Genomic DNA, 120792 nt, shown 5'->3' with positions numbered 1-120792 from the left:
CCTCAGGCTACGTGAGAGTAAATGTCTGCCTTTAGTTTTCTCACTTTTTCTCCCAATGTTCCATGCAGTTTTGTCTCTGATTTTGCTCATTTCTTTGCGGGATCTTACCCATGACTTTTTTTTTACTTGCCCTCTTTCTTGAAAGCTTTTTTTTCACGAAGCAAGTGTAAAATCAACATCTGTTATAAATTATTTTGTCAAAGTTTGAAGTCCCAAAGAGTTTAGCTCTGGCCAGCTTATTTGAGCCGCTGATGCTTATTTAGCAGAGTACAAGATTGGCTTTGTGTTCTGTGCAGAGCTGTGGGTCTTTGTGTAAGTGCTGGAGATGTGCGTGTTATTGCATTGTCATGGGTGTCTGTCCTGGTACCCTAACACTTTATCTTTCTGTGAACTTACGTAGACTGGAAAAAAAGACGAGGAATGTGCCATAGCAAAGTTGTCTCTTGCTTCACAGATGCCCTGTTACAACTAACTGTCTGCTCTCGTGGTCTTGAAAACACGCTGTGTGGAAAAACATCTTTTTGACAAAATAACTGTATTTATCTGCATGCACAAAACAAAGATCTGAAGGTTTCTTGCATCTCTGCAGGCCTCCTGCTTGACTAGGGCCAACTTGATGTGTTATTTGAGGAAGAGAATAACTCTGAGAGGCTGGAGATTAATTTCTATTACCTTTATTTTCAGGGCTGTCAGGATGGTGGATAAGAACATTTACATTGTACAAGGTGAAATCAACGCGGTGGTGGGAGCCATCAAGCGAAATGCCCGATGGAGCACTCACACACATCTGGTAAGTGACCTTGAATTGTTGCTACCTGTTCACCCTGTGGCAGAAACCACCTGGTTTCAGAAAAACACCTCAGTTTTTTTTAGCACTCATTGTAATACCTTTATAAGTAAAGTTGGAATAACTTTCTACATTCTTTCATGCTGAGCAGTTTTGGCTTCTTGTGTGCCAGCGACTGTAAGAGGCACAAAGCTGGAAATCATCTACCTGTATACCCTGTAAAAAAACCGAAGTCATCTCATTTAGACTTTTATTGCCTGGTATTTCAGGGATTTTGAATATATAGTGTTATTTTATTTAGCACAATGTTTTTCTGTATCTTTTGGGCCCTGTGCAACATGGTCTAGTGGAGGTGTCTCTGCCAATGGCAGGGGGGTTGGAACTCGATGATCTTTAAGGTCCCTTGCAAGCTGGACCGTTCTATGAAAGCCATGAAATAAAATTTGGGGAAATCATTATATATAGGGTATTTTTAAATTTTTCATATGGCATAGTGTCTTTTTTTTTTATAGCTCTGTTTTCTGACTGCTAGCTCTATTCTGACTGAAACCTGTTTTGTTAAAAGCCATTAATACAGTGTTTCCAAGTCTAATGATGAATTGATCACTTTATGGCTTCCGCAGTGTAAATATATGCATGTGGTGCGCTTCAGAATATCATGTGAATAGCAGATGGCTGTCATCCAGCACAAGTGGTTTCAGTTTGTCAAAGGGCAGGGCCCTTTTTCTCTCTAACAGGCATTTCTTCATTAGTGCTAGCTGCCACCCAGCAGGAGGTGTGGCTGCGGATGTACACAGCTTGGAGAAACTGCTGCTTCTCCTTATTTTAATCTTGTAAAGATAGACTAAGGCTAAAGGATGCAGCTATTCATATAAATTTTGCACCGTGGTTCTGTCTTCAAGTTATTTTAATGGCACCAAATGTCATTGTGTTTCTGTTCCCATTACAATCTGCATAGATTAACATTATAGCAAATCCAGATGAGCCATTTCAACATGGTACGAGTTAAATTTGCTCTGAAATTTATTGAACAGCAGAAGGCTAATCAGAAATACTTCGAAGGACAATAAAACCAAGCCAGAATGCTCGGACTTGAACCTGTGCTGTGACATTTGAGCTGTATGACATTGGGGAGCGCTAGCAGGAAAATAAAAATGCTTCTCTTCCTTTTGATGGAGTAAATGCACTGGCAGTGGTAAACTCAACCCACAGCACTTCTGTGAATATGAGGGTGAGGTCTTTACAGGCCCAGTATTAAGATTTGTCTTCGGGAATATGTTTTGCCTCGTTAATGACTTCCTTCCTATATATAACCTATAGGATGAAGAAAGGGATCCCCTGCTGCATAGCTTTAGCCTCTTAAAAGAAGTGCTGAATAATATAACAGGTAAGTTTATACAGAAATCAGCAGGTATGTGTACCTACCAGGGTATATGCAAAGAAATGTACAGGTTTACTTGTTTCTCTTATTTACTATCCAGAGGTCATATATTGAATAACAAGAAAAAAGCAAATATGTATATACTTTTAGACAAATAACACCAACATAAACTAGTCCACAAATAGTACTGCTTGCCACTATCTGGAAATACATATATATATGTGTGTATATATATATTTGTGTGTGTATATACACACACTTTTTTTTAATATAAATGTGCATGTTTCTTCAATATACTGAAGCTTGTAGTAATATATGAAATCTGGTGTATTAGTATACATAGTATACATAGTCTTTCTGTGCTTTGTTTATGCTTTCTGATCTGTGAATGATGGGGGAAAAATCTGCTTAGAAAGTAGCCTACTGTTATCTGTTTTCTCCTCATATTATTTGATTTGTTGGTTTTCATCATTTCTTATCAGTAATAAGTGAAGCACAGACTTTGCTTTCCGTTTGGGTCTCTTGAATCCTGAAGTGAAAAGCTTACTTTGTGACCGGTTACACTGAAAGGAACTGGAAATGTATACTGGTTACAGAAGTAGAACACAAGGCTGTGATGTGTATTCTGACCAGGATTTTTCTCCCAACATGTCTTTCTTCCCTTCTTCCCCACATTTTTTTTCCTTTTGTAGTTTCAGGAGTGATTCTTTAAGTGTATGTTGAGAGTCTGGAAGTGAGGCTAATACTGAGCTGCACGTGGCATTCTGCTGCTTCTTCCTTACTGATTATGATATTTGAAAGTAAGCTTTATTTCTGGGCCCTTTATTATAGCGAGCGTTCAGAACAGCACTCAACTTAAGTTTGAGATGGACTTCTTGCATTTCTAGTTGCGAACTGCACCTGTTTCTGTGTCATTGCTGAGCTTGGAATCCCATAAAAAGTAGTTCCCTAGAAGTACCCCTTCCATGAGACGTGCCAAGGACACGTGCCTGTTCTAAGCCCTTATTCCTTCCCCTTTTGTGGTTACAAGTGTAATGCTTTACTTTTCTTTGCCAGGTGAACTTCGCCTTGGTTGTGAGCAGGACTCTTCTGTCAGGTTATGACGTCTTGTGGAGCTCCTGCACAGCTTGCGTTTCTGGATAGTATCTTTGTTCTAGATGTTGTGCTTGTACCCAGACTACATGGCAGTCTGGATTTGTGGGTGTTTTTTGTAAGCACGCTTGTCTTCTGTAGGGTATGCATGCAGTCATTAAAAGTGTTTTGGGAGGAAATTTTCCTTCTCTCCCTTCTATGAGATAAAATTCTCTTTAAAATGAGGCTCCTGGAGTTCTTTGCCATTAATGCAAATACCTCTTCTCATCAACAAGAGCAGGGAATGTCAGGATGCTCAAATAAATGCAGTATGAGTAAATGTCAAGGCCTGGCCATTTATCTGGAGTAGCTGGATACAACGTGCTGTTGAGTTGTTGGGGGAAAAATGCAGGTCTGCTATCTCCTTGTGTTAGAGAAAGCAAAGTTTAATGTACTGAGAGATTCAGAGGCTCCCTGTGAGTATTAGTCATCATGTAGTAATTGCTTATATACAGTGATGATAGCGTGTCGGTCTGACTACATGGGGTTCTTTTAAACAGGTAATTTCAGCTTCAATGACTGCTATTTACAGACTGGTGTCTTGAGGTAGAACACCATTGCTATGCTCCATTTTTTTTTCAGTTTTAGACAAGGACTGGTTCCCAAGCAATACTTTGAACGATATAGAGTCTCCTGCCTCGTCTTCAAGGCTATGAAAAGTCCAAGCTTAGGGTTTTTTGTGGGTGGTGTTTTTTTTTCCCTGCCTAGACCTTCCTTTCACGTCTCTTTCATTAGCTCATGGAAACGCGTTGCTTTTATATTTAAATTTATTCAAGCTGTAATCTTTGACATTTGAGTTAGCTTTTAGTACAATTTTGCATTTATAGTAATATATATTATGTATTTTCTCAATCCCCCAAGAACCCATTTTAATCTGTTCCGGATGCAAATTTCAGGCTGCCTTGTCCCATCTCCCCTCTTGCTCTCGCCCTCCCTTCCCCGCCCCCATGGAGCATGTTTGATCAGGTGTGGCAGGAATATCCACTGTCAAGCTGCGCCCTTTATATTAGTCAATATTATCCTTCCTTCCCTCCCACTCCCTTCATTCTCCTCTGGGCTTTACCAGTTGATTTATAATTTTGGAATTCTCATCGGAGTCTGTAATACAGTTTGTTCATTATTTAACCAAAACCTGTTTAATGAGCAAAGAGAGGCAATGTAAATGTTAGGCATGTTGCAGTGGAGTACCTTTTGTTCTCCTCTGAGCTAGTGGGTATTAACTCTGTCGTGACTGAGATGCTGAAATACCCTGGTCAAGGGTATAAAGATGCACTGTTTGCCTCCAGCAGCTAAAGATTCCCGTTTCAAAGCATTGTTCCTCAAGAGTGACTAAATTACATAAATGTGTTTTATTTGATTGCCAAAATAGTAAACGCTTGCTTGCAACTAAGTAGTGGTATCCCATCCCGTTGTAACATCTAAATGGACTCTTGAAGGAAGCATCTAGAGAAGATGCTGTTGCTCAGCACAAACAACCCCATGATTATGGTAAGAGTAACTTCACTCCTGTGGTTCAGCACACCCAGCTACGGGCCTTGGACCTGAACTACGTGGAATGATGTTGCTCTTTAGAATTCTGACAGAGAAACTTAATTTCTTTGGCAATTTTATGTAGATTTACAAAAGCAGTTTAATAATTTGAAAATGAGCAGCAGGTCCACTCCGATCTACTGTTGTTTGGTTTATTTTGTGCCATTTTTATACTTCTATGGGGTGTGTGTATTTTAATTATTACCGATAGTAGTTGCCTGAAAAAAACAGAAAGGAAAAATTTGAGTTTCTGTTGTCTTGGGTGATGCATAAGTTCCTCCAAGATAAATTTAATAGCTCAATGCTTCTTGTACTAGGATAAGCACCATAACCCTAAGTTTGATGTGGTGTCTCATATTTCCAGTGCTTAGAAAAAGCAAAAAATCTGTGTCCTGAGTTACGACCATATGGAAGCAGTGACTTTGTCCATGCATGCAAGATTGAAATACAACTGCATCTTCAAAGGTTATTTTAAAACTGATGGAAGCATTAGTGTTCATACAAGTTTGGATCTAGGGTCACTGTCACCACAACTTCCATTTGACTGCTTTTTACAGTAAGTTGAGTATCTGGAAAATGTGTCTGGATGTTGAAATATTCGTTGATTTCGTCAGTGTTGTTAGGGATTTAGGTCAACAAAAGGAAGCTTCTTTTTGACATCCAGTGATAACTGAGCATCTTCTCTTTCATGAGTGTTTCCAGCTTAGGATGCTCTTGAGCTCACCAGGGAGAGATTTTGTAACCACAAACGGCTGGAAATATGAACTAATTATAAGCTTTTCCATCATCTAATGAGGATCAGGTTTCCTCAAATCTTGCTGTGGCTGTTGAGGTCTTCAGACCATTCCAGTGGGATGCAGAGGTAAGAGCAGGTACTTCTGTAGTGGTTCTCCTCATTGCAGAATTTGTGTTTTGCTCTGACTGGGGGGGATGAGTCAGTAACCAGGATTTTCGCGACTGAAGTGCTGCTTACTGGTGTGTAGGATGGCTTTAGGACAGAAAATGACTGAATACAACTGCCTGCACAAGTCAGCACTGCAGTGGGAGAAGCAGGTGTTTGTGGAAAGTGTGTGCATCTAGAGTCTATTTAAATAAGGTTTAAACTAGGTAAACACACCTGTGAAGAGGTGCTTGTGTATATTTTAGGTCCATGAGTGCCAGACTGGAAGGTCCTTTTATCCTCTGGTGGTTCAGAGTTAGTGCATTTAAACAGAAGCTGCAAAGTAAGCTGTTAGAAGCACTCTGATTTCATGCACATTCATGACATTTTAAATGAATGCTTGTACAGTGGGTTCAGAAGAATCTTTTCATGGCTTATTTCAGACAAGAAGCTGCTGCAAATCTCCATCTTTAGAGGGTTGGCTGGGGCATTAAGAGCTGGCTAAAGGTCAAATGACTGTAACCGTAAGAGAACCTTTGCCCAGTGTACTGACTTAATATACTTGTTACTGTAGCCATCAGTTTTCTGGTATGTAGATTTGATTGCACACTCATTTTCTCATGTCTGAGCTCTGGAAACTCAGTTTTTTAGGAAAAACCTGATGTTTGCATAAGACAGTACAGGAATTTTATCCTGATTTGGGATTAATATCTGAACTTTTTTCTGAAAGATCCACTTTTAAGAAGTGGTAAATGAGTAGTAAATATAGATGTGTGGCCTGTTCTCAATGCTATTGCAGTGCTGTTGAATAGAATCTGAGATAGTGATTGTGATCTACTTAACTTAAGAAATCAGAAAAAATATTTTTTTGTTTTAAAGAAGTGTAGGAATTGGATTATATGGATGTATGATATGTATAGAGCTGCAATGCTTGTTATTTTGCACTTTGCACATAAAAGCAATGCTATATCCTATTTATTATTTATATCTTGAATTTCTGCAGGAAGTGCTTGGACTTAATAGTAAATAACAAATACCGATGAACTTCAAACTGTGATACTTTTCCCTTTGCGTTGAAGAATTGCAAAAAGCAGACATGAAAAAAAAAAAACCAAACCAACACCTAACTTTTTTTCTATTGCAGCTTCATATAAGATATCTGATCGATCTTTTAGAGATAGATAAGAGCAGCCTGGTCTAGCGGGAGGTGTCCCTGCCCAGGGCAGGGGGTTTGGAACTCAATGAACTTTAAGGTCCCTTCCAACTCTAGCCATTCTATGATCTAGAAGACTCTCTGGTCTCCTAGATTATGTCTATTCCTGTGATAACTTTAAAAAAAAATTACTTTTTTTTTTTTTTGTTAAGTAACAGGTATCCATACATGTTAACCTGGTATTTTGGAAGACCAAGCAACTCAAGCTAATGTTTTGTAAAACTTTTAAGAAGAATGGAAAGCAAGTAAGAATGGTTAGAAAACTGATAGAGTCAGGTTTCTTCCACAGCTTTAACTCAGCCGCATTCTAATCACTGAATGTGCTTAACGAAAAATAACTGTTAGTTATGTGTGAAGCTTATAGATGCACCACGACAAGCACCATAACCTTTTCCAAGGCTTTTCTGTTGGGTGGGAGACAGGACTTATGCAGTGTGAGAGGAGTCAGATATGGATGGGGTCACTCTGGATTGATTCTGTGGAATTATTCACTGAGCTCTTCAACTTAGTGTACTGGATGAAACTGGCATTTGTGAGAAGTGGAAGCTTGTAATTGAGAGATCGTGTCTGTGAAGACAGGCTGAGAGAGTTGGGGTTGTTCAGCCTGGAGAAGAGAAGGCACCAGGGAGACCTGAGAGCCCCTTCCAGTCCCTAAAGGGGCTACAGGAGAGATGGGGAGGGACTCTTGATCAGGGAGGGAAGCGATAGGACGAGGGGTAATGGTTTTAAAATGAAAGAGGGGAGATTTAGGTTAGATATCAGAAAGAAATTCTTTCCTGTGAGGGTGGTGAGACACTGGAACAGGTTGCCCAGAGAAGCTGTGGCTGCCCCATCCCTGGAGGTGTTCAAGGCCAGGCTGGATGGGGCTTTGAGCAACGTGGTCTGGTGGGAGGTGTCCCTGTGCATGGCAGGGGGGTTGGAACTGGATGATCTTTAAGGTCCCTTCCAACCCAAACCATTCTATGATTCTGTATCTAAGACTGAACAGGCAGAAAGGGCTAAACTGCGGTTGTGTAGCGTCCTTAATTTGATAACTTTTTAGCTCTTGTGTTCACCTTCTATTTTGTGTTTCTGAGTAGTAAGAAACTTTCTGAGTAAATTCAGAAGTGGAGTGACTCTGGGAATATCTAAACCAAAAAAACCAACGAGACCAGTAAGATGGTCTTCACACAAGGTATTTGTGTGTTTCTCTTTCAAGTCAGGGCATCTGAACTGTCCCTCCTGCAGTCTGCCATCACCCTTGCGATACCACCAAACCATCCTTTAAATACAGTTCTTTGGCTGCAATTTAAGCGTAGAGCTCGGAGCTTAACAGTCTTCCATCTGTGCGTGGCTGATGACTGGCAGGTACAGGCAGGAGGTGGTGCTGTTGGAAGGAATTGTTTCCTGCCCCCTAATCCTTAAGGACCCAAGGATTTAGATGGACAAGCGCTCCTGGCTGTCGCTTGGCAGAGTTCCCACCAGTGGACTTGTTCTGTAACACCAGCCCTCTGTTACCGCTGCAGGGCTGGGCTCTGAAGAGCTGCCACATGTGCACGGTGAGCGACTGACTCCCTCTTGTTCCACGCTTGTTGAGCAATTACTTTTCCCACTTGTTGGGCACTCCATTATTTCCTTCGGTTACTGCTTCTGTGTGAAGTGGAGCCATAAAGGAAATGGCCTAATGTACATCCATTAGAGGGCAATAAATTGCAGTTTGATTTGGTAGAAAGGCAGTACCAGATGCTCTGCTGAAGTTAAGGTGCCTCTTAAGTCATCCATGGAGGTTTTATTCCAGGGTTGTTTTTTATGATGATGTCTTTGTTTTGGTCAAGATTAATTAAAAGGAATTGTGGCCAATTAAGGGATGTTAAAGCTATTTGCATTATAGTAAAAATCTTCTGGAGGTAGGAATGTACAAGAAATTGCTGAATTCCAGTAGAAGTTTTTTCAACATATATCTTTTCTATCACCTTTCCTTCCTTTAACTGTCTTCTCACTAAACTGCTGCCATCTGACCTGTTAAAACCAATCTCTCAAAGGTGATTTACTTCAAAGAAGCAATACCTTGTCTCAGAAAGTGCAGGTGCATATTTATATAGTTGCATAACGTGTAACAGAACTGCCAAGAAGCGTTGGTCATACAGAGACAACAACCACATTGAAGCATTCCTCACCTCAAAGAGTTTGTAGCTTAAGAGGGTGGAAGCAGGGAGAAGTCGTTAAATACACAAAGTTGTTAAACACTTGAGGGTTTGCCTTAATTACTGCCTCCATTTGTCCTTCAAACACGCCGTCGTCGGCTGATCCCTGATACGTTTTATAACAAGATGTGAGTTTGAAGGAGAAATTTGAAAGAAGATTCAATTGGGCAAAATGTCCTTTTTTCAGGAATAGCGCAGGGATGTGTGATAAAGCGCTGCTTCTCTCGATAATTAGAGCGGAAGAAAAAAGCCAGCAAGAAGAGAGGTAGAAGGGGAGGGTTTTAAAGGTAAGTATAAAAGTAGCAGTAATGGCAAACACTGTTATTAAAATAGCAAGTTGATTGGTCAGGGAGGAGTAATAGTGAGGGATGTGCAGTTGGTGGCTTCCCTCTTTGGGGTAAACCTGAAAGAGCTTTTTCTTTTTAGGGTAACTATACCTAACTTGTCTGCTCTGAGTGTTGTGGAATAGATTATTGCTGAAAGGTTTGTTTTGTTTTTTTTTTTTAAATCAGGGAGAAAAAAATTCTTCCTACATGTTACAGAACTCCTCATTGTAAGTTCTTAAAAAAAAAAAAAAAAAAATTCAGATGGATAGTCAAGATCTTGCTTCTGTAATTTGCCTTTAGAAAATTATACAAGACAGCAGATCTACCCAGGGAAGAGCTATAAAACTCACAGCTGCATGCCGTCCTGTGAAAACTCCTGTCGTCTTTTAGATGATATGATTTTAACTTGCTTTATAGCACCTCTGAAAGCTATAAAGAAAAGTAAGTTTGGTATATATTGCCTATAATACAGTGGCTTAAAAGTAGGGTCTGAGATCTTGTGGTATGACGGATTCTGAGGTGAAAGGGATGGAAATGTCGTGTCATGGATGAGTTTGAAGTGCATTCGATAAGTGGAATATTTGTGTTATCAACAGATACTTTCTGTGAATTCTTTATTAAAGCGAGGAAGGCTAAATCGTGAGTGAATTAAATATACGTAAATCTTCTAGGGGCAGTGAATCAGGACACGTCATCACAAAACTGTAGACGGAGACTCCTCATCACTTCGTGAAATGAATGTGTCCATGCTCTTTGCATGGTGCAGTTGGGAAGTTAAAACTTGTCAGTTCAAACTACTTTTGTAATCAAGCAGGTTGTGAAAGAAGGAGGAGGTGTGTAGTGATGTGACAGCTGAGGAACAGGGCGAGATGTTATGACAAAAAAAAAAAAGACGATGTGAGATGCATAGAAATGTAAAAGTAAAGCATGTTAGGTGAGAGCTCGCATATATGTGCAATAGAACTGAAGTTTGAGGTGATACTGCCTTTAGCCATCCTGTTAAAATGAATAAAAACTGTTTCCACGACAGCTTATTAATGTGTTTTGCACCGAACTCACAATTACACAACTGTAATACTCAAGGGGTGCACTTGATTAATGCTTGTTAACGGAATATGTGAAATTCTTCAGTGCTGGGGGTACTTTCTTTGTTTGATCCTCTATCTTTACCCTAACATAAGCGCTTCAGAAGTTCTAATTTCCAGTTCTGTCCTTGTAGCAGTAGCTGAAACTTTTTCCCAGCCATATTGAAATGATAAATTCTAAATGGAGCAGTCTGTCAGAAAATACATGCTGCCTTTGCTTGGTGCAGGAGTCTGAATGCTTGCATGACTATAAGTAATTCTCAATGTTTGTGCTGCTTAAATGAGGTGAGAGACTTCAAAACAATGCTGTGCACTTTTGGTTGTCTTTATTATGAGAGGATTTTTTTTTCATTAAAATGTGTCTTTGTGCCCCGTTACTTTTCAGGAAATTGTTGTTTTTCTTGATACAGTGACGAAGTCTGCCAAGAGGCTGTTGAATTAGATTCCATTAACCTCTTGATTAACTGCTTAAATAATTTAGGTGGCAAATGGCAGATATGAGGTATTGTTGAAATAAATGAAGATGTGGTTGTTTTCTTAATCATGACGTGTTGAAGGAGAACGGTCTTTTAGATCTGGGTGTACCCTAGGGGAGGGGCTTTATTCTAGAAATAAAATGAGTGGCACTGGTGAAATATGGTTGCTCACGTAAGCATCTTTAGTAACTGCACTTAGGAACTTGGATCTTCTTCAAAGCAGGATTAGACAGTTTATAGTGGCCCATAATAGTTCTGTAATAACTAAGGTGGCTGTCATGGCAGCATGGGAGGAGACATCATTAGCTGGTTTTCACTTCAGTCTGAGGTTTTCACATTTGTCGTTCAGAAATACTGTGTTTTTCTTTGTACGCTCAGCTCTTAGTTAAAATTTTTGGCTTTTCAGTGTCTGAAGTGCAAATGTATTCAGGTCAGACTTAAGATTTCACAAGCACTATCAGATTTTACTCCAGTGCTTCCCCTCTCTCAAATACATTCTGCCTCAGGATGAAGTTAGCACTTCAGATGTGAAGGGAGTGGGGAGAGCACAGTCCTGGGAATATTTACTTTGGTGGCATTGTGGATGATGAACGCAAAGTGTAGGAAATACATTTGCTCAAATATTTACCAGTCTGTTAAAATATGGTAAACAGGAAGAGACTTTTTCAGTTGAAACAGGAGTACTGTGATATTGTAGGAAAGTTAGATTTTTGGTTGGAAAAGAGGTAAGTTCTAAACAAACTTTTTCTAACATGACTTCTTTGTGTGATAACAGGAGTCTGAACACTTTCATCATGAAGGCTTCTGCTTCATTAAGAACGTAAGGGAAGAAATATCCATGTTTGGTAAATAAAAAAGTAATATTTTCTTGGGGAAAAGGCTTTGCCAAGTGTGTTGGAAACATAGGAGAGGAAGAAAGTAAAAGATTCAGACATTGTAGAAAGCAATAGAGCAACTCTAACAGAGTAGCTGAACGGTAGTTCAGTAATTGAAAAAAATTTAAAATGTTTTCTTCAGAGAAAAAGAAATTGCTGAAGAAATATATTGTTAAATAATGGGGGGGAGAACCATCATAGACATCCTTAATTTAATGGTTTGGTAATTGACTATTAAAGCTTTGTGTCAGAGGCAGCATCAACTTAAATTTTGCAAACTGCTTTTCCTAACAATTCATTAAAAATCTGAAAGTGAAGTGCATTCTCCATTGCGCAGTTTCTTTTTTGGATGGCAGTTCTTCACGCTATTGAGTTTCGCAGCCCCGTCCTGGTACTTGTTCACAGGCAGAGGACCCATGTGCTGCGGCGGAAGGAAGGTCACACACTCCCTTTCACTCTGCAGGAACAGCAGGTGATGGTACCAGCTGTTCACATCCCCGTATTAGATGCCTGAATTTGAGCAGCTGTATGAGGCTGCTAATAAACTCTCACATGTAATGCAGTCCATATTTTGCCCGCATTTCACTTGATCCTACTCAGCACCCGCCAGTATTTTTTCTTTTAACAATCTTTCAGTGCCACCCGTAAGATGCTCATTTTCTTTCTGGTCGTGCTGGTCTCCACTCCTCTTGCATGATGTGCCAGCCGGAGGCTGGAAAAGTGTTTTAGTGTTACAGATTTGAAAAGGAAACGGTACCAGAAAACGTGCAAATGTGCAGAGTTTGATGAAGCAGGAATAATCTCTCTAGCAAAAACGTTTAAAAATTTTAATGCTGTAGCGATAGTAGTCTCTACTGTTCTAAAGGATGTACTTGTCCTTAAGCAATACTAATTTTGGATACAAACTTTTATGTGGTTTTTTGAATGTTTGGTTTAGAAGAATGGCTCAAAAGGGCTTTGGTTCTGAGGAACCTCTACCTGCATGCAGCTAGCTGCAAGAGACCTCGTTAGGTGGATTTGCTATTAAAAGAAGGCTGCTGTGGTTCTTAATTCCACCTCGAGTAATAAAAATGGCCTGGCCATGTGTTTTGATATATCCACAGTTGATTTCAACTTGTGCTTTTTATTTAAAAAGCTTATTTGTGACCTGTTAGGACCCTCTGTTAAGCCAGTTAAATAAACGGTGGAAAGGTTGAAACTGCCTGTCTGCGCTTTCCAGAAAAGGGGAGGAGGGAGGCAAAGGAAGGATATTTACAATTTTAAACCCTTTCAGCTCCTCTGTTCACCTCTTCCTCTTGCATCGCTGATTTATTTCCCATCTCCTTCTCTGGAAGGCTCGTAGTACCTAGAACTGAGAAAGACGTGGGTTCCACTGACCAGACACCAATGTGATGACAAAGTCCTCTTGCTAATAAGATCTTGAGAGGTGACTTTGGTGTTTTATGTTTTGTTGGTTTTTTTTGGTTTATTTTCCCCCATTGCATTACTCTCAAAAACGCACTTTGGAATCAAGCCATATTGAGGTAGGAGCTGTGAAGAGCATCTTTTAAAAATATGGAGGTGGAGAAGAGAGTTTATTTGGTCCTTTGCTCAAAGGATCTCAGGGAACTTCAAGAGCCAACGTAATTATCAGAAGTCAGCTTTAAGTATTTTATAGAATTATGAAAATAAAAGAACCTGTGCACTTTTAGATAAAATTATGAAAATAAAAGAACCTAGCCGTGCAGTTAGGGTTGCAAGAGATAGCATGAGGTCAGAAGTGTATGGCAGAATATAGGAAGAATATAACTGTTAAAAGAGTAAAGTGGCTTAGCTCAGAAGAGATAAAGCTAGCTTTTCATTAGATCCTATTCTTATTGCTCCACAACTCGTTTTAGCTCGTCAGCATTCTTAAATTGAACTATCTGAAATCTAGAACTAGATTTTTCTTGCTTGATCTGTGTTGCTTTTTGCCAGCAAAGATGGCACCAGGTTTGGTTTTTTTCTGGATGAGGAACTGGCTCTCCCATGGCAGATTAGGGCTGTAGGCTCCTTGTTTAGCATCTAGCCTTTTTTCAGACAGCCTTACAATTTCTTTCTAGACACCCAGTATTAATTGGTTGAAACAGCCAGTTATTTTTAACTGCATGCTTCAGATTTTTAATTTTTTTTTCTTTCTTACTGTTCAGGTGTCTGTCAGCCGTAAAGAAAGCAGTTGAAGTAAATAGCTGTATCAAATGAAGTACCTCTTGCCTCTTGTCCCCACAACTGCTTCCAAAATAAACCGAGAATAATGCTTTACACATTTTTGTCTCCTTTAACTCTAAAGGCAAGCAAGAGAGGAAGCATGGATTAACGTGTAGTGATTTCTAGGAGCTGTTCTCTGCTCGGATTCCTCTGTGCTTGGGCTGACTGACAGGGCCATGTGGCTCAAGTGCATCTGGAAATATATCACTGGCAAAATTTGGTCGGGTAAATATAGCAGGAATGGGTTGTCAGGGCAGGAGACAGATTGTTCTGGGAAAGGAAGTGCTGTCTGTCTGTCGTCTAAATAACTATTTCCTATATTTCTGAGACTCACCTCTTTCTTGCGGTGTAGCCAAGGTACCAGCAGGATCTGACATATTTGCTGTGTGAGTTGTTGTGTGTTCTTATGGTGGGAATATCACCAGAAATGGTAAAATTGATTGGAGTGGCTACAGAGGATTGATACCGATATATCCTGTGGTGTTTAAATAGTAGTGGCACACACTTTGTTCAAGTTTAAGCTCCTTTTGCAAATAGGCAGGGACATCAAACGTGAAAAAAACCTCGCAGTTTCATGGCATGGTAATACAGAAGAACGCTGACGTTTGCTTTGGTGCAAAATGGTTTCTAGCTCATGTGGTTCCAGAAAAAAAAAACCCGACCCCATAACAACCAAAAAACCTCAAACAAAAAACTACCTTGAAAAAGGGCTGAAAGCCCGTATTCTAAAATTCTTTTCTTTTGGTGATAGATGATATGTAGAAGAGGAGGAGGGGTAGAAAAAGCCAATTACAAGGCTTTCCTCCAGCAAAAGCTGATTGTCACAGGGATAACGCTTCTTGAACCATTGTGCTATTGGTTCAAGTCTCTACACAAACTATATTGTTTGTGGAGAAAATTGAAATAACAGTGTTAGGGTGGCCTACGGAAGCCTATGTAAGCATAGGAGAGTGTAGGCTGTATTTTATACGGAAAGGCATAATCATGGGCAATGACAATTAAAATCTTAACAGATGCAAGCAGTGGAAAATGGAACAGTAAATCACAGGTTTTCTGAAGTTTATCAAGGCAGGTTGAAGATGACTATGGATTGAAGGGGGGAAAAACCCGCAAACCCTATTTAAACATCAGTAGTAGCTGACTATGCTTTTTCCCACTCCATAAAGGATTAAATAATTTCATCTCTACCATTTGCAGCATATTCTTGATTCAGTGGGCTGGTTTTTCCATCTATATGCTCAAAAATTAATGGAAGATGGAACCCCTGAGAATGCTGTGCAGGGGTAGCTGCCTCCATAGCTTGTCCTGAGAGGTTGCGCGCTGCTTCTCACGGTGGGGAGCTCTCGGTCCCCTGCCCCGTGATGTGGCTGTGTCTGGGGTGGGGACAGCAACCAGCAGATGCACAGCATACCAACGCCAGCGTGGAGGCAGAGAATTTGTCTCCAAGGGCACTGGGGGTAAATAACTGTAGTTGTAAAAAGTGTTACGCGAATGGTAACATTTTCGCTGAGTCCCTTCTAAAATCTGCCCCAGAAACTTCCATATAATAAGCTTCAGTTTTGAACCTCAAAAGTCTGAAGAGCCAAACCAATGTTGGAATTTTCTTTGCCATATAGGAAAAAATTAGTAGTTTGCTGGAGGATGCAACTGATTCGGACTAGAGGCGGCCCGAAAACTTTACATACTGACAAGCAGTAGGGTAAGGTATGGGATTCTGTGCTTTTTGAGTAAAACCTGCATGACTGAGTGCAGAAAACTGTGTTTGTCGATGTAGACTGTTCTTCAAAAATATTTGTAAGCCCTCAGGATTACTTTGTTATTTCTTCTGATTGCACCAGGTCCAAATACTGTGCTGCTTGTCGTGGCTTACATAGGGATAAAACCTTACTGTTTCTCATTCCCAGAGCTGACTCAAGACTTGCTACTCCATTTACCATCTGTATTACATGGCATGCCTGGCTTGCCTAGGCCTTTTGCAATGTAAACCTCAGCAGAAGGAATAGTACATTAAAAAAAAAAAAAAAAAAAAAGAAAAAGTCTGTGCTCATCTTATTGTTGCACTATTGCCTGCATCCATGTCTCTTATCCCAAGTGTTCCAGCTTCCAGCAACTGAGATTTGAAGTCTGTCCCTTAGAAGTTCCTGTTTCTCTTCAGTCTGCCCAAGTGCTGTTCCTCCAATCTAGTGGAGGAGTCTAGTTCTTTATTAGTTAATCTAATCTAGTTCTAGATTCTAATTAACTAGTTAATCTAGTTCTTTATTCTATTTTTATTTTTCCTTTGCCTGGCTCACCCTGGAATAAAAGTGAAAGGGCCGAACTTCATGTTGCAGGTGAAATTTCATGTCAAAGGACACCACAAACTGTTGTTTGTTTTTCTGTTCATCAACTGTCAGTATGTGTGGCAACAAACTACTTTTTAATCAGGTATCTAGCAACAGAAATTAAATAAGCGTAACATTCAGAATATATTATCTTTGCTTATGTGTCTACCAGCATTTAATAAAAGGATGTTGTTCCTTTCCCTGACACTTCTATTTTGTTTTAAAATGGCCGAGTTCTGCTGTGAACTACAGGCAAGAAGCTTAGATTGTCGACAGCGCATTAAAAGTGTATTAAAAGAATCAAGCTCTGATATTAAAAAGAATTGCAGTTACTTAAATTTGAAAGAAATCTAGGACCAAAGCACAAGGAGATTATTTGTAAAGGGCTTTGAAATTGTAAAGTATCATGTGCAATGAAATATTGAGTAGTGTTGGGAGGCGTACAGGAGGGGTGTTAGTTTGAATAAGTGTAAGAAATACGGGGTATTAGTGCATTAGCAGAGTTTAAATTTCCCACAAACTCTTAATGTTTCTGAACGTGAAGAGATGTGAACAGAAAGCCCAAGTATTCGTGGTCCATGAAAAGTAATCAATTTTCTTCGACTTGTTAATGAGCAAGATGACTGAATGTCTTTAGAGCAGTAGAAAATAACAGATTTCTGTTGCTTGGTTTTAGTCATTACATACCTCTTGCCTGGAGTGCTCTGCAACATTGTGAGGGAACCACATGTGGATTAGAAGTTGACGCAGGAAGAATAACCGTAGATAATTTGTGCTAGATGAAATTGGAAGGAAGGGAGAGAGAAGATGCGGTAATAAGTGAAAATCAGAAAACTGCTCAGGGATTGCAATTCTGGAACAATTATAAAAGTTTTTGGAGCTGCTGCTTTGAGGAAAGTGACGAGAATAGTTAAAACTCTTCAACAGGAGCTTTTTCTGCAGGGATTTCTTCTGGGACTACTGTTCCACGATAAGAGTGGCTTTGCCCTCGATGTTGTCTGCATGATGATTTATTCAGGATGGCTGTAGAATTGCATGTAACTCTGATCTGGTTGTGTTGATAGGTGTTGTCATGTAAATAGGAAGCATTTAATCTCTGTAAGTATAACTATTTTGCATTCTACAACAGTCAGTTGCAACTGTCTAGGTAATACTGAAAGCTTATGGTGTTTAAGCTTTATTTACTGGCAGTAAATGCTGAATTGTTAACCTATTCTGATAATTTCAGCTGTTTAATTGTATGAAGAAGATAGTTGTTTCAGTTGAAACCTTTAAAGTGTTTTACTGTTTTAGCTACTAATTCTAGGACAAGAATGCACATAATAGGATGATGAAATGAGCAAACAGGGCTATTTAGGTGCATAGAATCTAAGTTGGAGTGTAGTTAGTGTGTTCTTTACCTCCTCTTGAACACCTTCCAGGTGACAATCCGTATGGGAATGGAGATGGTCATTGCCTTTGTGAGATACCTTAGTGTCTGGTATTTTTTGGGCTGAAGTTCCACTTTGTGAAAATCATCTGAAGTATTAGCTTAATTTAATCTTTCAGTCTGAGCCCAAAAACTTAAACTGCACAGAACTTTATTAGCTACGGCAGGCTGTTGTAAAATCACAGAATCATATGGACTAGATGATCTCCAGAGGTCCCTTCCAACCTATATCATTCTGTGATTTTGTGTGTCAAATTTGCAACTAATGTCACTTTTCAATAGGAAAACCCCTGTATTTGCCTGACACAGTTCTTCTCGCTTCCCGTTCTTTATGTCCCTTTGCACAGTCAGCACTGAGTTTTTGTTGGGCTTAATATAAAGGGGCTTAGAAAGGCAGGTGCTTCTGGATTTGAATTTATGAGACTTCCAGACATGGAGTGTCACACGTGCTTTTTTTTCCCCTCCTGTCGTCTCCTGTAATGCTCTGTAGTCTGTAATAGGTTGAGTTGTAACATTCATTAAACCATTCCTCACATTCCCTGCTTTGAAAGCTTATCAGGACTGCTTTGATTTAGTTATCTGGAACAAAAAAAAAGCCGTTTGTGAAGGTTGGAATGGAGCTCTGGAGCAATAATATATCAGAGATCAGATTCAGGTCCCAGTTGTATTATTCCTAGGGATTTATTTGCCTGTGTACACATAGGAGCAGAGTGGTGTGTATGGAAGGCTTGCAGGAATGCAAATTGGACACATTTTGTTGGGACCTGTAGGGGATTTTCACTGCTTCATAATTTTTCAAAGGTTTGTTATACATCAGGCAGCCACTGCCTCTTCTTTAAACCTTTAAATCCCCGCTCTTTTTCCTGTTCTAAAGGTCAGATTTTTTGACAACTGTGTGCAGGAACAAGATTTGTTAAATCCCTTCATTTTTATTCATACAAATATCGGCGTTTAGCGAGCAAGAGTCACCCCAGGATTCAGAGGCACACAAAGCTCAGTGTGAGTCTTCTGAACCTAAATTCAATTCAGAGATGCATCTCTTTGGGCCTGAACCTGCAATCTGAATATTAACCCTCGGCACTGAGCAGGGAACGCGTGGTAGAACTTGCATCTCTTTGTGTTATTGAGTGGGCTGGCGTCACAGGGTGGCTGGTGTCCTCATCACTGCGGAGCTGGGTCCCAAATCTTGTCCTGGGTCCTTCCTGGGCGTAGGGCTCAAGGCTGAAGAGCTGTCATATCTGGAGAAGCCGCGTTTGCTCATCTAGCACTAGTCCTTTCTGGTGAGACAGCAAAATACTTCATTTTGAGCCTTTCCTGCTCTGATCCTGTCAATGAAGTAACGAAGTACCCGGTGTTAAATCCTCTTGAAGCTATTTTTAGTTTGGTTTTATGCAGTTATATGCAACTCGGCTTTGAAAAAGCTCAGTGATGTGTTGCTGATCTTTGGGACGTGAATGAAGACTGGGTATCCCAGTCTCCGGGCAGCGATTTGCTCTCTGGAGAGCTGGCCATAGGCATCATTCGGTCCAAGTCCTCATCCTTGTCTGCCTTCAATGTGGGTGAAGGGAAAAGATTTAGGAGAGGGAAGTTCCTTTTCTCACCCAGAATAGCTTCTGTTGACTAAGGCAGTTGACAGATGAGATCTGGCAAGTCATGCTGTGGTGGTTTATACACTGTTGTAAACCAGTCCGTTGAGCAAAATGCTATGCTGGCAGGGTGGAGTTTTTGTTGTGTCATTCTCCATAACAAAGATTTGTGTCAACATAGGGATAATGGCCAGGGGTTGTGCCTTTTATCCTCTGCTGGACTTCATACTGGGGTGGCTGTGGAGGGGCCATATGTTTCCTTTGTTGAAGTCTGTTGTAGGGGTTGATAATTTTGGAGGGAGGTGGAGCAGGCAGCTGCAAAGGCTGGGCTGGGCAGGAGGATCTTGACTGCTTATTTCACCACAGCAGGGTTCTCCAGAGCTTCTCTACGCTCCTCAAGCTTATCTGTGCTGTTCATGTTTGTCAGTACATCTGGGCTAGTTAGGAATGAGAACTGTGTTCCCTGACCATTGTCACGGTGTTTATATAAATTTATGATGTGGATTGTTAGATGTGCAGAAGTCGCTCTGCTCACGTAGCATGTTTGATGCAGATTTATGTACAAAGCAGTTTTGTTAACTTTGGTCATGCTTAATTTTGCCAGTATAAGATACATCCTCAGACAGTGCAGATAGGCAGTATATTCAGAACCTGGATCTCACAGTTCCTTGCAGTGGAGATAACTTCAAGGATGCTTTTCCTCTGGGCTTTCTGTATATTGATGCAAAAGCGTGGGGTGGGGCAGAGGCTGTCAGAGTTATTTTCATGACTTACCACTGGATTTAACACACCTGAGATACCAGAAATGGTTAGACTATATCTGGTGTTAGGAAAAATAAAGGAAAACGTTAAATGTTTTAAAACAGATCACTGTCAGCTTGCTTTAATAGTAACATCTTCAGGTTTTTTTTAGCTATTGCAAAGATGTCCTACTGGAGATGCTCTGCAGCTAGCCAAGGGTTTCTGCCCTGCTTTAGATGTGAATTGGCTAAGGAGGTACAGACTTAGCTGGTTGCTTCTTGCAAAGTTCTCAGTGCCGTGACGAGAGTGGCGAACAGTGGTTTTGGAGCCCTAGGGACTGACCTCTGAGGCTGTGCCTGCTCACTTCTGTTTAGAAAAAGATCTCGATTCTGGCTGGCCTCAATGCTAAAATACTATTTCATTTTTGAGCTTGGTGTACTGAAGCAGAAAGGTGATGGTCCAAAGTCTTTTAGTACGCTGTCTGCTAGCCAAGTGAGGTCCACTTAAAGGCTGGCTAAAGAAGAGCTATTTTGGCAACCACTTACAATGACGTGTTAACTCATCACCTCTCCTGTGCAAATGGCTTTTGGCTACTAAGGGAAAAAAATGTGGTGGGCAAGGATGACTTGAGCTTGACACCAGCAAAAGGAAGCCTGCTTGTCACTGTGCTTAGTGACTGAACTGCCGTGTTTATACCCCTTGTTCTCGGAGTGGGTAGAGCCTGTGTTGGGCTCCACAGCGTCCAGGACGAGAAGGGTTGGATGTGGGGGCTGAAGAAAAGGACATAGTCTGCTTTCTCAAAATAACAAGACAGCTAACACCACCTTGGAAAAAGACCTGCTCTGTGGAGGAAGCGCATTCAACGGCATTGCTAGAATAGCTGAACGGACTGTAATGGAATCTGTTGAAGATTAACCTTGGTGCTTTATAGACGAGCCAGACCTTCAGAAGGGTTTGACCCGAGTAGCAATTTTAAACATAAGGTCGTGGTTAATCAGTCAGAATGAGAGGGAAGGGAAGAGTAAAGGGCATAAAGCTTGTCCTTCTTGGTGACTGCATTAAGAGACTTTGGTATCTAAGAAGCTCTTCATTTTTTTTTCTTTTCAAAGATCAATTTAAATGTGTTCCACCCACTTTTGGAGCCTCAGAAAACTAATGGGGAAGGGCGTTTAATGAGCATTAAGGTAACAGCTAACTAAAAAGCCATGAATAAAATTAAAACAAAGCAAGAAGTATTTGCCTTTTGTGTAGATAACCTGGCCAGCAGAGTCTTGATTGTGCTGATAATATAGGCCAGATGTGACTTGAAATAAGCCATAGGAGAGAGAAAGAGATTTCTAAGCATAGAGGATTAACCTGTTAATTTGTTAGGAAGTGGGATGCAATTTATTTCAATGATACGCATATTTAATTTATCTCTTTTGAGTAACTTTTGCCTGTTGTAGGAAGATGTTTGGGATGACACCCCCAACCGTTGGCCCTTGAAAGACCATTGGGAAGGTTTCCTTGATGTTTGAGTAGTGACGGAGGCTGGTGACTCATCTCCAGCTTCATCTTGGTCGCTTCTTTACCTGTTTGGAGATGACTTACATCTATTGAAGACATTTGAAGAACATCTTGGCATTTTTCTCTTCCTTTTCGAAATTTCAATCACACAATGGATTCCTTCTATTGGCAGTAATACATGTCTGTAAAGAAGAACGTAGTGTGCAGTCACCGTGTAAATTGCTGCTTAAAGGATGATGTTCCAGGATACACGGACTGGTAAACGACCAGCTGTAGAAAGGATAGTAGTGAATTTTCTTTTAAGCCACTCATGTGACACTGAAGGTCATATTTTTAAAGGTTTGGGTTTTGGGGTGGGTGGTTTTTGTATTTTTGCTTGTTTGGGTCTGTTTTGTTTTTTTTAATATCTGAAAATTTGATTTCTATACATAAATCAAACGATTGGAATGATAGCATAATTCCTGCTGCAGCTTGTGTTACCAGAAACGGAGACAAATGTGCAATTCTTGTGCCTGTGTGGGCTTCGAAGTGACTTGTGGCTTCAGCAGAGTGGCGGTCTTTTGGGATGAAAAGTTGTTTTCTGTGTAACCTGGACTGGAAGGAGCAAAGGATTGCAAGTTTCCCTGTGACTTGGGGCAACTTGTAGTGATTAATAGAAGTCATTACAACAACCTGCCTTGGAGAGGCTGCTTAGGAGCTGTAAATCTGGCCAGTTAATGGCACTGTAAACAGGGAATGACAAGTTTGGCTTACGCCTGGTGTGAAAGAGGGTGCAACTGTTGTCCTGCTTCAACAGCTTTCAACAATATGCTGGGTGGACGGAGGGTCCCAGACTAATGTAATTAATCAGGTTTGGGGTCTCTGAAGTGTTGACAGAACTATTGTGTAAGATACAAAACCAGCTTCTGAGCTGTAGCCGCTGTGTCGCTGGATTAACTTTGACCACTAAGGGGTTTGCAAGAGGCTGAACGGCAATTGCTGGGCGCTTGGTCTGCTGCATGGAGTTTTGGTGGTGGTAATTCTGGTTGTGGCTGATGAAGCAGTGGTGAGACAGGGTCTCTGTTCTTCTTTAGCACATTTTAACCTTAGCGTGGTTAGTGGTATCTGTTTGAGCAGTCAGTATTTGGAATAGTAAGCGTGGAATCTATCAGGCAGATTACTTGGTGAGAGGTTTTGTTTTTTACCATGATGTGATGGAGTTAAACTTGGTGTAAGGAGAAGCACTCAAACGGCTACCTGGAGAATTGCCTTTTTTATAGAACAGGGACAGTTTTCTGTTTAAAATTTGGCATTTAAATTTTTGAAGCTTGTGTATGAGCCACCTCGTGGAGGGGGGAGTGAGGGAAGGGTATTTTCTTTATAGGAAAATCCAAGTTAAAGGCTGAAATATGGGACCAGTTTGTGTCAGAAAAGTACTTATTTTACTACCTTACCACTGCCACTAAAAATTTGTCTAATCTTCTCCTTCAACCCCAAATAGTTGTAGCATGTCAGCTTTGTCTGGGCAAATACTAGTTTTGGTTTCCTGCTTAAGACTAAGTTTTAAACAGAAGGCTAGGATTTAGTTGGGTTCTTCTGTGACAAGAAATTGAGTACGTCCTCTGTGAATGTGTAGGATATCAAGTATAGAATGGACTTCTGAGAATTTCTCAGTAAGCTTCTTTACACTGAAATGAATTAAAAATGGAGATGTAGGGGGTTTGTCTTGAGCTGAATTGAGTTTTAATAGATTACTTTTTCAAACTTGAGAATAGGGAATCTAGATAGTGTAGGTACAAATGGCAAAAGTAGGTTTTAATGAAGAAGTTGTCCCTTAGCCACCTGAAACTTCTGCAGCCCAAGATGTGGACGGTTACAGCAGTGGAAGTAGCCTCTTACAACACCAGAGGTAACCATCTCTCTTCCTGCGCAGCTGACTTCTATGAGCAATTTCAAGTTGGTGTAAAGGACTTTGGATATACCCCCCGACAAGATACTTAGGTGAATGGGAACTGGAAGAATCACCTTGGCAGTCTGTCCTAAATTTCACATTTGAGAAAATTAGGCTAAAGACACCAATATGTGATGCATTGAGAGACACAAAGCTGAAAAATACAGTAATAGTGTGTAACTGGTTGTAACCCATACTTGGTTCTGAGATTTTTGTGAACGGTAAAAATTTCATAATATTGCAATACAGCAAATTGTCCTGCTCTTAACTCTGCCTCTAATTAACCTTTTCTAACCCAGGAAATTATCGCAGTGTACAAAAGTTGATTAAACTAACCTTCAGGAACTGCCAATAACGCAGTCATGTGATGCGGTGAATGGAATGCGGCAAATAGCTGATGGGTTGCTGTGAGGGGCATTGGATGTGGGCCCTGTGCCTCCAAAAATTAGACAGCCCTATTAAAACAGTCATGCGTTAAATAACACATCACCAGGTCCCTTTGTGTTTCTTTATTCTCATCAGGTGTCGGAAACCATTAGGATCAAAGTTTTCCTTTTCAGTTAGATAATAGGCGTTACGAAGTGGAGGAGAGAGGGAGAGGCTGAGGCTGAGGCCAGCAGTCCTGGTACTGATTAAGGCTACCTTCCTAATTTCAGGGGTGGGTTTTTTTTTTTTTTTGCTAGACAGAATCAGTGCTTTGCCTATGTGCAGCCAGCAGGCAATAGAATTAAGTTTTCATTCTAGTCTTGTAGCGTCGATAAGTTGTTTTCTAGCCCTGAGCATGTATTGGTAAGCAGACTAAATACATGAAGGGTAAAGTGTGAGCTGAAGGACAATATCTAAAAGTAAAGATGAGTATGTACTTTTGCCCCCAAATTAGAATTCTACAGGTGTTGTTTTTTCCACTCTTCCTTGAGTTTTTAAAGATTATTGGTAAATTAGATGTTCAAATGCAAGTCATGCAGAGGGTACTGCAATAATGTGTTTATTTATGCATGAAAATACCCAGTTTTCTGTTATCTTTGCACTATTGTTGTATTGTGTGCAAGTAATGCCCCCCACCCCGAACCCCTTCTGTAAGCAATCACTTCACTTCCTGGTAAAAATTTATCTATACTTTAAATGTTAATTTGTTTTAAGGGAGAAGGTGAATTTAAAGCACGGCAGCTTTTCTGCACAATACCATGTATAGATTACCTTTCTTCTGTTTATCATAGTCCATTTTGAATGTTAGTATTGAATAATAATGTGTAAACAAAATCCTAATGAATGTCTCATTCTTATTCATTAGGTTGTATCCCTTCCTCTCCCTTAGAGAAGAGATGATGGAGTGGGTATTGGTGGGTCATTAAATTGTACGCTAATGCTTTCCTCTGATGTCCACTTTGTTTGCGAAGAGGACTGAATGCCTCCGCTTCGTGAATACGGAGAGGGATTTAACTAGAACTGGGAACGGATATTCTTCTACTTCTTCCCTGTATATCCAAGGAGTTCTGCTTCTGAATCCCAAAGTATTATTGCTCTGATGATTAGGACTAGTTATTGCTCGTACCATGGTTCAGCTGCAGGTTTTCCTAGGCTAATGGGAGCAGAGTAATTGGGGAGCAATTTGACGATCCCTATTTTCTGGTATTGGGGGATATGCTTGGATAAAAGTAATGCACATCCCAGTAAGGATTTTTTTGCTAGCTTTTTGGTTTTAAGTAATTACTCAAAGCAGTTGTTTTCCTTACGTGAGGCAGTTGTTTTCCTTATGAAAACAGTTATTCCTCCAGGAATAGAACTTCTCTGCTTCCACTCTGTGAGCTGACCAAGTCTTTTCCAGGGCTCTGTGAAATATCTTGGATGCTCTTGGAGGGAGGAACTATGCAGTAGAAGAGTTCATCTCCTGGGAAAAAATCTTCTTGTTCTACTTAAGTTATGGAGTTGTGATCAAAGTGTGAGCTACTGCTTTAATGTATTTCTTTTAATATTATTTATTTGCACTTTGGTAGTTCTCAGAAGCTCCAAGTCTGGTTAGGCCAGCTGTTCTTAAGCGTTGAGCATGCATAAATGTTTCAGTTAAAAGTGGGGCAGAGCAGGAGAGAGGAACCATTCCTGCCACTCTACACATGGGGAATTGAAACACAGAATTAACCTTCCCGGGTTCCTCAGGAACTCTGTTGCACACACCCTGAGGAATTATATCCGTGTTCCTTGTGGATCTAGTTCGGTGTCAAACTGCTAACCTAGCTTTTTGGATGTGGCGTGTTGAAGTAAATTGAAATGAGAAGGAATTTCCTTAGTGGCATTTTTTGCTTTTTGCTTTCATTTTATGTTTTAACGTAGCCAAATAAGCGAGCTGAGAATAGGAGATTAAAATGAAATTCAGACATTGGTACTTCTCCACTCCTCGCTTTCCCTGAGATTATAATTTGCTTCTTGTAGAGAACTGGAAGACAGTTGTGGACAGTGGAATTTAGTAACTTTTTTTTTGAATATTGGCTAGAAAGCCTTTAATAATCTTCTTACTCCCAGTGGCATCAAGTCTTCATGGCAGTGTGGATTTGCAGTCAGTCACTTCTATCCTAAAATATTTCTGCTGGAAAGAACAGATATTATTCTGTATGAGATTGTGGTGGACTGTACTGAATTCTTCTGAGCCTTTTGGACTGTTGAACAAGATTTGTTGGTACAGCTCTGTGAATGCACAGCACCAGAGAAGCACGTCTCTAAGGAGGTGAGCTCCTACGCAGATGGATAGAGAAGTAATAGCTCTTTCATTGACTTTCTCTGCCTTTTGAAGTGGAGATGTCAATGGTGGAAATTTCTTTATTATTAGCAGGTTTGGGGCACCATCCTTTTTTAGGCACGTTGATCAAAGAAGGCAGCAAAGTCGTTCTCATGGCTGGAAGACGAAGACTGGACTCTGCAACAGCTGTGGCTTCTGGAGTCATTTCCTGCTGTCGGGCTCGTGCTCTGGATTAGAAGATGACAGCACTGGGCAAACTTGACTCATGAGCTAAAAAAAATCTAAGGTCATCCTGGCATAGGCTTTTTGCACTTGTGGTGGGAAGAGAAGTTTTGTGCAGCTTTGACATTATTACTGATAAACTTAGTACTGGAATGGCTGGACCTGTTTTTACTGGGACCGTGTTACTGGTTTTGAAGCGATTGGTGGGAGCTAGAAATAGCAGGGTGTAATAGTCCCTCGTCTGCCTTTGCTCGGCGCTGCCTTGGGGCAGGGGACTCGGGGAAGGAACAGTGTCATGACACGATGGCTGTGTCTTCTCCCCATGAGGTGAGCTCGCTGGATGACTTGTCTGGAGCCCTACCTGGCAAAAACAAAACCAGCACACAGCACAAGGTGCCGGAAGCTTCTCAAATTCTAAATGACTTTTTGTTCGTTGATTCATGTGCAGCCAAAGTCAGGGAAGAGGTGGCTAAAAAAACCCAACAGATGCACGTGCAAGATTTAAATTTCAGGGCTACCTTCTGAACCTCCAAAACCACGGATATAAGTGAAAATTCTTTCTCAGCTACTCGGTAGCCTCTATAAGGTGAATGACACCATTTTGGTTTTGCTACAATTTTTCAGTTGATGTATCGCACTTGGTGGAAAAATTAAAGTGCGTTTGGTGAGAGACTGGTCTTATTTCAAGAATGACTCCTTGCTTCATCCCTGGATAACTCCAGAGACTGTAGTGGGAATTCTGGCTCAGGGCAGTCATTCAGGACAGTAAAGGAGGAACTTCATCACTTTGAGGGTGGCAGAGCCCTGGAGCAGGCTGCCCAGAGAGGTGGTGGAGTCTCCATCTCTGGAGACATTCAAAACCCGCCTGGACACGTTCCTGTGCAACCTGCTCTAGGTGGACCTGCTTTGGCAGGGGGGTTGGACTAGATGATCTCCAGAGGTCCCTTCCAACCCCATAGCATTCTGTGATTCTTTCTGCTTATTTTTTCCAAGAGCAGGTTGGACGGGGCTTTGAGCAACCTGGTCTAGTGGGAGGTGTCCCTGCCCAGGGCAGGGGGTTGGAACTCAATGAGCTTTAAGGTCCTTTCCAACCCGAACCATTCTGTGATTCCATGATTGTTTTTTTTTTAACTTCCTCTGTGAGTCTGCAGAGGATCCTTGGACGGTTTTTTTTAGCATTTACGACCTTAATCACTTACAAACAGAAATAGAGGAAGGGGGATGTTTTTTGCAGTTATTGCTGTTTTCACTGGCCTGTTCCTACCAAGTGTTTGCGGAGACGATCTCAGCTTTGTCATAAACAGCAAATTTCTCTTCCACTGAGGCGGGTATGCATTTGTTGGGCTTGGGAGACTGATGCGTGGCTTGGACTCTAATCATATCTGCTTGTCGAGAGAAGGCTCGGGCCGATTTCTGCGCCTGATCAGTCACTGACTGATGTGACAGCCCATGTGTCTGACGCGTTGAGCAGCAGGTAAGTGCTGACACTTTGATTGGCCGGACCGCAGTTTGGGGATTGACAGCAATGTCTGCAATGACGTTGGAAGAGCAGCCAAGAATTTACTTTCGGCGGACAAATGGGATGAGTTACTATGTTTAGCTGACATTAAGCTATAAATTATCCAAAAGGTGGAAAGAGATTCCGCTGGGAGTTCATGTAGAATTTCCATTTGCTAATCTGGTTGCACTGGGTCTGAATGTTTACGAGGGTCTTCCTCTACCATGTTGTATATGTTTTTGGTGGATGTTCATAGTACTTAGCTTGTTACACCATCCGAAGAACCCAGTTAGAATTGAGGCCAGATCATCCCAGGTGCTGTGAAAAGCCATAAATTCTCCCCCTGGGGACCTGACATTATATTACCCTTATTCTCAAAGTAGTTGGGTATTTGCTTAAAATTAGGCTGATGAGTATTTGTGTTGGTGGAGTTTCTGTTTAATGATAATTTAATATTTTCTGTTTGTTTCATCTAATTCTTCTGTCTGTGGGGTATTTGCACCCACACATTTATTACAGTAATTCTTAGTGTTGGTTTTGGATTTTTTTTTCAGAAGTGGGAAACAGTCTGCCTTGATCTACTTTCTGTTGAAATGATGGGTGCCCATTGGCACCGTGTGTTAGATATTTGCTTGTAAGAAATTCTCAGCACTGAGTCCCTCTTTATCCGTTCATGCAATACCAGCCTCAGCAATCCTCAGCTCGAGTTTTAGGTGGGATTTTTTTTTTATTATTCCTAATATTCAGCCTCTTTCCTCAGCAAAAGTACATCATTATCTATTATTTTAAGATAAAAGTACGTAAAGCAAGTGTAGCAGAGCTAACCTCTTCTAGGTGTCACAAGAGCTGGCGTCCAGAGAGATGTTTATCACAATCCCTAAATGACAAGAACTTCCTTTTTCAGGTCATAAATAGACCCTTAATTCACCTTTATGCAACTCACAAGTGTAGGTTTTGGGATTTTTTTATTTATTTATTTATTGTCTAATAGGTTATATTTAATTCATTTCAGTGAGCTCAGTCAAAAAAGTTTACTGGTATTGCTTTTTAAATTTTGTTTATTTGTCCTTAACTAGCTCTGACAGAAAATAGAGGGAAGATATTCTAGTCTCTGAAGAATGGGTAGTAAATAAAAAAACAACTGTTAGCTTTACTAAATAAGGTGTTTTGTTAATTCATTTCTACCTATTGGTGTTTGTGGCAGGAAGCTGCCTGGTGGTTTGGTGCATTAAAATGACATACAAATTTTGCTCTAAGCTGTTGTTTATGGCTAATTTGTCAATTGTCTAGTAGTTGTGCGGCCACAATTCCTGTTATTTCAAGTGAACCTTAAGAGAAGGAGTTGGATGTACTGCTCTGCAGGCTTTGCTGAGTGGCTTTTTTTGCTGCAAAGGTTTTGCAGTGGAAAAGGGAAAAGTTTAGATGATCACTGTCTTACAGCTGCCAAGTCCTTTGCACACATGCTGGTTTTGGGGTGGCTGCACAGCTGGTTTTCTCTTATAGTGTTTTCTTTTGTTGCAACTTTTTCTTTATCGCACTCTTTCTTAGTACTAGTCATATAGATTTAATTTTGTGTGAGCGTTAGGAAGAATGCCCCTTGGCTAGAGTGAGGATCCTTAAGGAAAAGCGTCATGGAGCAACCGAGTAGGAAAGGAAGGAAGAGAGGCTGGTTGTGCATCTGGTGCAGAAGTGGCAATTCCTCGCTGTGTGATTTTTGATGTATCTGAACTTACAGTGCTGGTGAAAATTTATTTCAGGAAGAGTCCATTATTGAAGTAACTTAAAGATTGGCATGTTTCAGGGTGCAACAATTGTAATCCTGGTGTTGGTATAGTTTATAGAGATTTTTTGATGGGTTGTCTGACTCGTATGATGTTCAAAGTACTACAAATTGTTGAGAAAGATTGGAATTTTTCATTCAGTTCTTTTCAGCTAATGGTTTCCTAAACCCTTAGTTATTTAGACAGACTTGAAATTAGAAATGACCAGTATGTGTAATCCTTTTATATTTTTTTGTGTGCAGAACCTATTGATTCCATCTATGGAGAGGTAAAATCTCAGATCCCAGAGCTTGGGTTTATGCATCTCTATAGGTTTAAAGAAGTATTTGCTTTAAAGCCTCAAGTGAAGGTTGCCATAAATAGCAGCGTGGAAGGCTGGACTAATTGTTCACACTCTAGAGTTAGTTGTATGCATTTATTAGCTGTATCAAGGGTTTTCAATACTTTGACTTGGTGACTTTCTGATTTCTTGAAGCGGACTTCCTTTTCCATATTGAAATGCTCTGAATTACTGTTATTTTTCTTAGTTACCCATATAACTTGCCGTCTGTCATAAAGGGTGCTAACAATGCACTGCAGTCCATTAGCTGTTTGAATTTTGTATGTATGTTCCTTTCCCAGTGGGCAATGTCTTCTGTTTTTTTGAGAAAAGTTGATACTGCTAAATTTATTTTGCAGATCAACCAGACTTCATTATTTTATGTCATCTCTTTTCTTCAGCTCTAGCTCTCAAGCAATACTGCATAAGAATAATCATTTATGCAAATGCAATCATTTCATGCATGACCATTTAAAAGGACTCTGACATTTAGACAATTGCAGGTATAAGAGGCAAGGACTTTCACTGAGTCAGCTTTTCTTTGCAAACATTTTTTACTTAGACTAAGAGCCTTGTGGATATCAGCTCAAAGCAGCAGATGAGACTTTATGTGTGAGTGATAACGTTAGTGTTTGCTTTTTGTCCTTTTCCTTAGGGATCACTTGATTTAAAAAAAAAAAAAAAAAACAAAAACCAAAAAAAAAGAAAAGAAAGTGGATGAAGGCTTCCTCATGCACTTCCAGTTTCACCCACTACCTCGTGCTGGCAGTAAATAGCCTGCAAAAAAAAATGTCATTTGCTGGGGGATTGTTTTTCTGTTTATTGGAGGTGACATGAGCAGTGGGGCAGCGGCAAAGAGGCCGTGTTGCCATTGCTAAATATACATCCCTGACAGTCTGATAATAGGTTCCAGGAAGTTCAGTGGAAAATTAAAACAAAGCAACATTTATAGCTGATTGAACTTGAAAAGCAGTTTTCATGTTGAATGGCAAATATGTGGACTTCAGCATTCCAGGAGACTGATGCAGCTCCACTGGATGGGCCTGACCTTGTGTGCAGAAAGGACTGTGGACACAGCAGCGGGCAGAATGGCTTCATCTATAGAGGACTTCACGGGGAGGAAAAATTTGCTATCGTGCACAGAAATAGTTCTCACATACGCCTATATTTATACAGTGTCCACAGGTCTGAATAGCATCTTTCCTATGAGGGTTTTGCAGCCTGTTAGCACTACAAGAATGTCTGGTACTGGGTCTGTCTTTGTCCCTGCCAAAGCGCTAAAAATACCCTGCCATCTACCTCCCCTCTGCAGCCGAAAGCAGAGTTTGCTTTTATTGGTTTTGTAAAATAAAGTGAAAGTTGCAGATTGTGATGTTGGCAGTTGGAGGGGAGTTGGAGCGTAGAGGGCTCTGTTTTCAATGTCTTGCTTTCTACATTTGAAAGAATTGCCCCCCACCCCACCCCTAAAAGCCCAGAAACCAAACAACTTAGATGGTGTTTAATGTGTAAGAGTATTTTGCTGGTTTGGGGTTTTGAAGACCAAACACTTCTAGAAATGAAACTTAGTAAGTAAAAGAAAAGTAATTTCTTGCTCACAACACTGTGTCGGTGAAGTTACCAGAGTTAGAGCTTTCACAGCTCAAAAAGCAAACTGTATTTCACTGAAACGCATCTTCTAAAAGCAGGTTTGATGAAGACTGCTTTGTTTAAGAGAACCCAGAAATAGTGAGTTTATGGATTAATATAATATTTTAATATAATTAATAGATTAAGTGAGCTACTGCAGTCTTTGAGGACGTATTTCAGATTGGAGTAGGGTAAATGTGAAAAGACAACTAATGACTAATGGCTCCCATTTGGTCACAAGAGTATAAGGTTTACTACTTTGTTTCTTTTGGCTGGTCTGTGCCTCTGAGTCTGCACATTCAGTATTAATAGATGAAAACACGTTGAGTGCTCTATCCTCTTGCAGCCTTGGAAGTCTGGCAGATGCTACTTTGCTGTTGGACTAACCCTGATGGTGTTTGAGGATGGCTTGATACAAACTTAAAACCTTCAAACCTGGGGATAAGTATTTCATGTTTCTCAGACTTTTTTGCCTTTTTTTTTTATGATTATTTTGAATCGTGACATTGAGAGTTCAGTTTTGTGGGCTTTTAAGTATCAAACTCAATATGTGCCAGTTTTTAAATCAACCATTCTAGAGTTAAAAACTGTTAAAACATTTGTGTGGCTCTACTGGCTGTCTGGTCACTTGTCCTGGAAAAATATATTCAAGAGTCTGCCCATATCTGAATGCGTTTGGAATGTAAAATGTTCCATCCATTCCAAAACAGTATGAACCACTACACAAAGCCCTTCCTCGAGCATCTGAAATGGTTTTAGCTGCATGGCCCATAGCACACCTTTACTTTTTAAAAGGGACTTGAGTTCTTTGGTCACTGAGGGTTAATGGAGTATAAAACCTGAATGTGTCGAATCTTGAATTTTCCTCCTTTGTCCTTCCCTTAACAAACAAACAAAGAAAAAACTCTCCAAACGAAACAATACAAACAGGTGTAAGAGTGTGAGATATACAGTTTTTTGCTGCCAGATATTTCTCATGTGAAAGAAAAGCAGATTTTCTTTTTACAAATACAGAAAACGTCAGCTCCGTCTCTGCTCCATTCTGCCTCTGGAAAGGTTGGAGACAGGGGATCCCTTCCCATCTGCTCAGCTGCATGTGATGCTGTTCCACTTGAAGTCCCTTTGCTGGCATGTGGTTTATAAACTTGGATAAACTGGCACGGTTCCCTCACATCCCTTACGTGTTAGCGTAACACAAGTTCAAGACTTTTTCTCGGTCGTATTTAATGCAGTGGTTCTCCCCTCTTCCATGGATTGGGAGCCACTTGCTTCCAAGCAGCGTATTTGTCTCTGTGCTGTATCCACACGGAGGTTTGGAGGCAGCTCTTGCGCCTGGAGGACCCGCTGAGCTGCTAATAGCTTGTGACAGGCCTAGACTCCAGTTTAACCCTATCTCTGATGGTTTTTAGAGGGTCTAGAGCTTTTTGGTGAAGTCAGGGAATATTGCTGACTCAACTCCCCCTCTCCCATCTAATGTTTTTCCCAGCTAGTCTCCAGGATGCAGCTGTTGGACTGACTTGTGTAGCTTCTGTGGCACTCCGAATTAAAGGCTACTCCTTTTTCAGCACTCAACTACATCTAAATCTGCAGTGGACCAAGACTGACTTCTGGAATTTTTGTGGTGATGATTATGCTTGATATTCTCGCCTATCAATGAAACGGAGGCCAGGATCCCAAAGATACTTTGGGATCTTTGTCGGTGCGATGATGAAATGCAGCACTCAGTCAGAAAATCAGTTTGTTTAGTTGTATCGGTCCATTTTTATGTTTTAGTTTAACATGAGCTGCTGTAGGAAGGGCTTTCTCTCCGTTTTTAAGAACTCCTCCTGCTCGTAATGCTCATTCTTGCCAAGAATAAAGCAGGTCAAATCTGTTCACGTCTGGCATCCTTTTTAACCTCTGCGATGAGTTACCCTTTCAGATTCCCCTGCTCCTCTCAGCCTCTCCGAACACAGCTCATTTTAGCTGCCGGTTCCACGAACACGTTTAAAACGAGTAATTTATTATGAGTAATGAGGTGTGTGCTTTTATGTGAAAGAAAACAAATCGGCCGCTGTGCAAGCCTTTCAAATTCCTGAGTGTGCTCGGAGGTGTGGGTTACAGGAGAAGCAGATAGCGAGTGAAAACAACTCTCTGCTGGGCTCAGCTGCTCCAAGTATTTGTGGTGTTGTGTGTTTATTTATGAGCCTGTCTTTGCCGGGGATTCGCTGCCCCGTATCCTGGTAGAGAAGACTCACAGGCAGAATGAGGAAGCCCTCATTAATCTTCGTGCTCTTGTTTAGAATTTCTTGCGCTGCCTGCTGCGGCTCCTGTTGGAGCCGGGGACTGGCCTCTCGCAGTGAATTGAAATGGCTAAGATTAATATTAATCCCTTTAATACTGCAGCTCATGATATAGTCATTAGGTGACTTGGAACTAATCCTGCCCACCTAACTAGTGTGATTTATTAAATACACATGGAGGATTTAGTGTGAATACAGCTTGGTGGAATAGGCATCAAATAAATACCGCTGTGTATCTGTGTTAATGCTGGCAGATTGGGACACAATTGTGGGACGGGCTCGGAAGAAACAGGAGTTCAGGGGATACTTTCGGTAACGGTTCAATGGAGTTTACCTTTTTTTTGGATTAATAGTAATGATTTTTTTAGCTGGACGCAGCCTGTGCCAAGAGGTAACCGCAACCTAAATGAGGCTTAAAAAAATAGAATTAAGAGATTGGGCAAAGCACGGATACATTTATAGGCGGAAATTGCTGGCCTTCCTTGCTGTACTGAGATGAGACAGCAGATCCTCAAAGCTGCTTTGATTCTCCCAATGTTGTGTGCCAATTAACATCCCGTCTGCAAACATTCAAGCTATAGAATAGGAAGACAGTTAATTAGTACTAACGTAATGAGGGTTCACCTGCTATTTTGGAGTAACAGTGGCTCCTGTTACAAAGGTTTAGAAAAATGCCTGGCTTTTTTCTTTAATGCATTATAGAGGTCTCTGCGGAATTGGTTTTGATGGGTTATTTATGGGTTTTGATTGAGAAAGGGTTGTTTAAAGAAACTGAGGAAAAACCAGTGGTGTGGGCAAGGAGTGTCTGTGTATGTGGCTCTGATGAGATATTTCCCAACCTCAGCCCTGGTGACGTGCCCATTTTGACATGAGATGGAAGAGAGATGAAAGGTAAAGCTCAGTTTCTAGATGCTGGAGGCAGAGGATGGTGGGATTTTAGGAAATGATCTAAGTTCAGCTGAAGAAAATATGGACCCAACACAGCTTGGAGCTGTAGCATTTAACAGGGTGGGAAGTAAACTGGGTTGTGGCCAGGCTAATCCTTCCCAGAACCTGGTTCAAAATGGGGCAGATCTCTTAAACCAGAGCTGTGGGCTGTAGGGGCAGAGCCGGGTGAGAGACAGAAGTTGCTGAGCTGCACTTGACATGAAATCGGAAATTATTTATTAGTGGATTTTATTTTTCACTTAATTTTTCAGAAAAAGCAGCGGAGTGCTATATCTAAAGAGTACTTGAACTGAAGAGGGATTATCTCTGTGGAAGGAGGGCTTGCAGTTTGTCCTACTGACTTCTTTAATATTAATAAGAACAGAGAGTTGCATTTCAAGTTGAAACGCTTACCTAGGCGGAGATTTGGAAGATATCTGTTTAGTATCACACTCGTCTTTAACAGATGCGTCTTTCTGTGCAGTGGGAAAGAGATTCTTGACCACTTGCAAACTCTGGGCCAGTTCGTTGCTCCAAGGATCAGTTTGATGCTTCGGTCGTGTTAACCGTATGTTCTTCCAACAAGATTATTTTTTTCCTTCCTGCTGCTCCAGAGCTTTATTAACCATACCTTTTCTAACCAGCTCTTCTGCTTCCACAACTCCTACATCTTCTTACCTTATTTTTTTATTGTTTTTTAATTTCTGTACCTGACGTTTCTTCCCAACTTCAGAGATCTTCTGGGTTTGGAGTGAATCTTCTTTGAGACCTAACCCAATTCTGACCATGCTGAGATCCGTGTCGCTGGGATGTTCGCCTTTAAAAGGGATGTACGAGACCTCGTGGTATTTCTCTTACCTTTTGTGATTCGAGGTCAGAGTATGAAGTTGTCTGGCACTTTAAGTGGGATCTGTTTTGTTTTGAACCGTGTAATAGAAAGCCAGAAATGCTTCATTATGATGGCAGCAAATCATTTTTCAGTGAGATGAGTTAAAATGTCTGGCTTGTTTCAAAGAGGGGATGGGACTCCTCTTGCCTGTTCAGTTGTCTTTATCAGTCAATGTGGGAATACAGCTGTGACTTCTCATAAGAGATGCAAGGTCATGCACTAGTTCTTCAGAGACCATATACAATTTCTGATAGAATAAATCTGGTTGTGGCTAAGGAAATTCAAAGTATGCAAAATATGAAGCTTGCTGAAATGTATGTTTTGGTCTTGTACATTTGGGGTTGGTTTTTTTTTTTTGTAGTTGTATATTGTCATTGGTTCTGAAATAAGATTGCCTGATACAAAATGATAAGATTGTCAGAATAATTGCTGTCCTGTTAATGATTTATCAAATCAACTTATGCTAGGTTTTTAAATCTAGATTTTGGATATTACTGAGTAAAATAGATTACTGTATATAGATTACTGTAAAATAAATTTACTGAGTAATAGATTCCCAACATTCCTGTTTTTTTTTTTCTCTGATTCCGAGGTACCTTCTCCCCAGCCTCCAAGCCCCATCCCTAGTGTTGCTGCAGCTCTTCAGTTGCTAATGGGACAGTGCAAAAGATTTGTTCGGAAGACAGTGAAATTCCAGTATATATAGGAGGATCCACATATCCTCTAAAGTCTTATGTCTTCTGAATTGTTGAGTTGATTTTTACTCTGAAAACACAGTAAAAAGCTAAGAAACTTAATCCAGGAAATTAAAATGTTAATGTAGAGCGGAGCAAGATATATAATTGTTGCTTCTAAAAAAGCCTAATAACGAGGAGGCAGGGAGATATTTTGGGTTTTTTTTTTTTTAGCTTACCTGGTGGCTGTTCGTACATTAATCGAGTTGTTTCTGAGATACGTTTTTCAGAGTTAAGCAAATATTTCAAGTGGGCTGCTGTTGTGATTTCTGTTCGTCTGTGAAAAGTGCTTTGTTTCGTCCTAGTTGTTTGCTGTCCAAATAGTGCACATTTGTATATGCTGATGTTTGTCCAGGGGTTGTAGGAGATATTTAGAATACAGTGAAGCAGAAGTTGTGGGGTTTTTTTTTTGTGAAATGCAGCATTGACTGTGCAGTGGGTAACACCATGGCTTGGGAATTCCTGATTGCCTATCAGTACAGTTAGGGCAGACATAGCTCTCAGCTGAATTCTGTTAGAATGTCATCATACATTAATTTGTATTACTTACACTGGTAGTATGTGATATTTCTTAAATGCTCCCCACCAATGCCTATCTAAAGTAAGTAAATGCCTGTAAATTCAGTTAATAAATGATGTCTAGCATTTCAAATAAAAGGATTTAGAATTGAACAAAGTCTAAAAATACAATTTTTGTTTTGTTTTAATAGTCTGAAAAACATGGCCTCTTCATAAACAAGGCAGCTGCTCACGCTGTCAAGGACAACTGGAAAATATAAGGGACTGCTTCTCACAAGATAATACTTACTGAAGGAAGAAAATGTTAAGGTGGTACAAAAGCTAATTTCAAAGTTAATTAACTTCCATCTTCTCCTTTGTGAGAGTTACCTTTAGTGTCTGAAATTCCTGAAATTAAAAAGAACCACACCCTAAATCAAACACACTTCAGGAGCTCTCCCAGATGGCATAGTTAATAATAAATATTGACATCTTGAATTATAGGTCGGTTTCTCATCTCTTCTCAAGTCTGTCTTGCTGGGCAGCCACACCAGTCATCGTTCATGCTTATAAGTGCAAGAATAAAGCCTGCAGAGTGATATACTATTAAGTAATTTTCCCCCTCCCCCTTGCATATCATAGGAGGTACCTTAAAAAGAACAGCTGAATAAGCTCCCCCGTCTGGTTCTGGTCTTAATGGCCTCAAGCTTTGGAAGCCATGAATAAAACCTTTAAGTCAGGAGATCTTTAATAATTAATTTTAGAGTAATTTAAAATAGTTTGAGCTTTGCATCATTGAGGTTTCATTTTTTTTTCGAGTGGCCTTCTGTAAATATAAGGGATAGAAATCCTTAGCAGAAAACTAAGCCCCTGGTGAGCGTGGGAATCTCTTTGGAGCTGAGCCTTGAAGAAACATTTCCAGTAGCGTGGCTGGCAAGGTAGAATTGTAAGAATTACAGAATGGCTGAGGGTGGAAGTGACCTCTGGAAATAACTGGTCCAGCTCCCCTGCTTAAGCAGGGCCACCCAGAGCTGGTTGCTCAGGACCGCGTCCAGGCAGCGTTTTAATATCCCCGGGGATGGGGACTGCACAACAACGTGCTTTGAATTATTGGAAGCTGCCCACCCACACCCCTGAATCTGAACTTCTTCCACTGCATCCCGGTTATAATCAATTTTGTGATTGGCATTTAGTGTTCTTTTAAGGGGTTTGTTTTTCGTGGTGTGTGGAAACAATTTATTGATTTATTTTTGTTAAGAAATCTTTTTATCAGCTTCTTAACCAATATCTAACAACATCCAGTACAGAACAACGCCAGATTCTAGGTGGCCTTTCACTCTGAGACAGAGGAATGTCTCGTTAGGGTCTGTAGCTGGCTACAGTCCTGTAATCTTTGAAATTCAAAGATTAGGTGCAAGTACATATTGCTGGTGTGAGTGCTGTGGTAGATAAGTTGGGACGGGAGGTATGAGTCACTGTCAGTATATGTAAAAGAATAGAAATGAACACCTGATTGCAATTCAGCTAAAGAAAATAAACTCACAAAGTACTTTTACTTTCATGTGATATGACTTAGGGATGAATCAGGTCTGTTTTACTCGGAGTCTTGGTTAGTTTCATTGGAAGGGGATACTGGGGAAAGAGGGAAGTTGGGTTTGGGGTTTTGATTGTTTTGGGGTTTTTTTGGTTTGTTTGGGTTTTTTTAATTATTATTTTAAAAGTTGATGTGTCCATTAAGGAAGAGAATTTGGAGTGCAAAAGTAGGTGCTTAAGGTCAGCTGGGAAGTCTGTTATGTAGCCACGGTGAGAGCGAGTGATTAATACCTTGCTTTGAGGGTCTTCTGTAACCTTTTAGGTTAGTTTATGTAGTGAAGTGGATAGTGAAAACTGACGCAGTGATTTACTCTAATCTGTGCTAGTTCCTGTCAAGGAGACGTGGCTAGAAAATACATGGGAAGATAAAGTGGAATCTCCATCCATGGAGACCTTTAAAGTTTGACTGAACAAGGCCTTGAGCAACCTGATAGAACTCCAGAGCAGTCCTTCGCATGAGCAGGACATAGGAGTAGGTGGCCTCCAGAGACCTCTTCCAATCCAAACCTTTCTGTGGTTCTGTGCTGCTTGATCTTGGTAATTCTTATCTCCGCTGTGTGGTGATCTCTGACCAGCTGCCTGTCTGTTTTAAACATAATCAGATGATCTTTAAAACCCACTCTTCCCTGTTCACTCTGTACAATTCCTCTTTCCGTGTTCTCGGGTGGCACAGATGCCTTCAGTGTCAGCTCAGCTGACTTCTCCGCTGACACGTCTAGCCTCAAACGGTGGAATCAACTCTGCCAGACCATGGGCTTGGCTTTCCAGTATGTTCCCCAAAAATGTGGGAGCAGGGAAGGGAAGGACTATTTCCTTCCATTTTTTTTCTTTTATTCCCTGCCTCCCCCTTTGGCACCTCATCTCTGCTTGAAATGTGAAGTGAATCTGAAGGATTCTGCTGTTCCCTAGAGCATGTCATTGTCCAGTTGAAGGAACCAAACAGGTGAAGCTAATATATAAGGAGCATTTCTTTTTCTCCAACTCTCTCAAATGCACACAGTTGTGGATGTTTGTACTCAACAGAACCAGTGTGAAATTTAGTCACAGCCACAGCATGTGTTCCAATTTTCCAAGGAAACTTTCTCCCAGCTGCGGGTTAACCCTTTCTCCGCTCTTCTTTTTGCCTCTCCAGCATTTTGGGAAATTTCAGTGAGTGGTTTCTGTCACCAAGGAAGCCTTCAGAGCTGGAAGAACAATTAGCTCTCAATGGTCATACTGGGAAAGGGAATAAGATTGAGTAAGGTTGGGTGTTGATGGGATTTTTTTTTTTTAAGTTTCTTTAAAACAACCGAGACACTTATTTTTGCAAACTTATACAATCCCTGCACCCCTCCATTTTTTCCCTGTGCTGGTGACAAATCTAAACTCAAATTAAACTGCTGCCGGTGGTCTGTAGGTGCAGCTTTCCCACTGTGAGCGCTGCCATAGGTTGCAAAGGTTCTTACCCCAATAAAGCTGCATTCATCTTAGGAGTTTTGCCATTCTAACTCCTAGGTTTAAATTACATTCTTAGAGGAGGTGGTACAGATGTCTCTCTTTTTGAGGTGTTTGTTTTTTTGTTTGTTTGGGTTTTTTTCGGAAGCATATACTGTCGTGCTAAGAATGAGGGTTTCTTTCCTGTTTGTGGAAGGAATCTGCTTGTAGGTATATTCTTGTTTCAGGTTTGCGGTCATTTGTTGAGAGACCTATTATAATGAGGAATAAATGCGTTTGACTATTTCTCTGTGTGAGAAAAGCATGTCTTGAGTTATATTTTTGAGTTATCAGTGTGTCCTTACGTAAAAGAAGGAAGCTTCCCATCAGCGTGCTGGTATGAAATGAACCTGCTGACTTTCCTGTCAAGAGAAAGTCCTGACACTGTTGAGTCATATTTTACACCATTCTTTGAAAGAACGTTGTCACAAATGGGGAAAATAATGCGTCCTCAGCACTGCCCGTAGTAATCGTCATGGGGCAGAGGGTAAATAAGATACTCTGTCGTAGAGGGGACGTGGTACTTCGTAGCACACTGTCTTCAGCTGCTTTTTCCCTTTGGCCATATGAAGTTTATGTTGGGGCTTCCTTTGCCCTCTGCGGCTCTTTTCACTGATTTCTCTATTTGGATTCTTTTTGTAGTGTGATTCAGTCCTTCACAGAGCAGGAAAATGCCATCTTCGGGCTGCCCGCTGCCAGATCACAGCACTTTCAATTGGAAACTTAAAAGCTGGAGCAGGTGCTGGAAACTCTATTCTCCCTTTGGTCTGATTCATTGAGTGCCAGCCTTCAGCTGAGGAACGGGGAGGGGAGGAGAATTGATTTTGTGACTAAAATCTTGGGCTGATTAATATTTGCAGTGCTTCAAAAGGTAGTGTGAAGGCTCCATAAATTAACTCCGAACGTAGTGGAGCTTGAGGTGGTTGAAGTGTGACAGGGGGAATTGTTCTACATCTGCAGTTGCGACTCGGGACCAAGGTGCAGTTTGTTTGCTGACCTTAATATCTGCAGAGATGCCCTATCTTTTTAAGAGAAGACAAGAGCAACGTGCTTTATTTCTGCTAGTTTTCTGGAAGTCTCCAAATTTGGTAAACTGGGGGTTTTTGGTTTGTTTTGTTTTCATTTCAGTCACAGCCTGAGCCTGCAGCTTCTGTTTAGAAGACTGAGTTAGAAAATCATGAATATTTTCCAGGGATAGTTCTGGAATGAGCTCCTGCTTTGTACTTAACTATTACTGCTACTAACCAGTGAGAAGATCTGGGAAGGGAAACCCTTCACTCGGTGAATGATAGAGTGGCTCCGCTTGTAATGTACAATGTCAGAGGTTTTGTTTCTGGTAAGCACAAGTCAAAATTGGAATGACTGAGGAAGAGACCTGTGGAGGTCATCTGCTCCAGTCCTCTGCTGAAAGCAGGACCAGCTTGGAAGCTGCATTGTGTTCAGGGTTACAGCCAGCCGAATCCTGTATATCTCCAGGGATGGAGCTCCCACAACTTCTCCGGGCAAACTGGTGTGGTGTTTGACCACCCTTCTTTAGAAAATGTCCTTTCAAAATATCTAATTGGCATTTCCATTGTTGCAGCTCGTGTCCACTGCATCTCATAGTCTTCTGCATTTTTCCACTGCTTTATTCCTATTAGAAGAGACTCTTTTCCTAAAAGTGTAAGGTAATATGAGAACGAAGAGACGTTCTGGCATGCGTGGACTAGATTAGAGACTTTTTCATGTGCTATTTGGGAGAAGAGGCACAATTAGTGCTGCTGCTGTGGGCTTTTCCAAGGGCAATTTTTGATTCAAATATGGCCCTGTAAACTCTGGGCTTTCTTGATCTGTAGTGTGTAGCAACAGGAACAGTTGTGGTGTATCAGGAAGCACCGAGTCTTGAATAAGATGATCAGTTGAATTTAGGTGTTTGGTTCCAAACTTTGGTCTAGAAATTGTGTTAGTCTTTGAGTGCAGGGCATTTTCTTCTCTGGTTTATCCCTCAGCGTTGACAGGCGGAAGCGGCGCCAGGAGGAGAAAATCCCAGAGCTGATTAAGGGGTACCTGAGGGATGATTTTTGTAATGCTGAATGGGCATGAGAGATTAAAGTATTTCAAAAGATTTATCTTCAGATGGGTCTTCGTTATTAGCCTTAGCTTTTAGGAAACCTAATTGAGATGTTATGGACCAAAACCTTTACTTTTTTTTTTTGTAGGAGCCTTATATTCCCACATCTTAACAGTCTGGACCAAGACTTACGTGTAGGTGTTTTCAGAGCAAATTGTGACTTTTGCATCATTTCCCCTTGTTATTGGAGAGCAGTGAAAGAGTTAAAGTGAAACATCAGTTGGATTATTTTTTTTAACCACCCTTAACAGGACTAACTTTTGCTTCTGCTCATCACTGATCCTCTTGGTCTGTTGCACTTTTTTTTGTGTGTGTGTGTTAAAAACATTCTTTTTAATTCAGTGTGATAAAACATCCGTTATTTGTAAGTTGATTGAGCATAAAGTATTTCATTATAAGATGGTCATCCATCACTGGAGGCTGGGGGCTGCAAAAAACATTAACTGTGCACTTTTGGCTGGAATGCAGCTTCTCCAGAATAATGCAGCTTCTGTGTAAAGTATGCAGCATAAAAAAAAATCGACTGTTCAGGAAAACAGGTGCTCGCCTTGCTCTCCCAGAGCTTTGGGATTTCATCCCAAGTTTTTGGAAGGGCCCTCGAAGTCCTTCTGTTACCTAGAGTCGCTTTCTGGTTTTAAGCACTGGCCTCAAAGCTGAACAAACTGCGTCAAGTGGTTTCATTCTGACGAGGCCCTGAGAATTTACTAGCTGTTTAACTGCTGCTTTTTAGAAAATGAAGTATGTTTTCTTCCCCTCATTCATTAGCTCCTCTGAAAGTTAGGTTGCTTTTTTTTTTTTTTTTTTGAAATAAAGTTCCTTAACCCTGACACCCCAAAAGTGAGTGGCCGACCACTGGCAAGTTGTTTCTAGACGTGACTCCCAATATGTCCCTGTTAATTTCCTTGATACTTCACGAACTGAATTACTGGTTTTCTGTGTGATAGATTATAAAGATTACTCTGATCTTAACCTGTGTTATACAGTGCTTGTCATATTTCCTGAATTTAAATATGAACTTGAAAAATAGCTTCCTTCACCAAGAGTCTTAATTGACTTTTGGTTTCTGGGGAAGCATGGGGTAACAGGGCAGAAAGCCTTTATTGAATTGCTGTTAATGTAAGCTGCCTTTTTGAGATTATTTCCAGGTGATATGATGGCACAGCACTTAAAAAGGCCAACTGTGTTGTCTTTTCATTGAATTTTCAGGAATTGAAGCAGAGGTGAAGTGACTTGCCCAAGAGCACGAAGGGGAGACAAGTGGCAGAGGCTGAGAGCAGACTCATTTCCCTGTCTGTGATCGAGGACCTTGCTGCTGTCTGATGCTCAGTTTATTTGCACATGTGCTTATATCCTGTCAGAGCAAATTCTGTAGGTCTGGGCTTCAAAATCAAAAGGAAATTCTTCCGTTGTTGCCTTTTTACCAAGTCTTGGGAACAAACACTGTTGAGGTGTAACGGTTCCATCCCAGAGGTCACGACAGCAGAAAGTGAGGGGTGAGAGGTTAAAGCGGAGCTGTGGCCACTGACCTGTTCAGTGTGTGCTGTGTCTTTCAGTCGGAGACCGGGGCTGCCTTGTGCCCTCAGGGAAGGAGAGAGGCATTGAAGAAGCCTACAAAAGTGTGTGAACCGGGGGCTGGCTTGAACAAACAGCCCTGTTTTCTGTGGGAGTTGGAGTTTTGTGCTGTGCTGTTGCTTTTTAGACCACTCTTGCTGGACAGCATGGACTCAGTGATGGCCTGTAAAGTTAGGACGGGATCACTCAGTTGAGCTTTGGAAGCACTGTCATGGGCATGTACTAGATCGAAAACATTAGCAATAGACTAAAATAGATCTATTTAGCACTATTTTAGTGACTGTAACCAGTGTTTTCTTTCTAAGGTATAGTGGTAGTGCCCTATGGACCAAGGAGTTACTCGTACTCCTTATACAAGCCTGCTGATATGGGTCATCTCTTAAATCACCGCTTCGGAGAAGCTGATGCAACAGGGAGCAGGACCGCGTCAAGCCATACTGTGTATTTATTTTCCATTTGCAGTCTTGCCAGGAGAGATACAAGCTGTCGCTATACACACGGTCTCTTTCTGCCCTGAAAAACTTTGTCTAAATTGGGAATGTTAAGTATGTGAGCAGGGAAAAAATTTGCCCTGGATTGCAACCCATCATTGGCCAAAGGTGTTGCAGAGGGAGCTTTGACTCAGTCTGGTGTTTCAGAATATCATGTTGCCTCGTGGAAATAGTTGCATTCACAGGCTACCTGTACTTGGATGTGTTCTGAAATAGTAGCGTAAGTAGGATATGTAGCATTGTTTAGACCTCCTGATGGGAAATCGCGTCAAAATCCTGGGTAAGTTTATATAGAACTGGGTAAAGCACAACACGAAATACGAAAATCCAAAGATTCTTTAATTTCTGTCCCATCAGCTTCTTCAGACAGCGCAAGTGGAACAAAATCAGTAGTGTTTAACTGTATAGGCTGCAAGAAAAAAGTGTTCTTGGCAAGTTTTCCTGACCAAAACAATCCTAGCTTTGGTTTCAGAATGCCAATTATGGACATCGCCAACAAGGATCATCTCTTGCTGAGCAAACAGCTAGTTCAGGTGGGACCCCAAATGGTACCAAACTCTTGCTGCTTGGAAGAGGACTCATTCCGAACTACCTGTACCTTTTTTTCTGCTGAAGGAATATAATTTCTATTTAATTAAGTATATAGATCTTCTGAGTGCGGAGGAGCAGGCAGAATAGGAATCAAAAAATACTTTTCTACCTCTCACCTGTTAATAAACTTTGGTCTTTCCTTTCCAATGGTGCTTTGACCCTAGTAATTAACGGGGTTTGTTAATGGAGGCTGAATTACTGTCTTCATAATCAGATGTGGTGAAGTATAAAGCTTAGGCTCCCAACGGGTAGAGAAAGTAACTGCTTGTGTATTCCTCTGTCCAGGCTGCAATAAGGGCAACTAATTTTATATGGATGTGTGGAACCTCTTAGTTTCTTCACAGATTTTTTTAGGTCATTTTGATTCTTCAGAGACATTTGATTGTTTTAGAGCTGATGCATGATTCCAGGACATGGAAAAAAATGTATTAGATGGAGTTGGGGACTGACATAATACTGATGCCCATCTTAACATACATCTTATTTGGTGGTCACTGAAGCTGAATTGCATTCACAGGTCTCTCCAGTTGCCAAAATTGTAAATGAGTGTTACATCTTGGGCTTCTGCTTCCTTCATGTACCACCAGCGCTTTATCAGTAGATCACTCTAGCCCATAGCAATATGCAGAAATTAATTTATTTCCCCAGTCCATTCTCAAGAACGTAATATTCTCTTGTTTTTGTTGTTCTAGGAATGGAGCTGAGTTTTAACAGAGGCACTCTGAATTTCTGCTTGTGTGTATGTACACAGATTACTGATTGCTTCAATTATTGCTGTGGGAGGAAAAAAAAGTTGCTTAATATTTTTACTGTTGCAATGTCTTAAGGCAACAGTTGGATTGCCTGCCACCAGGCCAGTGCTTTCTCCCTTCTGCTCCTATTCTCTTTCCACTCCTGTAGGTTTGAAAGCAATATTCCCAGGATGTTTCACGGCCTCCTCTCCCTGAGGCTCCTGTTTTGCATCTGTGGTAACTTCGTGTGTTGATTCTTGAGCTCTGGGCAATTGTGTTTTGCCATTAGCACTTGGGAATTTTACTTTCTGGTAATAGCATAGCCAAGCACGACATCTCCTAGATTTGTTTGTTCTGGATAGAAGAATTTGTGTAAATCATAACAGCAAGGCACATTAATCTTCTGAGAGATTTTTGTCATTAAAAGATTCTCTTTCCTCTTGAGCCATCAGGCTTTTCTTCATTTCATTCTTCGGATTTTGTTTGTCTCACTGATGCTTTTTAGATTCTCTGGCAACACAAGAAATGTCTTGCCTTGTTTGGGATTTGTTGTTCTTCAATTTTCTTTTAATTTTTCCCCTTGGCACTCATGGGCTTCCCTTGAGGAAGGGGCAAACAGAACGGGGTAACATCCAGACAGCTAATTGATGATAAAACTGTAATCTTTTTCTCCAGCCTCTTAGAAATAGTGAAGCTTTCCTTTTCACAACGTGGTGAATTTGCAATGAGAGAGCTATTCATAGCACGGTAGACACACAAAGCTGTGGAGAATTACTGTGCTTTAAAATACCAGGGAAGAAGTTTTAATTTCTCCTGGGCTTTTAAATTGCCTGCTTAGTTTGGGCCTGGTACCGTGCAAGACGTATAAAATATAGTGAAGCAAGTCCAGTGACTGAATAGAGTTCTGTAGAGTGTCACAACCTAATTGCTCTTCCTTCGACATGTGCCAATTTCTTTTAGAGAGGGGAAAAGAGTGCTTAAACTTGACATACATCAAACTTGTGCTGTCAGCAAGACGGACGGATCAGTCCATCCTCTGGACTTGGCAGTGAGCGGTGCAATTCCCCGTGGGTTTCATTTAGCCTGGTCGGCCTTGTTAGAGTGGCCGTGCTCTCTTCCGCGTATTAGGAGGGAACCTTGGGAAACCTGGCCCTAATTCACAACAGCAGCAAGATCAATAACTATCAGCGTTTGGTCAAGGGCAGATGAATTTGTCATGGGATGACTGCTCTTTTGCTTTGGTTTAGTTTGGTTTAGTAATTTCATTTCGAGTTGGATGTCATCGGATCAGAGGAGTTGCCCCTGGGTTCTGAAGTTCAGAGCTTGGTGCGGGTTCATCACGAGAACTGGCTGTTGTCACATGTGGTGACTTTCTGTAGGAAATCTTTCGAAACGATTTCAGCTGGTTCTAAACAGAGACAAAAGGTGAAGGTTACCTGCGTTTCACTCACATTGTTATGGGATGTTTTGGGGTTTGTGTTTTGTTTTTGTAAAGAATAGATGTTAAGCTTCCAGTTACCTGTGAAACCCTTCCCTCTTTTGCTTACTGAAGGACTTTTTCCTTGTAGTTTATGGGAAGGTTGCTTTCTCTTCCTTGGAAATTGTTCAGAGCTTTGTGTTAAGTAACTTCCACCCATGGGGAAAAAAAGCCCTTCAGAAAGGGATAGGATCTCAGTTTTTGCAGAGCGATTGGGCAGTTCAGTTTTCTGGAGTAGGATTAAGTGCAGTTACAATTGGCACTGAGAGTTTAGAGCTTGCATCCTGAAAAAGCCACAAAAGTAATTGTGTATTCCAGAACTTATCAGAGGCTCAGGTCAGCTGTATTCCGCTATCTCCTTTCCCTGAGAACAATCAGTCTCTCTGTAATGGAGAGCGACGTTTATTTAAGTAATTCTGAATTTGCATATGTGGGTTTACAAGCCGTGGGTCTTGGTCTAATCGTTCTCTGGAATGTGCTAGCACAATCAGGTGTTTGGTCTAGTGCTCATCCTCTAACATGGCGTAGGAGGAAGGGTTTCTAGAAAACAAGGATGGGTTGATTAGCATTGAAATTGCACTCAAAGGTAGTTGGATATTACTGTTCACACTGGCAATAAATACATTCATGGGAGACCAGTTTGGAAACAGTAGGCTTTTACTATGTAGAGTTAATTGATTTGTTGCCTTTCATCAGAATCGTCATGGTCTTTTTAGAGGTGTTCAGGTCACAGGGTGGGAGAAAATACCCAAGGATTCATAGCAAGGTCTTCTCCTGGTGACCTTCAACCTTGCCTTGCCAAATTACACCTCAGCTCACTTTAAGAGCTATTCTTGTTTTGAAGCAGAGCCTTTTGAATATAACCTCTGACCAACAGATGTCAACCATAGCTCAGGAAAAAAGTTTGTCAAGACGCAATTATTCCCATCTCTGCTGTCTCTGAGGTGCTAAGAAATAAGGGTAGAATTAAATAACTTTTGAAATAAGCTGCTATCCCAAAAACTTAATATTTTTCTGCACTCAGCAATCTGTATGACTGGTGTTAAAAATTCAAGAAGTGTCTGTACTTTAAGTCCATCTGGATGGAAGCCATGAAAGGTTGCGCTTTGCGTAGCTCCATGCTTCCTGTTGGTGGCATTTGTTTTCCTTGTGAATGAAGTGAGTATCTTCTACTTCTCGTAATATCACTCCCTCCAGAAAAGAATACTACAGCTGGGTGAAAAGCGCTTGGAATAACAGTGGAGACACAGCTGCAGTTTTCAGTGTAATTTTGGCTGAAGATACTGTGGCAGGTACCTGCTTGTGGAAAAAAATGCCCAGGGATTTTTAGTGGGCAGTCAGAAGATCTGAATTTGAAGCATGGCATCAGATGAAAGCCCTGATAACTAATGGCTAACACTGGTGGGACTGTCAGTGCTCCTGCTTTGCTGGTAGATGTAAATAATTCCTACAGGAGATGATATTTCAGTTGAGTTTATGCTGCCCTGACCAGAGGATATCAAGAATCCAGTGCTCAGTATGCATTCTGTCAGCCTTCCCCAAAATCAAAATCTCAATTCTGAGGGGCGCTTGAGATCTTGGCACTACGGAACAATCATTTGTTAAAGTCATGTTTAATGAAAGGGAGATAAACACATGAAGCTGGAGTGTGACAAATGAAAGCATTTGTGCCATTGTAATGAAATTAGGCAAACAGAACAGGCTTGACAGCTCCGGGTTCCCCTTGTCAAACTGCATTTGTAATTCTAGCCTTGCATTCATGTGTGGCTGTGAATGGCACCGTGTCCCTCTTGATATGGTGGGCCTGGGCCCCTGAATGACCACTTTAATTCACAGGGATTTTGCTTTGAAGGGTATATTTTACAGGCATACTGAAAAGGATAGTAGTTAATTCTCATTTCTCCTTCATTAGCTTGAATATCCTTAATTTTGGGCCTCTGTTTGCTTATATCGTATGTAAAGCTTTTGGTAACACTTAGCAGAATGAATCTCTTGACTTCAGAGATACCGTGGGGACGTGTTGAAGCAAACTTTGTGTGAGTTTGTATGTTGTGTGGTGCAATCCCAGCAGCTTTTTAAAATAGTTTGCAGTCTTTATGCGTTCTTTATGCGGAAGGTAGAATGTAGGCTCCTGGCTCCTCAGCTGTCAGTTCTCCTCATCTATTCAGAGCTTAGATTGGGATAAGACAATGATAATTTTGAGGAACCTATAGGGAATGTCAAGTGGCTACTCTTTTTGATGACCTACTGTATACTACTCGAAACCTCAACTATGCCAGGACAGTGCAGAGGGGAACACACATTCAGGAACAAATTATAGAATCATAGAATGGTTTGGGTTGGAAGGGACCTTAAAGATCATTGATTTCCAACCCCCCTGCCCTGGGCAGGGACACCTCCCACCAGACCAGGTTGCTCAAAGCCCCATCCAGCCTGACCTTGAACACCTCCAGGGATGGGGCAGCCACAGCTTCTCTGGGCAACTTGTTCCAGTGTCTCACCACCCTCACAGGAAAGAATTTCTTCCCAAGATCTAATCTAGATCTCCCCCCTTTCAATTTAAAACCATTACCCCTCACCCTATCGCTCCAACCCCTGACAAATAGTCCCTCCCCATCTCTCCTGTAGCCCCCTTTAGGTACTGGAAGAGGCTATAAGGCCTTCTTCAGGCTAAATAACCCCAACTCTCTCAGCTTGTCCTCGTAGCAGAAGTGCTTCAGCCCTCTGAGCATCTTTGTGGCCTCCTCTGGACCTGTTCCAACAGGTCCGTGTCCTTCCTGTGCTGATGCAGTACTCCAGGTGGGGTCTCAGGAGAGCGGAGCAAAGGAATGAGGATCATCTATCTTAGCTTTTGTACACTTGTTACCCTACATTAATTGGCTGTTACTGAGCTGGAGTTAAATGTTGGACTAAACTTCCTAGCTAGAAGTCAGGGCATGTCTTTCACTGCAGGTGCACGGTGGCACGTGTTCCAGTCATTCTGGAGAGTTTGTTTTTGGAGTGGTGAAACGTGTGCCTCCTCCACTCATCGGCTGAAATGTAGATTCAGTAGAGCTGCTGAAATTGTCATTTTGCCAAGGGACCCAGAACCGATACTCATACAGTGTTCTGGGGCTGTTCGCTAACTAACTCTAAAACAAATTTTTAGAGGAACAAGTTACTGTAGTTCTGTTTGCTAGATTTGTTAATTTCTAAATTAACCATCAGATAATCACAGGACTAACTCAAAGGGGTTTCTCCTTTCTCTGTGATCCTGCGTTTTGATCCGGGTGAGATTAAGCTTGTAGTTATTCCAGCAGTTAAAGACTCCAGAAGCGCGTCTGAGTGTTGCTACTCAATACTTTCAGATGGTTTTAAAAAGCGAGTACAATTCTCTCCTTTTCCCTTGGAACTTTTCTTCTCTCTAACTGTCCGAGAGAGACTGTAGGGACTTCTCAGCCTTGGATAAAAAGACAAAATGTTTTGGTGTTCGGTGGTTGAACTAAGAATAAAGCGCGTATGAAGTCACGTAGGCCTGAAAGGCAGTGTTTGCAGAAAGTGTTTTTGAGGGTGAGCCAGGAAACACTTGCTGGTACCTCAATTTTCTGTGGCATAAACTCACTGAGCTCCCAGGCAGGAGTCCTGAAGAGCTGGATTTCTGCTCCGTTACAGTGTTATCTCGGTCTTTTTCCTCACCTTAACAAGAAAAGAGAATGCCTGGCGGTTGTACGGTTCGGTACGTACGCAGGGAACGTAACAGCACGTGCTTGAAGCATCGCTCTTGCCTGAGCTCGTCTGCGTGGGATCCTTTCCGAAGGCTGGGCCTCAAAGGCCAACAGCTGCCACAGAAGAGGAGTCCAGGTCATGAGGTTTGGGTTGCAGTTGCCTGTCCTGGGGACAAACGATGTTGAAATAACTTGTCATAAACAATTTTTTCTTGTTCGTTTGCTCTTGATTCGGTAACGCATAGCCGATCCCGATAAGAGTCATTCAGGAGTGAAGAGTTGGAACTGCCAGAGAAAGCAGCTTATGGGAGCGTTTTAGATCAGGAATGTGCCAACAGTGTGCGAACGATAAGAAACCTCTTCCGAGGGGGAGACCTGCTCCTGTTCTTCAGGAGAAAGGGGATGCCGAAGGTCTGATGCAGTTTGTTTGCTGAAGTGCCGGAACGGCTGGATGGGATCGCTGAAATGGGAGTTAGGTGCTTAAACATGAGTTAGTTGTTTAAATATCTTCATAGGCATGTGTGTCTAAGCACAAATAATCCATAGGATGAATGAAGGAAAGCACTGTGGTATCAAAGGAATTCCGTCCTCGTATTAAAATTGCCAGCCTGAAGAGTTGGCTTTCTGATGTGCTACTTGAGATATTCTTTCCCTTCTTCTCAATCTCCACGTGCTGCTTTGGGCAAGCTGAGCATTTTTGGGTGTAGTGGTGGTCTTTGTTTGCTTCCCTTAAAATTTGTTGAAGGGACCTGCGTGAAAAGAATGGGTGGTGGTCCCCAAAGCAGCCCAAGCTCTTCATGTAAGACTATATGATGTTTTAGTATAATTTTCCCTAGCTTTGGGTGGATTGAAAGGGAAGGCTATTGTAGGTATCCCTAGTGGAAATTTTATTTCCTTGTGGACACTTGTTCAGTTTTTCCTCTTGTAATACTCTAGGCTGAGGTCATGGTTACAGAGTTGGTGGGGTTTGGGATAGGTTTTTTGGTTTTATTTTTCCTTTTCCTTTTTTTTTTTTTTTTTTTTTTTTTTTTTTTTTTTTTTTTTTTTCCCCCCAGAGCTGAAAGTAGTTACCGAAGTAGGAAACCATCCTGTGTTTTCTAGTTCAAACACTGAGAGATGTCTCTTGCTCGGAAACATACTTGGAGAAACATCTCTCTCAGCCATTCTCAGGTCTCTCGCTGGTGATGGATTCCTTACTTGTAACGTCTGAACTTGAATCTGGCAGAGCAAGAACCAGAGAGTTGAAAAACCAGAGCTCCTTTTTCTGGAAAGCTTTTATAAAAAGTTCAAGTATGTACTTCCAAACATTCAATATTTACTTTATATAGCCTTCGTTTTGGCAAGGGAATTATTAAAGTTATAATTGATTTTGCTGCCCTTTCTGAGGTTCTTAGATATTTTCAGGAGACAATTGCTTTTACAGTTTGGTGCCAAGAAAGATGAAGACTGTATGTAGTATCTCTTTCATGAAGTTTTAACTTGCTGGGCAGAACAGTTCCCTTTGAAGACTATGTTCCTACATTACCAAAGAATTGTGAAAAGAGCATTATTCGGTTCCTACTCTTCTGTTCTCTAGATGAAACTTGAGCACTGGTAGTAAAAGCTGGCACGGAGTGAACCTTGTGGTTGTAGTGATTGATCTGAAAGGCCTGGCAGGTTGGTTCTCTACTATAAGGCTATGGAAACTTTTCATGGAGAGAGCTTCTGAGCTACCTTCACTGAGCTGAACGGGACCGAGTTAAATGAAAAGGTTTGATCTTTGACTTAAAGGAGTTGTTTGTGCCACTTTCAGATGCTGAACTGATATTTCAGCCAATGAGGGTACTCTGTTTAAAGACAGAATATAGTAGGAATAGCTACAGTATGAGTGTTTTTCTGTGCTCCCAATCTTCGTGTTGAAGCAAGCGCCGCTACTGAGATTGAGTTCTGCCTTGAAAAGGGAGCTGGTGACCCCTGCGAGTCCTCAAGGCCTGCAAATGCCACTGGTAAGAAGAGCTGATTGTAGTAATCAAATGAATACTCCTCAGATGCAATTAGCAGTGTGATTGGTGTTTCACTGAAATGTAGGTCTTTCAGACAGCAGTCCTTTAGTGGGTAAGTCTTGCACTAAAAATACTCTCTTCTTGTTTAGTGTATTTTTAAAATTTTTTTCCAATAACACAGCACCAACTATGCAGTCTGAAACATTTTTCCAGTGTACATGGTCAGGTTCAGAGAGCTTCACGTAAAATGCTGTGTTACCGTAAAAGCTGGAGTCTCTGAGTATCAGAGAAGTTGGCCAGAGCGGCTGTGTAATCAACAGTATGTGCCTAAATTAAATCCGAATTGCGACAAGCCATTTGGGGAAATTTCACTTAGGCTGAAGGGGATTCTAATCTTTAACAACATCAAGATTCACAACTTCAACAGAAAGAAAAAAAAAAAAAAAAAAAAAAAAACAACCCCGAAACTACCCCCCACCCTTCTAAAGAGAATATCTATTTGTTGTCCTGAAGATGCATTTAGTGGAGTGTGATATCCTGTGTTTCCTCTGCCAGCGAGTTTGTCTTCATCATCTCATTCCACTTGTGCAGCTCTGTATGTCTGCTCAGGTCCCATTTTTCCTTACTAATCAAGGTGCAGCTTTTCCATCCTGGTGCTCACTGGATTGAAGGAGGCTGGAGGAATTGCTGGGATTATGGTGGATTGATTCGGTGCTGACTGTTCTATAGAAAGGATCAGGTTTGGGGAAGAAGAGTTTGAGCGTTGATCCCCAGGAGTCTTACTATATTTAATGTTGTCCAAGTGCTTGTAACCAGACGAGTGCTCTATAAAGCACACTTAAATAAACATTGATGAAAGCGAGTCTTATGATCCCCTGCATTTCCATGAGCTATTGAGAGGTGACACAATTGTAATGTCACACCAGGATATTATTTGACAAGTTGGGGGAGTTGTTCTTAAGCCAAAAAGATTGAATCATCTCGTTCCTTTTAACCTCTCACAAGTTAGTGGTGTTGGCCTTATTTGAACTGGTGGCTGAAAGGTAACTGCATCATGAATTCCCAAGGTTCCTTTTTTAATTGCGGTTTTGCTTTAGTTAACAGCAAAACTATCGCACTTTGATGTTGCTCTCTGTGGTTTTAACTATTTAAAATAATAAACCCTGCATTATTCTTCCTTTGCTTCCTCACCATGATTTGTCACAGTTAACGCTTTTCTGATAGGGTTTTTACTTTGATACTTAAGGCTTTTCAATAGGAACTATGATAGAATGGAATTTCATTTATCGTAGAATCAGGAGGGTTCGGGTTTGGTTTTTTGTTTTGTGTTTTTTTTTAAGGTAAAGTAATTGATTTATGTTGGTAGATAGAAAAACAGCAGCTTGTCTAAGGATTCAGGAACTACAGGCTTTTTTTTCTCCCCCGCCTCAAAGAAGCTCATATAACAGATAAGTGCAATATTGGATCGTCAGGAATATAAATGCCAGTGTTCCTGTGACACTGTGAGCCGTTAGACTTGTTAACTTTTATTAGGAATAAAATACAGGTTTCAGCAAGCTGAGCCACGTGTCTATACTTAAATATTTTTGGTCTCAGGATTATCCAAGTTACTTTTAGTACTCTTTTTTTTGTGTACTGGCTTGTGGTTTCCCTCACCTGCTTTTTAATGCTTTTTCTCCTAAATCCTCCTCAGGTTCCTCTTATCTCGATTCCTTGTGGTGTTTTTTGGTTTTTGGTTTGGTTTGGTTTTTGTTGTTTTTTTTGGGGGGAAAGGGTGTCACTTTCCCTAGCTCTGGCTATTCTTTTCTTATTTCTTTTTCATTCCTAAAGCTTCCATTGATCATCTGGAAAAGTTTAGGAAGCTCGTTAGTTCTTCTTTCTCCAGCTCAATGGCTCAGTGCATCTGCTGCCGTGTATTGCAGCTTTAGAGAGGATACTTGCTGTCCAAAGCAGCAAGTAGAGAAGAGTTCCATTTTTTTCCTTCTTTGCTTGAGAGGCTTATACAGATATTCTGAGAACAAGACAAAAGAGTTCTAAGATTTATTTATCTTGTGGGTTTTTTCCTGTCTTTGCCGAACAAACTTGTAGTGTTGCAGAAATGCAGTTTGTATTCAACCAAAGAACTCTGAGAGATCCAGCGGAACCTGGTTGTGTATTTGTGCTTTGCATGTTGTTGGTATGAGGCTGTGTGTGCCGTAGGATGTCACAGAAGTGGCAAAAGCTGGGGCAGGGTCTATATAGATCATGCGATCACACAATTCCAGGACTACTAGGAAAATGCAGCCGTATCTGCCGATTAATTAAAGCATAAATTTAGGCAGTAGTGGCTCTGTGGCATTTACAGTGTTCTTACAATAGGATTTGTTTTAGAAGGCTCTAGAAGGCTGTTTTGAAGATCTTAGGAAAGTGAACTTCACAAACTATTTATTTTAAAATATATATATATAGACACACATGTATATCACATATTTAAAAGCAACCCTGACCTTCCCACCACCCTTCTGAAACTAACCTATTGCAGCCTCTTTCTTCTGAGAATAAGCTTGCTGTGCATTCTTAAAAAGAAATTAATCAAGTCTAATTGAATGTCTCTCTCCAAAATTATTTTTATTTTAACAGAGCTCTCTGAAATTGAACCCAACGTCTTTCTTCGGCCTTTCCTGGAAGTAATCCGTTCGGAAGACACTACAGGCCCCATCACTGGGTTGGCCCTCACCTCTGTGAATAAGTTCCTCTCCTATGCACTAATAGGTAAGTTATGTGGTTTCCTGGGATTTACCAAAATGCCAGCCAAATGCATCTCCTTGAGACATGTCTTTGGCCAGGATACTTGCTTGCAGTCGTAATGAGGAGATTGGGGAAATAAGAAAACTGCCATTAATGCTGGGGAAATAGGCATCTGCAGTTTCTTAATATCCTATTTGCTGGAATTTCGTGGTGCTTCAGCAACGGCTGGAAACGGAGCCAAAGCTTCTGGTCTGCCCTGTCTTCTGCGTGTGCTTGTAGCCTGATGCTGGGCTGCGGTGGTCACCACCTGCTTTTTAATGCAGTCCAAGCAAAAGGGCTGTGGAGGAGAGGATTCCAGCTCGGATTACGATGTTGTAATATATATACATCAACACAGTAGAACTTATTTAGTTTTGTGGACTAGTATTTCTGCTCTAGAGTGAGGATGATTTTTTTTTTTATTTTATTTTTTTGCCCAGTCCCAGTCCCTGTCCAGTGGTGTGCCAGTTCTCTTCACTTGTCACAATTGTCATGGCAAGAGACAGTTTTGCTGCTGCTCAGACTTTCAAGTGTGCACATTCTCCTTTATATTTGTGAAAGACTAATAATGCGCACGCGGTGGATTCCCATGGCTCAGCTGGTTTGGTGGAACTCATTAGCTGGCTTTCTCTCTGCCTTCCCTGTGTCATCCTGGTGTTAGTGGTACTTGATTTTTCTGGGTAAATTCTGTTAGTACTTTCTGATCGTACCTGTGTGAATTACAAAACTTGTTATCGATGTTTGTTTATACATAGTCTGACTTGGAGAAAATTATTTTACCTGTTTTCCTTCCCCCAAGTTCTGACTTCTCAATTCTTTTCCTCTTTTACGTTGTAAGTGAACACTTTGTTTGAAATATCTTGGTTTTTTGGGGTTAGCATGAGGGAAGGTAGAGGAAAAAAAGGACTTGAAGATCTATGTAGATGCAGACCACTTTTGTAGGAAAGACCCAACATTAAAATGGGCAAAAATGGGGACTTGCAGAAAAAAAATTATTTTTTAGTTTGATGGAAATTTAGTGTGTTAAGACATCAATTAGTGGGCAGTGTTGGGCGTAATTAAGTGGCAGAAAATAACGAAAAGGATGCGATACAGTGTCACTTCGTAGGACAACAAAGAAATCTTAATAAATAAGCCTGTAAAACATGTCCCTCTGAAGGACTAAGCAATAATGCAAAATATGTTAGTTTCAACATAGAAGAAGAGTAACATTTTTTAATTTTTATTTTAAAATAAAATTTTTTATTCTGTGCTTTTAAGGCCCGGGTGGGATTAGAACATCAGGCTGTTATCACATACCCAGGCAAATGTCTGCATGGGCAACTGGCTACAAATACTTAATTTGAGGCAGAAACAGGGAAAAAAAAAAAAAAAGCGGTTAAGAATTTGTAGCCTTCCTCTGGCTACTTCTTGTTTAGACTCTTAATTAGGTCACTCCAGCAAGGGCGCATCCCTGTAACTGTTGGGAGTGTGTCTTTGTAGTAGACAGTGGAGAAGACCCTCTGCCTGGCTGTTGTGGTGGAGCAGAACCTGTAATCTAAGGCTTCGGGTGACATTCACAGCAGCCTTGTCCTTTGTGCTGCTCCAGATAGCGGGGAGGCTGGGATTAGTGGTGCTGGCTGAACATCTGGCTAGGCTTGTGTTGTTAAATTAAAGCTTTTTTGGTCTTATATTTCTCTTTGTAATATAAGACTCAAGGTAGCCTAAAGACTGTTTGCCTAAAGATAGGAAAAGCTTAAAACTGTCCTTAATATGCGAACCTGTTTCAAACTGTACGGAACGAGGAAGGACTGACTCCGGCATAACCCCGGTGGGGAAATTTCGGTGTGGCTCATATTTGTGGTGCATTTTGGGGCTGAATCAGTGACAGGTGAAACCAGCAGTTTTTCACTCTCTGCGTCAGTTCTGTGAGCGGATGCCTTTTGCTGCACGTGCTGGGTCGAAAACCAGTAGGCAGTGAAAGGGCCAAACTCTTCTGATAATTATCATTGTTAAAAACTGCTTTCTTTTCTTATTTCCAAAGCATTTCATTGCTAATCTGTGTGCCCTCTCACTGGTTTTCTTAACCACCTGCTGACCTGTGACAGAATATTTACTTTTCAGGCACGTATTGCTGAGGGGTGTGTTAGAAAACCGGTTAGAAAAGAGTAATTCGTGGGTAGCCTTTGAGACTTCTGATCCCTAGTAGTGTGAATTGCAAAGATGTGGTCTGAGGTTGTTGGATGCAGCAGCTCACTAACGGCATAGCGTGGAATCACAGCTCGGTTAGATAAAATCACAGAATCACATGTATATCCACCACGCGTGTTTTGGGAGGAATAGTTAACCTCCCAGGGATTATCCTCTGCTCTGAAATAACTACTGCTGTTTCGAGAGTCGTAGTCAATAAATTACGTAGTAATTTTTAAACTACAAGAAAACTGAGCGACAATACTAAACTCCCATTAATTTTTATCCCTCAGATTAGTTATTTCCTTACTTGGCAGTTTTGCAGTAGCTGTCAGCCTTTCTGAGGAGCTCAAACCTTAGCTTTAGGAAGACCAGTGGCTGAATTTCAGAATTATATTTGATGTATTTTCCTTAGAAAAGGTACACGCTCTTTTTATTATCACAGTTTGTCCACAGCAGCTTTTGGCTCCATTTCTAAAGTTAAGTTTCCCTGGTGTTACTGAAAACTATGTGTCTGTAAGTGAATAGCTGTTGCTCAGCTTCCAGCGAGAGGACTCGCTGTTTGGGGAGTCTAAACCTTGTTCTTCCCTCTACCTCTTCCGTCTCCTTGGTGATTTATTTTAGTTCCATTAAAGGTGCTACTGAGCGGGTTTCTGGATTTCCCCGATGGTTGAGAGCCTGGATTTTCTGCTTTCTGCTTGTTCTTTTGCCCGCCTGTTGCGAGAGTACACCCCATGTGAAATGGGGTCTCTGGATCTCTGCATTGTAGGTGGCGATTTTCAAACTGGTATTTTGCTTCACACTGACTTGCTTTTGTTAGTGATTCTGAGCAGGCATTGACACATCTTTTCTGTACTGTTTTCTCACAAGGGAACGAAGAAGCGGGTTGATCTTTTCTGTATTTTGTTTCTGCAAAGTAGAAGTATATGTGCTTTTAATTGAACTCAAGAGGCTTTATAAATTGACCTGAATTTGTAGAGCTGTTCCAGGGAGCCAGGACTGAAGTAGTCAGGCGTGATGTGTGTTGGAAGAGAGGTGTTTATTAGTGCTGAAGGTAGGGGCTAGAACAGCAAAGCAGTAGTCGTAGATCTGTTAAAGAAACATATGCACAACTTGCATTTCCTTTTCACACAGGCTATTTATCTGTAACTATGACTAAATGTATCCCTAAGGCTACAGCAATTCGCATCTACTGGCGTGTTGTGCCTGTGGGAGCTTTTCCTGCAGCAAGTGGCTTTTCCCTCTCGATGCCCATGTAGCTGCTTTCCACTGTTGAAGTTGGTTAGAAATGCTAACGGAGGTGCTGGCATTGTAACACCACTGGTCTTTACCTGGTTTAGTTGAGGCGATTTAGAATGATCTTATATCACCATTGGTGGTTTAAGCTATTATTTTGAATAAGAATACACAGGGCACCAGCATATGGCTGATTTTATCGCCTCCGGTAGAAGAGTGGTAGCTTCTCACTGGATTATAAGGTGTTATTGGAGGTACACGGAGAACTGCCTTTGACAGCCAGGCTCTTACCTAATGCTTCCCAATATCAGTCCGGTGTCCATAGAATTGTAGAATTGCCAAGGTTGGAAGGGACCTTTCAGATCATCTAGTCCAACGATCAACCTAACACTGACAAAAACCATCACTAAACCATATCTCTAAGCGCTATGTCTACCTGTCTTTTAAATACCGCCAGGGTATACTCAACCACTTCCCTGGGCAGCCTAACTAACTAACTAGTTAGTTAGACTATCTAACTAACAACTATCCAGTTGAGTGCTGCTGCTGAAGCAGGTAAAAAAAAAAAATAACTGATTGATGTTAGAACAGACTCCTTGATAGCTCGATGGGCTTTGACTAGCAAACCAGGAGAGGAACTCGCTCTCAACTATGCAAGATTATTTTGTGTGAGTGTGAGACAGCTATGTCAGAAGTAGGCAAGCTCTGCTCTTAACAGGGATGTGTAGGACATGGCAAAGGAGAAGTTCTCTTCCTGTGCAGATTTATGGAATTCTGAAGTACATTGATGCCATTCAGTTTTGTGCAACTGCAAGAAGTTTCTTAACCTACAGCCCCTCAGAATCCCCCCAGCGCGGTGGAGGTCGCTCTGTTTGGACCACAATAAGGGCAGCTTTCTTTAATGCCTAAGGCTTAGCCCCTCCGAGGTGTGAACACAACTGGAGTCAAAGAAGGAATCTGCAAAGCTTCTCTGCAAAGTATACAAGGTCTTACTTGGTTCCTCTGTCAACTTCGTTCTTGCTGGAGTTCAAGGGGCCCCATTGCCAATTAATGAGGTATTAACTAGTGTTTAGGTTGTCTCCTTTCTTTCCTAATGACTGTTTAGGCAGGAAGGTAACAAGATTCTTGGCCAATGCCGTATTGTTTAAGCAAGAATGAAATCAAAGCCAGAGGCAGCTTTTCTGAAGCCAATGTAATGTGGCACAAGATACGGTTACTAGCAACAATCTCGTCCTAAACATTCTCTCAACTGCACCATTGTTTGTAGCTACAGAAGACTGAAACAGAGAGAAGGAGCCTCGATGAATGATTGAAGCGGGAGGCCTGCAAGTCCCATATCTAAACTCTGATCGCGTCTGTCTGCTGTTGTCTCTGGGGAAAGCTACTGGTCCATTCCTTCCCCAGCTCCTGTTCCTTGGGAGGGATGTGGAACAAGAGACAATTTTTCCTTCTCAATTTAGTGGAACCCGTTTGGCATTTTCTCCTCATGGGAGTAAATTTGAGGTTCCCTGTGTTTAAGAGCTGTTTTCTCTTCATTCCCAAGGAGGAACTGGATGCATTTAACAGCTGATTGTGCTATATTGTAGGGAACAGGACATAATCTTACAAATTAACATCTAAAAAAATACGGAGCCAGTTACAACTGAATTGTAATTCTTTTCTTTGTTAGGTTACATCTTTTCACAAATGGAAATAGACTCTTGATAAAGTCTTTCTGAAAGCTCCCAGTTTTAAACTCTTTCTGTTACGGGGAGGTGAGTTTCGCTCTCGTAGGGTCAACACACTCCTAGTCACACAAATTAAGGAAGCAGATGGCACCAAGTATCTCTGGGTAGATGTCTCCCCACAGAGGTGGCAGGCTGTAGGTGGCCTCCTTTCCTTGTCATATATTTTTTCCTTCTGTTGCTCAGATCCCAGCCATGAGGGCACAGCGGAGGGGATGGAGAACATGGCAGATGCTGTCACTCATGCCCGATTTGTGGGCACGGATCATGCGAGCGATGAGGTTGTCTTGATGAAAATCCTGCAGGTAAGTGGAGAGAAATGGTAATTACCATAATGGTCACTGCCTGTTGTGGAACATATCCTGTTACATGGACATGAAGAGGAGGGAGCAATGTTTTGACTCTGTAGGAGATTAGTGACAGGCTTTATTTTTAAACAGATGGCTCATATACCTGTGGTAAAAGCTTTTCCAAATGAAAATAATTAAAAGCTTAAATGAAATGATTTTTAAATTAAGGGCTTGATAATGTGGTAGTGTTGATAATCCTACCTTGTGCATGGTCTGCGTTAGTGAGGGGTAAATTAAGCATATGGAGCTCTCGAACTTATTTTTGAGAAAAAATCTTTGTAGAGACAAACCTATGAACTATACACCTCTTCGGTCTATGTACTTTTCAGCAGACAGCTAGTTATTGAATTTAAATATTGGGTAGCATGCAGCATATCAGGCTTCTTTTAGAGGTGGGTTGGAAGATCCTTCATAAGAAGGATCAATGTTCCTTGAGCACAGCATTCAGTTTGAAATGACTCCTGGAAAAACCCAAAGGTTTTCTGCTCATGGCAGTCCCTTCTTGAGGAAGCCAACCTTCTCTCGGAAATGTCATTGTACTATGGGACATATGTGTGCTGTTCTTTGCAGGTTTTGAGGACCTTGCTGCTCACTCCAGTGGGAGCCCACCTCACTAATGAATCTGTGTGCGAGATCATGCAGTCCTGTTTCCGCATATGCTTTGAAATGAGACTCAGTGGTAGGTTTGGTCATACTTCTGCAGTTAAGAAATCACAGAATCACAGAATGATATTGGGTTGGAAGAAACCTCTGGAGATCTAGTCCAACCCCCTACCCGAGCAGGTCCACCTAGAACAGGTTGCACAGGAATGCATGCAGGCGGGTTTGTCTCCAGAGACAGACTCCACCACCTCTCTGGGCAGCCTGTTCCAGGGCTCTGCCACCCTGTAGCAGGAAAGAAGTTCCTCCTCATGTTTAGATGGAACTTCCTATGTTCAAGTTTGTGCCCATTTCCTCTTGTCCTGTCCGTGGGCACCACTGAAAAAAGACTGTCCCCATCCTCCTGACACCCACCCTTGAAGTATTTATAAGCATTGATGAGATCCCCCCTCAGTCTTCTCTTCTCCAGACTGAAAAAGACCCAAGTCCATCAGCCTTTCCTCATCAGAGAGATGTTCTAGAGTGGGTTTCCTCAGCATTAGCTGGTTCCGTTATAGAACGTGCAGCCGTGGAAAGCTCCTGAGCCTTATATTACTCTGTCTTTCTACAACTTCATGGAAAATTGTTAGGAGTTCCCTGTGTAACTTTTGACTGCTCTTTTTCCCCAGCTTTGTGGCGCCACCTTGTGATTATATGCCCATTTGCAGTAATGCGGCGTTGGAGCTGGTTTTAATAAATTTGCCGTAATCTCTGTAAACAAGGCTCGGAGGGGAGTCTGCTTGAAGAAGCCTCTTGATAATATCACACTGAGTAATGACACCTGTGTTATTTGTTTTTGTCTTCGCAGAGTTATTGAGAAAATCTGCAGAGCACACTCTGGTCGACATGGTGCAGCTGCTCTTCACAAGGTAAACCTGCTTGTGTTTGCCTCAGCATTGCCAGGATGGCCCTCTAAGGACAGAAAGATTCCACACTTCCACTTAAGGGCCCCTCAGAAAAAATCATCCAAAATGGTCATTATTTAGAGGTGGAAGGGGATGAAGGATTTGGCACTTTTCTCTTGGGCTGACCCTGTCAGACTGCAGGGAGACAGAGATGCGGAAGGTTGTCTGGTTTAAGGTGTCCTTTGAGGAGAGATGGACAACCAAGTAATGAAGAGCTTTAGGATAGGGAACGAGTTTGAGGACAGAGAATGCAAACTTCACTCAGGGAAATGAAATTTAAAAAAAAAAGGCACTAAAAAATATAGCTCTCTTCAGGAGAGAGAAGAGAAATGATGTTGGAATAGTCACATGTTGATTTTGAGCTGAGAGCTTTGACCTCACATATGAAAGAGAATTTTAAACTCTTGAGATCATATGTCTTGGACAAATGTTCTGCTCTTTTCAGCACCCTTCAGGTAATTAAGATTACTTCTTTTAAACTCAAGTTAGTTATTTAACTTCAAAAGTTTTTCTCCAGATAGTGAAGTAATCATAGACTTTCTCCTGGTATTGTAAAAAGGAAACATGCAGATATAGAAATACTTTTAGTAGGAAAGGATTGTAGTAAAACTGACACCTTGTCACACTTGGTGCCAGTGCATTCTTGGGGTTTTTTGCTGTTGGCTTTTTTTTTTTTTTTCCTTTTTTCACCCTGTGTCACTCGGTGCACCGGATGAATGTGGGGAGTGTCAGAATAGATCATTCCAAAGAGGAGAGACCATGTTATTTTTTTTTTTCCAAATGCAGGTGTGAATCTTACTTAGTGCTTATTCCTTACTTATTTTGTATCCTCCCCTCTGTCCTTCTTGATGAGGCTTGGAGATCGTGCCACCATCTGTGTCTGTGAACATTGGGACAGAGAAGCAAGGCAAAGACAGCAAGCGCAGGGGTGGCTTGGCCATCTTGCTTTCCAGAAAAAGAGCGAGCCAAAGCTGTCCTGCAAAGCTTTTATTCCTTCAGCAAGCAAAGATAGAATTCTGTAGTGAAGGAACGGAAGGGAGAGCAGGGTGTGTGGAGTTGCAGAGCTGTAGGCATATGTCATTTGGTAGCACAGGTGAGGGCAGTCTGTCTCCTGTGCGTCTGAGATGGGGACTGCTTAGCTCAAAGCGTTCAGCTTAAGCTTAGATCATAGAATCATGGAATGGTTCAGGTTGGAAGGGACCTTAACGATCATCGAGTTCCAACCCCTCTGCCATGGGCAGGGACACATCCCACTAGACCAGGTTGCTCAAAGCCCCATCCAACCTGGTCTTGAACACTTCCAGAACAACAGTGCACCATAATTGTGTTTATGTGATGCAGAGTAGAGGGTAACTACTAGGGTTACTACAATATCGATGAAAAGAGTTGCCATGACCAGTAATACCGTGTACTCTGCAAGAGTCCTGGTGCGGATGACACTCTGGCTCAGCAGCTGTTCTTAGCAGTGTCAGAGAAACCTGTTTTGAACCAATCTAATTAGTCCACTGCTGAAAACATACACTGAAGGAGAAGAAACTGTACTTACATGACCATTAACGATGAAAATCAATATAGCAAAAGTGCCATTAGCAGTAATAGCATGCAGAGCACCTCTCATCTATACTTGGGGTTTTTTTTTTCCCCTCAGCAGATTTTGGCAGGAAGAGAAACTAAGAGCATCTCTTTTCCTGGAGAAAACCTAATTTGGGTTTTCTAGTATCTGCAGGATGACTGAAAAGACCAGTCTGTTTTTTCCCCTTCTTGTCAACCCAAGAAAGCTGATGTATTTTGGCTTGTTCTTTTGTCTTTCAGGTTGCCTCAGTTTAAAGAAGAGCCTAAAAGCTACATGGGAACAAACATGAAGAAAGTAAGACTCAGCATTGCGTTGGCTGTTCTGCTCTTGTCTCAGGCTTGCGCTCCTCTCTGTATTGTTTGCTTTCACACTTGTGTTTCTTCGTCCCTGCAAATCCCTAGTTCACTGAAAGAGCACGTTTAACCGCATAAATGGACGTAGCTTCATTAATTCTGTGGGATTAAGCTCACATAGTCCAGTAGTGAATCTTGTTAATGATAGCGCTGCCTGGATTCTGGACTCTGGGAACAGCCATCAGCTGCTGCGGGCTGGAAAACCCCAGCAAGTTATGGGACCTGATGCTGATGTCATCTGATCATTTGCTGTCTTCTGCTCTTTCTCCAGCTTCTTTCTCATATTTCTTCATTCACTGCAGGTCCAATACCGAGCTCTCGGGATGTATTTCTCCAGTTTTCCCTATGTACAAAGGAAACTTTTTGAGGCTGGTGAAACAGCACGGAAGCATTATGAAATTGGGGTATTGTAGAAAAAGCTTTGGTGGTTTCTGGAAGGGGCAGGATTCTGTAGCGAAAACCTTAGTTCACAGGGGCGATGCCATCTCTATTGGCAGCCAAATCAAAGTAGACTGTTCTTTTTATCCCTTTCCCTAAATGCACAATTTTCTGAGGGTGGCAGGTCCAGGTTTGTTCAACACCACCATCTCTCTCTAATGCAGTGAGGTTTTTAACAGCTGAATTCAGTATGGCAAATACCGTAAATGTGACCTTACATGATTATTGATTTAATAATTTCTTAGGTGGAGGGAGATTCACTTAAGGAACTCCATATATAGTTCTATACATATATATTCTTTATACTCCATTTAAACAATGTCAGTAAAGATGCAGGATTGTACTGTTGAGAGCAGCAGGGTGGGAAGAAGGACTTTCACTCTGTTTTTATTTTTAGTGAGTAGAGAAAAATGGCAACGTTGGGTAAACGTACATTTCAGAGCCAGTATAGCAGCGTTTTGAGAGACTGAATGCTTACCTGGAGGAGTCTAAACTGGCTTGGGTCTTTACTTCTTGTGTGGTAACCCAATGACTGCTGGTTTCCCTTGCTGTGGGAGAAAAGTGGTAAGATTTGTGCTGATGGTAGGCTGGCCTGAGGAAAGCTAAAAGGAGATCAACCTAATGTACTGCAGAAATTGTCATGGTCTGTGTACAGAAGGTGCAAAGTGAAGGTGAATTTGAATTTGAATTTGGGAAGGCTTTCCTTACCGAGTGATGGCTGCTCCCAGCTGGGTGAAGTGATGCTCTGCCCTGTGTCCGATCTGTGCGGTTGGTTGCCTTGTGCTGTCTCTTTGCTGTGCATGCCAGGCATCTGCCCCGCCGCCTTGCGCTTGGCCAGGTTATTCTTCTCTTTGGGTTTATTTTGCTTTGTTTAAACCATGCATTTGCCTGTCTTTCACAGATCTCTTCATGTTTCCTCAACAAACTGGAGCTTAGTGGGGAACAGCCCAAAGCCCTGAACCAATTAGAGAGGGTATTGCTCTTTAAGAACCTGAAGGTCTCTCTCTCCCTTCTCCCTTCTTACCTCACTCCCCTCTTTTTTCTCTTGTAAACACCACCTGAGAAATAGTTCTGTTGTGTGCAGCCAGTCTCCCTCCACTCATTTGACACAGCATGGCTTTTGGGGACAATGCATGCAGCAATGGCTTTGCAGTGTTGTGGCTGCAGCTGGGGCAGGCTGGGGAGGAAGAGACCCTTGTTTTACTGCAGCGTTCAGTGTCTTGGTGAGTGCCACCTAAGACACCATCACGGCATCCTCTGAAGGAAGGGAGTGGGAGGGCACGGGCAAGATTTGAGTCCTCTATGACAGTGAAAAATTGAAGAAAAGAAACATAAAAAGTACAGATTGCTCTCTGAAGGCTCAAGCGTTGTGTGTCCTAGCTGTTGATCTCTGTTATAGATGTAGCAGCGTATCCGAGGGGTCTCTTGACCCAGAATGCCTTAAACAAGTTTTACTCAAGGTGAATCTCTGAGCTTTGGTACAGGACCACAGAGTTCATGCTCTCTTGAGCTTTTTTAAAGGAGAACTGCTGTACATTTTCAACATCTTTGGCCGTGTTTCTACTGAAATTAAATATGGTTCCCAGCATGGAATTTGCTAATGGGGGATGAGTGGGGCTGAACTGAATTACAAAATGTGTTAGTCCCTGCTAGTTCCCCTAGAAAATGCTTCTAAGGAACTATTGTTGTGCTGCAGATTGTTGGTTTTGGACCGATTATAGAAACCCTGAGAAACTACCTTAAATGGGACCATTCTCAGTTTTCCATGTTGGTTCATAACCTTAATGTAGCTTTAGTTCTTGTCTGCCATTAATGTTGTTTGGTCCAAAAGGAGCTGAACAGAACATTTAGAGGCGTATTTGCCACGCTTTTGTCCTTTGTCTATCTATGGTCAGGATAGTTTGGAAATACAGTGGCTGGAGACTCACAGATTTATGCAGTTACACAGAAGAAAAGTCTAAGAAATGTTTCCCTTCGCAATAGAAAGTTTTGTAGCTAAACATTGGGGTCTGTGGTGGGAGTCAGGAGGAACCTAAATCTGAGTTTTCACAGATTTTGGGGGGTGGATTGTGTTCATCGTTGCCTAAGATGTATAAATACGTTTCACCAGATAAACTTCCTTTGTTGTTGCAGTACAGGCAGGTAGGTAAGTGAGGTGACGGGACTGCATCCGTGTCTCCAAGACTTGGATCGTGGACCGCGTTCTCTCTGCATGCTTTTGTGTCTTGAACGCTACTTGGTGTGCTGACCAGTTCCATGCTGCATCTAGAACGAGCTCATGTTATAGTGTAATCACTTTAGTTACTAATCATTGGCCCCTGCCCTTTTCTCTTGAGGCTTACAGTATCTTATGGAAAAACAAACGAGTGCAGGTAAGGTGGCTTGTAGAAAAATGAGATCTCATCGACCCTTTAAAAAGAACCCTGTAGTATTACATTTTTCTTCACCTTCCTAGACCTTAGCGGTAGTTTTACTGTTAAAACCTCATCTATCAAAGGAAGCATTTGGAGTCTCATAATTTTTTTTTTTTCTTCTACAATTTTGTGTACACATTTCTTTATGCAAAGGTAACTCAGATAAAGGTAGTGGAATCTGTACTGAGTTCCGGGATGAACAAACAGTAGCTCTGAGCTCCCTCTCTACTCTGATTTCTAAAGAATCATTTTTAAAATACTAACTTAAGATGTTTTTATTGTGCAATACAAGCTTAGTCTAATCTGAAGGATATTGATAAATAGAAAACTAATGCAACTGTAATGTCACTGAGCACTGGAGAGGGAAGGAGAATTTTAAATGATGTTTAAAATTCAGGATATGTTAATGATTATTAAATACCATCTACATGCAGCATTTAGTTAAGAAGGCAACCTTAGGTTTAAAATCTCAGCCTGTTAACATGCAACCGAGCTTTCTAGGGAAATCCGGAAATGCCTTAGTATTGAAGATAAAAACAAGCATTAGAAATAGTTCCTTTAGTCAAAGATAAACTCTACAAATTTCATGGGATTATTACCTTTTAATTTAATGCAAAATACAGAACGTGAAAAATGTTACTTTGCTGTCCTTTGATATGTGTATTGTTTTAGAATTCTCAAACTCAGAGTTTGTTTGTTAAAACAACGTATAGCCCCATGACACTGGTGAAACATTTCTATTACGTATTTCTGTTTGCTTCTGTGTTTTTTTAAGCTATCAATTGTCATTGTAGCTTGCTATTTCTTATTTATAGGAGACAGCAAAAGGAAAAGGAGGGGGGCATGATATGGGAGGTACTCCTAGGTAATTCTAATAAAAGAATACCTGTTGGTGTAGCATGAGGAACACTGGATGGTATGAGGTGGACAACACCTACCCCCACCCCCAAAAATAAAAAACCCAAACCAACAAAAACCCCAAATAAACTTATATCCTTGTCTGAATGCTTTATACTTAGATTAAGCGTTTGGGATTCTTTTAACTGAGTCTTTTTGCTTGCCTGACTAAATGGTGTCCCATCCATGTGAAGCTGTCGTGACTCAGTCTCTGAAAGATGGCCCATGCTCATCAAAAGGACGAGAGATGGGCATGTGTCTTATGAACCTCAACAGGAGGAGCCTTGGAGTTAATACAAAGCACAAGACAATCACTAAAAATGGATATTGTATCTGAGGAAAAGTGCTTTTTTGAAAGGGCTGGTGTTGAACCGAGGTGGTATTTGGTGGTGTGTGAAAGGGGACATCAGCAGCAGTAATTAAATTGACAGCTTGAACCTTCTGGTAGGATGGTTCAAAAGTTACCTGTTTCTCAGGAGCAAGACTGAGTGTGAAAGGAGTGGGACCAACATGGTTAGTTCATAGCAATATCTTGGCTCCGTTCTGCTGATTCAATTCTGCACCTCCTCCCTCCCCCCGCCCCCCCAAATTTTTATTAGCAAGTAATTTTTTACCTGGCAAATCATTGCAACAGGAGATAGTAACTAGAAGCAAAGTCTTATTTTTGCAATGATGTGAAACAGACTTTCTTGGGTTTCCAACACATAAGGCTTCCAGGTTTCCTTCCTGCTTGAAGTAGTTTGGTATAATGAACCACTGGTCTTCAGATTTTATTTTCAAAGTTACTGAGAAGGGAGGAAAAAAAAATACGGCTATTTCTAGAATAGTTGGTAGGTAAAGTAAAACTACTTAGTCTAATTAGCAGCTTAAGCCTTCAATGAATAAAACTATTGGTAATGTTTAAGGCTCAGAAAGATTTTTAAATGGAAAGGGAAATTAATAGAGGTGAAACACTAGGAGCTGGCAAGAATGAAAGATAGCACATATTTTATATAGCCCTATGAAGTACTGAACAGGAAAGATAAGAGAGCTGCCAATTTTCACATGAAAGGATTGTGATCCATAAGCATTTTAAAACATTTTGAAATCTACAAAATTTTATTTTTAGCTGTGTGCTTATCATGAAAGCGTTTGTCAGAAGCTGTGATTTAGGAGGAGATTCTTGCTGCAAAATTTGGAGGAAATAACAAGGAGCAAAGTAATTCTGAATCTGCTATTAATTAGCAAGCTCGAGGAAACTGTAGCATAGCTGAAACTCGAGGATTAGCTGTCAAACAAATAGATTTTGTGGCGCAAAGAAAAGTTACACAAATGGTTTACTGCACTGGGACATAACATTTTCACAAGCTTTGTTTAAATGAGAAGAATTACAGGCTGCGTACAGCGAGTTAGAATTCTAGCTGGAAAAGGGAAAGAGATGGAAAAAACAGTTCCATTCAGCAAAACCTAGAAGGTTTATTGACATTTAAGGAGAGTAGTAGCTGGAAGGAGGCAAGTTGCAGAAAAAGGGAGACACTAAAGAATATAGGTGTCTTCTAGAGAATTTAGATTTGATACTAGGGATATATGAAATAAAGAATATTATAGCCTAAAATATAACTTAACTGTGATAAATGTAAAAAGAAGAATACCAGGCAGGGACTAGTACTGAGATTGCTGAACGGTTTCCACTACGTGCAAGGTACCTGTTGACTGGTTAAATTTTCACCCTGAGTTCAAGAGGTCTGACAGCATCAGAAAAGCTGACTGCAGCTACCAAACCCAAGAGTAAGTGCAATCCTGCACTTAGGGGAACTTACTTTAGAAGGAAGCTGTTTTCAGACCTGCCATTGTCCATGTGACTAAATATCATATTGTTTTTAGGAAGTTCTGGAGCCTGTGATTGCAATAACAGCCCATTGCAGCGAGTGTCACGCTGTCTGCATTGCTCCAGCTCTGGCTCTTGTTTGCCTCATCAAAGATCTGTATAAGAACTAGAAGTAGGATGCTGGTCAAGAAGGACGTCAAGGGTTAGGTTAGATTTAGATCTGAAGAGGAGTAATGACAGAAGGCAGGTGAAAGCAGAAGATGGTTTGTTTCTAAACCACTAGGGTGGTACTTGCAATGTGCCGTGCACCAGGAGTGAGTGAAGCGTTAGAGAAACACTGGTTAATAGTGAAAAATACCTGGAGGAAGGTGAACGTGGCCTTGCTATGAAGATGAAGAGCAACTTGAGGCAAGAGACCAGTGACAGAGCTGCAGGGTGGACTGGGAGCTCAGGCTTCAGTCTCAGCCTTCACGTATAGATGGGGAAATTTTAATCAAACATCAAAGCTGACTAATAGTTGCTTATCTACTTTAATCGATGCCCTTTAGAAGTCTGGAAACATTGACAAAAGTGAAGAGCTTTGAGATGTGCCTGTAGGTCCAAGAGAGTTCTTTATCCTGATGCAAAGCTAGGAGGTCTTGAGAGGGAAGAGGGAGCGCTGTGCTAACTGAACTGTTAAGTATATATTATAGCAGAGTAACTGCAGTAAATTGTCCCTTGATTCAGGCATGGAGTGTGGCTAGTATGTGGCTAGTGGGGAGTCAGGGGCTGGTTTGCATGATGTTGAGGTGCTGATCAATTTGTGTGATATATTTAAACGCCATTGCCTGACTTTGAGGGTTTGAGACAGCCTTTGTGGGTTGGCTTTTGTAATCCATTGTGCTGTGTGGTTTTGCTATACTGATATTCTTAATGATTATTGGTTTGCAGTTGAAAATGAGAGCTGGAGGAATGAGCGAATCATCAAAATGGAAAAAGCAGAAGAGATCGCCAAGGCCTCCTCGCCATGTAACTAAGGTCTCTCCTGGGACAGAACAGCCAGCAGCCAATGCTAGTAACACCACAGGTAAGCTGAAATCTGTTTCCAGAGACCACTCAGCATCAGTTCTAGAGCTTTTTTGGAATCTGTCTTTATTTCATTTCTATTAACATATTGTTTTGCGTTACATTTTTTTTATATTAGTTCTCAGTAACTATAGCAATAAAACATATCGTAGCCTTTCAGGTCCAGGAGAAGGAGTTTGAAGGAGATAAAATACATATTGATGGAGGAAAGCACGGTCCTGTGGCTAACTTGAGAGCATTCCTCTGCCTCCAGCCTCCCTTACAGGGGTAGTTTGTACAAAAGGGAATGGGGACAGGGCGAGGAAGTTGAGGTTGTGGACAGCCACGTGGTGGGGAGGAGTTGGAAGAGACTGAGAACAAGAACACTGATAAAAGGTGAGCTAAGGGGAGTGGGGAGGTGGTTTCCTGCAACAAGAGATTGCTGACTTAGTGACATATTCTTTCCTACGTTCCTGAGGGGTGTACCAAAGGCTGTGGTGGTAGTGAGGGAAAAGCAAGGTGTGACTGGGGAAAATATACAGGTAGAACTGAGGGATGTGCAGAAACATGGGTATCAAAGACGGGTGAATGAACAGCTCTTTTGCTACAGATGTAAAGACTGAAAACGTGCATTCACAGTCCATGAAATTTGAATAAAAGGCTACGCTCACTAAGGAACAGGGAAATACGGGATGCGCTTATGACTTATGGGAAGAATAGAGGCCTTTATGTGGGAAGAAGGCATGAAGAGTTGTGTAGGGAAAGAAGTAGAGGGAACAGCAAAAATAACTCAAAGGAGGTTGAGCACAGGAAACTAATGGGTATACACATGAGTCCTTTTGCAGTATGTGACTAGTGCTGCGAGCTCAAGAATATAATGTTTGGGGGCTTCCATATCCTATTTTTGTATAGGAGTAGACTAAATAGTTGTAACTGTTTTTAACCTCTCCTCTGGATAAATGAGTCCCTCTGGCTGCAAAGTGCTCTGTCTCTTGTGCACTCTACGTTTTGACGGCTCAGACATAAACATTAACAGTGAAAGGAAGCAGACTGGAAAGTAGAAAGAATGGCTGTGTGAAATACCTGGTTCTGAGACTTACTCTGTCACAGGGAACTATTTGGTGTGGTGTGAATGATCCCAAGGGTGTTTCTACCCAACAGCATGATTGGTGAAAACTAAGGAAATAATAAATGCGATCAAATTGCACATAACACACAACATCCATCCAGATGAGAACTTACCTCTACAAAAATCATCATTATAGTTAAGTTTTCAGATAGGTATTAAATTCTGTTAAGCAGCATTATAACTCCTGTAACATTTTAGAGAGAAAGTTGAACTGTGTTACAAAGCATGTCATAAACTCTGGCCTTGTAGTGTAAGGCAGTGTATTATATTAATGGTGCTTTTTAGGCCAGAATCCTGGCTTAGCAGGTGAAGAAGAAAATATTGCAATATTAATTGTGTATACCATTACATTCCTTAAAAAAAAAAAAAAAAAAAAGTCCTGCTACTTAAGACATTTCCAAAAATCAAATCAGAATAAAACACCGCTGTGCAAAACTATACACGTTTCACATGTAAATTCATAACGTAAGTCTGGTTTGGGCTTTTTTTACTGTGCCCTGCAATATATCTTCTCTTTTTTAAATATTTGGTTTACATTTTTTAAGTTCTCCTCAGAACCACTATAGGTGCAAGTATGTGGGTTCCTTCTAAAGGATAACTTGGATTCTTTGAGCATTGTCTCATATTTAGAAATAGTAAAAATCCTTCAGTGCTCTGTCTCAGACCCATTTAAATTCTATTGCAATTCCATTTGTTTAGGGAGAATTAAAGAAATAGGTCTTGCCTTCCAATCAAGTTAAAATTTTCCCTTTGAAGGAATTAAAAGTGAGAATAATTGAATAATTCTTGATAAAAGTCTTTAAAGTAGTTGTGCCGTTGTATCAAAGAGTAAAGTACACCATTTGGGCTATTTTCAGATTCCTTCTCAATTAAACCCTCTGCACCCTTTATCTAACTCTGAATTACCTTATTTGCTGAGTTTGTTAGATTCCAACTATTGTGTTTTAATTTGAGAACTGCTAGTATCTCATCTGTTCATCTATTTAATTCATAATACCTAGCAAAAGAGAGCTTAGTTTATCAGTGTTCTCTACATTAACACATTACTGGCTGAGATCATTTGTAGTGTGAAGCAGTGATCAAAGTACAGAATAATACTGATTTTTTTTTGCTTCTTTTTCTCATCAGCAAGCGGAGTTACTTTCATAGATGCTCCTCCCAGCTCCTCTGGGAGCTCAGAAAATGTTTCATCTGCGGTCAGCCCTGCTACAGACAGTGGTTTGGAGTTGTCCTCACAGACTACCTCCAAGGAAGATCTGACAGACTTGGACCAAGTCACTTCTATGGGACTTAATGCAGGAACGCCTTCAAATGAGGCCAAAGTCACTGAAAACCAAAATCAGCCTGAACTCCAGGTACGTTGATATAACTTATAAAGAGAAGTTCCAACTCCCAGAATAGTTGATTGTGGGTTTAACACACTTACTCTCGTTTCTGTCTCCCTTTTTTGGTCACAGGGTATTTGTATGTTCACAGGGTGATTTGTGTATTCACAAACACTCATTCTTTGTTTTCTCTTGAGACCATCCCCATTGGCTGAGAAATGATAACTGTGCAGCCCACCAGTGCACTTGGTAGCTAATTATACTCCTGCCAATACCATTAACCTTAATTAAAGGAGAAACTGTTAGAGGGGAACACAGAGGAAATCTGCAGAATTCATTTTATTGTCTTTAGTGAACAATTTCACTTGAGTTTGTAGAAATTCAGCTGTTGGTGTTTGTGTACGTGCATTGCTGTTGCTGTGAAATATGACAAACCTGAACCAAGGCTTTTGTCAGTAAGTTTTCCTTTGTGTTGCCTCCATTTCCCCTGCAACAGTAATACTGTTGAGAGGGTGGATTAGAGCTGCAGGGAACCTTTCAGAGCTGCAGATGTTTTGAATTGTAAAAATGCTAAAAGGGCATAGATAGAAACAGTGGGCTGAAATTTTGTAGCATTTAAAACCAAAAAATGAGCCAAATCTTAACCTCAGGGCAGTAAGAAACTGATAGGTTATAGAGTATCTTCAAAGTAAAGTCCTTAGTCTCGCAACCTAGAGTTATGTAAAATAGACAACAACTAGATAGAAGTGAAAGAGCAGAGAGGGTTGCAGGTTATCTAGAGGTGCTCTTTTCTCATAAATTTTGTTTTCCTGTTCCTCTTTCATTACTGACCTGTGCAGTTTTAACAGTTCTGAATGAACCATGAACAAATAAGCCTTTTTTTTTTTAGCTTGTCTAGTGCTTGTTAACTCTTGGTTTGCTTCTTTCATTCTCAAATGACTGCTATCAATGAAGAATGAAAGTCTGAGGGAGGAGAAGATCCAGTCAGCTTCTGTCGAGTCTATCCCTGAGGTCCTAGAGGAGTGCACATCCGTAGCAGAACATTCTGACTCTGCCTCCGTTCATGACATGGACTATGTAAATCCCCGAGGAGTACGTTTTACTCAGTCTTCCCAAAAAGAAGGTGAGAGGTGGGCAATGTTGCTAAAGTCCTTTCTCTTTTCCACTATTCTGTTTCGCTTTCTGCTAAGAAGGTGATAAGCTCCTGTTGCTCAGCGGGTCTGTAACAATTTAATTTGTAATACTTGTTGGGCACCTGCAAAAAGCAAAGCGAAGAGTGCTAATTTCTCCTTTTCCTTTAGGAGCAGCACTGGTCCCATATGGGCTACCATGTATTAGAGAACTGTTCCGCTTTCTGATCTCACTCACCAACCCTCACGACCGCCACAACTCTGAGGTGATGATCCACATGGGGCTGCAGCTTCTCACTGTTGCCCTGGAGTCAGCGCCCATCGCAAACTGCCAGTCCCTCCTGGGACTGGTGAAGGAGGAGTTGTGCCGGCACCTATTTCAAGTGAGTCTGCCTTATGCTGGCATGGCATGTGGCACTGGGGAGTCTGATGCTAATTTGCATCAAAGAGTCTATTGGAATTTAGTATTCTGAGGTTTGACACATCTCGGTTTTCGAATAACTCTCGTTGCAATGCAGCAGAGAGCTTTGGAATGGCACGAGTGAAGCAGTGCTGTTGCAAAGCCAGAAAGTCTGTTGCTTGCTATTTTCTTCAGAATGAAGGTGATTTGAATGAACTGCTACTGTGGGATAACATTGTGTCTTGACATAATTGGTTTTTGAGGTAATTATGGATGCAAGTTACCAGCTTAGTAGTAGGCAGAACCTTTGGAGCACCAAGCTATTAATTGCACAAGGATCCATCTCAGAGGGAGGTCTTCTCCCAAGTTCCTTCTCCACTAACAGGATCTGTGGACTTGGCAAAAGAACAAATTTTTTTAGGAAAAGTGTTACCAGAAGTAGAGGGGAATTAAGTCTATTCATCCTCGCTAGCAAAAAGTGAGACCAGGAGGTTGAATAAGGGATTGGTTTTTGAAATACTCTTGCTGTGGGAGGCAATGTGCGGGTCTCCAGGCTGTTGCAGGTGATGCCTGCAGTGCCACAGAATTGCTATTTATAGCACATAATGACTAGCCTTTGTAATTCTTAATTTTTTTTTCTTGTTTCTTGTTCAGCTACTGAGTGTTGAACGGCTCAATCTGTATGCCACCTCCCTCAGGGTGTGCTTTCTTCTCTTTGAGAGCATGAGAGAGCATCTGAAATTCCAGCTGGAGGTGAGTTTTGAGTATCACTGGGTGCCTAGCAACAGTTCATTGGTCTTCAGTGAAATGCGTATAGCTAGGAAGTAAGATACAGTCTAAATATCAGTTTACCTTTGTATAAATGACCCGGTGGGTTATGGGGTAGGCTGTGTAGGCCTTTTCTTGTTGGATAATAAAATGTCTTTGAGACTGGTGTACTGCGCTACCTGCCTTCATACTGGTTTTTTTTAGAAAGGTAAATCCAGGTACACTGAACGGTAGAACTGTTTGAAACCTTTTTACAACCTCCTTCAGAATGAGCCATCATTACAAATGGAGTGTCGTGTGGGAAGATGAAGCTTGAATCTATTTCTGTAGCCCTCAAAGCTATTCACTGTCCTGCTTTCTTTTTTCTTTCCTTAAACTGAGCTGCCCTGTGTTTCTGCCAGATGTACATCAAGAAGCTGATGGAAATCATCACTGTGGAAAACCCGAAGATGCCCTACGAAATGAAGGAGATGGCTTTGGAGGCCATTGTCCAGCTGTGGAGGATCCCCAGCTTCGTGACCGAGCTCTACATCAACTACGACTGTGACTACTACTGCGCCAACCTCTTTGAGGAGCTCACCAAGCTGCTCTCCAAGGTGCTGAACCGCCACTCTCGGCGGGATAGAGGGAGGCAGGAAGAGATGGAGGGGGCACTAGGGGTGGCGAAGGGGATGCCAGTAACTCAGAACAAGGGTACCTAAGAATGGGAGTGGCCGAAAGACTCGGGGTGAGCAGTCTGTAGAGAATGAGGGTGGCCGTTTAACATTTAGAAGCAGAAGAGAAAAGAATAGCCATGATGCTGAATGGGGCTTTGAGCAACCTGGTCTAGTGGGAGGTGTCACTGCCCAGGGCAGGGGGGGTTGGAACTCGATCATCTTTAAGGTCCCTTCCAGCCTGAACCATTCAATGATTCCATGCTTTAATAACGTCATAAACCATTAAGTATATGCTGGGAAAGCTTTGTGTGAAAAGCTTAGGGTGTTCTGTTGTGTGCTTTAGGCTTCCCCAAGCTGTGAGGGGAAACTTCCTTCCCCCGTTGTTGTAAGAGAGGCATGAAAATTGACTAATGCTTATATTTTATTTCCCAGAATGCCTTCCCAGTTTCTGGACAGCTGTATACTGTCCATCTGCTGTCTCTGGAAGCGTTGCTGACAGTGATAGATAGCACTGAGGCACATTGCCAGGCCAAAGTGCTGAGTAACATACATCAACAAGAGAAGGAAGCTGTCAAATCCAGCCCAGAAACCATGAACAGCACCAAAGAAACAAGCAATAGTAAGACCCTTTTCTTTGATATTTTGATATTAAGCTTAGTCTTGTGCTAATCTTGCAGATCTCATTTTGGTAGCTGACATAGTAAGCTCCTTAAATATATGCTTTCAGTCTTCTGTTGCATGTTTTATAGCTACACACTGATGTTAATAACTGTGCTATTTGTAAAATTTACAGATATTAAAATGTGCCCCTTATCTGAAGCTTTATATAAAGGCCATGTCAAGACTGGCAGTCACAACAGAAGGAGCATATCCCATGGAATTCATGTAGACAAAATACTGAGGGTACTGAGGAATCACAGTTACTGGGGGGAACTCCTTTGAATAAGCACATGTTCAGTTTAAAGTGATCAGTTCATTATTTCTCTGTTGCTGGCTTTTTCCTTGGCTCTATGGTTTTGTTTACATGTGGGGATTTTTTTTTCTTTTTTTTTTTTTTCTTTAATTTCTACAGATAATGAGAGAGTACTCAGTGAGGGAAAATCTTCCACTACAGTCTCAGAGCCAGCTGGGGCATGTCCTCCCACCAGTGGGTGCCTTATGGCTGACCAGATGAAGGAAAGCTGCATGGAACTGGAAGGAGGAAGTGAGGCAGGTAATAGTCTCTGCAGTACCCTGAAATTCTGTGTGTGTATGTGTGTATATGTATATATATTTATATTTTTTTTTATATATATGCTGAGAATGATCCTGACATATGCTGACTGGTCCTGCTGTAGACCACTGTAGCTCATGTGTGTTCAAATCAGAAGGATATGTGTGGTGAATGTTTATTATAGGTGTGCTATATATGCCTACTAACTGTTGCGTTTCTTCTGGGAGGGGATTAGGTCTTGTGGGTCACTTTGGGGCAAAAGTGTGTGAAATTCATACCAGTGCTTAGTATTTTTAAGGAATTCAGGGGCTCTTCAGGGGATCAGTGATGTAGGTAGTCAAAATAGCCAGAAAATTAAATCTTGTTGGATGTGTGACATTGTCCAGGACAAGAAGCAACTATGCAGTTATGCTGAAGAAAATGTGGCTGGGAGGAATGTAGAAATTGAATAGGAGGAGAGTGACTGCCATTGGCAGGGCAGCACGTTGCAGCAAGACTCCATGACTGAAAGTTAGGATGGGACACTGTGGTGGGCTGAGTGCTACTCTGGGGATAGGTTTGACTGTAATGATGCTTTGTCCTTCTAGCTGAGAAGAGTATCCCCAGGAAGCCTACTCGGTTTTCTTGTATCCTTCCAAGCCCTCAGGAACTTATGCAGATTAAGAACAAAAAGAAGGTATGATTTGGAATGTACTACAAATAGAGCTTTGAGTGTTCTCCTTGTTTCCCATCCCAGGGCTTTGCATGACTGGTGATACCTCAGAAATTTTGAGTTCTAGACTCCGCTGGTAGGAATTGGTCACTGAAAATCCTGCTACACTGCACAGAGAGCAGTGATTATTATCTGTTCTGCTTTAGTTGTGCTAAAAGTTGCAAGAGGTGTTGGGGAAATTTTGTGGCACAATTTGTAAGCCAGGTCCATCTGATTTCTGGGTGGGAAAGTTGCTGCATCTAGTTTGCATTATGTGGAGATCATCGGATACTTTCATCAAAAAGGGCATTTTCCCTACTCTTACCAAAGCTGTAAATGGGGAGGGTACCAAGAGGCCTGGAGTAGAAGTTAATAGGCTGGGCTGCTGTTGTGATTTGTTTGTTCCCATGTTTGCTTTATCAAGACGAGATTGTCTTGATTTTGGCAAAGCCATTCTTTGTCTAGGTGTTTCTTCCTTTGAATCTCATTAATTCAAGTTATAGTGTAAACTTTGTACGGCTTTTCCATTCCCAAAGTGGTTCCAGTCTAGGTCTAGTGTTGACAAAGGTGCTCCATGATGATGGCTTTGTATTTATCTGCTGTCTTGTGTCAAGCATCAAATACTGGCCTGCTTGTTCACCTGCAGAGACAGCAGGTGAATATGATATCTAAAGTCCCTATAGGTTACATTAGATGGGTGTTTTTGTTTGAGTTTTTTGGGTTTTTTTCATTCCCAGATGTTCTCTTTGCACAACATAGGTTATTTAGGAAATGAGAGATTACTAAATTTCAGTATGAAAATGGGATTTGCTGGATGAAACATGAGCTGGCGTAGTAGTTGTGGAGTAAGAAGCCAGGTGATATAGTGGAAAAAGAAATTAATGTCTTTGGACGATTCATTGATGGTAAAGAAAAAGATTTTTGATTTGTGCCTGACTAAAAGGCTTCTGACTTCTCTCTTCAGCATAGGTGGTTTTATTTTGCATTATTATAAGGGAGTGGTGGTCATAGTTGTTTAAACTTACTGAAACAAAAATACCGAAGAAAGTATAACAGATCTCTTTCTACTGCTGTATTAATCCATGCCTTGAGATCTGCTTTGGCAGTCTCTGGGTCTGAATGTCATTTAAGGCGTTGGTTTCTTTCTAGGAAATCTGCTGCAGGACTTAAGAACTTGGTTCTTTACCTACAACACAGGGCTGCGCTGGGATAATGCTGACTGGCTTCCCGAGCCACAGGGACAGTGGGAGGAAGTGACTGTCAGCATAGTCTTCAAAGCAACCACCAAGTTTTGGCATTAGCTAATTTCTAAGAAATTAGTATTGTTTCAGTTATTGTTTCATTTGTAACCTTTTGCTTTGCATTAAATGTAATTTCATGGCAGCTTTGCTGATGGACTTTGTGTGAAAGTCCGTTGTTGAGAAGGGAGCTTGGATAGTGCTTCCACTGTTCTAACTGAAAACCTCTGATAATACTCCAGCTTTACTGTGCTGGAAAGGAAGGTTAGAAGAAATCAAGAGCGTTGCCAGTGGCTGAGAGTTCCTTAAAGAAAGTTTCAAGTGATCCTAGATAAAGAGCAGTGCCTTATTGCTACAGCAGAGGCCAGAAAGATGTTCATAAATCTCTATTAGTTTGCCCAGGGAAAATCCTTTCCTGACCCTAAATCTGGTAATGGTTTCATCCTGAGCATGTAAACAGACCACACAAAACATTCATCTTAAGTAACATTGATGCTGACGTGACACCAGTATGTTCTGCTTCCTCTAACCTCTGAAGTACTAAACATTACCGCAGCTGGAAGGAGGAAAAAAGCTAAAGAAAAGCAGAAAACAAATTATGCCTCAAATGGAAAGTTTTCTTTGTTTCTAAAGGCAATGACCAGAAGCTCAAAAGCACAGGACTGATACGATTATAAACACAGTGCAAACTGCCAGCAGTCTGGTCTTCTTTCAGGGGTTCTTAGGAAGTATAACCAGTCCATAGAATACCTTAGGGCTTGGGTTACAGGATTTGCAGCTGAGCAGAAATGCTGCCAGTGCCATACAGTCCCTTCAGGCACATGGTTATTATTCTGTTATGCCCTCGCTGGGTCCTTGTGCGCTCCATGCTATTCCAGGGTCTGTGTTTCATTGCAATTTGAAGATGTTCACGCAGGCAGGGGGAGCAGAGAACAGAGGGCTGGTGGCTCCTGAGGTACCGAGAAACCCAGGGGAGCTAGTAATGATGATGGTCACGAATTTAGTTCACTAGGTCATCGCTAGCAGTTGGATCGTGATAGGAGCTAACAGGGAACTGACATTTATTCTGGTGCCTTAGTAAAGTTCATACGGTTGTTTGTGCTTTTGGTTTTTTTGAACACTACCAAGAATATTCAGTTAACCCTTTCTTAGTTGGGTGTTTTATGACACTGTGATTGCGGTGCAGTCTGGTTTCCTAAGATAAGAATCAAGCAGGACAAGTAGTTGACTTGCCTTCAAAACCAAAAATGCACCTGCTCTTCCCAGCCTACAGATAGCCTTGTCATGCTGGAATACCTGTGGTTCCTGGGACCATGTCTCACTAGCAGAATATTTTCTGGTTCTTAGTTTAAGCTTTTGCAGCACTTCTTCCTTGCGCCTGCTGAATAAGTGCCAAGGATTCTTGCTGCGTGTCTGCTGGCAGTGAGGTAGAGTACGAGAGCCTGGAGCCAAAGGGGAAAGAAGAGGGCACAGGACAGCGCTGCTGTTGTAACTGGGTAGAGGTGATCTTGCCACCTATCTGGGGTTCGTCAGAGACCTTCCTCTGCTCTGTTTACATACTAGATCAGGTGAGGCATTTGAGGTAGCACAGCTAATTGCTCGGTGAAATGTTAAAGCTTTTCAAAGACAGCAGCTCATGCTTGCTCTACCCAGTATTATTTGATAGTGAATCCTTGTGATGAATGCAAGTTTTCTGGCCTTGGTTAACCTTCTTGCTGGATTACACAGCACAATAAATTTGGTCATGCTGAGGTTGATCTATTTTCTACTTTGCTTGTGGTTCAAACGCCAAGAACAATCTAAAGGAAGAAATGCACTTCAAGCTTGTAATTATCAGAATGTCTCCTTCAGCTCCTGATAACCGGCACAGAGCAGTTCAACCAAAAGCCAAAGAAAGGGATACAGTTTCTGCAGGAGAAGAACCTTCTTGCCACCCCCATCGACAACAATGAGGTGGCCAGGTGGCTACGGGAAAATCCTCGCCTGGACAAGAAGATGATTGGGGAATTTGTGAGCGACCGTAAGAACATAGACTTGCTGGAAAGCTTTGTTGGGTGAGTATCTTTCTTTATCTCTTTAACCAAAAAGAAGTGAAAGTTAAGAGTTCAGTGATAAAAGCCAGCATGGCTTCACCAAGGGCAAATCGTGCCTAACAAATTTGGTGGCCTTTTACAATACTGCCACAGGCTTGGTGGACAAGGGCAGAGCAACAGACGTCATCTACCTGGACTTATGCGAAGCGTTTGACACTGTCCCTCACGACATCCTGGTCTCAAAATTGGAAAGACATGGGTTCGATGGATGGACCACTCGGTGGATCAGGAACTGGCTGAATGGCCGCACTCAAAGGGTTGTGGTCAATGGTTCAATGTCCAATTGGCGGCCAGTGACGAGTGGAGTTCCTCAGGGATCGGTACTGGGACCAGTGCTGTTCAACATCTTTGTCGGAGACATGGACAGTGGGATAGAGTGCACCCTCAGCAAGTTTGCCGACGACACCAAGCTCGGTGGCGCGGTCGACACGCTGGAGGGAGGGGATGCCATCCAGAAGGACCTGGACAGGCTTGAGAGATGGGCTCGTGCAAATTGCATGAAGTTCAACCAGGCCAAGTGCAGGGTGCTGCACCTGGGACGTGGCAATCCCAGGCACAAATACAGGTTGGGCAGAGAATGGCTGGAGAGCAGCCCTGAGGAGAAGGACTTGGGGGTGTTGGTGGATGAGAAGCTCAACATGAGCCGGCAGTGTGCACTGGCAGCCCAGAAAGCCAACCGGATTCTGGGCTGCATCAAGAGAAGTGTGGCCAGCAGGTTGTGGGAGGTGATTCTACCCCTCTACTCTGCGCTCGTGAGACCCCACCTGGAGTAATGTGTCCAGCTTGGGAGTCCTCAACACAGGAAGGACATGGACCTGTTGGAACAGGTCCAGCAGAGGGCCACGAAGATGATCGGAGGGATGGAGCACCTCCCCTAGGAAGACAGGCTGAGAGAGCTGGGCTTGTTCAGCCTGGAGAAGAGAAGGCTCCGGGGAGACCTTATAGCAGCCTTCCAATATCTGAAGGGAGCCTACAGGAGAGATGGAGAAGGGACTCTTTGTCAGGAAATGTAGTGACAGGACAAGGGGTAATGGTTTTAAATTGGAAGAGGGGAGATTTAGATTAGATATTAGGAGGAAATTCTTTACTGTAAGGGTAGTGAAGCACTGGAACAGGTTGCCCAGGGAAGTTGTGGATGCCCCATCCCTGGAAGTGTTCAAGGCCAGGCTGGATGGGGCTTTGAGCAACCTGGTCTAGTGGAGGTGTCCCTGCCCATGGCAGGGGGGTTGGAACTCGATGATCTTTAAGGTCCCTTCCAACTCTAACCATTGTATGATTCTATGAAAAAAAGCAGTAGAATAGTATTTCCTGGAGGGACTGGGTTTGTATCGCTTAGTTCTCTCTGTACCACCATGTATCTCTTGCATAGGGTAACACCTTAGGTATAAATAATATTATGATACTCGAGCTCTTTTCTGTGGGGCCAGTCTCTGTGAAGACTGGAGAGTTTATTACCTACATAATCACCTGTAGGATTGGTGACGCTCTAATTGTTTTTTGCCTGTTCGTGGTATATTTCTTCTCACCCTTCTCTTTACTGTCTGTTCTCTGTGAAGTCTGGTGTTCTAATGCTGAAACAAACAAGGTTGTCATCAGTAAGTTTATCCATCTTTCCCATCCTGTTTCAATTTCTCTTTGCATTTCATTCTCCTTGCAGGACTTTCAGCTTCCAGGGTTTAAGGTTGGATGAAGCTTTACGACTTTATCTAGAAGCCTTCAGATTACCAGGAGAGGCACCCGTAATCCAGAGACTGTTGGAAGCCTTCACAGAACATTGGAGGGTGTGTACTTGGTGGGCACAAAGCTCAAAACTGAGTTCTTTCTTATGCTTCTGCCATGATGGACGTGTCATTTCAAACTGCCTTTATAAGCTCACTGTGCCCTGCAGGCAGCAGCTGTTATTTTGTAGGAGATGGCAGTGGCACATAGATTTCTGGGGTGCTTTTCGGAAGCTTTTTTGGAGCCTGGGATTTTTGTTTGTCCCAGAGATGATTCAGTACCGTGGGCAGGAAAAGGACTGTCTTGGGTCACTGATACTGCTATTCCTGTAGGACTGATTTCTGCATACATTTGCCTTTCAGAAATCAAACGGGTCCCCATTTGCTAACAGTGATGCCTGCTTTGCCCTGGCCTATGCAGTTATTATGCTGAACACTGACCAGCACAACCATAACGTCCGCAAGCAGAACGTCCCAATGACTCTGGAGGTGGGTGTTATCAGTTCACCAAGAGGCTTGTGTGTGTGTGTGTGTGTGTGTGTGTGAGCAAACTGTATCCTAAGACGTAGTAAGAATGAGAAGATTCTTGAACCGCTGTGGGCTTCTAGAGTTCAAGTTGTGTGAGCGTCAGTGCGGTGGTACAGACCTGTCATTCTGATGTCCAGCCTCAGCTTCGCGTGTGTTATGTTGTGTCTCTGTTCTTCTGAGCAGGGACAGGGGTTGCTGCACGCTACTGCCACTAATAATAGCATTTAGTCTTTGGATTTTGGGGCTGCTGAAGAACGCAGGAAAATCCCCTTCTGGTCCCATGAAACACAAGTGGAGTACTGATCCTAGGCAAGCAGTTAAAGCTGGAGATATTAGGAACTAACGTTGGTGTAACTTTTTTCAGGAGTTTCGGAAGAACCTGAAAGGTGTGAATGGAGGCAAAGACTTTGAACAGGACATACTGGAAGACATGTACCACGCCATCAAGTAAGAATCTACCTGTCATCTCCTTGTATGCAGAGAGCAAACTAGAGTTGTTTGGTCTGTGAGACCTCTGGAGAGTACGTAAGGAGACTCACCGATTATGTGCCTGTTTGCCTCAGACCAACTTCCAGCTCCCTGTGGGGCTGTGGTAACAAAGCCCGTCACAGTGATTGCTCTGGATTTGTATCTTTGGATTCTTGCCATGGCATTTTAATCCACAGAGCTTAAGCTAAAGTTAAAAAATACATTACTTCTGTCAACATGCAGAAGAATGGCTGAACAAGACCAACACATGTGACGTGCTGTATCTAAGAAGGCTCTGTTCTCTAGACCAGAGCTTTAGACTTCTTTAGAACTCCTTCTGTGCTAGAGATAGTATTTCATCCTCAGGACAGCACTGGTGCCCTGACATAACATGTCCAGCTCTGTTTCATGTGTTCTACTCCTGAGCTCTTCATATGAGGCTGTGCCAACCTCTTCTGCCACCTCTGAAGCTGTTGGCACACTGACCAGTGTCTGAGGAGAATTCCTGGTGGCTGAGGCCCTTTTGGGCACAGACTATCTCTGGGCGAGGAGCTTTAATAATAGCTCAGAAATGTGGCCTATCAGGAAATCCCAAGAAATTGTCCCAGCCAATTTGAAGCGGAGAGGATTACATCTCTGAGGAGACAGGATGCGCCCCTGACTCTCAGCTGGTTTCAATCTGCGGCGGCAGACAGTGGCTGGGGCTGGAAGCAGAGCAGTGTGATCAGGCTGAGCCTCCCTTTTGAGCATTCTCCAGGAAGGTGGGGATACTGCCTGTACTAATTATCTAGGAATTCTTCAAGAGGTAGCTGTAGCTTTCAAATAGAGCTCTAGTTTTGATTGGCCTCTCTCCCCTCAGGGTCGTCTTAATGTTTTTAGTAATATCCTGAGAGTATCCTCGCATCTTCCAATTATCTAGTACCTCTGTCCCAGTCTATTCCCCTTTATCCTTCCTTCACCAGATACTGTGATTCAGCTTTTTCAGTATGTTCTGTGGTTAAAACAATTGGTGTATCATTTCAGTAGTGCTCCATCTCATCTAGATTGTGCCTGTGTCATAGCTGAGATTGAGGAACTGTTTTTTTTCTTTATATTATTGGGGGGAGGGGGAAATCAGACTGTAATCTGTACAGAATAGTGCATGATCTCTTCAGGATCTCAGCATCTCACTTTTGAGCACAATTTCATTTCCTGAGACTTTCCAAGTAAACCCATTCACTTGCTTCTATTAATATTAATGAAATATGGGTTCTTGGAAAAAAAAACGCCTTTGACTGCAAACATATTTTCCTATATAATCTCAGCAATGATTGCTTTTGTCAAATTATGTGGACACCTGAAACTGAGAGGTGGTTATTCATAGATTCATAGATTCATAGATTGGTCCAGGCCGGAAGGGACCTCCAAAGGTCATCTAGTCCGACCTCCCCGCAGTCAGCAGGGACACCCCCAACTAGACCAGGCTGCCCAGGGCCTTGTCGAGCTTCACCTTGAATATCTCAAGGGAAGGGGCCTCAACCACCTCCCTGGGCAACCTGTTCCAGTGTTCCACCACCCTCACGGTAAAGAATTTTTTCCTAATATCCAATCTAAATCTCCCCTTCTCCAACTTAAAACCATTGCCCCTTGTCCTGTCGCTGCAGGCCTTTGTAAACAGACCCTCCCCAGCCTTCCTGTAGGCCCCCCTCAGGTACTGGAAGGCCGCTATGAGGTCTCCCCGGAGCCTCCTTTTCTCCAAGCTAAACAACCCCAGCTCCCTCAGTCTGTCCTCATAGGAGAGGTGCTCCAGCCCCCTGATCATTTTGGTGGCCCTCCTCTGGACCCGCTCCATCAGGTCCATGTCCTTTCTCTATTGAGGGCTCCAGACCTGCACACAGTGCTCCAGGTGAGGTCTCACCAGAGCAGAGTAAAGTGGCAGAATCACCTCTCTGGATCTGCTGGCAACACTTCTTTTGATGCAGCCCAGGATGTGATTGGCCTTCTGGGCTGCGAGAGCACATTGCCTGCTCATGTCCAGCTTCTCGTCAATCAGCACCCCCAAGTCCCTTTCCTCAGGGCTGCTTTCTAATACCTCATCCCCCAGTCTGTATTTATACTGAGGATTGTTTCTTCCCAGGTGCAGAATCCTGCACTTGCTTTTGTTGAACCTCATGAGGTTCATCTGGGCCCACCTCTCCAGCCTGTCCAGGTCCATTGTTTATGCATAAATCAAAAGGGTTTTTTATAGTTGTTGTTAGCACATGAAAATTGCTTCTTTGGCAACGGAAACACATTATTTTCTGATTGTTGCAGAAAGCCCTCTGCTTTTCAGATTGGCTGCAATCTACTCTTCTTAGTAGACTTGAGACTCTTGTTCTACTAGCTGGTGATTTGCAGGGGGTTACCTCTTGTGCAGTGGATCCCAAGTCTAGGGAGTGTGTATTTAGACTTGATATATTTTAACCTGGAATTGCAAGTACTACTTGGCATTAATCATAATTGTTTTATTATTGTATAGCTTTAATCCAGTTAAGAGTAAGGAGCTGTGGTACTCTGGTTATGAATCACCCATCATACATTTGGTTTCTTGTTTTGTCTTTAATTTTGTACTACTTGGCATTCTGATACTTGATTTTGGCACAATATGAATATTTGCATTATTCTTCTACAAAGGTACTCATGCCTACCATTGACTGCAGTGGTATAAAAATTTAATATTTTTTTTTTTTATCTGGGAGTAGTGAGATATGCAGAGCACTCTAGTGGGGTGAGAATTGGCATGATGAAGCTATGCCAGTGTGCTGTCCAAAATTTCCCATCATTTAACTGCAGTATATGTTGTGTTTTGCACTTACAGCGTTAGGTAGCTGCTTCTTCAATACTTTCCTTACATGGTTGCTGCTGGGTGCTGCTGAGAGCTGCCAGATTTATATCCAGAATAGCAAAGACTGGGGCCGGGGGCAGGGAGGGGAAGCAGGCAGGCCTAGGAAAATAGAATGTTTCAGAAGCTGGCAAAAATCACTCCAGAGTAGGTATTGCTTAGCTTTGGGACCATGTAATGAAAGGCACTGTGTAAATGTTAGGTTTGGCTCAGAATGAAAAATTCAACCTTTCTGCCTTCCTCCCTTGTAGAAATGATGAGATAGTGATGCCAGAAGAACAGACGGGCCTGGTGAAAGAAAACTATATCTGGAATGTCCTGCTACATCGTGGTGCCACTGATGAGGGAATATTTCTCCATGTGCCTCCTGGAAGCTATGACCATGATCTCTTCACCATGACATGGGGGCCAACCATTGCAGCACTTTCTTATGTTTTTGACAAGAGCTTAGAAGAAACAATCATCCAGAAGGCTATCTCTGGTTTCAGGTAACTCTTGCATTCATGAAGACCTGGGAGAGTTAAACTGTGGCCATTGTCTCCTCTTTATCTGCCAGAGACTTTACAGTGAATATCAACTGTTACTTTTCCTAGCAATTGAAGAGAATTTTATTGTGACCTACAGTCCTCTAATTTTGTTCTGTCACTTGCGTTGATTCATCCCATCTTGACCTCTTTTTGTTGCTGCTCCCTATTGGGCTTGACTGCTGTGTTGTAATAAATCAAACTGCCTGGGCAGCAGCAACAAAAAGAGGTTAAACGTAACCAGATCGGAGTTTAAAAGACCTGTTGACGTAGCTGTGCTGCTTAGAAGTCAGTGGAAGAAGTCACTCTTAATTTGCACAGTGATGCTGGCGAATTCCCTGTATGTGAACAAAACCTCTCACGTGTATGAGGCTGTAGCTGTGGCTGAATGTGGTGGGATGATTTTTTTTTTTCTCTCTCAGATGGCCAGTATTCAAAAAACTTGCTATCTGTGAGAAACTGTATTGGAACGATCTTTGGTCATGCTGAAATTCAGACCGAAAAATGCCTTAAGCATAGTTTTAAAGCTCTGTTAATATACTGCTCTAACCATGATCTCTTGGAAACTGGACCTTCAATGCTACCACCAATCTCAGCAACTCTCTTATGTCAAGCCAGGAGATTAGGTTTATTGGCTCAGGTGCAAGCCGTTGGTATGTTTAGACTCGCTTCTTGAAAGCGATCCTTGCATCAGTGCAGGCAAATATCAGGATCTATGGATGAGGATTGAGATTATTTGAGGGATAATAGTAGACTTCTATACATCAGCATTCATGATGAGGGGGTGGAGATGAAGGTCTAAAATGTCAACAGAGAGGCTCTCCGATTTGCTGTCCTGTAGACAGACTTGTCTGCACTGACTTAATACATTGATTTTCTGTTTTCTTTTTTCCCCAGGAAATGTGCAATGATTTCTGCTCACTATGGCCTTAGTGATGTGTTTGACAATCTCATCATTTCTCTCTGCAAGTTTACAGCCCTCAGCAGTGAGGTGAGTTTGCAAGGCGGGGAAAGAAGCGTGGCTTTTAGTGTATCAGAGCTCTCTTTCTCTGTTAAGCAGTAATATTTGCTTATTTTTGTTATCACAGTATCTGTAGATACCTATCAGCCTCTGCCCAGAGTTTTCTGGAGGAGGCAATGAAAAGCGAGTAGTGAAGTAGAAGTTCCACAGGACGGGTTCATACACGCAGATCTCCTTCTGCTCACTCACAAGTGGCAGTTTTTTGCAGAGCAGAATGAATGTCGTGATGTAGAAGGGTTTATTCCACCTACTTGAATACCATGATGTAGAAGAGTTTGTTTCATCTACTTGGTCTGAGGAGACTTAGATCTCCTTGTGATCAAGACAGTGATCATCCACGATCCCAAGCAAGTTTATGCATTTCAGCTATTGAATATTTAGTTTGTAGGGCTTATGCGGTGCCAAGAGGGACTCTTTTGTGAGCTGTTCTTCCAGAGTGTAAGGGGCTGAGCATCCACCCACCATAAAGGGGTTAGAAAAACAAATTAATTATTGTTTGGTGTGTGGAGTCTGGTGATAAGATCAACTGTTGAGTCTGCTTTTTGGCAAGCCCTAAAGACTGTTTCTGTGTCTTGTACTGTGAGAATAAAGTCAATTTGGTTGACCACCACCAGCAGTGGTTGGTGTAAGCTTTTTTTGCCCAAATCTGTGTGTTACAGCATCACCCTGTTTTTCCGCAAGGTGTTTGATAGTGTGGGGTAGACCATGCTTTGTGTGAAGGGGAAGAAGTCAGCAACTCCTTTAAAGGGTCAGAACTCACAAAGAATCTCACAGTTTTGCTCCGAGAACCAGTGTAAGACCCACAGGGAGCAAAATAGAATTGCCACACATACAAAAAGGGAAATGAGTTCATTCAAGATTGAAAGCATGGGAGTAAAAAGGCCAACACGGGTGATTTTTATAAAACCCTTGGAGGGATAGCTGAAAGGGAATGAGTCCTGCAAATTAATCCAGTGAATGGAATTGGGCTGCAGAGGAAATGGAATTGTTTGGACTGGATGTTTTGTATCATTTGGATTCTGGCATTGGTAGGAGTGACAATAGTCAACCAGGTTGACTGTTACAAGACAAACCCCAAGCAGAGGTGTTGCTTTAGATTCCCTCTTCCTCCACGGCTCCACAACAGTAAAGATGATCCTCTCCAGGCATACCAGACTTCAAGGCTACCAATAGATAACACAAGCAGAGGAATGCCTGCCATGAAACAACTGTTTGACACAGATTTAGGTAGTAGAAGCAACTAGACTAAGCCCTCAGAGGCACCAGCTATTGCCAGCTGCATCCCATCTAGTTGTGAGACTGGAATCTGGAGCAGTCTGAGGTCTGTGTAAATTAAGCAAGCATGTCTTTTTGGTGGTGACGTAGAATCAGGGACTTCTGGATTTGGAGAAGGCTGCGAGTTCTTATCTTTGGCCAGATTCCAAGTACACCAATTACTTTCTGCTGTCCTAAATTCCTTTAAGGCTTGGAGACAGTAGTGGAATATGACAACTGAACAAATATTTGAGAGACAGTCTGGTGGAAGGGGAGAAGGAGGGGCTGTCTTCAGGGGCTGAGGAGACGAAACAAAAAGCAACCGTTAGAAAGCACGGGAAGAACATCAAAGTGTCACTTAACTGCTAGTCACTTCCCAGGTCAGATCACCCACAGCACCCTCTCCAAGCACCGCAGTTGCTATGCACGGTCGCTTTGGTTGAAAGAAGAGGGATGGAAAGGAACACGGAGGGAGATGAAGTGATTTAAGAAGGACTGGAGCACCTCTCCTGTTGAGGACAGGCTGAGAGAGTTGGGGTTGTTCAGCCTGGAGAAAAGGAGAGGGGAGATTTAGATGAGATCTCAGGAAGAAATTCTTTCCTGTGGGGGTGGTGAGACACTGGAACAGGTTGCCCAGAGAAGCTGTGGCTGCCCCATCCCTGGAGGTGTTCAAGGCCAGGCTGGATGGGGCTTTGAGCAACCTGGTCTGGTGGGAGGTGTCCCTGCCCATGGCAGGGGGGTTGGTACTCAATGATCTTTAAGGTCCAACCTGAACCTTTCTACGATTCTAAGAAGAGCGAGTGTCCCACTCCTTGATCCACAGTGAAGACTCATACTGACTCAGTGTATAAGTGGTAGCAAAACCCCTGTGTGTTTTAATTTGGTGGTTGTGGCTTGTTACCACAGCGCAAAACCAGGCGTGTTGCTGTTTGTGCTCTGAGACTTGAGTGATGGATGTATTCATGTGGTTTCCCCATAGAAACAATGAAAAACCCAAATTGGTTGTCGCATTTCTGCCAGACTTCCAGACCGGCAGTTCTGATGGAGTTCACCTCTAGATCAAAGACTCGTTTTGATAATGGTTTTGCCAGCAGTCTGGCTGAAGCAAGAGCTGGTTTTTCTGAACTTCAGGCCTGAAGTTCATTTTAAATCCACCCTATTTCCTGTCATCTCTCTTCTTTCTTCATGAAGCAATAAGTATGGGTTTTGTCCACGTAAGCAAGAGAACGGCAAAGCCCATCTCTTGTCAAAGGGAACATTGCAATGAGTCGAAGTAACTGCAGAAACCTGGAGCATGTTGTAGTGTCTGGTACTAGCTCACACGGTTGAGGTTTTTTTCTTGTTTTGGCAGCATATGCTTGGTTGGTTTAAATGACTTATCACCCTTTTTGTATTTTGAAAAGCTGTGAGTGTGTTGAACAGATTATGAGGATCTGCGATCCAGCAATTATTGGCAGAGACTCTATGTCAGGATTCATCACTCTTTCTTTTGAGTCTTGCTGTTAAGCAGTGGTAGGAGTAGCTTTGCAAGTCAATGATGCTTTCAGCTGTAGTTTCCTTCTCTAACAGAGTGGAGTAATTGTTGCTTCTAGAGGAGACGTGGTACTTTTTGTAGAAGGCTTTGATCCCAGAATGAGTTCCCATAGCAGAATAAATTAGTGAGTTTTCAGCAAGCACTTTTCAAATGTTCTGTATCGTCGTCGCTCTTGGAGAGCTTATGTCGAGGTGGTTTGGTGATTCAGCTTGTATCAGGTAAGCCGTTTTGTCCTTGTTTTTGTGCAAAGCGAATATGAGCTGAGGAGTTATCCAAGCATCGTACACAGAATTGTTGTCTTTCCCGTAACCAGTTCTGAACAGTCTGCCCTAATTTATGTTGAAAAGAAAACATGCCTTGCTGACTGATTGCCACCCCCTCTTTCTTTCCTGCAGTCTATTGAGAACCTGCCCACTGTTTTTGGAAGTAATCCCAAGGCCCATATTGCAGCGAAGACTGTGTTTCACTTGGCCCATCGCCATGGTGACATTCTGCGGGAGGGCTGGAAGAACATCATGGAGGCCATGCTACAGCTTTTCCGAGCAGAGCTCCTGCCCAAGGCCATGGTGGAGGTAATAACAGCCGGCCCGTGGGTAATTGAGGAGTAGGGGAGTGAGATGTTGGCTTTTCGTAGAACCAGTTCAAAGAGGAGCAGAGCCCCCTTGCAAAGGCCTGGCTTTGGTGAAGTATGTACAGAGCTAGAAAGGTATAGTGTTTGAGTTACGTGCAGGCTCCAGCTTCTGCCGTAGGGCTTTGTTTTTTCTCATTGTACTTTTTGTTGGATTTGAGAAATGCCACCATTCATTTTACTTAACAGATTTTGAATATTGTGCAGAAGTGGGACATGCTTATAGGTGTACAGTATTAGAGCACAGCATTGGTATTGCCAGATGGGGGTGACGCTCTACTGAAGGGGTGAGGAGGTGAAGAGCTGGGGTACACGAGGAGGCGAAGAGCTGGGGTACACGTGCCTGGTTGGGTGTAGCGTTTCGTCACTAAGTGAAACATTACAGGCTTGGGTGGGGAAGGTTACAAAAAAGTAGACAATTGATCATATACATTTTCTGGTCTGTTTTCCAGGTCGAAGACTTTGTGGATCCTAATGGCAAAATCTATCTGCAACGTGAGGAGACGCCATCTAACCGGTGAGTGGTGTAGATGGCACCAAAGCTGGAGGATAATATGATTTCTTGTTTTCTCACTGGTGCTGTTGTCTTCCGACTTGCAGTGGTGAATCTACAGTGCTGAGTTTTGTTAGCTGGCTCACCCTCAGTGGGACGGAGCAATCTGGTATGAGAGGACCATCTACAGAGACACAAGAGGCAAAGCGAATGGCTCTGGAATGCATAAAGGTAACACACAGGCTGTAAAAGAACCTGCTTTTGTTCACGATGACAGTACTATGTGGATAACAGGCAACAGAAGCATAAATATGTGTGCTTCTAGGCAGTATTGCAGGTTCCAGAGGACTTGGGAATTGTAAGAAACTACAGAGGAGCGTATCTGCATTTACAGCTAAAGGGTCTTACGTGCCGTTAGGCACAAATGTAGTAACACGTGAAAATAGGAACCATTTCCCGCAAGAGGCTGGGACCTGCCCTTGGCATTACAGTCCTGTAATTGAAGACAAATTAATAAATTCTCAAATGAATAATCTTTTCCAAGACAGTGTTAAGGCGTATGGCGCCAACAAAAGATGAACCTGGGGTTTTCAGCAGTGTGTGGACAGTGGAGTTATCTGTTAAAATCTGTCTAGCACATACTGGGTCTGTAAAAGGTAATTGGTGTTAAAGGAATGAAGTAGCTGGTAGGAGTTTTCCTCCAGGTAAAGCTACTATCTGTATCTTTCCTGGGAACAAGCTGTGTTTTTGGAGGATCTGTTTGTATGCCTTCCTCATCTCCCAGATGCACAGTCCTCTTTTCTGTCTTTTGCAGCAATGTGACCCTGAGAAGTTGATCACAGAAAGCAAATTCCTCCAACTTGAATCCCTCCAGGAGCTCATGAAGGTGAGACAGATATCAGGCAAGGGATTGGACTGGTGATGGAATAAGTATGTTGTACATGATCGTGGATGTGTGCTGTGTACTTGCCTAGTTCCTCTGTCTCCAGAGGAGGTCTTGGACCTATTTGGGATATGAAACCAGTCATTAGTTCAGCCATTACATGGAATCTTTGTGCCGGCAGCCACAATTGCTTTAGTAGTAGAGGAAGATATTAAATTGTGGAATGCATTCTAAAAGCCCTGAGGAGATCATGGTAGGCATTTGATAATATGTGTAGCTCTGCCTAGAACCTTAAGATTATGTTTTTTCATCTTTTCTGGTGTGCTTTGTGCCTAATGAGAACATTCTAAAAGGCCACTTTAGAGGCAAGAGCTGTACAGAAATATTTGACTGCTGTGGGAGACATAATAAGGCTGGACTCACTGTCCTAGAGAAGCTCGTCTCCCCCGGGTAGGTAGTTACCTGGTTCTGGTAGTGGCTTATCAGGCTCGTATGAGTTTGAGACCACTCCAGGGTGTGGAACGAATCTGGCTGCTGCTCACCATTTCCAAAAGCAAATTGCGCAACCCTTACAGGGATACAGTGTGCGCTGGCAGCGTGCGTTGCTTCATTCCATGGCTCCTTAAAGTGCAAGGGCCTTTCCCTTCAGGCTGCTGTAATTGCAATTCACTGGCCTCATCAATAGGGCACATATTGAGGAAGGGTTTATTTATTAAGGCTTGCTGCAGAGGTTCAGAAGAATAGGTATTGAGTTTCAAAATAAAGCTGAGTAAGTAAACCCCAAAGAATAATACTTAAAACAGGTAAAGCAGAACTTGCTGTTTGGATCACACAAAGACCGCTATGTTGCTGGCCCACATGGACAAGTGGTGACACAGTTTTTGTGTGCCATCTTGGTTCCGGAGGAACATTTTGCTCTTACCTCTATGTCAGGAATTCTCCCTTCATATGCAAGCTGATGTTGAGAGAAATAGTTCCAGTACTTGTAGTCATTCCTAATTATATCTGCCTTTTCTGTGCTTCACATTTCTCTCCATCTGAGAGACTGTGTCAGAATTGAACATCTTTTAAGTTCATATTGCATCTTGCATAATAAAAAAAAAGTAATTTTCCATATATTTAGCTTCACTTTTATCCAATGCATTTTGGATGGACTATGCATGGCCTCACCAGACAGTGGAGTGTAGTTTTGCCTCGACTCAGAGCATTCTGTTGGTCCTCACTTGTTGGTCCCCCAGTTTTGGGGGCTTGTGATTCACAAACATTTCCTCGCTTTTCTAGGCTCTAATCTCTGTGACTCCTGATGAGGAGACGTACGATGAAGAGGATGCTGCCTTCTGCTTGGAGATGCTTCTGAGGATTGTGCTAGAGAATAGGTATGACCTTGAAATACACGCAGATTCAGCGTAAATGTCCCTGCTTTACTGCAGCTGCTGCCTGGGTCCAGGGAATGAGTTCCTTATGTGCTTGATTTGCCAGATGAAGCAGCATGTGGCTGTAATTTCGGGGCTTAGCAATTCCACTCTGGCATGTGCAAACAGAGGGGCTATTCGCCCTTGAGTTATTGCTTGATATCCCGTGATTTGGAGAACATAAACTCTGGAGGGAGAATTCTCCCACCTGATCACTTCGCAAGTAATGAAGTAAATAGGAGAATTGACGGCTTTGTTGTTTCTCTGTGTCTGTCCTTATATCTCCCGGCTGGAGTTTTTAATTGAAATGAAGAAATGCTGGGTTCTCTAGAGTTCTGAGAGAGGTAGCTGGATGTCTCATATCCGTTCATCCTGCCCTTTCCCTCCTCCCTGTTGCGGCTAGGGACCGTGTGACCTGCGTCTGGCAAACTGTCCGAGACCACCTCTATCACCTCTGTGTCCATGCGATGGAGTTCTGCTTCCTGGTGGAGAGGGCAGTGGTGGGGCTGCTGAGACTGGCAATTCGGCTCCTTCGTCGGGAAGAAATCAGTGCTCAGGTAAGGGTTTTTTGAAAGTCTGTTACTGGCGGTTTTGTGGCTACACCTGTCAATGCAGGAAACCAATTGCTGTTGAATGAGCCCACATTTAACCTGTCTGTGCTGCAGGAAACAACAAACAGCAGTTGTAAGTAGCTCTAAATAAATGGAGAATGGTGTGTGGACCTGCTCTGGCAGGGGGGTTGGACTAGATGATCTCCAGAGGTCCCTTCCAACCCCATATCGTTCTGTGATTCTGTGTAAATAATAGGGTCTGATACTCTTGTCTCCTCTGGCCAGGTTCTCCTCTCGTTACGTATCCTGCTCATGATGAAGCCAAATGTGCTCTCCAGAGTTAGCCATGAGGTTGCCTATGGCCTCCACGAACTCCTGAAGACCAATGCTGCCAACATTCACTCCGGGGATGACTGGTACACGCTCTTCACCCTCCTGGAGTGCATTGGGTCTGGGGTGAAGCCGCCTGCAGCCCTGCAGGTTACAGCAAGGGCAGATAACGACACAGGTAAGACAGGCCAGCTTTTGCTGGGAAATCTGATGCCTGCCTGCCAGATAAGCAGCTGCTTCCTCAAGCTTTTCAATTAGCAAAGGGGACCACAAGAAAACAAAGCTGATATTAAACTACATTAGCAAGATTAAAGACCAGCACCTGCTGTTCGCTCCTACCCCATGCTCTGTCCCTGTCTCTACTCTGCCATCTCTTCCTACTCAGCGAGCAGTAGTCCAGGTGCTAGTCCCTGGGGGAGCAGTGGGAGGAAAACTGATATCAGTTGTAGCAGCTGTAGAAGGTCTTTGCTCTACCCAAGGAGCATTTTCTGCTGGTTGTGGTCTGGTGCCTTGGGTAACGGAGCCTTAATCTCTCATGTGGGTGTGTAATGTAAACTCAGCTGTTGTTCCTGTCATACTTGCTTCCTTTGTGGGACTGATTCTGTCCCCATTTTTAAGGATCCCGTAAAGGGAGTTGTTCTTAAAAAAATCTATTTCCAAATCCATTTGTGTTCAGGGTGCCCGAACTGTTCCCACAAGACCAACCCACTATTTCCCACTTCTCTTGACTGTGTTAGAAAGACGGTCTTTTCAGCAGACTGTTCCTGTTTGGCTTTAGCCAGCTGGCAGCATGTTTGAGGCTGACAGCTTCAGACTTTTAAAGCAAACAGTAAGAAAAGACTTCTCCAGAAGCCTTTGTTTTCCCCTCTGCTTTTCTAGAACTACCTTGCTAGGTCCTCATGCTTTGGGTTAGACAGATGGGAGAAACCTGATTTTCCAAAACCCCTATGGCCTTTGCCTTCTGGGCTAATGCTGGGCTGTCTTCTCCCATCATATTTTTTTTTTAAACTGCTTCTGTCTTTGCTGATTGAGCAAACTACTTGGCTGTGACGTTAGTTCTCTTTACCCCCTTCTGAAGATGTTTGGTGCAAGTCTGTCTCTCTGCTGGTGAGTTTCTAGGTAACGTTGCGTGATGGAGAGAATGAATTTTGGCTTCTAAATAACATTATATCAGTAGCTTAAATTTGGCTCTTACTAAGATTTCTGTGCTTGGGATGTGGGAAACTTAAGGTTATGCTAAAGGTCAGGAAAGGGGTCCCTGCCCGTGGCAGGAGGGTTGGAACTCAATGATCTTTAAGGGCCCTTCCAACTCTAACCATTCTATGATTTTATGAAGGTAGATCTGACATGTGTGGAACATGCTAATGTAGATTGCTGCTCATGAGAGACTTCACCAATATTAGTGTGGAGCTGAGTGACCTCCAAGGCCCTACATGAGTCCTGTCATTCCGTGTTGTGCCTTTGGAGTTGCCTTGGCTGAACCCAGCACCTCCAGTTGATCTTAAAGTGTGTGATATGTCTGATTCTTCCCCCAGAGTCAAAGCATTGAACTTCCTGCCCTTTTAAATCCACAGTCAGGCTGGCAAGTGACATAGCAGAGGGTGGAAGGCCCCTTCCCTCTGAAAGGAAAAGCCAAACATACCCACAGGGGGCAAGCGGTGTCAGAAATCTGTGTTTCCTGGTGTCTCCTGTGCATGCTCCTGTCATAGTTGTTCTTCCTTGCACAGAAGGAGAGGCCTGGACCAATTTCTTTCAGGGCCCACTGGTGGTTCCTACCTGATGCTGATCTGACTAGTCTGCATTGCCTCTCCCTTATCCACAGCTATTTCTTCCAAGTTCTTGATGTGGCTTTGACCTAAAACCCATGCCTTTTGTCTTGAAGGTGCTCAGTCTGACAGCGAGGTCTCCTCCTCCTATCACCCAAGCGACACGAGCCTGGACCGTGGCTACACCTCTGACTCAGAGGTTTACACAGACCACGGGAAGCCGGGCAAGATGCATCGCTCGGTGACAGATGTGGATGTCATGAACAGTGGCTGGCTAGTGGTGAGTGGGTTCCTGGTGCCTGAAGAAGACCACTCCTAGCATGGTTGTGGGTGGAGGATGTGTTAGGGAGAGAAAGAAGACGACAGTAGTAAAGAGAGCTAAGAGGACCTGACAGTGTAAAGGGAGGATGGGGAAGAGATGGAGAGGAGAAAGCTTGGAGGCAAATGAGGAAGAAGGGGAAATGGATCTTGCAGAAACATTACCTGTTAGCTTCAGAAGAAAGGCCCTTTCAGTGTGTGCATGAGGTGCTGCTTGTTGTGCTGCCCTCTCCTGCTACCCTCTTGCTGTGCCCTGCAGGTGGGGAAAGATGACATCGACACCTCCAGATCCACAGCTGGGCTCAGCAGGCTGGGGCCATCTCCTCTCGTCAACCAGTACAGCCTGACTGTGGGGCTGGATTTGGGCCCACATGACACAAAGTCTCTCATGAAGTGTGTAGAGTCCCTGTCCTTCATCGTGCGAGATGCTGCCCACGTTACACCTGAGAACTTTGAGCTCTGTGTCAAAACCATCCGCATCTTCGTGGAGGCGAGCTTGAATGGGGGTAAGGTGGCCCGTGGTTTGACTGTCAGGATTGGGCTTGGGGTGGTCGGTCAGCAAGAAGCGTGAAGTATATTGTCAGGGAATGAGTCCCCAACCCCCAGAAGATGTATCTGCTGTGAGAAAAGTGTCCTGGCTCCTGCTGGCAGCAGGGACCTTATTCTTATTCTTCTCTCTGGGGTGGAGGGGAGGTCTGGATCTGATTTGGAGGTAGCAGTATCGGCTGTTGCTGAAGGCTGTTCCTGAGGGGTGCTTTTCAAGTGGGTACTTGTCATTTCTCCACTGGGCATATCAAAAGGTGGCTGCTCTCTGTGTTGAAAGGCAGAAAATTTTGTGATGGAGTGTGTATGTGGTATGTTGCTGCCTTTCTAGGTTACAAGTCCCAGGAGAAGAGGGGGAAGAGCCACAGGTATGACAGCAAATCCAGTCGGTTAAAAAAAAAGCCAAAGGAGAGCTCCACGCGGCGATCACGGGTCTTGAGCCAGCACCAGGCGCACACACACAGTGACGAGGACGAGGATGAGAGCATCCCTGCCAGCTACCACACTGTGTCTTTACAGGTTAGTCAGGACGTAAGTATAGCAAGGATTTCCTCCTCTCCTTTCCCATACTCGGGGCCTTCCTAGGGAGTGGCTGGGATTCTTTGTGGGGGCAAGGAGGGGGGTGCTGCATCCTGGATCAGCGGGCACTGGGTGGCTTTGGTGGCAGTGAAAGAGGAAGACTGCAATTTGATTTGGACCAGCAAAAGCACAATAGCAGTGGAGAGAAAAGTCCTCTGACAAGCAAGGGTGGTGGGTCACTGTAGTAGGTAAGATGGGTGTGGATCAAGGGCGTTTGGAGGCATGAGGTTCATGTAGGATTAGTGGGGAGTCTGATGGCATCTGACTTTGTGGAGAGGGGAAAGCCCTGTGGGCTGAGGCACTGGGATTACAAGTACGGAGGACTGGGATGAGGGAGCCATTTCTGCCTCCAGCTGGTACTTCAGAGGTGCGAAGGCACAGGCCTGCTGGCTGCCAGGCTGCCGGGCCTCAGTTCAATAGTAAAGTGACTAGAATGCTGTCATTTGCCCATACAGACCTGTTCTGGGTGAGTTTTGCTTGTGCTTACTGCATTATTTTTTTTTGTTTAAAAAGAAAAAAAAAAAAGCTGCAGAGAGTTGTCCCTGGACAGCATAGCTGAATCGCTGGGTTTCTCCCTCTGCCTGGGACAGTCAGTGCTCTGTGTCAGGAAAGGCTCCATTCTTTCTCTGGGCAGAATTGGGATGCTGTTCTTCGAAGATGGGATTGACGTGGCTACTGAACTGACATAAATATTGCTGAAGATGCCACTTAGGGAGGGCACAGATAGCAGGGCCTGGCACCTTCTCCATAGCTATAGGTGGTTATGTACACCCAGGAACCAGGTTTGAGTAGCTGCCAGACTTTTAGCATTGCTTTGGGGAAGAGCAGAGACCGGGGTTGCTTCCAAAATTTTAAGTCCCGTGTGTTGTTTAATGTGATGCTTGATTTGCAGCTCCTGGACCTCATGCACACCTTGCACACACGAGCAGCCACCATCTACAGCTCCTGGGCAGAGGAGCAACGCCATCTAGAGACAGGAGGGAGGAAAATCGAAGCAGATTCCCGAACGCTGTGGTCCAACTGCTGGTGCCCTTTGCTACAGGGTAAAGCCATCCCCTTGTGATGAGACTTGAGTGGAGACACCTCCAAAATAACGGTAGCATTCTGGAAAGTTGGGGAGCCAAGAATGAAGTGCAGAAAGCAGGTGGAGGTTGTTTCTAGGGTCTGTTTGGATCAGATCCCAAAAGGTATCTTTAACATGAGTTAGCTGCCAGCTTCCTTCTGGACCTGACAGTAGATTCCCAGTCTGTGGTCTGGAACAAGTATAATCCTTTTTCATTTTTTTCTACTTTTTCCCCCGAGAATGTTTGACCTTTGTTAGACTTTTCCTCCTAGACTGGGGAAGCAGGGATGTGACACTTTTCCGTGTGGGCTTTGCCCTGAATCCCTCTCTTGCAGGTATTGCCTGGCTGTGCTGTGATGCCCGACGCCAGGTACGGATGCAGGCACTCACTTACCTGCAGCGGGCCCTCCTGGTACATGACCTGCAGGCCTTGGATGCCCTGGAATGGGAGTCCTGCTTCAACAAGGTAACCTCCTGGCTGGGCTGGGCACATAGGCAGGACAGCGTTGTCACCAAGAGCAAAGCTGTGTGCAGGAGTGGCAGAATGATGTCCTACTTCACCATTGTCTTCTTGAGCAGCTTGTTCACCACAACAGACAAGGTGTTCCCTGCTCTAACCGCGTGAAAAGTTCCTCTCTGTTTAGGCTTCTGACAGAGCCTCTTGGATTATTGAAATGAGTCCACTCCTTTCCACTTCCCATTGCTTCTCCCATGCTCTCTGCCCAAAAGCCACCAGTTGCAAAAGCCATCTCCTTCCTAAAAGTCTGTCTATGCAAATCTCATCAGTCGTTTGTCAGCTCTGACATACCGATGTGTCTGATCCATCAGGTGCTGTTCCCTCTGCTAACCAAGCTACTCGAGAACATCAGCCCAGCTGATGTTGGTGGGATGGAAGAAACTAGGATGAGAGCCTCAACACTACTCTCCAAGGTGAGCTTCTGCTGTCTGAAAGCTCAGGGGAAACCATGTTCTTCAAGAAAACCAAAATGTTTGCTGTATCAGCTTCTCAGCATCTCTGGTCTGGATGGGTGGAGAGAAAAGTATTTCTCTCCGATGTTAGTTGAAGACAGTCTGTTCTAGTGGTGAAATGATGGATGTCGTAAACTGATAGTACTGACCTAAAGCAGAGAATCTTGAAGGGTTGGAAGACCTTCATCTGGTGGTGCAGACTGCAGTGGCCTCATGCAAAGGAGACAAGATTCACTCCTCTACATACGCAGCTCAGAAGAGCGGAGGCCTCTTGTGTCCTCAGGCTGGGCCTGTGCATGCTCCTGGTCTGCCACAAGGAGGGGGAATTCCAGATTTGCAGGACTGGCTTGTCAAGCTGTGAGCAGCAGCCCTGACACTACTTGTTGACAGCAGTTGTGGGTTTTTTTTTGTTCTAGGTGTTCCTACAGCATCTCTCCCCACTGCTCTCACTGACCACCTTTGCTGCCCTGTGGTTGACAATCCTGGACTTTATGGACAAATACATGCATGCCGGTTCCAGTGACTTACTGGTAAGGTGCCGAAAGTGATGCTGCTGCTGTGCTTTGAATAACCACTCATAGGTTTTAACCTTCTAAATTTGAAAGGTGTTTTGGTTTGGGTTGTTTTGGTTTTTTTTTAACCATTTTAATCCTTCCCAATCCATTTTGTTCCGTGGTCTCTCCCCTTGGCATCTGTTTCCACGGCAGCCCATCAGCTGCTTTGAGCTTTTGTTCATTGCTCTATGTCCATTCTCCGTGTCCTGAGGAGTGTCTCTGATTACAGCTGGAGGCCATCCCCGAGTCTCTGAAGAATATGCTGCTTGTAATGGATACAGCTGGGATATTCCACAGTGCTGACTCACGGACGGGATACTCGGATCTCTGGGAAATCACCTGGGAACGGATTGACTGTTTCTTACCTAGGCTGCGGGATGAGCTCTTCAAACAGACAGTCATCCAAGGTACGAGGGGCTGAGAAACCTTAAGAAAACAGGTCTGGGACCCAGTGCTTGCACCTTGTCAAGTTCCCAGGTGCCATCGTGCCCGGATGTTGATGGAACGATAGTTGCAGGAGGCTGTGGGAGTGAGGATTGAGCAAACTGGTTGTGGGCTCACTGCTCATTTTGTTTCCCTAGATCCCGTCCCCAGCATCCCAACGGAGCAGCAGCATCAGAAATCGATAGTGTCTGCCCTGCCCCCTTCTCCTGTGGGGGATGTGAGACCAGCCACCCACCCGGCTCCTTTGGAGAAGCCCTGTGAACTGGGTGCCAATGGTGAGTCCTGTTTTCTTCTTTCTGGAATCATCTTCCCAGCATGGTGGCGTGGATGTGCTTTTTCCTTGGTTTAGCGTGGTCTACAACGACCAGGCCTCTGGTCTTGTGGAACCGTTGTGCTTCCAAACGGAGAGGTTGTGGCCTTCTCGCTGAGGTTATTGGGGTGCGCAGAAGCTGGGGCAGAACACCTGTGATGGGCACCTCCTCCTCAGGGCCTCGTATGTGAAAGGGACAAATCTGAATCTTCGTCAGGGCCTGTGTAAGGATATATTTTGTCTCTTCCTTTTTCCAGAGCCTGAGCGAGTGGCTGCACCTGCCTCGCCCACCATCAGCACCTCTGCCTCTCCATCTTTCCCAGCATCAGCTCCACCGAAGACAAGCCCCGTTACGGACATACCTCCTACGACAGCGCAGCCGCCGCTCATCCTGCAGCCTCTTGCCTCACCCCTGCAGGTTGGGGTGCCACCCATGACTCTGCCAATCATTCTCAACCCGGCCCTAATTGAAGCCACCTCTCCTGTGCCCCTCTTAGCTACTCCACGGCCCACTGACCCCATGACAACCTCCGAAGTCAATTAGTTGGAGGGTGTCTTGAGAACTGTCTGCTGAAGGAAGCTCTGTGGGTGGAGGAAGCTGGCCAAATGTTCTCTGGCAGCGGGCATGTTTGTTTTAGAAGATGATGCCAACCTGAGCAGAAGGGCTGCTGCCACAGTATCCCCTGGAGCACATCACATTCTGCTCCCTTCTTGTGGCAACCACCTAGAAATCCGCCTAGAAATCCCTGTCTTCTCGGAGGGGTCCCCAGTTCCACTGACCGCTCTCCTTCCTGCCTTTCACAATCTCAGGGGCCAGGCAACGCCTGCACCCAGCAGCCTGGGACCAAGCTGCCACCAGTTCATCTGGTGAAGAGGGGAAAAAAAGCACCCTTTGATCTCACACCGGAGAGGGGCTGCAGTCCAGGACTGTCTCCCAGATTATTCAGTCCGCTCCCTGGACAATTCTTCAGCCATTCCCTAGCTTTTCCTGCCCATGCTTCTGGTCGCACTGCTTTGTTTGGGCTCTGGGCATGCCTGGGTTCAGCAAGTTGAGAATTTTTTGTGTAGAAACGTGGATTGCTTACAGCGCAGCTCCCAGCTTGCTACGTAGGGCTTCTTGTCTGCTGTAGCCACATGTTTTCCTTCCACAGCATGGATCAGAGCAATCCCCACGCCAGGCAGGGAGAGGGCAGCAGGGGAATCTGGTAGGGGCAGCGCAGCTTCCTGCCCCCCCCCCCCTCCTGTAAGTCTAATCAGTCTTTCTGGCTGGAGAGGGCAAATTCAGAAGGTTCTGCCTCGTTGAGCAGATGAGAAGGACATGCGAAGCCCTGTGAGCTGAGGGCAGAACACCGTGGCCACCTCTCAAACAGCTCTTGGGGAGCCACTCTCCTGGGGTGCACAGCAGCACCGTGTTGTCCACCACTCACTACATCGGCCTCTTGGTGTCTAGCCCTGTTCCTTAGGAGAAAATCCTCTTCTGTGGGGATCTGTGGCACAAGTCTGCTGTGCTTTCTCCTGGAAGCTCTGCAGAGATTGCGCCCTTCTGTATCTTCTAGTTGTTGGGAGCCCACCTCCTCCTCCACCTAGAACAGCTGAGGCCCTGGTAGTCACTCTTGTGCTTCTGCCTTGCAGCAAGGGTGTCCTGCTCTTCCATCCCCTCGTGCCCAGAGCAGAGCTGGCTGCCTGGCAGGTCCTGCATCTCCGTTCTTCCTCTTCTCTCGAGTAGTTGGCTTAAATTCTCAATAATACCAATCTCAGAAATCCCACTGGTGACTGGGAGGGGGCGTGGACGTGACTCCAACCCAGTGTATACTGTACCGAGAGGAACCTATGGTTGGGGTGGGAGTACAACCAGTGTACATATAGAGTAAATGGCTACAAATCCAATGGACTTTTTACAGTGTAATAAATACATCCTGTAAATGAATGCTCCTGTGTGGCACTCCTTTTCTGTCACAGTTCTCAGAGCTTTGGGAAGAGAGGAGTTTAGTTGTCAGGGTGCCGTGTCCGGCTGCCAGCCCCCTGGTTCCGTACACCAGGATCTTCCAACAGAGCGCTCTTGGCTTTGGGGAGCACGGAGGGACTTGCCCTAACTCATGGGGGGGCTGCAGTGGAGGTTGGCCATCAAGGGGCTAAACAGGAATGGTTCCCATCATGGGCAAAGCAGAGCTGTGACAGCGGGATTGCTCTTGCTTCTGGCAAGAAGTGTGGGCTGTGAAATTCCTGGTGGTGTGTTGGTGTGCGCTCCTGCACTGCCAGGAGTGAGGGCAAGGACAAGGACTGAGGAGCGGGTGCCCTGTGGCATCTCGGCATGCGGCCAGAACACAGACCTCAGTGACAAGCTGGCTGGTTTGGGAGAAAGGAGCACTTTCTGTCAGATGAGGAAGAAATCCTCTTTTCCTCTGACAGGACTCGGACTTGGAGAAGGCATGAGAGATCCTGGCCTGTTCCAGGGCTAGCGCTTGCCATGGCTGTGGGCAACCACACGTACTTCCCTCCTGGTGTTTTCTGCTTTGTCTCGTGGCAAGACACGCGCGGTGCCACAGTGTCCATAGGGCTGTGTGAGGCACCAGTGCCTTCCCTATCGCAAGGATTCCAAGACACTCCTCCAGACTTGATAAGGGGTTCAAAAACTGGGAGTTTGTTTGAATTGCATGAGCAGAGAATCTAAATATTGCGTAAGAGAGGAGTAAATCTAGGAAAGTCCCATTAGTAAATCTTGGTTCCATTACCCCATTTCCACCATTCCTGGAATATTTTCATTGTAGCCTTCTCTTCCTCGCCCTCCACTCCTTCCAGACCGTGTCCGTCCAGCCCTTGGATGTTTTCATTCATGTGTTTGAATCCTTGTGCTGTCCGTGGCCTGTCTATACCCAGCCCGCCTCTGTCTTGTATTTCTGAGCCTTCCCTTCTATTTACAGCTCTGTTTTTCTGAGCTTGTCTCCAAAACCCTCGCTGAAACCTTCAGATGATTAACTCTTTGTAAACCATTGCTCAATTGCTGAGTGCCTTGATTTCAGCGCTTCTGCCCTCTGATCCCCGGGTGGGCCTTGGACTTCTTGGAGTGATGTCAGGTAATGGCAAATCCCAGATTTTCCCCGCTGCCTTCAGGTAGGGGTTTTTTTTTTGGTGGGGGATGCAAACCCAGTTTCTGCTGAGAGCGTTACATCTTAATTCAGACAATCGCGGTGCAAAGCAAAAGCCACCCGAGGAAACTGCAGGAAGCGGGACTGGAATGGAAAGAATGTTGACTGGAAAGACAGACGGAATTGCACTTTAAACAATTTTCACAAGGCTGTAAATAGGAACGGACTGGAAAACCAGAAAAAAAAAAAAAAAATTTCTTTGAATGTTGTTTGGATTCTGCAGTGATGAGTTTTTGTGTGTTACAGAGAAAAAAATAACAGGGAAAGCGAACCGAAAAGAGATCAGAATCAACTGATGGGTACCATGTGCTGCGATACGTGTTTTTTATTGATAAGTCTCTTGAGCTCCACTTGTAACTTGAATTACATAAAAGACAGTCATCCTGCCAGCGGCTGTTGGGGAGGAGCGGTGTTCACCACCCTAGCTTTCAGGTTTGTCCCAGCGTATACTTTTTTTCTCTAGTCTTGGACTTCTTCTCATTTTTACAGGTCTGACTCACTGTTTTCCAAAGGAGGCTGGACAGACATCACCGTAGCTTGGTTTTACGGACTTTCTCTGTTCCCATTTACATCAAGAACTTGCGCTGCTGAAAGAGAATAGAAATAGGTATTGGGATTTAGTGTGGGGGGGGTTACTGTGGAGCTGGTGCTTTCCTCATTGCTGTGGAGCTTCCCAGTGGGAGAAAGCCCTATGGAAGGATAAGCACTGGCTGTAAAACGTGAAATTTGTGAAACTGAAACAATGCAATTTTGAATCTTTTAGATTCAAAAAGATTTCCACAAAGTATCTTCCACTAGCGAGTTGCCTTTTTTAGAAGTTACCCTCATTCCTAGAAATTCCAGCTGTCCAACTCCTTTGGAAAAATCCGTGCCTGTATCCCATGCCCCATTTTGTTGCCCCACCTGCACGGAAGGCAGCCCGGGGGGGGGTCTGTACCCCTCGCCCCATGGTCCGGGAGCAATCTGAGCCCCACCAGGGCTGCTGGAGGCGGCTGCAGCTGCGACGCTGGCCCGGTGCCCGCCGGCATTGTCCCTGCAGCCGGCCGTGGGGGCCGCCGGGAGAGGGAGGGCCCCCTTGGCCGCCGGTGGCCAGAAACGCAGGGGACAGCTTTGGAAGTGCAAAAGTTCTGGAGCGGTGAAAGGTTGGGGAACTGATTTGCTGAACATCAAGGAGAGGCCCTGGGCCTGTGTGATTTGAGCTGTAGGAAGATTAAATTCCCCCCCCCCTTATCCCCCCCAAGACTACAAGTCCCGGTATGCAATACTGCTCCTCCAGTTGTATAACCTGCACCCTGGCCCCGGCGGCGAGGTGGTGGTGGGTGGCTGGAGATCTTCTCCCACATGGACCAGGGCAGCTGCGGTTCCCGGGCAGCTCCTGGCCGCAGAAGGCAGCGGGAAGGTGTAGGCTCCATCAGCACCAGCCCCTCCGGGGCCTGAGGGGTGCACCCAGCCTTTGGCTACACCTCGTGTTTTGGGACTTGCCGTGGGGTGGGAAGGGTGGGTTATTGCCGAATTACCGACAGGGAAACGGGGCTGCCGTGGCCTGGCCGCAGCCCGGCTGCTCTGCCAGGGGAAGTCGTGCTTCCCCTTCTCTTTTCAAGTTTTCCGTGTGAGAAAAACGGAGGTTTCTCCGGGCAGCAGGGCTGGTGGGCGGCTGCTAAACTTAATCCCGAATTGAGCCGTTTGTGGAAAGCGTCTGGGAAAAGAGAGCTCAGGACAACCGGCTCGGGATGCCGCGGGCGGGTGGTGGCTCCCGGTGCGTGAGGCAGCCAAGGTGACAGCAGCCCTTTTAGTGAGACCCCAACATCAGTCAATGCGGGGGCTCAACCTGAGCCTCTTTCCATGAGGAAGAAGAGGGGACTGAGGAAGGTTTTCTGTTACCTGGCGCTGTACCTCCTGCCTCACCCATGCACTGAGACAGCGTCCTTCGGGCCACGCTTGCTGGAGGAGCCCACGGCCCCGGGGGGGACGGTGTTGGGGGCAGAGGGAGCATCAACCTGGGGCTGGGGTTGGGGGGGGGGGGGGAGTCCCCCGCAGCCAGCTGCTGCTGGCCCATCCCGCCTCGGCGCAGAGGCAGCTTCAAGGAGGGGGTGTTTGCAGCCGCCGTCCCCCCCACACCCCCCCGCGCCGTTTTTTGCCGAGCAGGAGCCTTGTCCCTTCGCCCCGGCCGTGTCGTCCTCCCCCCCCCCGGCGCTCCGGGGGCGGATCGGACCTCCTGCCCCGCCGACCCCAGCGTGGGGGCTCCCTTGCTGTCCCCGTTCCCTTCACGGTCCCGCCGCGTCCCCGTCCCCCGTCCCGTCCCCCCCCTTCCCCGGGGCCGGCAGCGCCGCCGCCACGTGGCGCCCGGGGCCGCGCCGGGCCGTCCCCGCCGCCCGCTCCCCACCGGACGGGGCGGGCCCTGCCCGCCGACGGGACCCGCGCTCCCCCCGGGGCGGGGCCGGCCTGGGCTGTCCCGGCACGGCTCGGCTGGGCTCCGCACCACCGGACCTCCCTCCGTCCTCCCCCCGCCCGGCCCCGGCCACCGGCCCCGGCCGCCCATGGGGAGCGCGGCCCGGCGGCGGCCCGGCAGCAGGAGGCAGCGGGGAGGGTCCCCCGGTGGCCCCGCTCGCCCGTAGCCCGGCGGGGCATGCCCGGCCCCAGGATGCCGGCCTGGGGGATCCTGCCCGTCACGCTGCCCGCCTTCACCATCACCGGCATGTGGATCGTGTGAGTGCCGCGGGACGCCAGCCCCACACCCCTCCCGGCGGCGGGGCCGGGGCTACCGGGTCGGGGTCTCCCCCGGGGGCGGGATGCTGCGGGGCAGGGGTCTGGAGGATGCTGCGGGGTGGGACGTTGCAGGGTGGGATGCTGTGGGGCAGAGGGCTGGAGGATGCTGCGGGATGCTGTGGGTCAGGGGGGCTGGAGGATGCTGCGGGATGCTGTGGGTCAGGGGGGCTGGAGGATGCTGTGCGATGCTGTGGGGCAGGGGGGCTGGAGGATGCTGCAGAGCAGGGAGTTGCAGGGCACCGCTGGGCCCACGTCATGTTGGGGTGCTTCTGCACGCTTGGTGGCTCCCACACCTCCCTACCCCACCCATCCACCCCCCGCAGCCACCCTGCCTGGTCACCGTGTCCCCTGCAGCGGCACTGGCGTGTGCCCCTCTCCAAGTGTGAGCGTGGCACGGGATTGGCTTTGGGAGTGACGCCCCCGGCACATGGACACCCGTCCGGTGTGGTGGGTGGATGGGAGGGCCAGGGGATATTTGTCCCTTGTGCTTGGGGCAGAGGTTGTGTCACCTGGGTGAGCGGCGCTAGCCCACCCTGCCAGTCCTTGGCTCTGGGATCTCAGCTGGTCACGCAGGGCTGTCCTGCCCTGGTCCACCAGCCCCCCTGTGCCACTACCACAGGGGTGGTGGGCACTGGATGAGGGACTTCTCCCAAAGGCACGGGGAGCCCCAGTGTAGGTGATGGGACTTCCTGGGGTGGGGGATGAAGCAAATGCACCCCAAACCACACAGGTCCATCCGAGAGCTTCTCCCCTGTGGTATCCCCCGTCTTCCTTCACAACAAAGCTGAATGCTGACCCTGGGGCAGGGAACTCGTGCTCCAAGTTTTTCCCCTGGATGCCCCACGAAGCCCTGGCTGTCTCCCGTGGGGGGCAGATGCCCCTCCAGCCTGGAACAGCACGGGAGCAACATGCTGCTCGTGGTCCTCATAACCAGAGCTGCCCTGGGAGGGGGGGGTGTCTCAGCCCCTTTTTTGTCCCCAAGCATGTCCTGCAGCCACCTGGGGGGACACTGTGTCCCTCATCCGCGCAGTGGCAGGGTGAGACCAGGGAAGCTACAGGTGGGAGCGCGTGGGCCATGCGGGGAGGGGGCACATCCTGCTGGGGGAAGGCAGTGCTGTTTGCCCCTCTCTTGGCTTATTGTCCCCTCCCAGGGGGGCACAGAGAGCTGGGACGGGTGCTGGGAACTGGCTGGGTGAGAGGTCTGTGGAGGGGGACGATGCTCTTGGTGGGTGACCCTTGAGGTGGGCAGCACTGCCCCATGGTTCCCACCAAGGTGTCCCGCTCTTTGCACCGTTGCCTTTCTGCTGGGATCATCCTTTTCCCAGCCTGGCCATTACGTGGCCACCTCAGGCAGGAGAGGGATTTTCTTACCGGTGTCGGGGCCTATTTTTAACCGGAGCTGTTTACGGCCGCTGGCGGCAGCGATTTGAACGGCGCGGTGCCGCCCGCTGCTGTGGCTGCCGGGGGCGAAGGCTCCTCCCTGGCTGGGGGGGGGGGGCCCAGGGCTGAGACCCCCCCCCCTAGACCTGAGCGGGATGCGTGTCAGGAACCCCTTGTTCTGCTGATGGGGTCGCAGGGGTGACTCCGCAGTGAAACGCTCCGTGGAGCTGATCTGCCCCAAATTCCCTGCCGACACACCGGCCGCTTCTCCAGGCTTCTTTTAGATCCGGGCACCGGCCAACCAGTGGCCAGGGGCAAGCGCAGTAGAGCCCAGTGGCCATCGGGTGACACCCTGCATGGTTGTAGGCTGCTAGAGAGCCCTGATGCTGAGGTGGGGGGCTCTGTGGTGGAGCAGCCCCCCCCAGAGCCCGAGGAGCACGGCAGCGTGATGGGAAAGAATCACAGAATCACAGAATCTTCGTGGTTGGAAGGGACCTTTGAGATCATCGAGTCCAACCATAAGAAGAGGTCCTACAGGAGCTGCCGCAGCCACAGTGAACTGGAGCAGGAGGTGGCTCTCAGTGGGGATGAGGGTACGGGGCAGGGGGACCTGGTCCCAGCACCGGGAGCTCCCCAGAGCGTGGGCTGGGCTCTTGCTTTTCTTTTTCCTGCCTCATAAAGCCAGGAGGTGCCACATGGTGGCCCCTGGCAGGCAGCGAGGGCTTGTACCCCGACTCCCGTGGCTGGTCCCTAGGGCTGGCCCCGGGTGCCGGCCGGGAGCGGGGATGCAGGGAGATGAGTGACGGTGGTAATCCCTGTCGTTGTCTCTCCCCCAGGTACGCCATGGCGCTTTCCAACAACCACATCTGCCCCGTCCACAACTGGTAAGGCCTGGGGGGGGACGGGGGGGGACGGCAGCAGGGGCTCGGTTAAAGACCCCGCAATGCCCTGGGTCCCTCTCCAGACATGTCCCATTGAACCCGTGCCATGCTGTGCCCGACCACCGGGTAGCACCGTCACCGTGCTGAAAGGGGGGGGGTCAGGGGACAGGCTGGGGACTCCCCCCCCTGGCCGGGGATGATGGAAGAGGTGGGAGCATTAAAGGGGACAACAGAGCCACCTTCTCCCCCAGTAGACCCAGGGTGGTGACTGTGATGGGGCTCAGTCACCCCTGGGCAAGCGTCTCCTGTCCGTGAGTGGCTTTTCGGGAGCAGAGCGGCTTGGGGACGAGCTGCTGGCGGAGCTGGACCCCGCGTTGGGGAAGGGGTGAGGATGCCAGGGTCGAGCAGGGCTCCTATCGAAAGCCACCCTCCCTTCCCCGCCCAGGCTCGCTGCGGTTACGGCTGCTCCGGTGAAGGGTCCAGCCCTTGCCGCAAACCAGGCGGGGAGAAGGAGGCCATTGAGAAAACACAGCATGGAGAAAGTATGAAAATAAGCGGTCGGGGAATTACAGAGGGCCGTGTGTCTCCATGGAAAAGGCTGAAGCTTGCTTGCTTGAAGCTAAATCTGGCAGTGCCAGGGGGATGGGACGGCCCTGCGGCGCCTGGTCACCCCACGGGCAGAGCACCCCGGGATGGGGGACGAGGTGCGGGAGAAAAAAAACACTGGGGGGGGGGAGGGGGGGGGGGAGGAAACCAACAACCCCTGTTCGCTCTCTTGGCAACTTCTTCTGCAGGGTTTTTGGCTTGTTGTGTCTCCTTAAAAATCTGCCCAAGAAAATCCATGTTAGTTTAATGCTCGCTGGAGTGTTTGAAGGAGAAGGGGGGGGGGGGGGGGGGGGGGGGCGGAAAAAAAACCCTGCTGCCATTTCCTGCCTGATGGCTGATTCTGCCCTGGGAAGAATGTGTGTGTCGGGTTGTCTCCGCCGCACAGCCAGCCCTTAATGATGAATAATGCTTCCCGGCCTCGGGCTGCTCGCTTTAAACAAAATAATAATAATAATAATAATAATAAAAAAAAAAAAAACCCTCCCAAACCAAACACTGGCCCCGAGAGCAGCCCTTGAGGAGGCCGTGGGGCTCCACGCCTCGCCAGGGTTCTCGGTCAGTCGGAAAACAAAGCCACCAGTAAACCGAGGAGACTGAAAAAAACACCAAGAGCCCAGCCCGGCCCTTTCCCAAAAGGCTGTTTTAACTGTACGTTTGCTGAGCGGCTGGAGGCGGCTGATGGTCCCAGGGACAGGGTGGTGCTGGTCCCCCCCCCCCCCATGGTTCCCAACCCCGCTGTAGGGCTGGGGGTGTCTGGAGGGGGGGGGAGGCTTTTGGGGCAGAGGACGGTGGGCTCCCTGCCTGCAGGGTGGGGAGGGGGTCTCGCTCAGGCAGGCAGAAGTGCTGGGTGCCTGGGTGATGCTGCAGCAAAAGGGCACCCAAAAACTCCCTGCCAGCTCCTGGGAGGGCGAGGGGGCATGTACCCCCACTGGGGGGTGGAATTTGGTTATGGTTGCAGGCAGCAGCTGTGGTACAGGAAGGTGTCTCGGGCTGATAAGAGCTCTGGGTCCCCGGGGGCTCGCAGGGTCTGTGGACGCAGGAGGCACTTCCAGGGCTCTGCGGTGGCTGCGGGCAACAGAACCCTGTCCCAGCCCGGTGGCACTCGGGGCTACTAACAGGCCCCCCAGGGGTTGCCCAGCCAACGTGCCAGGCTCCCCAGGGCAGCCTGGGGGGTTTGCTCCTGCCGTGTCCCCCCCTCAGGCAGCTCCCTCCCTCCCTCCCAGGCGGGGTGGCACTGCCCTGGGCTACTCGTGGCCACGGGGGCCGTTTCCCGCTCAGCTCGCGTCCCGTGCAAGCCCGGAGTTGTCGGTGGCTGCGTGCCCGGCTCCACCTGCGCTCCTACCCCGGGGATGTGTGTGATGGGGCTGGCGTGTGGGTGCTCCGGCTCCTTCCCTGGGCGCAGGGCTGAAAGAACCGACACCCCCCCCCCCCCCCCCCGAGCCCAGCACCCCGGTCCGTGCAGCCCCCCCACCCCCCCGACAGCCTCTCCCTCGCAGGCAGGGACTCCGGGTGGGCAGCAGAGCCAGCAGGCAGGGGACGGGAGGTGGAAACCCAAGTGTGATGCTCCCGGAGGACCCTGTTGGGTCGTGGGTCACTCCCTGGAGGGGTTTGTCCCCAGGGTGCAGGCACATCCCTGGGGTCGGGCTGCCCCTTGCAGGGCCTGTGGGCAGGAGGGTCCTGGGTGGCAGCTCGGCTCTCCGAACCTGTCCCTTTGCTCCCGGCAGGAATTACAACCAGTCATGCGGCGTGGACAGCCCCGGCTCCTGCTGCACGCTGGACCACATCCCCCTCGTCAGGTGAGCAGCCGTGGGGTGGGAGCGTAGGGCCAGACAGGGGTCGGAGACACCCCAAGAGCACCCCCGGGGTGACCCGGGAGCATGTCCTGCGGAGGGGGGCAAGCTCCGCACCCCAGTTCCCCCCAGCTAAGGGCTCCCCGGGCCTTGCCTTGTCCCCACAGCAAGTGTGGCACCCTGCCTCCCGAGAGCTGCTTCTTCAGCCTCATCTGCAGCCTGGGCTCCTTCATGGGTAAGTGCCCGCTGCCGGGGGAGCGGGGTGCCCTGCGGCACTCATCCACCCCCGGCGAGGGGCAGGGGTGGGTTTTGGGGGGCTGGAGGTGTATGACAGGGCTGTGTCTCCCTCCCACAGTCATCCTGGTGGGACTGCTGCGCTACGCCCACCTCCTGGAGCGCCTCGGGCCATCCCTCCTCAACACCCTGGGGCTGGCCACCGGCTGGGTCTGCGCCGCCGGCCTCACCATGGTGGGCAACTTCCAGGTAAGGCATCTCTTTGGGGGGTCCCCACGGGTGGGAGGGGGCTTTGGCTGGAGCGGAGCAGTGGCAGCGCTCAGCAGTGTGGGATTTGGGATGGTTGTTTTGGTCCATTCCACGCCCCCCATCCGTGCACTCCTTCACCTCCGCCGGGCGCTGGGACTCCTCTTTGCTCGTGCCCTCAGTGTTCCAGGTCCAGATTAAGCTGCTGGGTTTGGTTTAACGCTCATCTGGGACCCTCTGCATGGTCTGTCCCCCTCCATGGACGCTTGACACTGCAAGTAGGGATGTCCCAACCGGGCAGAGGGGACCTGGCCAAGCTGCCGGTGCTCCCGCTGCCCAGCCACCCCGCTGTGGATGTTTTCCTGCTCGGGGCGGGGGGGGGGGGGGGGGAACACGATGCCAGGAAGCGTGTCTGGGCAGAGCCTGCGCTCGCAGGGTCCAGGGCTTGGCAGCAGCTCGCCCCCACGCCTGCGCTGCCAGGCACCGGCCTCCCGGCAGCTGCCTGCTCGCTGCCTGCAGCAGCCGGTCCCTTCCGCTTGGCAGGAGGCTGCTGCTGGCACCGCCCCCCCCCCCAAGGAGAAGCTTTGCTGGCCCTGATCCCCCTTGTGCCCCAGCCGTGACTCAGTGGCTCTGTTGAAGGCCAGGCTGTGACCCCCAGGAGGGGGTGCAGGCAGCCCCAGATGCTGCTCAGGGCTGTTGGCCCAAGGGGCTCAGGAGCTACCACCCCACGGATGCACAAAGAAGCGCTTTGAGATCCCAGCAGCAGGTCCAGATCTGCTCCTCAGCCAGGAGTCGGGCACTCCACCCTGCCTGGAACCACTCCTGGCACTGCCCACCCCCTGGAGCAGAGCCGTCCTGGGGAGGGGGCGTCCCTGGCACCCATGGTCTTTCCCCCACAGGTGGATCATGCGAAGGTGCTGCACTACATCGGGGCGGGGGTGGCTTTCCCCACCAGCATGCTGTTCCTGCTCCTCCAGTCCATCCTCACCTATCGCATGGCCAAAACCCGCGGGCAGTACTGGACCGGCCACTTACGTAGCATCCTCACCGCTGTGGCCTTCTTCACCCTCGTCCTCAGTATCCTTCTGAAGGGTGTGGGGAGGAGATCCGGGATGGGCTGGCGAAAGGTGGTCCTCGTGGGGGTTACCCACCCTACATCCTCCATCCTTTGGTCTGGCAACGAGTCACGGTGCCAGGAGGGGCTGGGCAGGGGGCTGAGGACGGGCAGCTCGCTGCAGGTGTAGGCTGGAGGAGCAGCAGTATCAGGGCAGGGCAGTGGCGAGGAGGGGAAGAGATCCTGGTGGGTATCTCTTGGGGCGCTGGGGTGCCCCGAAGCAGCCCCAGCCCAGCCACCACTGCAGGCTCCAGCCTCACACCTTGCAGAGTGGAAGGACTGGTTAATTGTTGGTGGTTTTTTTTTGTAATGAGACAAAGGTATGTTGAGCCCTTGGCAACGCAAAGTCCATGTGAGTTACCTGTGTGACCGAAACCCAGTACAAAAGTGCTCTGTGTGGGTGCCAGGCGGGTGCATGGCAGCAGCGGGGCTGGAAGAATGGTCCCAAGCCTGTGGCCAGAGACTCAGAGGCTTATTTGGGTCTGAGGTTCGGGATAAACTGGGAAACAAGGTGGTGGTTATTGGGCAGGAAGAGAGGAAAAAGCATGTGGTGTCCGTGGGTCCCAAAGCATCTGGCTGGGGTCTGGCCGGGGTGAGCAGCGGAGGAGCCTGGGGGGTACTGGTGGGGCTGGGACGTGCCAGAGGGTCCCGCTCTGTCACGGCAGCGGGCAGGCAGACCGGGAAGCGGGCAGGGAGCTGGGAAGGGCAGGAGTGCTGCAGGGCCGTGCCAGCTGGGAGGGACAGGCAGGGCATGTAAGGACAAGGGAGACAGGGCTTGGTGCCCATCTGCTGTGGCCACGCTGCTCTGCGAGCACTGAGGACTGGAAGTGGGAAAGCGGGGAGCTGTGGTGAGGATGGTGTGGGGAAAGGGCTGGGAGCTCTCCTGCTGGGATGGGGGGAGTGAGCAGAGGTGCTCTGTCCCGCACAGGTCAGGTCCCTGCCTCTCCGGCTTTCCCAGATCTTGGTCTCGCTGGCAGAAGGCAGGACACTGCCAGAGGCTTCAGTGGAGGGCTGGGGGATGTTACCTGCCTTCTCCCCTCACCCGTGGTTGAAGGTTTCCCTAGAGAACCCCCGTAGGTAGGTTTCTCCAGAGATCCTCAGGCAGTAGGTTTCCCTAGAGATCCCCCAATGGGAGTGAGAGAAGCATAAAGAAGCTCTGGCAGCGGTAGGACCTGGAGGAGAGGGAGCAGGTCCCCTCTCTGGCGTGAGCCAGCCAGCAGCGCAGAGGGATGGGGGGTGCTGTGGGGCTGGGACGCAGCACCCAAACCCCCCTAACGAGGGGAGAGGGGGGGCTGATGAGTTTTATCGACTTTGCATCCCATGGGAAGATGGGGAGCGTCGGTCCGGTTCGAGGAAGAGGGGAAGGGATGTGGGGAGGGTGAGGCAGGGGGGCACCCAGCTCCCCCCAGAGGGCTGCAGCCCCGGTTCCCCCTGCCCCAGCCTCCTCAGAAAATCCCTGCCTGGCATCGGTCCCGTGATTTACCGAGGCTGGTTTGGGCATGTGTGCCACTGCCTCACCCATGCTGGGACCTTCCTGGTGCTGTGGGTTTCTTGGTTTTAGGGGTGGCGGTGTGTTTCCTGCAGAGGGTGGGCTGCTCACGGCCACCCCAGTATGCAGTGGCAGTGGGATGTGGTCCTCCATGGAGTGGTTGGGGTCCAGCTGTGCTTTCCTTGACGGGGATGCCCTCAGGTGGTGTGTTCTTCATCCAGGAGAGCTTCGTGCTGCAGCATGTGGCTGCCTTGTGCGAGTGGATGTTCATCATCGATGTCCTGGTCTTCTACGGCACCTTCACCTTTGAGTTTGGGGCCATCTCCACAGACACCTTCCTGGTCCTGCTGAAAGCCAGCCGGGCCCCCAAAAGTTACAAAGGCGAGAGCGGTGTGTCCAGCACAGTTCACATCCACAGCCACGCAGAGGCCCTGGCCATGGCCTGACCCCCCCCCTCCGTGGGGGGAGGCCTCAAGTCTCATGGCAGGGACCCCCAAATTGGGCTCTGCTGGTAACTCCCCCCATTCTGAATGTCTCCGGGACCCTGGGTGCGTGTGTGTGTGTGTGTGCACGTGTGGGTGTGCGGTGCCCTCCCCTCCTGGTGAGAGCTGTGGGGCCCCTCCGGTGTCCCCTGCAGGAGCTGCCCCCTCCCTGCCCGCAGGGTTTGGGGTCCCTGTTGGGGTGGGGGGGTCCCAGCCTGTGCCCTGGTTCTGCTGTTGGCAGAGCTGGGATCTGCCCCCGAGCCTCCGGGGTTGCCCCAGCTGAGTCAGGGGCTGCCGTAGGCAATCAAACAGGGCCCCCCTTCTGTAAGGGACGTGGGGGCTTGCCCTCCCCTCCCCTCCCCACGCGAGCCTTCCAGCTGGCCACTGTCACTCTCCGAGGAGCCAAAAACCCAGAGTGTCTTTTCCCTTCCTTGGCAGGCAGGCGATGGCAGTGCCAGTCTCTGCACCCCCGGTGAGGATGGCAGCAGGGGGGGGTCTCTGCCTGCCTGGCTGGGGGTAGTGGCTTCCACTGCAGCAGGATGACACCAGTAGCCCCCAGTGGGACCGCGCTGGCCCTGCTGGCCAGGGCTGTCACTGCTCAGGGCCCTCTGTGCCTCCAGCTGAGGACTTTCCTACTTTTTTTTCCAACTCGGAGGAGAGCTGCTGAGGCAGGTTTCACCTCCTGGGCCACGGCATTCCCGTCCTTCCCGGCAGCCAGCTAGGTGAGGAAACGGGTGTCCGCATTTACCGTCACACCAGGGATGTCCTGCAAGCACAGGATTTCCCCTCCATCGCGCTGCCAACCTCAGCTCTCCCACCGGGGAGCCTGCAACCCCCCAGGGGAGCCCGCACACCCCCAGGGGAGCGCAGGCACAGAAAGGGAACGCATTTCTGTAGGAGCAGAGGAACCCCGCGCCCCGTTCTGCTGGATCTCCCAAATCCGTTCTCCGGTGCCTTGTCCTGCTCTCAGCCTGGTCGGTGACAGCCCGGCCGGTGACGGCCCGGCCCGCTTAGCCCCATCCTGGGGTGTCCTGGGGCAGGGGGTGGGGTGTGCAGGGAGATGAATGTGTCCGTGTGTATATATAGATTTACATATATATATATATATATACACATATATGTATATATATACATTTTCCCTTGTCCCTGGAGAGGGGCATTTGCTGCTGCTGTGCGCATTGATCAGGTTGGGCTCCCTGATTTGCCCGCCTTTTCAAACTCGGCCTATAAATCCACCCGTATATGTAGTTCGAAGAGGAGCATTTCTGACTTTTATATCTAATATATGTTTTAAAAAAAAAAAAAAAAAAATTATATATATATATATAAAGAGAGAACAGCGAGTTTACAATAATAAAAGCGAAAATCACCCAAAGGCGAGGCAGACCGTCCTTCCCCGTGGCGCAGGGCTGGGGTAGTGACCAGCTTGGGGACCAGTGTCCAAAGGGATGGGGGACAAAGGGTCCTGCGGCTGGGCCGGTGTCCAAAGGGATGGGGGACAAAGGGTCCTGCGGCTCTCGGGGGACACCCGTGAGCCCGGGGCTCGGTTCCCTGTCCCGAGTGTCGGGCAAGGAGGAAGACAAGCAGTTTGACCCGGGATGCAGCAGCCGGGAGTTGCGCGTCCCGGCCCGTCCCGTCGAGGGGGGGGTGTCCCCCTGCCCCCCCCCCCACCCCCCGCCGCTGTCCCCGCCGGGGCGGAGCCGGGCCCGGGAAGCCCCGGGAGGCGGAGCCGGGACGGGACTTTCCCGGGGCCGCGGCCGGAGCGAGGCGGCCGCGACGGGGCTGGAGCTGAAGGTAAGCGGTCGGGTCGGTCGGGGCGACGGTTCCGGGAGGATCGGGGGTGGGGGGGAGGTGATCTGGCCCGGGATGGGGTCGCCGGTCCCCCGGGGCCGGGGTGATCGCCGGGCTGAGCCGTGTGCCGGCAGGGCTGCTTGCATCGGTGGGGAGAGCGTCTCAGCCGAAAGCAGCCGTGTGCCCGACCCCGGCCCGGGGGGATGCTCCTGGGGGGGGGGGGGGGATGCACCCGGGGGGGATGCTGAGCATCGGTGCTGAGCCCGGCTGTCCATCCTGCAGCCCCCCCCCCTCCCCGTGCCCTGCCCGAGTTCAGCTCCCCCGCTCTCGCCATGTGCTCGCCGGGGTGATGGATGCAGGTGTATCCCGATTCCCAGGGGAAAGGGAGCTGAACTGGTGGAGAGGTGTAAAGTTTTCGGTGCCAGGGCTGCCTGTCCCTGCTGAGGGGTCTGCAGTGACCAGCCCTCGGCACCTCCTCTCCTCCCACTTGCCACAGCAGCCACGTTGGTCCCTGGTTGCCACTTGGCCAGCTGCGGGGCCGGCTGGGAGAGGAGATGTTGGGAAGACAGAGGTTGGAGAGAGATCTTGCTGGCTTGGCACGGGGGAAAGAAAGCAAGTGTCAGTGCTGGTGTTGACACCCGTTTCCCTGCCAGTGGGGAAGTTGCTTATTTTCCTGTTTCTGTGTCGCTGGTGAACACTGCCCCGTCCTGCAGCTCTCCCTCCCCGCGCTGATCCCTGCCTGCCCACCCCCCCCAGGGGAAGAGGTCCATGCCCGCAGGCTCAGCTAGTTTTACCCCAAAAGAAGCTGCGAACGCCGACGCAGCAGCGATACCACGGGCAGAATGGAAACCCAGGGAGAGTGAGAGACAGCGAATACCGCCCTGGCGCTGAGAGGGTTTTTCTGAGGGTGCAGAGATTCTACAACTGGAGCCGATGGTTCATAACACAAGAGCAAGGCACCTGATTTACAGGCCCTCGGGGAGAAAACCAGAAGATCAGTGGGTGGCTGGGGTTTGCCAAAACCAACGTGATAGCCACAATGGGAGTGAAGGCATTTGGTGCAGAGAGCTGTGAATGGCTTCGGTGCTCGAGGGCAGGCTGTCAGGGAGGGCAAGGCCTGGACAGATTTATGGGAGAGGGAATTTCTCTCTGCCATGCTTGCAGGGCAAGGACTCGGTTTCCAGGAAGGGACTCTGAACACAAAGTCCCTGTGCGAGAGATGCTCGGCAGCCTCCTGCCAGGCCCTTCCCAGTAGCTGTCGGGACTCCTGGGATGGAGCAGAGCACAGGATTTGCGTGGAAAGCAAGGTCAGGTATTTAGGGCCCTCATTTGTAGGCTTGGAGCAGCCAGCCGGGTGGCTGGAACATGCCAGGTGTACGCCAGGGTGGCTTGGAGCAGAGCCGTGCTCGTGCCACCTCCTGCGTTTCTGCAGCGCCCTTTCCCATGGCTGCTAAACACTCCCTGCCGTGGACAGACGGACGGATGGACGGACATTTCCCTCCCGCCCGCAGGGCATCGGCTCTGCAAGTCAGCCGGCTGTCACGAGAGGAAAGAAAATAGCACCTGCCGTACTAGGTCACGTTGAAGGAGCTGCAGGCATGGAAGAATGGCTTTAACTTGCGCCGCTTGCCGGTGGCTGGCCTTTAGTTGAAGGAGTCTGGCTGGCACGGGGAGGCTGTGCCATCTGGCAAGGGTGCTGCGGTCCCGGGCAGGGAGCTGGTGCTGCTCCGGGCGGTGCATCACAGACGGGTTGCTGGTTTTCCCCCCCAATTCTCGGAAAAGCTCAGAGAATCCTTCCTGAGCCCTAGGAAGGTGTGAATACAGGGAGGAATTAGCGTATCAAAGGGGGTGCTGCGGTGTGTGTGCGCAAAGCCGGTGTGTGTGTGCAAAGCCGGGGTCCAGGCCAGACGCGCTGGGTACCACGGGGCAGGGATGCTGCTGACGGGAGGAGGGGGGGTGGATCCCCTTCTGGGATGTGTGGGTGATAAAAGCTGAGCGTGCTGCACTCCCAGGGGAAACCCAGGGTCCCGGAAGGCCTGAAGGGCACCGCAGCTCGGCACTGGAGGCAGGACTTACCTTGAGAGTAGGTCTGAGGTTGCCACGGGCTCTTCTAGGAACAAGGCAGCGGGCAACGATTCTCCAGCTCTGCTCGACGAGCGAGGTGGCCTTCCTCTAAGCTGCACTGTGCAGCCACATGGCCAGCAACCTCCCCAGTGAGCCAGAGCTGTGCGGGCTGGGGAGACGCAGGCGCAACCCCGTGACGTTCCTTAGTCATGCCGTTTGCTGCAACAAGTGGAAGTGTCTGGGGCAGCGCTGAGTGAG

At 45.4% G+C, this 120792-nt stretch overlaps 2 protein-coding genes across 3 annotated transcripts; both read left to right on the top strand.

Annotated features, from left to right (window-relative positions):
* Window positions 1–694: 694 nt before the first annotated feature.
* Window positions 695–105855, top strand: GBF1 (golgi brefeldin A resistant guanine nucleotide exchange factor 1). 2 transcript variants are annotated; one of them, XM_074154239.1, is made up of 40 exons: window positions 695–790; window positions 2108–2174; window positions 55457–55588; window positions 60919–61037; window positions 61653–61761; window positions 62530–62590; window positions 64439–64493; window positions 65892–65987; window positions 71039–71174; window positions 73410–73636; window positions 74561–74729; window positions 74908–75119; window positions 75791–75889; window positions 76306–76500; window positions 76993–77179; window positions 77633–77773; window positions 78361–78449; window positions 81554–81756; window positions 83453–83576; window positions 83877–84002; window positions 84406–84488; window positions 87621–87857; window positions 88791–88884; window positions 92098–92274; window positions 92783–92847; window positions 92931–93054; window positions 93638–93709; window positions 94988–95082; window positions 95522–95675; window positions 95955–96177; window positions 97882–98045; window positions 98343–98589; window positions 98958–99157; window positions 100098–100248; window positions 100604–100734; window positions 101097–101198; window positions 101654–101767; window positions 102021–102198; window positions 102373–102510; window positions 102803–105855. In XM_074154239.1, the coding sequence occupies exons 1-40, from the start codon at window positions 695–697 to the stop codon at window positions 103087–103089; spliced, it is 5679 nt and encodes a 1892-aa protein (XP_074010340.1). In that variant the 3' UTR covers window positions 103090–105855. The 2 variants fall into 2 exon arrangements, with proteins under 2 accessions (XP_074010340.1, XP_074010341.1); XM_074154240.1 differs by lacking the exon at window positions 65892–65987.
* A 2462-nt stretch (window positions 105856–108317) lies between these two features.
* TMEM150A (transmembrane protein 150A) lies at window positions 108318–116643 on the top strand. The gene is made up of 7 exons (XM_074154249.1): window positions 108318–108397; window positions 110674–110721; window positions 113049–113120; window positions 113282–113349; window positions 113470–113597; window positions 114494–114671; window positions 116399–116643. The coding sequence occupies exons 1-7, from the start codon at window positions 108318–108320 to the stop codon at window positions 116641–116643; spliced, it is 819 nt and encodes a 272-aa protein (XP_074010350.1).
* The last annotated feature ends 4149 nt before the right edge of the window (window positions 116644–120792 follow it).

This window comes from Numenius arquata, chromosome 10 (genome assembly GCF_964106895.1).
Source record: "Numenius arquata chromosome 10, bNumArq3.hap1.1, whole genome shotgun sequence".
Classification (NCBI taxonomy): domain Eukaryota; kingdom Metazoa; phylum Chordata; class Aves; order Charadriiformes; family Scolopacidae; genus Numenius; species Numenius arquata.
Note: the sequence above shows the minus strand (reverse complement) of the source record. Positions and strands in the feature narration are given on the sequence as shown.

Excerpts from the sequence above, each read along its gene's own strand:
- GBF1 (XM_074154239.1), top strand. The coding sequence starts at position 695 with ATGGTGGATAAGAACATTTACATTGTACAAGGTGAAATCAACGCGGTG. Across the intron at positions 88,885-92,097 it reads TTACAGCCCTCAGCAGTGAG|TCTATTGAGAACCTGCCCAC; the intron begins GTGAGTTTGCAA and ends TCTTTCCTGCAG. Across the intron at positions 92,275-92,782 it reads TGCCCAAGGCCATGGTGGAG|GTCGAAGACTTTGTGGATCC; the intron begins GTAATAACAGCC and ends TCTGTTTTCCAG.
- TMEM150A (XM_074154249.1), top strand. The coding sequence starts at position 108,318 with ATGCCCGGCCCCAGGATGCCGGCCTGGGGGATCCTGCCCGTCACGCTG. Across the intron at positions 113,350-113,469 it reads CAGCCTGGGCTCCTTCATGG|TCATCCTGGTGGGACTGCTG; the intron begins GTAAGTGCCCGC and ends TCCCTCCCACAG. Across the intron at positions 114,672-116,398 it reads CTTCTTCACCCTCGTCCTCA|GTGGTGTGTTCTTCATCCAG; the intron begins GTATCCTTCTGA and ends GGATGCCCTCAG.